Source organism: Alexandromys fortis, unplaced genomic scaffold (assembly GCF_014885135.2).
Source record: "Alexandromys fortis isolate MF-2015 unplaced genomic scaffold, M_Fortis_MF-2015_v1.1 scaffold_6, whole genome shotgun sequence".
Classification (NCBI taxonomy): Eukaryota; Metazoa; Chordata; class Mammalia; order Rodentia; family Cricetidae; genus Alexandromys; species Alexandromys fortis.
The window spans coordinates 3,136,823-3,281,001 of record NW_026067902.1 but is presented as its reverse complement, the minus strand read 5'-3'; the positions used below and the strand labels follow the sequence as shown (position 1 = coordinate 3,281,001).

At 41.2% G+C, this 144,179-nt stretch overlaps 1 protein-coding gene across 1 annotated transcript; it reads left to right on the top strand.

The window, feature by feature from the left end:
• Window positions 1–31,308: 31,308 nt before the first annotated feature.
• On the top strand, window positions 31,309–105,388 carry Snap25 (synaptosome associated protein 25). The gene is made up of 8 exons (XM_050134480.1): window positions 31,309–31,441; window positions 76,393–76,528; window positions 78,530–78,571; window positions 84,960–85,008; window positions 91,610–91,727; window positions 95,608–95,733; window positions 99,294–99,438; window positions 104,082–105,388. The coding sequence occupies exons 2-8, from the start codon at window positions 76,457–76,459 to the stop codon at window positions 104,148–104,150; spliced, it is 621 nt and encodes a 206-aa protein (XP_049990437.1). The 5' UTR covers window positions 31,309–31,441; window positions 76,393–76,456; the 3' UTR covers window positions 104,151–105,388.
• The last annotated feature ends 38,791 nt before the right edge of the window (window positions 105,389–144,179 follow it).

Below are 144,179 nucleotides of genomic sequence, written 5' to 3'. Positions count from 1 at the left end.
TCGGTGCTAATTCATCTGACCCTCACAGTGGTGGTCTTGGGAGGCGGAAGGGTAGCAGGACTCCAACTGTGCAAATGAGAACTCAGAGTAAAAAGAAGTGGCCCCCGCTGGTGTCTCAAGCAGCCAAGACTTAAACCCAATTTTGCTGTTATTTCTTCACATCGTGCTATTTTTAAAAGCACTACTGTTGCTGTGATTCTTGGACAGTCATTATAAGATTCAACCAGAGAAAAGAAAATTTCTTAAAAAAAAAAAAGAAAGAAAAAAGAAACAAGGCCGGTATGCCTAAAAACTGACTGGAAGAGATGACCACCTGAGAGGTTCTTCTTGCCCAGATGAGTTGCGCTCATACAGGCCACATGCATGTCAGCACAGACCTTATGGTTCTATGCTCAACTGGCAGCATCTACTCTTTCTACAGTAACTTAGGAGGTTGTATGAGCTACAATATGACATCTAGAAGCCTTTAAAACCCCCCAGCAAAGCCTTCAAAAGTGGACAAAGGAAAGATACAAAGAGAGAACACTGGTTGACAGTGTATTGTGAGCTTACCAATATCTATTTGAACTAACCACTTAAAAATATTTTTATGCCAAAGACATGGGGCATTTGAGCTTACAGAGAAATTGGGAAATCCTAAAATCTACATCTTGTTTAGATGTCCAGGTTGCTCAGCAGTCACAGTCTAATCTGACCTGAGCTCAAGGTCATTTCTAGCCAATCAGCTTGCAATGTAAGACAAGAGAGATGTTATAGGAAAAGGCCTTTAACTGTATGGAGTTGAACAAGCTCCACGGCCTGTCCTTGTCATGTTCTTTCCTTGCGTATTTATTGAGCACTTATAATGTGCCAGTCATGGGCACTGGAACAGCTGACAAAATACAGTCCTTGCTCCCAAGGAAATCACTAGAGGAGACGCATTATTCACAGAACAATAATGCATACTGACATGAATGAAAGCAGGTAGCACTCTGCACCTTGCAGTGAAAGGATCTGTCAGCCCCTAGGGGTTCACTTTACCTGTGTGTAGAAGGGCCAGCACGGCTGAAGACCTACAGACACAGGTGCTCAGTGTTAAATAGCAGGAAGGCCACATGGTTAGAGCAGAAGGCGGGCCGAGAGAAGAGCAGAGGATGAGAAAGAAATGACAGGTTGAGAGGTTATGGATGGTCATCTCAGCTTAGCTACGACTTTGGGTAGGAAGAGATCCGAGGCAAAAATATGGTCAGTGTGACCTTGAATCATCTCGGTAGGAAAGAATGACAACCTTCTCCTTTCTCGGAAGCCAGCTGGGATGGCCTAGAGAAACAGGCAGCTAGCTTCCCACTGCCTCTCTGTGAGGCTGCATTAGGAATCTGCTACTTTACTAAGCATGCCAGTGACCATCTTGCTTGAAGCAGAAGCACAGGGAGGCCCCAAAAGGCTTCTTCAATTGGCTGCCATAGTGATGCGGGAGGTCCGGGAAGGGTCCCTCTACCTCAATCCTAGCAGGAACATCTATAGTTCCTGGAGGTGGGAGATTTTGTTGTCCAGGTTTGCCATTTGGTTGGTTAAGAATCAAAGGACCCTAGCTGCCGCTGACTCCCTCAGATGGACTGCTAAGGCTGGTGGTGTTGAAGAACTCAGCAGAATGGTTATTTTAAGGATACTTACGGCTTCCAGACCCTATTTCCTTTTTTCTGAGTAATATTGATATTTTTAGAGCTATAAATTATGAGTCCATTTCTATGCTCCTGCAGAATTCAAGCTGGGAGGCTGGGCAGGGGCTTGTGTTTAAGACCAGAAAGCTCTCAAGGAGGCTCTCTTGCTTTCCCCTTTGCTAGAACGAGGCCTTCCTGCTATGGCTTGGCTGCTTCAAAAACCCTGAGTCATTCCAATAGTCCTGTGTCTCTTTCCTTCCTGTAGCTCCCCCAGAGCAGAGCTCTCCTGGAGTTGCCCCCCTCACTCCCCCCCTAGCCCGGCAGCCATCGCGGTGGACACAAAGTGGGGGTGGCACAGCCCGGGCAAGCCGGCGGGGAGGGCGCCAGGGACGCGGCTCTGATCGTAGGCGGAGGGACTGTGTCCCCAGTGCCGCAGTGAGCGGGTGGCGGCGGTACGCGGGCGGTCTCCTGAGTCACTGCTGCTGCGGGGCTGCTGGAGCCTCAACTCCCGCCCCTGCAAGCTGCGGAGGAGGCAAGGCGAGGCATCCCCTGGGTCAGGGGTCCCGCAGGCTTTCCAAACAGCCTGTGCGCTTTTCCTCGGGAGCCCTGGGGGCGCTGCGCTGTCACTGCCTTGTCACTCTTTGTTTATTTCGACATCTGCCCCCGGAGATTCCCTTAGACCAGAAACTTCTAAGCCACCCCCGGATAGATTCGGGGGCCCCTGGTTATGGCAAAGCGCCCGGAGCGTCATCATAACTTGGGAGACCAGTAAACAGCAGTAGAGGGTGGAGAAAAGGAAGGCGAAGGGGGAGCAGAGGGCGGGAGAAGATCCAAAAAACAAAACCCAACAAAACTAAACACCGGAAGGGAACTGACACTCCTTATCTGCAGAAGTGCTGAAGCCCACCCTCAGGTAGAAGAGAAACTAAAACCTTGGGTAGGAGTGGACTGCACTCACCTCCAGGCCTTCGACTACGGAAATCAGAGTCAACACTCTCAGGAGGGAAGAAAAGGACTAGATTTAAAGTCTTTTGCTCATAATAAGCAAGGGTGTTCAAAATGTTAACCCTCCACCCCCATGCCACTTGCTTGTAAAGCAAACAGACTAGTGGTTCTTGCCTGCTCCTCCACTGTAACCTCCTATACCTAGAAGCTGGAAGAGTATTAGAAGGCACCTAGTGCCCATTTTACAGGTTAGGAAACTGAGATTATGGGAGGGATGCAGGCAAGAATCACAGGAAGGGGTGCGGTTTCCAACCCATTCGTTTTCTTTCCTTTTGCCTTTCCTTAGGTTTTTCCTTCATTCCCCCAGGTTAAAATTCTAATAGACCCCCTGCCTCACTTAACACCCAGAGTTCAACTTCAGAAAAAAAAAAAATCTGAGTGCGGAGCCTCGGGCAGCTGCAGCCTCTAACGCGCCCCTCTCCCCCCCGCCCTGCACCAGGGATTGTCACAGCTGCCAGCGCCAGCTTGACGAGTTTCTGGGGCATCTCTGCGCACCGAGAGGTGTGTCTCCTGCGGCACTGAGAACAGATTTTTGCCATCTCATCCTCACATTCGCAGTCTCCAGTTGGCTTCTTGTGATTGGCCAGAACTTTCCCTCTTAGAGATGAGGAGAATTCAGTCCTCCAACCAGCTGAGGAAAAACAACACTTACCACCTCGCAGCGGCAGACCTGGGATGCTCCACCCCCTCCAGTGGCCAGGCTGGAGCTCCACAGGCAGAAAGGTCGTCTATTCCAGAAGCTCTCTATCCATTTAAATCCCTGGCTGGGACGGAGGGCGGGCGGGCAGGCCTCTCTGACCACCGAAGCTAATCTGCTTGTTTCATCGAGGGTGTCATTGTGTGTCCTTCAGCTTTCAGGAAAAAAAGTTCTTCAAAATCGAACTTGAAAAGTTGCCTTGGAGCCTGGCAGTTCCTGTTCACAGGAGGTGATTGCTGATATGCGTCAGACTAGGGACCATTAATTAACCTTGCTACCTTCCTACCTGAGTCCACTCCTCACCCACTAGACCACGTGAACCCGTGGCTTCCTCCAGGGTAGGAAACCTATAGCTTTACCGGGCACACCGGAGTTAAGGCATAATTGGTTATCAATAGCCCTAATTTAGCAGTTAAGTCTCTGCCCAGGCTAGATCTTAGAACTGCTTGGTTTAAAATAATACCGATTCTCAGGTCACCTCTGTCACCGTGAAAGTCACTGTTATGCAAGTGTTTCCTAACAGTTCGCACAGGTGACTGTAACCCACAGTAAGCCCGAAAACATCATCCTATGGTAGGTGCTGCTGTTGCCTCTTCTCACCTACCGTTTCTCTGGAAATCCCACTCAGCAAAGCACAATATGGGAGACCAACTCCCATCTGCCCTCTTGTAACCACCCGTAGAAAGTCCCCCTATAAGTCAAGGCCACATAGAAGAGATCACCAACAGACTGAAAGATACCCACCCCCCAAAGAAACAGGTGCCTTCTCCTTCCCTGAAGCCCTGTGAGCCTCTGAGGCTGTGGTGCAGAACATCCTATCAGAGCTCATAGGTCACATAAACTGTAAGCTACATTGGAACGCAGAAAAATGAGATCTGGCATAACTGAATACCCAACAAGTAGCTTGGGTATTCAAGGTTGAAGACGAGGAAACAAGAAATGGTGCTTTTGTACTTTCAAATTCATGGCTCTCAAAGAGAAAGGTAAGGGGGCTGAAACACATGCCTTGAGTTCCTTCTTCAATGCCCTTTAAGAGCCATGATAGGTTAGTGTCCGTTAAATGTGGAAAACATTACCATTAAATTAAATGGTACATACTAGCTCAAGACAAAAACAAACAGGCTCACTTTAAAGATATCCTTAGTTCTGTTTCTGAACTTGGTGACTAAAGTCTTGTCTGAGGGTGACTAGGCCAAGCGTCTCTTCCCCTTGAGCAGCCCATCCTGAGCTTGGTCACATGATAGAGTCAAAGTTCCAAGTGTAAAAAGAAAATTGCATGAAATCCCTTGAGGTCTAGATTCAGAACATTCTCAGCATCGCTTCACATCGTTCTGTTAGTCAAAACAAGTCACAGCTCCACTTCCTGATGGACAGCCTTGCAAAGAAGTCACGTGGCAGAGAGCCAACAAGAATTCATAGATAAATTAAATCTCCGTTCCTGGTCAGCAGAAAAGGAACTAAAGCCTTGAGCTTACCCATCTTCCTCTGATCATGTAAGAACCATGATCTTACCACTTCTGGTCTTACTACTGTCCTGATACTCTGCTCCTTTAAAAGGTTATTTCCCTTAAGACACAGGTCCTAGTGATTCTAATAAACAGTGTGCCACGGTTAGGGCATACATTGTCCAAACTTACTACAAAGGAAGATCGGATAGTATTATTCTCATAATTACTCAACAAACTCAGAAAACAGGACAGTGGGTTCCGTTTACACAGAGCAAAGGATTTAGCATTTTGATGGTGTGGCTTGGACTTGAACCAATCAGGACCATCTGACTCCTCCTCCAGATTTGGTTTTCATCTCCATGTGCTATGGCCTGGAGATGCTGCTGCCTAATATGTCAGAGATAGTTGTCTATTTGTGTGCTGAGTGTGACCCCTGTCATCTGATGGGGCTCTCAGCCTTTCCCGACCCCCCCCCCCGCTCTTCTCCCTGCTTCTGACCGTGTTCTCTTTGATCCTTCAGTGCTGTGTCCTTTCTCCTGCCTTTGTTGGCTGGGGACCTGTTATGCAATTGTCTTGGTGGAGTCTAAATTACCGGTGGAGAAAATGTAGAACTGGGAGGAGAGGGGTGAGAGAGATGACGGAACAGACAGGAAAGCCACATGTGTGCGAGTCTACAGAAAAAGCTGGTGTGCAAAAAGAAAGAGCTTCAGAGGAGGGGAAAATCTGCAGGCTCTGAGAGCTGGGAGAGGCGAGGATTTTCATAAAGGCCTGTGATGAATTCTGAGACTGATTCTTATTTTTCTTCCAGATGCACGAGTGAAATCTTATCTACCATGTTTATTGCTTTTCATTACGTGCTGTGCTGGGGTCTTTAGAGCTAACATTTTAGCAGACCATACTCAAAGGGAGAAGACTTCCATATGCTGCAGTAAATAATTTGATTTACTGGAATAGTCTGTGAAAGGCAAAAGTGGAAATGATTTTTTAAAGAACTACCATGCTGAATAGCCTAAGGGATTAGGGACTTTTCAGGTCGTCTCAGGCCTGGAGAACAGACCTGTCGAACGGCTGGAAATGAAAAGGTGGGAGAGGCTGAGTGATGCTACAAGCAGTGAGTGGAAAATTTAAAAAAAAAAAAAAGCCTCTGTTCTTAGAAGTAAACATTAGGCAGAGATGCCCACTGAGAATGTTGCAGATGTTTTCCGGACCACACACTGGGAAACCCTTGTACTGTGTCTTTGAAGGAAGTTACAGTCAAAGATGCACATTTGTCTTCAGAGCATCCACGGCTACCCTCTTAACTCTGGAGCCAATCACTGGTCCGCAGAAGAATTCCAGCATGTTGGAGTGGAGGCAGTGAACAGTGAGCTGGAGTGGGAAATCTGAAGGCCAGGTGGAGCACAGTGTTTGATATTTCAGCCTCGTGCGACATTTCCTATTGTCCTAGGATACTCCAGTTGTGCAGGAGAACATCAGGGTTGATCGTGACAACTTTGCATCCTTTTAAAGACTAGGCTCTTGCGAAATATTTATTCCACGGTTGTTGCTTTATATTTGTATCCGATCCCCTTGTGAGTCTCATTTTATTTTATTGTTTTTTACTTGTGTATAAGCCCCAATTATTATTATGAATGTATCTACCAAAAAAAGGAAGGCTGTTCTCCACTCAACTTAGCTGGTTGACAGTTTTGCCGTTGCTATTTCTAGCAGGTACATTTGTGCCAAATGCCAAAGTGTCACCAACTTATGTTCGGCCGCTTAGCTTGCTGGGAGAGAGTAAATGTAGGGTCTGTTTGTCATAAAAGAAATACATGCTTCCATCAAAGTGATTATTTCAATATTTAGGGAAGGCATAAGCATTTTCTGGCAAGAAAAGTGTGGCCAACAAAGCAAGGCACATAGTAAATAAGTCCTCTTTTGGGAATTGCCAGGGTCCAGGGCATGGGCTGCTGTTCTGTCCAAGGAGACCATTTAAATTAACAGTCTGGCATGCTTCCATAGAGATCCTTGGCTAGGAGACAGAAGCCAGGCACAAAACAGGTGTCCCTTTCCACTATTCTTGGTCACAAAATCTAATTTCTAGCACAAGCTGTGACAGTAAGAGATGTTGGAAATTAATCGAGATTCATTTTGCTCCAGAAGTCCTCTGTGTACTGACAAGACAGGGAAGGAAGCCTCGTTCGCAACCAGAAAAATATATTTGCTAAGGAGTCTTAATGGTAATTTTTGGGCATGCAAATATTCTTAGGGACTCAGACCATTACTATTAAATAAGTTTCAAGTAACATTGTGATGATAAATGCATCTCTCTCTCTCTCTCTCTCTCTCTCTCTCTCTCTCTCTGACTTACTAAATTGATGATATTTTCTGAGGTTTCTTATCTGTATATGTCATTATTAATGGAAGCAAAACCAAAAAACTATTTGGTATTTGCCATCTTTTTGAGCATCAGGAGGTAGACCTCCTGTGTTCTTTGCTCTGACTAGTGTCTGGGGTTATTTCTTCCTTGAAAAGAAGATTTGTCAAGATTAATCCATCTTGTCTGAAAGCTTTTGGTGTTCTAGGTCCATGCCTCAAAGAAGCTCCAACTTATAATTCCTGGGTCCTGAGCATTTCGGGGTTTGCTTTGAAGGGATGTTAGGTATCTGGAGAGATGGCTGGGAGGTTGAGCACATAAACTGTATATACAGAGGACTTGAGTTCTATTCCCAGTATCCTTATTGGGTGCCCAACAACTGCCTGTAACTCCAGGGTATCTGATGCCTCTGACCTCCAAGGGCACTGGCACTCATGGGTTCACACACATACACGTGTACATAATTAAAAATAATAAAAAATATTTTGAAAGATGTTGGGGAAATGATGTTTCCCTTTGAAAACTGACCCCCATAGTATTAGAAAAATAAAATAGAATTGTCCACTGGAAAACAAAAGTCCTTTATTTCAATGTCAGAAGCATTGAATGGGGTTGGGTTGTGAACCATGGGATGAAACCATCTTCAGCCGGGAAATAAAAGTCTATTGCAAAGCCAGAAGTAGTAATATTCTGAGCCAGAGGGTGGGTCCTGGAGCCAAATGCAGCAGCCCCAAGTGATATGGATGGCAATGCTTAGTGTGACCGGTGACCTCCAACCCTGGAAAGAACACAGATTGCCAGTGAATAAAACTGTCTGTATCTGGTCCGTATCCAGGGTGGTGCTTGGGTGCAGTGAGCTGTGCGTGTCACATTTGTTTTGTCAGGGTCTCCTAAACTATGTCTGTGTCTCCGCTTTGTGTTTATAGCTGCTGTGCTCTTACGTGAAAAGAACAAGCAGATGACAACTGAAAAAAAAATTATAATCTCGGAGCTGGAAAGATAACTCACCTGTTCAAAAGCACTTGAAGCCTCTGTAGAAGACAGAGTTAGTTCTCAGCACCAGGTCAGATGACTCACAACTATGGTAACTACAACTCCAGGGATTTCAATGCCCTCTTCTGGCCTCCAAAGGCACCTGTATACATGTGCATGTAGACACACACACACACAGATCTAATGATTAAATTTTAAACTATTTCTTATACTTCGAAATTTCTCTCAACGTACAGAGAACTACATGCAATGATAAGGCTAACACTTATTAATTATATCTCATTAATTAAACAACTAACATATTATAGAACAGGGCCAGATCTCCATTCTGTTTCTCTCTCTCTCTCAGCCAAACATCCCTTAGTCAAGAAGTTTATATTTTCACCATCCACATAAAAAATATAGAGAGTTGTTTTTCTATATAGCTGAGTATTAGCAGACTGAATATGATATTTTGTCATTTCTTTTTTCCCTCTGCATTTCTTTTTATCTGTTTTGGTTTGCATGGCTCTACCCTTTTGCACAGCATTCCCTCATATAAGTCTACTTATCTTTCCACATATATGGATTTTTGGGTTATTTTCTGGGTTGCTGCAGCATAATCAGTACTTCAGTTTGTGTGTGACTTCATTTGTATTTTTAATGACCATGCCTAATGGCAGCTTTCTCTTGTTTAATGTGTGTTTCATATAACATATTCCTTTCTAATTGTCTCATTTCTCACCATCCTTGATCTTTTTACATTAAATGCATCTATGGATAGGTTTACTTGCTTCTTGGTTTGTTTTCTGTATGGGTTTGAGCGCAGGGCCATGCCATGATGGGTACATGCTCTATGGGTCATATCCCTAATTACAAGTTTTAATTAATATGATTGCCCTACAATTTGCATAATGTAACTGCATTTATTGTAATTAATTTCATATTTGTATTTATCCCTGTATCTTATTATTTATATTTCTTCTGGGAGACTTTTCTTTGTTTTGCCCTTCTGCTCCTGAACATGAGATTCATTTCCTTCTGAGTTTCTCCACTGGTTCAAATGTCACATTTGTTTCCACTACGTTGTAGTTTCTCTTTTTGTTTATTTTTATGTGCATGAGTATTTTTCTGTGATTCTCTGCATATCTGTGAACCACATGTATGCAGTGCCCACAGAGACCGGAAGAGGGTGTCAGATCCCTAGGAACTGAAGTTACAGGTGGTTGTGAGACGCCATATGGGCACTGGGATCAAACGCAAGTCCTGTGCAGGAGCATCAAGTGCTCTTCATCACTGAGCCATCTCTCTGGCCACTAGTTTTGTGCTTTCCCTTAAAGATTGAAACATGTCATTCAGAAGGCACGTGTGTATCTGCATCTTACTCTAGTGCACGACTTTGAAATATATTAACTCTGACCTTCTCTGTTCCACATTAATATAGTCAGACATGCTCTGTGATTTCTATGCATGAGGCCGGGGAGATTGCATGAGTCAATTCAGTCTCTAGTTTTAAGTCCATTAACTGAACTTCCAGGGAACAACTGAACTTCCAGGGGAAAAGTGTTTGAAAATCTTTGGGTGGATATGCACCAAAATACAGGAAATACATATCTGAGATTAGTTTGATTAAAATTTATTTCTAAAGCATCTTTTTTTGCTCTATTTTTTGACATTTTTTTCTCCATGATCAAACAAAGAACTATGGGAAGATAGACATTTTTTTATAAGAAAAATTCAAAGTAACTCTAATTACTCTTTGGTTTTCATCTTGCTCTGTATTTTTTCATTTATACTCATGACAGGGTATCATTTTAAATTCATCAATTAAAAGTTACTCAGTTGTTAACCATATGTCAGTTATCAATTAGCATAGCAATTCTACACAAGAAAGGGTCCCTAAACCCCATATAAAATATATTAGTTGTTGGGTGCTTGTATATATGTTTTGGTTGATTTGGATATGTATAGTTCATGCATTGATAGCGAAGACAGAAAAATGGTCCCAAAGATATCCTTGTTCTTCTCCCTGGAATCTGTGACTGTATTTCCTTGCATGGTGAGCTTTGCTTGTGTGATACATCTAAGGGTCTCTAGAGATGAAGGTGCTCTGATTACTGAGGTTGGCCTGTTAAAATCACAAGCTTCTTTAAAAGTTTAATGAGAGATTATATGGGAAATAAAGAGGTTATGATACTGACTTTGAAGACGGGAAAAGAAGGAGTTAAAGGCCAAATAATATAAAGGCTTATAAAAGCCAGAAAATATAAAGAATCAGATTCTTCTGTTTAGCATCTAGAAGGAATGTTTAACTCTTTAGGCCCAGTTTAGACTTCTGGTTTCCACATCCATAAATATGAATTTTGCGTTGTTTTAGGCACTAAGGTTTTGGTGATATGCTGCAGAGAGAGTTCATATTTAATATACTAGAGATGTGCAGCTGCCCGCCGATCTAGGATGATCAAGTGGGGATGACTAGGGATTCAGCTCTCCTCCGCTCTGTTCTTAAGCCTGGGCGTGCTCTTGTGGCGATGGCTCACAAGGCATTGTGGGAAATATACTTAAAGGTCCTCCTTTCAGCTTCATAATGATCACGGAAGCAAGTCATGTGGCCAGCCCCAGATCCCGAGAAGTGCGCAAGTTGATTCTGCCCTTGATTTTACCTCATTGGAAAGAGAAATTATAAGGCCACATGACAAATGGCACAGACACAGGAATGGGCAAAAATGTTGGAATTCTCCACTACAACCACTATATTGAAGTGGTTTCTAGCAGATTGAGCTTCCTCAATCTCTTTTTGATTAACTCACTCTTACTTTTATGAATGATGAATTGTTTCTGTTTCAAATGTTGTCTCAAGATTGTATCTCTTACTTTTCAGTATTTCTTATGCGTGATCTTCCCTTCTAATGTGGGATAGAGCACAGAGAGGAGTTTGCCTTCTTTGCTTTGCAATTTTTCTGTTAGCTCCCAATAACTTTAAGTTCAGATAGTCCTCTACTCACCTGGCAAAATTTCAAACGTTCTACATTTTTTACTGAATTTCTTATGCAATATATAGTCTGCTCTTGATGTTGTTCTCTCTGGAACTTAGTGGCAAATTTATCCCTTGGGACAGGGTACTGAGTCCCATTCAACCTGAATAACCCTCCTTGTACCCATCTACTACTGAATCACTACACATTTCCTATGGAGGAGTCCCTTGATAGAGTCACGAGTTGGCTTTCTCAACGTTTCTACTTGCCTTCTATTCTGAAGATCCTGGATTCTCTATAAAGCAAAGAGTAATGGAAAATATTCTTGCAGCTCAGCTACACTGTGCCATGTGTCCACTTACCTTCTACTTCAGTCTCTCTTTGTTGGCATAGGACCTTTCTGATATAACCTTTCTGATATAACCATTCTGGCGAAAGCGATAAAGTTCTAAAGAGAGACACGTTTGGCTACCAGACTGCTGAAACAAAAGACCCCAGAATATTGAAGTTTCTCCTGGAATCCCATGCTGGGGGAAGGAAAAGGCTGAAACCTGGTGCCATTCGGGGAGGAACTTGTCTCCCAGAAGCGATTTCACAGAGTTCTGACCATCTTTCAGGAAAGACTAGATCCTATACAACGAGGGACAGATGGCAGGAGGGGTGACCTAGGTTGCTTAGTCATACATACTTCTTGCCCTCAATTTAACCAGGTCTGTCTTTGAACCCTGAAGACAGGCTTGGGGTTCATGGCACCTCTTTATTCCTCTAAAAAAAAATATGGCCACATTGAATAAATCTCCTTCCTCTGCTTTTCATTACAGCTTGTCTCTTTTTAAATTGCTATTGTAAGGACAGGTGGCTGAGCGTCACATTTTGGAAATAACCAAAGCCCAAGTTTGAGTCTCAAAGCTCTGATAACACTAATAACACTGAAGTGTTTCTAGTATCTACTGGTGAGTGTAAGGAAGCTGGTTTTCTTGCTTTGCCATTTCTCCAGAACTGTGTGATTTTTTTCTCTCTCTCTCTATTGTATTATCTTGGATGCTTTGGACTGTAGGAACAGAAACCCTGGCACAAGCGGACTAAGCAAGAAAGAGCAATATTAAATCACAAAATACAGAGGCTGGCATTGGGCCTGCCTGACTCAAGGGCTCGACAATGTCAGGTAGAGCCATTTTTTCTTTCTGTTGCTTCACTCTGAAAACCACACTGCTGGCTTCATTCCAGAGCTGGTTTTCCCTCCTGGTCAGAAGCCCAATGTAAATAACACTGCTTCCCTATCATCAAGAAAGCAGATAAAGCTCTCCCCATGACCTTGTATTCCAGAGTTTTTCCCTTTCATCTTAATTGTGTCAATTGAGAACAAGTAAGAGTCAACAGAGGAATCGTAGGTGCTGATTGCTACCAGCTGCCCTATAGAGGGTTGAAATCATCTCACTAGTTTAGACTAAATCCCGGCCCTGTAACTAAAAGTAAGTTCCATTTCTCTACTTTCTTGGACCATGAAAGGAAGATGGATGCCTGGGAGGTAGCAATCTTACTAACTAAGAGGTAGACAACTAAGGAAGCTTGCTCAACAGTGTTCTCTAAGCCATGTTTCCCAGAGTTTGCTGTGTTTACCAGAGTGAACCATATCTGACCCATTCACCTTCAGTTTCCCCTCCTCCTCTCTCTTTAGGTGTAGGGAACTCGATGCTCCTTTGGCTCTTGGACTTTTTCCATAAGCAGATGCTAAACTATTCCTTCTCTGGTTTGTGAATTCCTGGATTCAGAATGCATACATTGCTTGGACTACATAAAGGAAGGCTTAACCTTTTCAAATCTGGTTTTCCTCATCAATAAAAACTTGCTTTCTAAACTTTTGCATTACTTGACTCAAACCCCTTCTTAATTGATCAATACTCTGTAGAGAAAGTTCCCAGCATCCTTTGGAAGGCTTGACTCAAACCCCTTCTTAATTGATCAATACTCTGTAGAGAAAGTTCCCAGCATCCTTTGGAAGGCACACACACACTGGAATCCAATGAGTAGAGCTAGGAAGCAGTAGGGCAAACAGGTGTGTGGAGAATTCAGAGTATACTGGAAGATACAGGAAAAAAAAAAAAAAAAAAAAGAAGCCAAATTCTGCCTGCCAGATTTTCCCTCCAGGTATAAAGAATTAGAATCAAACTTTGATAAGAACAACTCTATTCATAGGCCAAACCAGAGGTCTCCCCTCCTTAATATCCACCTCATCTTATTTTCCTCCTTCTTAATAATTATGATAAATTAGCACTATCTATTTGCAATTATATTCATGCATCTGTTTGCTACTTTCATGTTTTCTGCATTATAATTTAAGATCTATGAGAGCAGATACTTCAAATATGTGATTCATTATTTAACCCTAACATCTAGCAAAGGATTAGGCACAAATAGGCCTTAAATAGTTACTAGTTGGATGAAAACAAATTAATGAATGAATTTCTCTTTTTAAACCCTTACATAGGTAGGTGAACAAGTTTGGATCCATTCTATGAGGTGGTTCTCAGAACAATGCTACTTCCTCTCACCAGATGAGAGTGACGATAATATTCCACTATAGATACACGGAGTGACTCTCACAAGGACACATAGCGAGTATGAAGTATACATTTCAAACTCAGGCCATCTGTCTCAAGTTCCTTGCTTTTGACATTTTAACCAATGTTTTAAAGTTCTCAAAGTTGTGAATCACTTCAATAAGCAGAGATTTGATAAAAAAAGAAAAAGAAAAAAGAAAACTCTCTCCAGTAAACAAAAAGAGAGCAAGCAATGTTAGTGGATGAGAAGCAACGGGGATCATTTAGGAGACCATCCAGTGGTATGTTCTGGAAGCACTTCCAGGTACCTAGCCTTCTAAAATGCTTAGAGATGTGAGACTTCCCATCATGCCAGACTTTCCTGGTCTTGGTCTCTGTGCACTAATACGGGCTCTAGCAATGCCCAGACATTCTCTTTGTAAGAGAGTCTGGTTGGAGGTCACAGTACTGGAATCACAAGGTAAGGGCGATTGGATTTAGCTTCTGCATTCCTGGAATGTTCCCAGAGCCGGAGTTACGTGGGAGAAAGGCCAGCAGCAGAGCTTGGGGATTCTCCTGCTGCAGTAAAAGGAAAAATCCAAGGCCCTGCTGGCCTGCTCTGCTCTGAACTCAGGGATTGGAGAGCAGGCGCAGAAGCCTGGGGATCTGACCAAAAACTGGAGTGGGGCTGACAGGAAGACAAGTGAAGCTGGCAATTTCTTCCCTCTGAAAATTCAAACCCTCAATCTCCAGGGCCCTGAGGCAGCTGTGATACTCCTACAGCTCTACGATCCAAGCCTGCCTGAAAACATCGCCCCATATGAAATGGGGCCAGCATGATCTCAGAACAACCAGTTTTGGGGCTGAATGCCCCAGTCTCTGCTCTCACTCATTTCTGACAAAAGCTTTACCAGGAAAGCTGGGATCTGCATTTGTCCCCTAAGACTTCAGTAGCAAAGAACTACAGAAGAGGTGGCTTAAAGCCATGGAGGTCTCTTGTTTCAATTCTGGAGGTTAGGAGGATGAGATGAGTTTGTTGGCAGGCTATGAATCCCTCTGTCTGTGAGTGGTATTTTTCCTTGTCAGTCCCTAGCTCCTGGTGATGTCTGTCCATCCTTGACATTCATGGGATTGTGCTACCTCATACTAACTACTGCCTGAGTCATCACCAAGCCTTTTCCTCTTGGCCGATATGAGCATAAGAGATTTTCTCTTTTTATAAGTGCACAGAGCATTTAGGTTCCTACACTAATAACCTCATCTTAACGTGATCATATCTGCAAAGATCCTATTTCCAAATGAAGACATATTTATAAGTACTGGGGGTTAGGGCTTCCATGCATCTTTGGGGGTGTATAACACAACACATAAGAGAGCATGTCTATTGTTTGATGGAAGAAAGTGATGTTTAGAGAAACCAGCAGGGTACTGTAACATCAGTATGGTGGAATAGTTGTCATGGTGGCTCCCATTGCTTCATGTCTGTTCGTTACTACCCTTTGGAAGGGCCTTCTACTCTCTTCTGGTCTTTTCTCTGCATGTGCATGTTTCTTTTGTGTTCATTGCACATTATTAACCAGAATAATGATATCAACAGTCTTAGCTATCATTTTCTGACAGTTCAGAAGGCCTCTTCATCCCTGTGCCGTCCTTTCTTAATCAGAAGAACACCCCACTGATAATGAGTCCCATCTGCTTCTGGTTTTGAAAGATGAAATTGGAAAGTCTAATGGAGAAATGCTGAGCAAAAATGATAATAATGGCCAAGATTAAAACCAAGAAAAAAAAATCAAGAAACACCAGTGGTTAGGGAATCAATAGATAAAAAAGAACTGGAAAGTGCTGTGAAGACTGTCTGGTCTAAAGTCTAATCCAAGGACATAATGGAAGTATTTTACATCCTGTATATGGGTGATGGGCCTAGACATTAAATTCATTCACATAAAATATGACTCCGTTTTATCCTGTAATAAAAACAGGGTGAAATAAAGCAATGGTAAAATGATCTTGTTCCTTTTTAGCCTTTGTTGATAGTGTGGCAGGAGGACTTAAAACTGCATGAATAGCTCACTTGCATTTCTATTGAACAGTATTCGAGGACAGCAAACCATTGATTAGTCTGAGTTTTCTCCCCAGACTGACTGATGAGTTTGGCCTTGTACAGACATTTCATGAGCTAATAGCATATTCTAAGCTAGGGATAAAGGAACAGTTGAATCAAAGATGAGCACATGAGCAAATGTGTAAATGAGACAATTACAAATAGTCCTTCTGGTAGAAGGAAAGAAGTAATAAATAAGAGAATAATAGTCCAATGAAAAGTATGACATCTTCAGGCAGAAAAGCAGGCAGAGCAGGTGAATGGATCTAGAAAACATCATATTGAGTGAGGTAACTCAGACCCAGAAAGACAAACATCATATGTACTTACTCATAAGTGGCTTATAGACAGAAAGCAAAGAAGACCAGCCTACAATTCACAACTCCAAGAGAACCTAGACAATAATGAGGACACTAAGAGAGACATACATGTATCTAATCTACCTGTGAAGTAGAAAAAGACAAGATCTCCTGAGTAAATTGTGAACATGGGGACCATGGTGGAAGGTAGAAGTAAAGGGGAGAGGAAAGTAGGGGATCAGAGAAAAAATAGTTCAATGAAATCAATTTTAAAAAGTTAAAAAAAAGAGTAGGAAAGTAGAGGTAAATTATAATAGCAAACATACAGATGAGAGGAATATTGTTAAATTGTTACAGTTAAAGACACATGTCAATGTGCTGAATTGTGCTAGGATTATGATGTACTTAGTCTGTCCACAGAGCCTGTGATCCCGAACCTTTGTATGTGATGCTACTTTCTCTTCATAAAATATTGTTGGCATTTACACACCTTCCTCATGACTAATAAGAGGATATATCTCAGGACATTACTGATGAGTACATTTTCTAGTTAGATTGCTAAAGGCGGGAATCTAGGAAAAGAGCCACAGATGTCACACATGGCATATTGGGCAGAGATGGGACGCATCTTTTCCCAAACTTACCATCTTGACTGCCTATAACAAAAAACAATTATGGAGGCTGGAGAGATGGCTCAATAGATGCTTCATTGTTCTAGAAGACCCAAGTTTGGTTCCCAGAATCCACGTCAGATGGTTCACAACCACTTTGAATTCCAGCTCCAGGGAAATCTGACACCTTGGGCTTCTGTGGGCACCCGCCTTGGCATGCACATAACCACAAACAGACACATACTTAATATAAATTAAAAATTTCTTTAAAAAATTAAAAATAATCAATTCATGAGATTATGGAGAATGATAAGTGGAGTAAGAAAACAGTTGGATATTTCCTAAAAGAGAGTTGGATAAATGCATCTATCTAAAATGATGGCTTCGTAGGGCCAGGCGAACAAGTTTGAGGAATACAAATGTCTTCTTTGGAAAAGAATGGCAGTTATGAGACAGGGAGAGTGAAGAGGGGCATTCTTGAGATATTTATAGCCTGGAAAAGAGGCTATAGATCTTACTATCACCCTAAAAGAAACACAGCCATAAGGAAATTAGCAGTACCTAGCTACTAAAGTCATACATTTTCACATACATTTGGTCTTCATATTAAATTAACTACCTTCAAAAGATGTTCAGTCTCTTTGCCTCTCTTCATCTTTAGTTTGTTCACTTAGCCCAAGGTGCCATCATCTTCTACTAGTGTGTCCTGACTTCTGTGATTGGACTCCATGTTCCAAAACCTTTCTCGGCCATCAGTTACAAATACCCTCAATTCCAGGGAAAGGCATTAATTAGCCCACACAGTCTCAATGAATAGAGCAATGGAGTGTCCGTGGATTGACAGCCCTTTTTAACCTGCCACAAACTTACACAAGTTAATGATCATTGTAAATCCCTTCCTTTGGTTTCCCTTTGCTTCTCAGCACTGGCCTTGACCACTATAAAGATATAATTCTACCTCAACTTTCCCTTCTGCAAAGTCAATGTTTGCATGTCTACTTCTGTGTCTCTTTCACCTACTTTTTAGGCTGGTGGCCTTTCACACGTTGTTCAGTCTCACTGGGACTCAGTTTCCTCATCCAAATTAAATATTTTTTAACTCATCACTGAGTGGCTTATAACCCAGCATCTCTCTGAAATGTCAGCCGTGGAGCATGCTCACAGACTACAGATATGCAATCAATATGTGATCATTCTAATTGCATTTGTTATTTGAGGGCTGCTTCCATCTGAACATTTTATAGAACATAGCACAAGTCTCCTGAGGATTTGAGCTATCTTTTCCTTCCTCCTCCCAAACTTCTCTAAATTATCAAAATCAACTTTAGATGCTGTGATTGTTTCATAGCCAATTTCTTTTCTGCTTTTTTTTTTTTTTTTTGAGCCAGCCAATTTGTCTCATTCCTGCTTCCCTGAAGTCCATTTCAGATTTGGCCCTTGTTTTATTGCTACAAGGTCTTATGTTTCCGTTCCAGTTTGTTTCTTCAATTGTACCATTCCAGTGGGGCCTCTGTAAATTTTATTTTCATAAATTTATAATAAAAACCAGTTTATCTTATTTGAACTTTTGTTTCTTTGTGTTGGACTTAAAAATCATGTTGCGGTAGATAATGAAATTACTTTGTCACACTGGTGATTGATTTAAGTTGGAGCAGGGGACAGAGGTCAAAGGTGATGCATTCTTCCCAGCCATTAAAAGCTTTCGGTATTCGTTATGATTAATTTGCCTTAAAAAGAAGAAAGTTATTTCATTTATTCCCAATTCTATTTTTATAAATTTTGAGCACATATATGAACTTATATAGATAAACATAATAAAAGCTTATTAAAAGGCATAGTATCTTTTAATTAAAAAAAAACTATTTTTCAGTAGCCCAGCAACTTAAAGGATGTTTTTATTATTTCAACGCATCATATACACAGGAGAGTCAAAAAAAATATTTGATGAATTTCCACAAACTTAGACTGTGTGACCAGCTAAGGAGTTGAAATTTTCTCTTTCTGAAGACTTACTTTTATTGGTTTTTATTATTTATATGCATGTGTCTTGTCTGCATGAATGCATGCCACATGTGTGTAGGTAGGGTAGGTAGGTGTACATGGAGATTGGAAGATTCCCTAGAGTAGGAGTTATAGGCACTTGTAAACCACCTTGGTGCTGGGAACCAAACTTCAATCATACAGAAGAGCCCTTAACCATGAGCATCCTCTCCAGCCCCTGGAATTTTATCCTATTGTTGTTTTCAGATTGGACTCTTGAGAAATACCTACATCAATATATTTATTAGATAGATAGATAGATAGATAGATAGATAGATAGATAGATAAATAGATGTAATAGATAGATATATCCTAAGGCAGAAGTCCTAAGAGAGTATGCTAACAAAGGCTCTGCTGATCTACATTTGGCCCAGAAAAGGATAAACTATCATTGTGTTAAGCCATTATGAATGTGAATGTGAGGAATGGAGAAATCCCTGAGTGGATGTGTAAGGAGTGGATGAAGTCCTGGGTGAATGTGTAATATTGACATGTATACAGCCATGTCAAAGACACCAGTCCCTCAGACTTACAGGAATTGACAGAGCCTTCTTCCAGGTAAGTGGAAGAGTCAGTGGTCAAGCCTTCCAATGGTCTAAGTATCAATGTTCACTACTGATCAACTAGGACCTGTAAAAAGTAGCAGCTGTACTTCCTTGTCCAGGATGGCTGAAACCTGAGACTACTACCCTACAGAGACCTCTTACTAAGACTACTTACTTAGGGATCTCTGTTTATGGCAAGTCCTTTCCTAGGGGCTTTCGTTATTGTATAGCAACCTGTTTATTCTGTCGCCTCTACCAACTCATGTGACCAATTTTACTACTCTCTAATTTAGATGAGGAAACTATGACTCAGACAAGGGACATAACCTTTTCGCATCTAAAACTGGGATTAAAAATTATAAAGGACATAAATGCATGTCTTCCATTCTAATTTCCTTTCCCTTTCCATTGCCAACTTGCAAGTTAAATTTTAATCACATTATAGGTTGGTGAAAACTATTTTCTTTAAAAAATCTTCACTACACAATACGAAAATAGATATAGCCATACAGATTTTCAGTAGAAATGTTTGTTTTTCCTTTTTGACTTAAATTTTTACTCCTCCTCCTTCTTCTCCTGCTGTACAAAACAAACTGAGTCGCCCAGTTGCTGCATAGTGGGTAGTGCTCCGATGCATAGTTAGTACTGTTCCATTCGAGTGAGCACAGCCCACTCGACCCCAGCTTTTCTGTTATGTGTTCGGTGACTCTGTCCTTTCTTCATTCCCTTGTCAGCCCAGTTAGATTTCTAGAATCAAGCCATGCAGTAAGTGAAGAGCTTTGTTAATATTTCAGATTAATATACCATCTACTTCCACATCTTCTGGATTTCCAAGTTTTAAAAAAAATAGTGGGCTCTGAAACTATCATTTCCACAAATATGAATGAAAAAAGTCTGTGTACTCAGCTAAAGCTGTCAAAGTGGGGAATCAAGTTTGACAAAGGGAATTCTATGCATGATTTCCTGCCGATTAAAACAAAACAAAACAAAAAAAAAACAAAAACAAGACAAAACAGAAAGCTACGACCTCACATTTTAGCACAAACAACATGGAGGCCATATCTAAGACCTTCTTTATGCTTCAGACATTCTCCTCCATAGTTGAACAATAAAAAAATTAAAATACAGATATACAGTCTATGTATACCTACGATGCTTTTCCAACAAGAGTCTTAAAATTGCCAAGAGAATTATTTTTCTTCAAGGACAAATAAACTACTGAGATTAACCTCAGATTGCTGAGTTTGCTATACTTGAGTTTTAACCACAGGGGAATCAAGGCATCTGGTTCTGGGGAAAAACAGAGAAAAGAAACAAAAGAATAAAGGATGAAAAAATGGGAGAGAGGAGGAAAGACAGGCAAGAGAGAGAGAAAAAGACACACATGGGAAGATGGATTGGTTCTAGAAAGAAAAGAAATCCACAAATTTAAGTGAAAAAAGAAAAACAAAAATTTCTACTGAAAATCTGTATGGATATAAGTGTTTTCTTATTGTGTAGTGAAGATTTTTAAAGAAAATAGTTTTCACCAACATAATAATGTGATTAAAATTTAACTTGGAAGTTAGTAATGGAAAGGAAAGAAAATTAGAATGGAAGACATGCATTTATGTCTTTTATATTTTTTAACCCCAGTTTTAGATGATGTGACAAAGTTATGTCCCTTATCTGACTCATAATTTCCTCATCTAAATTGGAGAGTAGTAAAATTGGCCACATCCGTTAGTAGAGACGACAGAATAAACAGGTTGCTATACAATAACGAAGCACCTAGGAAAGGGCTGCCGTAAACAGAGATCCCTAAATGTTTCTTCCCTTTCTGCCTTTCTCACACCTTCTTTTCTCCATGGTGCCCATGGTTTTCTCTCTCAGGCATCTTAAAATGAGCTGTCTGCTGGCAAACCCAAGCTCTAACTCTGCCAGATCTTGAAGTACTGGACCAAGCTTTCCTCTTCTTTATCTTAGCTAACACCTATAGGAACTCTCTATTATCTTACCCATTTTGCAAAGGAAACGAGTCCTAGAGTGGATTTTAAATCACCCCCACCCCACAAATCTTCTAGTTATATAGTGCCTTGGTAATGTAGGACGGCCAGTCAACTTAGAACTCAATGGATCACAAGCTACAGTTGGCCTGACTCAGCAGCCTATGTGTGGGACAAGTGGACTGTTAGTCAAGGTGACATGGCTTTAGCAGAGTCCACTCATGCAACTGAAGTTACCCATAAGCTCTTTATTCTATGAGCAGAGAGCAAAGAGTGAGCAGCAGGAAGCGGAGTCATCTCTGCCTACTTTAGTAAATAGAATGAGGCTCGTGAGCTGGATATCTGACCTTACAGAACCTGATGCCAGGACATTTCTTCAATCCAGTGCCTTAAACTCCTACAGTCTTGAAGTAGCAAGGTGATTTTAGCAGAAAAGCTGCTTCCTACTGCCATACTAGCAGAGAAAAGCATATGGAGGCTTCCAACTCTCTACCAGATAGTTACAAGGGAGGGCGATGAAGATGAAGCACTCATCAGAGGAGAGGACAATTTCACTAGCTACTTCAGCCCATCCACAGATGGAGGGAAGCAAGGCCCTTAGCAGCACCACCAGCATCACCTGGAGCTCTTTCAGAGGTAGGGGTTCTTGGCTTCCACCCCAAACTCAGTAAATCAGGATCTGCAAAACATTGCTTCAGCAGAAATTACAAGCAAACCAGACCACTGAGGAAGCAAACACAGCCAGATTCACTGCCCTGAGTGAGTCAACAGGACACCAGCTAATTCATCTCAGTGAAGCAATCCAGCTTTGTTTGAAGTTGAGGCCAGAAGCCAGACTTTCTAATTATATTACCTGATGTCTCCATTTTATGCCTAAGATATTACGGTCTTAATTTCTATACTTTACTAGCAAAATAGTCCCTCTCGCCACAACATGTCACAAGCTTGCTGACTTCTCATAGTCCTATGCTCAGCTGCCAGCCCCTCTTCTCTTCCCTGTCACCTAAGATATAGTAATTCTCTAACTTTTAACTTATAATTTTACTTCACAGCATGCTCACAAACCTCATAGGCAGGAAATCTATGGCTGATACCTTAACAGCCACAGTGCAGGGTTTGGAACCAACAGGGTTAGTTATGAACATACTATGGATCTGCAGTGCTGAAATCTATCTAGAGGCTCGTTAGTCGGTTTAGACTGGAAGTATGAGCCTGTTCCAAATCCAGACTCTCCTGCCCCACCATAGCCCTTATGATGAGGCAGAAGGCGCATCTTATCAAGATCCCTAGATAACTCATGTACGCACATGGGAAATGACTCTAAAGTATGTACCGTGTGTGGGGAAAACTGTTGCCTAGACTTAGAAGGATAAGCAGTAGGGTTCCTTTGCCTCTGTTCCCCAGCTTGCAAAATGAGCAGACTAGTCTATTTTGGAGTTTTACTTAAGCAAAGGCTTTCTAGGACACCCAGAATTTCAGGTCCCTAGTCCAAATAAACTATAACCCAAACATAAGCAGATTAAGAGGGAACAAAAGTAAAAGAGTGACTCTACCAAAAAGAAATTGGGTTGACCTTGTGGGTGGAAAGGAAGATAATCTAAAGACAATGCTTTGTCTCACAAATTAAAAATAAAATGCTGTGTGTCTATTACAAAGACCTAGGACTGCAGAGACAGGCAGTGAGCTCTAGGTGCAGAGAGAAACTGTCTCTAAAATATAAGATAGAAACGTGACTGATGAAAATACCCAGCGTCAACCTCCAGCCTCCACACATGTGAAAAATGTCCCTATGAACAAGGTTTAAGGACTTCACAAGTATGGGAAGGCCAACCTTATTCCACAGTTTTGAAAAGTACCCTAATAACACAAGAGTCTTTACTATAACTAACTTGATATTCTATTCTTAGTAAAGGAAACACATCAGTCTAGATCTCCAGGGCTTTAAAGGGAAACAAAGACTGTGTAGATAGAAAGTCCAAGAAGGAAGGAAGCAAGGTGACTCCTGCCGACTCTCTGCCATTTACCAAGAGTCTCAAAATCATAGACATACTTGGAAATTAGTGTTTAATGGTCAGCATTCAAGACCCACTTCACCATAGTAAAACTGTGATTTCTAAAAATAGTTCCCAAGGCACATGTGTCATTTAATTTTGGCAAAGTAGTTTCTGAAGCCATTCTTAGTATACAAGATGGCATTAAAGCCATCCACATTCCCATGTGCCAATCAGCAGTGCTCTAATCCAGAAATCTTTTCGTCTTATAAAGTAAAAGCTCCATGCCCATTAAAACATAACTGTTTCCCCTTTGCTATGCAGACACCACCATTCAATTGCTGCCCTTCAGATCTCCCAAGAAGGTGGGTCACACAGTATTTGTACTCTTGTCACTGGCTTGATACGCCTCGCAGTATATCCTCAAGCTTCTTTCTTGTCCATGTGTTAGAATATTCTTTCTTTTTAGGGCTGAAGGCAATACATTATATTTTTGGACTACATTTTGTGTCTACACTTGTCTATCAATGGACTCTGCATTGTTTCTGTCTTTTGTGAATGTTGCTATGTACACAGACATCACTTCTTTATGAATTTTTGGTCCGTGTTTGTACTCAAAAGTAGAATCACAGGATCTCTTGGCAATTTCTTTTCTTCTGCTTTTTCAGTTTTCTTTCCTTTTTTGAAATCCCTTTCTAAAATTTACTATTGTTTTCCATGGTGACTATTTTCCACTATCTCCAATAGTGCACAGGGGTTCTAATATCAGCAAATCCTTTCAAACATGGTCTAGTTTTCTCTTTTGCTTTGTTTTATTTCTATTAGTCATTCACACAGAAGTCAGTTGATAACCCACGGTTTAGATAGAAGTACTCAAAACGAAGCTAGAAGGATGACTCTGAAACTCATGAGAGTAAAGGAGTATAAGCATATGAAAATAAATGTCTATCTATAAAATGATGCTTAAACTCAAGGGCATGGGATGGAATTTCGAAAACAACCTTCAGTACAAAAATGGGATACTAACTCTCTATGTACCAATGGTCAGTCCAGAACTTCAGAAGATGCATCAGTATTCTGCATTATAAGACTTACGATAGGAAGTTTTCTGTACTAGTTCATGGTTCACTGCCAACAAGCTGTGTAGTGTAAGATCTCTATATAGAAAAGGTATTGATTACTTTGAAATGTACTTCGGAGAACTTCCATTAGAATAAAATGGAGATTGTATGCATGATAGTGCTTTTGCTTGAATAGAACTGTAGAAATGGGCAAGTTAGGGTTTTGGTTTTTCTTTTGGTTTGGTTGTTCCATTTGCTTGTTTGTTTATATGTTTACTCTTTGGCTTAGTCTACAAGGCTTCTATGGGGGAAACTTAAAACAGGTACAGTGGACATATGGAGCTCCAGGGGGGCTTGCGTGGAACTCGGGGCAATGGCCAGATTAAACTGCAGGGAACCACTATTTTGCCATTTCAACCCATCTGCTGTGGAAATGGAAAGGCCAACAAAGAAGGAAGAAAAAAAATACACCCAATGAAGAGAACTCCAAAAAATGGAGGGAGGAGTACTGGGTTAGATGACCCCATAGTCAGTAAAATGGAAAGTGTACTGGAAATGGCCCGAAGGTTGTAAATGCATGCTACTGTGACATGAGAATGGGGTGCTTAGCTAAAGCCGGCTGGCAGACAGAGCATCGCTGTTGTATCAGTGGAATGGAACTGATGTGCTGATTCCATTCTCAGCAGTATCCTGAATCATTCACTCCAACCTGTACAAGTCTCATCTCCACCCCAATTCCTAGCACTCAACATCGATGCTTATATAAGAACTATTCTGCCCCTCCCAAAACTGCTAGTGATGTTGTTTTGCTATGAGTTCCGGATAACTTTGTTAAGTTACTTTGAGTATTGCTTGCTTTCATTCTTAGTAAACTCAACTAGGAATCAATCTTGGAGTCTCCTCCTCCATTATGCTTTTGTGTCAGTGGTAGCAGGAATGAAGGCATAGTTCCACTTGTTGCTCTCAGCAGCATGGAAATTTCCTTTAGTCTTTTAGAGTTCCCTGCTCAGATACAGCTGGATCCTTGCCTTCCACACTGAGAATTGCATCATGAGCCAGTATGAAACAGAGCTGGACATTCTTAAAATAGAAAGATACTCAGGGAAAGAACAAAGTCCACCAGAAAATATGGCTATGAGGCTCTCTGAAGTGTCACAATTTATCAAAACACACTTCCAATGTAGACTTCAAGCATGTTGGTTAAGAGAAAGAGATTTTCAGGGAAAGAATAATACATACAACAGTGTAGGTGTGGGCTTCTTGGGGAGATTTGAAACTGTCTTAGCAGTAGACATATATGCCACTTTTGGTGCCTCTCAATCTAGAGCTCAAAGGACAGCTAAGAAACCATTTTGTTCCTTTTATTTCTCTTCTTAATGAGGGGGATTATATGGGGATATCCATATAATTTGATAGAATTATAATCTAGTAAAAAAAAAGCAAACCAGAAGCCACTAGGATTACACAGGTGGTTTAGGACATGTTTTTTACTATATATTTGGCTTTGGTGGGAGTCCAAGAAAACTGTAGATCTGTGTCTAAGAAAGGAGACTGCCTTAAGCAAATGCTGTTAATTGTGTTGGAATTCTTGATTCTAGACTAACAGAAGGTTCTAATTCAACCAGACTCTGAGCAGTGGGCTTCTCTCCAGTGTTCCCATAATTTCCTCCTTTCCGTCCTGCCTCACTTTGGACTTTTCTTCTTTAAATATGTTCTTTCTATTTACTTGACATGAACAACCCTTCCTTTGTAAGTGCCCCAAATCAAATTTGTTATTTATCCAACCAAACCAATGGATCACAGATTCATGTCCTCTAATGTCATTAATGAAAAAAGGCATACACAAATATATTGATGCAGAGAGATCAGCTGTGGGAGAAATGAGTTTAAGGGACTTGAAGGGTAGCAGCAACAGACAGTGATTATGAACTTGGATCCTTGAGTTCAAATTCCAGCTGTGCACATATTAGCCATGCCTCTGGTCAGATTATTTACTCTGTCTAACTCTCATCTGTCTCCTTTAGTTTACCCCGCTTCAATGTACTCCAATACCAAGCACAATGATAAGTATTAGGCTTTGACTAATTGAATGGACTAATAGAGATGAATAAGCCTAGGCCTAGGGCAAATAAGTGACACATATCTAGCTGTTATCTAATGAAGCATAAACCTCCATATTAAAGCAAGGTTTCATGTCATTTCTCAGAGACTTGAGGTTTCATTGAAATGATAGATATTTAATCAATAATTCACAAAACAAGACATGATCCTATATGCCCCATCATTCCTTTGAGACTAGTGCGCCTATCAGATAACTGCGGTAGAGTGAGGGAACAGACATGATTCTTGAAAGACTTCATGAAGGGCGATGTTGACAATTTTTCAATTAGTCTCTTTGAATTGACTACCATTTCTTCCCTCCATCCTTCATTGTCACAAAGCTCTTCTCTATCTGGCCACCACCATGCTCAGCCCTGGAGATGCTTTAGAATGTGACCAGGTATACACAAGTTTTATAAATACCACAAGTTATATTGCTATCACAAGTTTTTTCTTATTTATGGAACCCTAATTTAAAAGTGTAGGGGGAATCTCAAAATGGGATCAGGAGAGAAGAGATCTTAAGGGAGATGGGGGACAGGTGATAGGGTAATGGAACACATGTAATAGGAAAATAGAAAGAGAAACTAACTAGGGAGAGGAAAGTAAACAGCTGGGATAAGGCGAGAGCATCATAGAGAACACAGTGGAAGGGAAGATGGACGAATGCAAAGTATAATTGCATGTATAGATGAATGTGATCTGGTGAAACCTATTACTCTGTATACCAACTTCAAAAAAATTAAGTCTATAATTTTGGTGTATAAAGGAATAGGAGTGTGGAGGCTTCCAGCCCCCAGTTGTGGGCAATCTTCTTCCATTACACAATTTTTAGTAAAGAAGAAAGTATTACTAAAAATTGTAGGTGTATAATCTTATTTTTTCTTGGCATACTAAACCAGAAAGAACTAATATTCTTGGATATCTGACAAGATAGGTCCCTGTTTCAGATGCTTTGTGGAACAAAGGTAGCTTCCGAATTTAGACTTGTAGCATTTTATTTTTTCCAAGAGCAACTGTGTATGGGAATTGAGTTTGGGGCGGGGGCAGCTACAAGAACAGGTTAGACAAGTCATGTGGAAAGAAAACCAAGGAAGCAGAAGAGCTCATCTATTAAATATGTGCTCTTTTGCCCAAGCCTTGTGTCCTTCCAAGATTTTGATGAATCATTAGGAAGTGCCAGGTATAGCCCAAAGGAAGACATTGGCAAAACGCATTTCTAAGCTGGGTACTTCTAAAATACTTCGGATTTGATTTTGGAAAACTCTTACAACATTTTACAAAACTTACATAGTATCAAGCTCCCTTCTGCACATATTAAGGCAAACTCCATTGACAGCCTTGATCAGGGAAATGTCAGCTTCTAGTAAATGATGGAGATGCAGAAACTCATTACTACTCAGATTAAGTGACAGATGAGTGCTCAGATGAGGGCTAAATAAGACATTTGTACCAGCCCCTCTAAGGCTCAGGGAACATTGGGGAAGTAGAGGCGGTAGAATGAGAAAAGCCAGAAGATAAGGAGAAGGATCATAAAACAGCATCTACTGGGTAAGAAACCGTCATGAGAATTATGAACTCAGATATCAGTTGACACCTGCGATAGGTCTGCGAAAGAACGAGCCTGTCAATTGTCAGGTATGAATGGAGGAGGAACTCTGGGGCCCTATTGCTCACTTCTGAGTTGTTTGCTTCTGCCAGTTTCAGGGAATGGAGAGATGATTGCCTTCAGCTGTATGCCCACCGATGACCTTACCAAGCTCCACTGAACACTTCCAACTCAAGGGTTAAACAGATAACCCCTAGTGAAACTAAATGGGCCACAAAGCAAAACCTGTAGTTGTAAACCTAGGGAAGAGTAGGAGGCATACGGGAGAAGGAGGGATTATAAAAATGATGGGGAAAGCATAAGAGAGAATGTGGAAGAGAGAATAATCAGAATACAATATATGCATGTATGAAATTGTCAAACAAGAAACATAATTCACAGAAACTTTTAAAAATGAAATTGTAGTTGTTGAGCCAGCTATAAATCTTTGAAGGGTTTTAGTTTGTTTTCTGTATTCATTCATTTACTTACATTTTGGAGTTTTGGAGCAAGGTCTCACTATAAAGCCCAGGCTAGCTTCAAACTTCCTGTATAGCTCAGGCTGTACCTTGAGCTCACAGTGAAGCTCCTGCCTTAGCCTTCCTCTTTGCTACAAATCTTGAGCTTTGAGAGACTGCATTAGCATAGCATAAATGTCTGTCTAACACAGCAGCGAGTTCCTCAAGTTTAGTCACTTACTATACATACTGGTTCTTTGTAGAGAGGACTCAGAAACAGCTGAATCATTTCGTAGCAAAATGTTCTTCACCTTACTTCTCTGTATGTGTCAGACCCTTGTAAACCCGAGTCACTGGCAAGCCTCATCATGGGGGTTTTTGTGTTACTTTATTTTAATGAAACAATGGAAACAGTCCTGGGGGAAATCTCACTATGATATTCAAATTATACTAAGGACTATCTTGTCATACACGGCAAACTTTTATTTATCCAGTGTCTCTCAGATTAGACCTTTGTGCTCCCCAAGCACGAGGAAATGCTCAAACAGCATCATTTTCTAAAGAAGCATACAGATGTGAACAATGCTGTCACCTCATTCTGCAGGGCCGGAGATGTTTTCTCTGATGCCCTGAGTCAGTCTGACTTTTCCCTACTCTGTACTTTTTGAGGATGTCAGTGTGAGGAATCTTCAGTTGAAAATTCAGAACACCAACCAGTTCCCTTTGGTGACTACCACATCATGTTTGCCTGCAGAATGAGGCTCCGTCAATGACGTAGTTACTTTTTTTTTTAACTTGGAAAATCCCCCGCCTCCACTCTTACACAAACTTTCTGCCTGAATGATTTCTAGTCAGAGGGCAATACCCATATTTTTTTTCCTCTTCATTGCAAGGTGGTTTGATTTTTTTCTGACATGCTGCCTTTTTTTCCAAGTCATATCCTAACTGAAAAAAAAAATTACATTTTTAAGCTAGCTTTATAATGAGAGTAAGAGCTGAATGGCAACTGAGTGAACACCACGCATGTTTTTTTCTTTATCATATAGAAATTATAAATGTTGAATGAATAATTTAAGTAAGCAAACTGCAGCAGCAATATTTCAGGAATCTGGACTTAATAGAAATTTAAACGCCATCATCATCGCAAACATTACCATTTCAAAATATCCTTTGGGACGGGCTATCTTTAAGAAAAGGAGAATTATGTTTCTTTCTGGCGCAATCCCTTTACAAATCTTCCCCCTCCTCCCTCAGCTCTCCCTTTTCTCAACCCGCAATCGCCTACAATTAAAAGCTTAGTTACTTAAAGCTTTAAAGCCCGCAAGCTACGGTGTGCGAGCGTGCGCGCGTACTCGCGCATAAGTGTGTGTACGTGTTGTGCGCGCCTGTGTCGTGTTGTCGAGAGCGGGGCGTTTGTGCGTTGTTTTTCAGACTTAGACCCAGTTTTAAACGCCACCTACCTCCGCTTCTCCCACCCACCTCCGCCTCCCTGCTCTCCCTCCCCGCCCCCGCCCGCCCCCGCCCGCCTCCGGCAAGAGACAAGGATTTTCCATCGCCCAAGAGGCCATCAAGTTTTAAGATTGCAAGGCACGACTTCTAATCTCATCCTCCGCGGAAAAGTACAAACAGTTCCTCAGCCGAGGTCCCCCCACCTCCCACGCGCTCCCCAGCTCTCCCTCCCCGCCTAGAACCCCGACAGCCTCCCCAACACCTGTGAATCATCCAGAAGCTGAACCACCGAACTATTTGCATACCGCCGCCCGCCCTCCCCAGCTCCTGACGCACAGCAAGCGAAAACAGGATTATGTTGTGTGGTTATTACTTCTAATCTCTCATCTGACCAGCAGAAGTAGGCATCCTTGCTCATACCGGGCCCTGAGCTTCGGAGGGTAGGGTCAGCCACTGCGAGTGCGGGGGTTTGCATAATGAGTGACCCTCCCGAATTCCGTCCAGTCCTAGTCACTTTCCCTCCGGATGTCTGGACATGCATGCGCGGTTCTCTGGAGGTGTTCTAAGAAACCCGAACAGCACACAGGCCCCGACTGCAAATTCAACCGGAAACAGCGTCATCTATTACCCCCCGGGCAAACAACCCTCAACTCCAAGCTCTGAGCCTGGCAAACCCAAGCTGGTAGGGGTTAACTAGCTTCCCTATCCTTTCCCCAGCTCAAGTGCTACCTCGGTGATAATTGCTCTGACGTACTTTAAAAGAAAGTGGGAGCCTTTCCCCAACGGACCATGATTAAATGAGAACTCCAAACCTGCAATGCTGCTTTTTGCTACAATAATCACTCATTAAAATAGCAACCCCTGCAACCTGATTTCATTAGAAGCTGGTGACGGCGGAAGCGGTGGGGGGTGGGGGGTGGGGGGGGGAGGAGAGGCTTCTTCGGACCGACCTCTTTGGAGAAAATAAATCTTAACCTCAATCTTCCCCAACCACTCACATCACCAGCCCTCTACTCCTGCCTTCCTCTCTTCTCACTCTCTCAACCAAGACAAGTCGGCAGAGGAACGTTTTACATGTAAATATGTATGTATTTACATTATAATTGTGTACACATCCATATATTCACATATGCATACACACATAAGCAAAGGTATATATAGGCCATCGGGAAAACAGTCAAAAGAGATATGTGTTTTCCCAAGACCGTGCTAAAATGGAGTCAGAAGAATCGGGCCATTTAGATGTTTATAAAAAATTGAAATAAAAAGGTTTACTGCAAAACGTTCGGGGAGCTGAGTCAAGCACTCCACACCTCCCGGCTCCTCCCCTACCGCCCCCAGCCACCTTCCTCCCTCCGCCCTCCCCCAACACACTTCCTCCCCGCCCCTCGAGGAGCCGGCTATTAAAAGCTGCTGACGTCAAAGGAACGGCCATCTTTGATGAGGGCAGAGCTCACGTTGCATTGAAGACGAAACCTCGGGGAGGTCAGGAGCTGTCTTTCCTTCCCTCCCTGCCCGGTGGCTCCTTCACTCTTGTGACCTGCAGGGATCGGCGGACAGCATCTTCTGGAGAAGCCAAGGTAAAGAGCCCCCTCTCTGGATCGTGGTCCCGGCCCTGGATGGCCGCATAAACAGAAGGGACCGCAGCTGGCAGTCTAAGTGAGCCTGGACAAATACAAGTGTTGGTGCGCTTAGGGTGCGGTATTCCCTATGTGCAAGTCTGCCTAGACTCTTGCCTGGGGCTACATAAAAGTATTTTCGAGGTTAGCTATTTGGAGAGGGAATGGATGGGGACACTGCAGATGGAGCGGTGGGGAGAAACAGCGAGGATGCGTGCAGAATAATAACTTACTCTTTTGAAACAGCCGTGGGACCCTCTTCCATCTTGCGATGCAGTTTGGGGATATGTTTAGGTTATTAGGGTTGTGGGTTTCTTTCCTTTTTTTTCTGTAAAACAAAAAGCAAAAGCAAAACACGATCTTGTCGTTCGTTCTAACTGTTGTCCTTAGGGCACTGCTACCCAAGGGAGATAGAAAGCAGGGTGTGGGAGCTGAGGAGGCGAGAGGAGAAAGGGGGAGTTCCCGCCCTGGGCAAGCTGAGCTGCGGCGGCGACAGCAGCCTCCGTGCCCCGCAGACTTGATTTATGCCGCCTGCCCCATGTCAGTTACAAGCGGGCGGGTGGTGATGAGTGGAAGAGCTCCGCGGAGGGTTGGCCCAGTGGGCTCGCCTGGAGGACTGCGGTGGCCTGAGCTCAGCACCCTGGACAGGAGTGCCCAAAGCCCGCGTCGGCGCCCTGACCTTTCAGCACCGCGGACAGCGATCAGGCGGCAGCGCCGCATTACCTGCTGCAGAGATGCTTGGCCAGGGCTGGAGGCCAAATTTTCTCTTGGAGATCCTGGTCTTATAGAAACTCTTAGCAGAGCTGGCATACTAGATTAAAAGGAAGATAGAAAAATAAATCCTGTCAACAGGGATTTATTTACAGAAAATTGCCTGCCTGCTCTCCTCCTCACCTCCCACGTAGCTTCAGGAAATAATAGACTACTTGTAGAAATCTTCTGTATCTCTCCCTGTGCCTTGTTCTAGACAGAAAATAAACACAGCTCTAAAAACGGTCACTTATCCCCAATATGACATGAAAATTGTTAGATTTTTGTTTTTAACGCAGGGTAGATATGTCTGTTTATGTTGGGTAGGCTGAAGTGGTCATATATGGAAAAGCTAGTACGATCTGTTTATAGGACAGTTCCCTCCCTAAATTTTTGATTTTAAAAATGTGGATCATCTGAACTAAGTAGAATCAGTTTTAGGGATGAATCCCTCTTATTTCTCCATTTATTCTCAAAACTAGGTATAAACATGCATACACAGCCAAAAGAAATTTTCATCTCTTTGGCCATGGTTTGGAGTTTGTATGTTTCCTATCAGTACTGGTCATGGCAGATTGATTGCTTTAGACTTTGACATTAAGTGTGGTCCTCCTTGGGAAAACCCGACCATGTCCTTCAGGGTTATGCAGGTGAAAGGATCATGGTGCGAGGCTGAATCTGACCCCAAGGTTTCCTGCGATTTCTATTATGGCACTGCAGGATTTTGCTGAGGTCATGATAACTATTTTCTTCTCTGAAATAAAGAGACTCTGCATGAGCAAAAAATCATTATAAGGATAAATATCTATTTGATTTAGATTTTCATAATTATCATGAAAGTGTCAGGACTAAAATTATTAGCTTTCTGCAGTTAGTAAACAAGAGTGATAGCTTCATCTGTAAGGATATATAGATACAGATATATATGTATGTATGTATGTATATGATCCAATGCATTAAAGAAATGCTGGTACAACCCCCTTTTTTAAGACCCGTCTCCCAAAGGTTTTGAATTATGTTTATTTAGTCATAACTCCAATCATCTGTGTTAGAGATACTAAAATCACTTGTCTATGTAAAAGGTTTACTTTATCCACAGCTGGTTATTTCTGGGTTACTTTTCCTTTTCATGAAAAGCCGTGTGCTTCCATGTATGTATATGCTGATTATATTACTGTATGGAGATGTAAATTGCTTCAGTGGAAATTTATCCAAGATTATGGAGCTGCATGGGAGTTTATAACTCGGAAATCTTCAGATATAATAAACAACTATGTTTTATTGGTGGAAGGTGGAAGCAAAAATACGGACAAGAGTCTATTTAAATGCTCTAACATTATAGCGCACATCCAGACAGCCCTGCGTAGCTGCGTCAAATGAAAAGCCTAACGCTTCCTGAATTGTGTGCTTGAACATTAGTAATCACTGCTTGGTTTATTTGCTAAGGGGAGATGAGGAAAGGGGTACAGGACTGCGGTAAAGCTGCCAAAGGGTGCAGAGCTGGGAGAAAGAGGTAATGTGGACGACTGCACAGCTAAATATAGACTAGCTAGCTGAGAAAATAAAGGAAAATGTAACTGGGACAAAGATTTAATGTTTATTTCATTGTCAATCTTCAGCAGGAAAATAATAAGTTTTTTCCCTCATTTTAAGTTTGAATTTTGAAAATCCAAGACAATGTGGTGAAAGAGGCAGGAGCAGAGGGGTGTGAGGATGAGCCAGGAGACGGTCACACGACCCTGTGATGGTACCTGCTTGTTTGTTTATTGTTTTCTACATTTAGGCATTCCCAACACAAAATAATTTACAACTTCTGTAATCCCTTCGTGGTAAAAGCTCCCAGGAACTGACAATTTTACTTTTTAAAATATGGACAGTTTCAAGGCAGACTGCCCTTTAATTTGTTAAACGATGTTCCTAAACTCTGAATGTTAACCCTAGAGTCAAGGTTATCACTTAACAATTGATTGATCCTCTGGTGACTCCTAGCAACCTTGTAGCAGATGGCCTTCAGGAGAGCATGTTGGCTTTGACCATTAGTAGAAATAAAAACAATTTAATCAAGAAATTGAAAGAGGAAGCAAAAGAATATTGTGATTTTTTTTAAATGATGCACTATCAATACGCAATGCTTCTTAAACTATTAGATTGCTTTACAGCTCTAGAAAGGTAGGAAAATTCATGGATTTTTGGCCTCAGCACTGGATACATTTCTGCAATGTCATCCCTTGCCAGCAAGCATCAACCAAATAGGAAGATATTGATCAATCAGGAAGTAGCAGATACATAAATGAACCCCTTGTGGGGTATAAAATTTCATGGTTATATGGTTTTTGACCTCAGTAAGTTTAGCATATAACCATCTTAATAGAAATAGAAAGTAATAAAACATCACATAATACCAGAATGAAAAAGCAGTAAAACATCAGGGAAAATTATGAGACTGTAAGTAATTCATTTCTCAGTAAATAAGACCAATAGCAAGGAATACAGTTTCAGAGGAAGGCATAATGAAAGCGGACATAGGACTTGAGCTGGCTTTGAAAGGTTAAATAGAAATTAGAACGATCAGCTAAGTAAACAACTTCAAGTTATGTAAGCGAAGCTATCTTTGCTCGGGGAACCCTGAAAATGTCTGTCCAGTTGAACGTAGCAGAAAGCTTCTGCAGAAGAATTTTCTAGAATAGAATTAGAGCCTTCCATGGAAGGCTTAGAATGCCAAGTTTAGGATTAGATATTATATCCTAAAGTTGATTTCTGAGCAGAAACTGATATAAATAACAAAGCAACCAGGTCCTGGCTAACATCCAGGGACTGCTGTTGACAGGGTGGTTTAATCCATATAAGTAAAGGGAAATGTTAGTTCATCAAGGGCAATTCATTAAAAAAAAAAACTTCATTTCCCATCACTCTTTAGGATATGTATACCTACGTGGACATGTAGCCCCTCGCCAGAAGGAAATTGTAGTTTCCATTTTTCTAGAGCAAATTATTTGAGATGAGCTCATGCCAAGGAAATTAAAAGGTCAGGAACCAGGTGAGCCGAGGTCCTAGAATGCATATTTGAATAATAAACATGGTATAGAAACCTCTCTCCCTTCCTCTGAGTTTTCCAAATTGGCAGATGCACTGAATGAGGGGCAGGGAGGGGGAAATTCTTTACATGTCTCATGCTGCGTGACAAATAGGACCAGTGTCCAAACCTAGGATCCAGGGGAGCTGGGAGCTTCAGTGGAGGACAGAACAGGTTTCTTTTCCTGCTAAGCTGCTGATTCTTGTTGGCTCCCGATATCCCAGAGCTAGGTTGAAGTCTGAACTACATGCATTCCCCTTTTTAACCTTGTAGTTACCACTCTCAAGATGGAACCTCAAAATTCCAGATACTGACAGAAACACTAAACCAAAAAAGCCAACACGTCATCACTGCAGAGGAAGAAACGGCAGCTAAAGGTTTTGTTACTTTCCTTCTGACTATGAAGCATGAGGAAATTTCCCTTTTTTGCTATTTACGAAAACATTAGTAGGAAAAAATGTGATGTTTTGACCTCCAGGTTCACTGCCCAGGGGAAATTGGGGCTGTGGTGGCATTTAAGCTTTAGGAGAAAGTTGTGAACCTGGGTCCAGAGAACCTTTCTCAGGTAAGAGGAAAGGAAGAATGAATCACAGTGTCAAGGAAGCAGGTGAGTGGAGAAACTGGTTCAAGAAAATTAGTCTTATGAAGGAAAAGAGGTTTCAGAATTGCTATTTGTATTGCTGTGTTTTCTAATTATCTTTAGTGAGATTGCTGCATTTCTAACTGTGAACAAGTTCAAGTGGATTCTCATTTTAAATGAAGTATGCAAACTACAGTCAGATGTGTCAGATGTAACACTAAATAGCATTTATTAAGTCGTGAATTTGATTTGAAAGGACAGACGTACGAAGGCGGTGACTAATCCAAAGCACTTTGGGGGCTGGGGAGGCCTGAGTCACCTCTGCTGCTAATTCGTCAAGTGCTGGTAACAACTTTGTAGCCAAGTTACTCATATCATTTTGATTTTGTAGGTGAGGGAGTTGAGGTAGAGTCAAGACAAACCAAATGATGCATCAGAGAGCAGAACCAGGAATAAATGTAGCAGCTTGACTGCGGAGACCAGGCTGTAAGCTAATGAACTGTGTTATTTCTTGTATCGTCTATTTTCCTACTAGTCAAGTGAATCACAGTGAATATGCATTAATAGATAGATAGATAGATAGATAGATAGATAGATAGATAGATAGATAGATAGATAGATAGATGATAGATAGATAGATAGATAGATAGATAGATAGATAGATAGAGAAATAGATTGAGAAATTGATTGATATATTGATTGACTGATTGATTGTGTGCTAGGGATTGAACCCAGAGAATTGAGCATGCTACGCAAGCACCCAATCCCTACACTACACTGCAGACCTCTGCACATAATTTTTTTTCCCATCTTTTCCTCCTCATTTGGGTAGCAAGGCATTCCTGTGGGTATGCTGGTTGGGAGCCAGGAGCCCCACTGCTATGCTGAAGCAAGTGTTTATAATTTCCTGTTTCAAAATCAGTCTTTTAAAAACTCTCCCGGGCACTATAAAATTTCATCTACTCACCCACAGGCTGTGTTGGTCAGTATAGCTGCCATTCCGATGCAGCTGAAACCCTCAGCAACGTGTGTGGGTTTCAGAAGAAAGACTTTCAGCTCCCAGCCATGCTTTGGTCACCAACCTGCCTGCTCAGATCATATGATTCATGCATGCCCGGTATCATATCCCTTTCTTCGCCCCCTGTTATTTCCCCACTGAAACATTATTTGATATCATCTTTCTAGTCAGTCAAGGAATCCTGACTTTTGCCTCACAGCTCTGATCTACATCGTCGCTGCTTTGAGTGTCAGCCCTTTTTCTTAGATTTGTAAGCATCTGGCACATATTATATCCTACAGTCTTCCCAGGCATTTTTAATTCCTTTTTAAAATAAATTACTTTAAAATTTTTCATTTCAAGATTCCATTTTGTTCAACTTCTGTGTCTTACTTAAGGCAGTTTATTGGCTGTTAATTTCTAACTTTCGCTTTTCATCTGCCATTTAGACGAGAGAAGGGATACCTGTGTAGAGTCTCTGAGCTGCTAAGTATTTTTAACGTAATATTTCTGTACTAACTGAATCATATAATACCTATGACCAGTACAAAAACTGATCACACAGGACTTGCTTGACATTTGTGAGGTCCCGGGTTCTAGCCCCATCACACAGAAATTCACATATCTCAGCAAAGAATGCTTGATCAGCTGCAGTGTTGCTCCCTCCAGGTAAAGTGTTACAAGCCAAGAAGAGATCAAACAGATTGCTTGCTTTTTTGGTTTATTGCTGACTCACAAACATTAACCTTATCTGCAATTAACCTGCTATTATAAACAAATCTGCATCCCAGAAGAGATGGCTCAGGGGAATACTGCTTAACTATTAGTGTCTCTCCTTTTCATTCAGCCTAGAGAAAGGGAATTTGGATGCCTCCTTGGGGTTGATGCTAAATGACTGCTCAGCTAAATTTACGGCTTGCAGTTTGATCAACAAGAAAGGTATATTTGACCCTTATGCCGTTGTTCTTTCGTCCTGGTGATCCCAGGGTAGAGGGATCTGTATATCTGCTGACTCACTTCTTGCCTTCCAAGGTGGTCGGTCCATTTTTGTACTTGAAGGGTAAGGCGATTTTCTCCCAAAGCGACATGGTCCACACTGACCAGCTGGCCTCAGCTTCCCTTTCCCTTCTTTTATTCATATGTCACTAGTTCTAGATTTTTGAACTTGGAAGACGAGGTCCCACCGTCTGCAGACTTGCTTTGGTGGTTTCTGCCTTATATTGGGCAGCTCTGGAGGAAATGAAAGTCTCTCTGATGCCCCCCTGAGGCCAGAGTTCAGTACTGCACCCCTGCCTCCTTTCTGTTTTAGAGAATGCTCTCAGACGAGCTCTGTCTGCCCTCCAAAGAGCATGGCTGAATTCCCTTTCTATGGAGAGTGTGGGGCTAAGCCGTTCGTCTTCTTTATTTATATTTCTCTGTTGCACAGCCTCAGAGAATATGACTGGGAGATACAAAAGAGTCAATTTCTTAAATTCCCGTGTAGTTATTAGAGGTTGCTCTGATGGCTAGCCATAGATAAATCACACTGTGACTTCTTTATTGATAGATGGAAAGCAGAGGGAGATAAATACCAGAAAGCCTGCTGGGAAGAACACCACTAAACTGGGTTCATATGAGGCAGTCCATCGAACTTTTTTTTTTTATTTTAATGAGAAAGTCCATTATAATTTCTTTGTGAGAAGATTTTTACTAGAAATCAAAATCCTATTCCTGGTTCATGTTTGAGAAATTCCTGAACATGATAGGCATTTCTAACTTGACTGCCCATGCGTTCCCCAAACATCATCAGCGGTTACTATGGCACTTTTGTTCATTTACTCGGCAATATTTTCTGAACAAGCTGCCGTTTACCCAGAAAACTCTGTCCTGGCGCTGGAGCTACAGCAGTAAACAAGTATGTTTCTGCTCTCAGTTTGACATGCTGAGGATACCCCATTCAGACAGTAGGATTTTAAGAGGCATGTTTCAAATAGGAGCTTTTAAAACCACAACTTAGAAAAGAACTCGGGAGGCTATAAAGATGGCTCAGCTAATAAAGTGCTGGCATTGCAAGCACCAGGATGTAAATTCAATCTCCGGAACCCACAGGAGAAACATGAAATGATGGCGACACATGCCTGCAATTCCAGTGCCTGGACGACAGAGACAGGAGGGCTAGGCCTCACTGGCCAGCTAGTCTATCCTAATTGATGAACTCCAGGCCAATGCGAGACCCCGTCCCAAAGGAAGCAGATGGCATTCCTGAATTCCTGGCATTCCTACGCTTGTCTTCTGGCCTCCAGACATATAAGCACCCACACGCATGAGCACCCATGCGTGCCCAGGCACATGCGCATACACACACACACACATGCACACACATTCACACATACATAAAAAATCAGCATATGAAATTAATCTGATAGTAGGTTTCTTGTACCCACCTACAGCAAGATTACTATATCACGAATGAATATATTAAGAAACATCCTTGGTCACCTAGACTAAACAAACAAGATATGACTTAGTGCAAATTTGTCTTCATTTACTTGACAATCACTAGATGATATNTTTTGCATTTCAACATCTGTCTTCATAGGGTTATCTCCCTGTCTAAACCACTTCTTACCAATGGAGAGAGAACGAGGCATCAAAAAACATGTCACCAGAGGGCCAGAAAACTTACCCTCCTATCTGAACTTCATGGGACAATGCAAAAACAAGGTGGCCAGGAGAGAAAATGCAATATTTTTGTACTTTCGTCCCCTGTAAGCTCTCCACTATGGGCCACCACTCAGGGATTCAGAAAGGTTAGCTCCCCAGTCCCTACTTTTAGAATTTGACTTCTGTTTATTATTTAACATTGGTCTCACCTCCCTTGAAGGTTTATGGCATGGCTTTATAATTACCTACCTATGCATTTCTCTTCCTTAGTAGAAATGGAAGCCCCAGAGATCAGAGACTAACGCTCTTGATTCCTTAGTGCCCTGCATGCACCAGGTATACAGGAATGAGTGAGTGGCTGGGGATATTCCCGTTTCTTTTCAGAGAAGTGAATTCCACCCATTTAAGTAGTTCTGCCTTTTATTGACCAAACATTTCAATCAGGAAAAGTGCAATAATTGTTCCATAGCCCTGTAGGTAGATTCACCCTAAATATTGGAATAAAATTGTGTATGAAAGCGGTGCCTTGGCTCACCCCCACTGGCTACCAAACTACAGCAAACAATTAATATTCTGCTATGCTGTTTCATCATCTGTGAGCCAAGGGTTAAAACGATAATGGAGAACAGAGAGTTCTCAAGAAAAGTAATACTGAAAGCAGAATTATATTGAGATTTAAAGCCATTAGCTAAGAGTGATTTAAGTCACTTTCCTATAATGAAATCATTTAGCACACAAAATGCATACATTTAAAGCTCTCTATCATTTATTAGTATCAAATGGTATTTTTAATCATTGCCTATACATACACTGAGTCATTAATTTGTGTCTTTGGCCAGCCCTTGTCTTCAGAACCACATACCGCTTTATTAGGATGGGCATGCAATGTACGTGCTGTCCATATTGACTTGGCTCTCCGTTAAATATCCTCTAACTGCCAGCTGCCAGCATCTTCTTTCCTAAAAGAGAAAAATATAGACTTTAGCATGGCCTAATTTATCATAAAAAACCCAATGTATGTACCCAACTGAATGGCTTTTCCTCCATACTTTCTCATTATTTAAAAACTCATAGACAATAGCTCTGTACTCAATATTCTGCAGAATGTATAAACAATGACACTCAATGATCACAAAGACAAAAACAAATAATTGACTAAATGCCTGATAGATACTATACTTAACCCTTGGCTTAGGTTAATTCATGTAATCTCTCTAAAAACATCTGGAGTTCTTGTCTTTCTGAATGTAAAGTCCACATTTGACATTTTCCTCTCTCCCCATGAGTTTTTCACATTTACGCATAATCCATTGAGACCCTTCTACACTTTCCTAATGGAAAGTGGTTCTCAACTTTCCTAATGCTGTGACTCTTTAAGAGAAACCTTTTTGTTGTGGTGACCCCCAACAAGCTGGGCAGTGGTGGCACACGCTTTTAATCCTAGCGCTCAGGAGGCAGAGGCAGGCAGATCTCTGTAAGTCTGAGGCCAACGTGGTCTACAAGAGCTAGTTCCAGAGGCTGCAGACCAGCTAGACCACTTGAGCTCTATGACCTTGAACAACTCACCTGAACTGAACTGAACTGAGCCTTGGTGTTCACACATGTTAAAAGAAAGTGAGGGCTGCTACGAATGCCAAGTGGCCCTAAGGATCTCCTGCTGTGAGTACAGTTACCTCTAGCATGCTGAAAGAGAAAAGCAGATTCCTGGGTTCCGTTAGCCAGTGAAGCCACAGTATATTTCTGGAGTTCTTGATTGCAGGTTATTTGAAGAGGATATGCCTCTTTTCTTCTTTATTGTGTTGTCTGTTTAGAGAACCAACAGGCCATGATATCACACTGCTTTTTAGCTTTAGCAGCATGCATGATAAATTGGGAAGATGTATCAGGAGTATTTGATGTTTTATTTAGGGGAAGGTTTTTAAACGCCTTTGATAGCATTTCTAATTTGGGAAGGGCCTCATGATTTTTAGAATGATATTTAGATACCCAAAGAGGCTCAGTTTTCACTTAACTAAACACTATCCCACTCTTGACTTATGCATTTTAAGGTCCCTTGAGGAGGAAAAAATAAAATACAAAAAAGATTGGTTTTCTGTGTAAAAGAAATGTACTGAAAGCTGCTCAGTGAACAGTTACCCAAACCGCATCTGTTGGTAGTGCTTTGCACTCAGCTTTCTGCTGAGAGGTATGGGATGGGGTTAGGTTTCTGATCAGATATTTGTGCATGTGTGTGTGTTTGTATGTGCATAGAATATACAAGCAAAGACATGTAAATACAGGGTCTTTCTTTAGCTTAACTTGGTACTTGATTCCTACATGTATTAAAAACATTTAGCTTCATCTCTAAGCTAATAAACATAAAATGGACATAGGCAAGTCTTATGAACAGCACACTGTTCCAAGGTTGCCTGCACAGCAAGATCCTTGTCAAACATGGAGGCAGTTTCCCAAGATATTGTATACAGCAATGACCTCAGTGTCCTTTGGGGGAAAGTTCTGCAGATCTAAGCCTAGCAGGCAAATGATCATGCAGACAAAAAGTTTTGAAGCCCCATATTCTGTCCACATTACTACTGGGTGAGAGTTGTCATAGTCCTATCTGTTGTAGTTAGTTTTATATTTAATCTCTATAGCAACATACTGAGTGGTAGATTCTATTTTCCACACTTACATAGGAGAGTGTTTGGTCAAGATATTTTAAGGATCCTAAGGTGTTAATTGCCACTCTCCTCTGCATGAAGGGCCTTATACTAAGATAAGGGGTAGTGACTAAAATGCCTGGCATTTTGTTCGAGCTAAATTTGGGGGGAGAGAGTGGTTATAGCCAAAATCAGGTTACCAGACTTCATCCTCTTTTCCAGTATTAGAACCTGTGAGAACAGAGGGCTGCAGAAATATGTATAGTCAGACGGAGAAACTAGGACCCCTTAGGTCTGACCCTTCAGAGGAGCAGAACCTGCCTCAATGAGCTTACAATCTTGAAACATAGAAAACTCAACTTGGCTGGGGACATGCATGCCAATCTTAGAGAAGAAATCTAGCAGAAGACTGTGTTATGATGCCCTCTGCCTGTTTCCTATCTCACAGAGCACTATAAGGGTGGTGGAAGGGGCAAATAAAGGGTGCAGGGACTGTTGAAGGCCATTTTCTCAATATCAGTCATGTGAAAAAGTGGAGGTTCCTATTTTGTGAGACAAGATAAGAATCGATGAGCCCTTATTAGGAAGAAAACCATTTCGTCCAGTTTCTGCTTCTGACTTAGTACTAAAGATGCTGTGGTCAGGCAGAACAGATTTAAAGGATAAGTCAGATAGGTATCTGGCTACAGGATGAGGACAAGGGTCAAAGGTGTGTGTTGGGGAGGGGAGGGGGTCAATGGAAAATTGTTTCTTGTAACAATGGCTCTATCTAGTATTCTAGAATCCTTTTCTTGAAGTTAGCCAAAATTTAGTATCTCAGGAGTCCTGTTTCTCCACCTACAGTCTTACTTGGAGCCTTTGTAGGATACAAGAAAGCAAAGATGCCCCATGTACGACAGCTAAAGCAATGCCCGCCCATCCCTGCCCCTGTTGCCTCCACAAGAAATGGCCTGCTCCCACTTAGGATCTACAAGTTTTTGTTTTCTACCCTGGGCCAGAACATCAATGGCCTTTATAGAAGGGATCCTCATACCTCATATTTCTCTTCTTTTTTTTTTTTTTTTTGCCTTCTCTTGTTTAGACTCATATACTTGAAGATGTGGCATAGACCTATAAGACTGTATTTTTAGAAGGAAGAAATCCCATGGCCCAGACATAACTCCTCACCATGGTGGCTAGCAAGTGCTGAAGCCAGTGCCGCCACTGGCTAAACCTCAGTGCCTCTTTACTCCTGGCAACACTACCCCATCTCTTCCAGATTTTCAGTCTTGGCTTTGTTCTTTCTTCTGATGAGAATCTCCCTACCTGTTCTTACTTCAGAGGTCTTTGGTCTCAGATAATGAACAACCTCAAAACTGGATAGAAAATCTGCTATGGTTTGAACTATCAAAGATTCATGAGTAGTTATTGTTTTTTTTCTTTTTTAATTAAATGGCCATTTGAGTGTTGCATATGGTTTCTTTTTAAAAACAGCTGTGAATTTTCTTTGATAAAAAAGATTTATTAGTTTAAATTTTTAAGTTAATGTTGAACAGTCAAATCACAGGAAGAAAAAGAGAAAATAATTCAAAGAACCAAATGAGCATTTAAACTCTCCTCAAATAAATAATCTCTTCTCCCATCTCCTTCTATGTCCTCCCTGCTTTTTCTCTAACTCTCCCCAACTGTCTCTACTACTTTCTGTACATTTAATGCAATTTCTGCACATTAATACATAATGCAAGCATGGCATGATTAAGTACTCCCTGTGGACCTACTATGGACAGGGGATTGCCATTGTTGTTTGGACTCTATGTTCCAGATTCCTGTGATTGACCCGACTTGGACCAGGTGTCCAATCAAATGGGAAGGTATGTAGTGTCATGGAAATGTATTACAAGCTAGAGCTACACAGATTAATTGAGGGATGGAACCAGTTTCAAGTCAAACTCTATGGAGTTGGTGGGTGAGGTTGCTCAAACCTGTATCTCCAGTGCCCAGAAGAATTCTATTTCAGTGATAAATAATAAAATCCCATATTTTGTAAAGCACAGACACATATATGCTACCCCCGAAAATATTATATTGGGTATAACATCTTCTGCTTTAGAGGAAAGAAATTGTGTTAGGAAACTTAATAAGATCAGAAACAAGCATCTTTTACATCCTCTTGAATTCATACTTTCATGGTTCTATAGTACAATCCTTCCTTATAAAATTTATTGAATAATTGTTGCTCCTTCGATACATTTCAGGCACAGTTCCAAGCAATGGGAATAAACAGAGAACACAGCACTATGATAAAAGCTACTTTCCAGTAGAGAACAATTGACAATGTTGTGAACAAAATAATAAAGGACAGGGGATAGTCTAATAGCACCACAAGGTATAATGGTGGTTTAGGACGAGTAAAGACAGGATTCTCTGAGAGGTGACACTTAGCACTTAAGCAAAGACAAAATCATCTCAAGGCTCAATGATGAAGCAGTCCCTTTGGCATCTGATTCCATCACTGACCACCAGCAAAACCAAACTAGACTGTGATCTCAACAATATAGGTTCATCTTCCTATTGTCATCTCATCTTTCTCCGAGATTCCAAGATCAATGATACCTATTGTTACAGGCACAGAAAGAAAATAAGTCTAAAATCTCTATGTCCCATAGTAGCAGGGGACAGAGATAATCTGGGCCTTGGTCCCAGTCTTTCTTCCTCAGGCTCATTTTGTTTCTTACCATGCCTATACTGTGGAGCCAGAAATACTGACGGATGAGTTGGGACAAACATGGCCTCTGTAAGCTGAAGTTCTCTGATTAATACAAAACCTAAAAGCTTTGCACTGAAGGTGGAATTAGGTGGCAAATTTCCTGTTAAGCCTAAGCTTCTTCCTATGTTCATTAATACATGGGCATTAGAAAGGCATACGTGGTACAGTGGGAAAAGATGCTGCTCTGTGCCCCAATCAGCCATCATATTTAGCTATGTCAAAATTTCCTTAGGCACAAAGGGGGAGGGAAAGAGATAACTTCTGTCTCTGCATCCACTAATTATAACTTGTTTCTCAGTCACCAAAGGGGACCAAGGTAAAGTTGAGTCATCTTTGGCCCAATGGGAAGGTAAACATTAAGAATTAGCATTTAATTGGATGATGGAATACAGGAATGTACACCGATCAGAAAAAAGAAAAAAAAACTGAGTCTAAATGTGTACTTGGAGTACCACATGGTACCACTGCATCCACAAGCTGAGCTTTAAGTTCATGTCCTCATTTCACTTGTTCTAGTCTCCTTTTTCTCAGATACTCTAGGAATCTAGTCTGTCTTCCTTCCTTCCTTTCTTCTTTCCTTCCTTCCCTCTTCCCTCCCTCCTTCCCTCCCTCCTTTTGACATCTTTCCTTCCTTCTGTCCTTCCTTATTTTTTAACTTAACAATAGTCTCATTCTTTTTTAAATTAACAATTGATTCAATTTTTTATGTATTATTAAAGTGGAAGTTAGCTCTCCACCTCAAGACTTGAGATTCACAAGAGGTAGACCTTTCATGCTCCCAACTGGTATCCTCCCAATTGACTAAAAACTCTGACCCCATAAATCAGAGCTGGCCTCTTGGTGAAATGGATAAGGCTCCTTTTGAATCATTGCTGACATACTTCTTTTGGATTTGACTGGATGGTGATGCAAATGAACTACATCCTCTATAAGCAGACTTGCATGGAGCATTCCTATCCATCCTGAGACCATACACCTACTACTCAGTTACATAAGCCAGAGAATTTAGCCAAAGATCATTCCTGCTGCCACCACAGGCTTCCCAATGCCTTTCCAGTCAAAATTGGAGCCCTACATGAAAGAACTGGATGCCTTCATCTGAACAGGGCATCTGTAGCATGAACCTTGTCTTTCCAAGGAAGCTGAACCATCACAGACCCAAATACTATGTAAATTCTGGAGAAAAAAAAGAGGAAGATTTTTTTTCCCTCAGAACATTGAACATTAAGGATAAGTATGACTCTCTGGTTTTGAACTAGAAAAATAAATGCAAATACTTTATTGTTTTGTGATATTTTTCTATTTGATGAAATTTTTCTTAGACCAGTCTTAGTAAAGGCAAATGTATTTGAAGCTTTTTCTCTGTCTCTCCAGACATGTTTCACGTTCAATCAAGAAAACCCTGGTTTCTCCTTTAATTATCAGAACCACTTACAATGCTAGAAACAATTCTTAGCCAGCCCTCTTCCCAGGCAGCACCAGCAAAGGGAACCCAAGGGAGGAGGCACCGGAAAATAACCGTGAAGACTTTGCCACTATGCTGCCGCATCATGGAAAACAAGCCAGGCAACTGACTGGAAGCCCTTAGAGCCCTCTCCTTTGTCAGTCTATAGAGTACCAAGGAGCAGCTGGTTCACAGGCCACCCAACCGGACATATTCCAAGCGTGCTCTGATTTCAGTCTGCATGATTTTTAGACTCAGTTCTGACATCAGATGGTAGACCCCTGAAGATCAACCCCTGGGTAGATGGCCTGACTACTTCTTCAGGTCCTGTGCCAGTCCAAAGTCAAAACATAAAGTCTCAATTATTTAGTTAGACTGCTGTTTTACCCTGGGTTCATCCAGAAGCAGAGCCTGCTTGAAGGCTGTGAATAGCTGCAATTAATCAGGACAGTGGTCTTAGGAAGTGCTGGCTGGTGAGGAAGGGATTTAGACTAGACTTTGAAGGAAGTCACGGAGAGGTCGTTAATGAGCAGGGTGACCCTTGCTGAGGCCCATTCTAGCGGAAGCCCCCTCTGAGGAGAGTGCACGATATGTGCAAATCCCTTACCTGAAGGGCAGGAAAGCGGGAGTCCTATGCAGCAACCATGGCTACCGGCTGCTCCCTGGGGCACGTCATGTATTCAGCATCTATGCACGGATATACGGAGAGGTTAAATAAGTTGCCGTATGTCCCTAACCTTTAAAATGACAAGGCTGAGATTCCTTGTAAGAACTGCCTCTAAGACCCAGCTCCAGCCACCATAAGCGCCCCCCTTCCCCATTCCCGCATCCCAGTTAGGTGGGGATTCTAGTCTCCTGCTGATTTGAGTCACAGCTCAACCTCGCTTACCCCTGTCACCGCCACCATATGTCCTGACTCTTTCCTCTCCTTTCCCTTCTTTATCCCTCTTATTCCTTTCTCTCTTGTGGTTGAGTTGACACCAAGGAATTTCTCACTCCTGTCTCTTGGGTGTGCCAAGCTTTCTCCAGCACTGGCTTATCCCTCTCCTTCTCCAGACTCTCTTACCTGAGGCAACTGTATCCACTAGCTTCAAGCTGACAACATTGAAATTCTGAGTTCTTAGACACTCTCAAACACCCGCTTCTCCCACCCACCCCCACTCACATCTGTGTTCCCTCTGCTGGCAAAGCTATTTTTTTTCTAATATCAAGCCAATATGTAAGATTAGTGTCGCTGGTATTGAGGGGTGGTATGGGACACAGAGAGAGAATAATTATCTCCAGTCTGACAAGAAAGAGTGATAGAGAGGCACTGCCCTCAGGGTCTTGAAGAGGACACTGTAGCTACCAGCCAAGACTGTTTTTCCCAGGGGCTAAAACTACAAAGAGGATGGGCAGGCACACAGGATGCTGGAGGGCTCTGTTGTACATCCCATGTAGCCAGCACCAGCATCAGGGAGTGACTGAGGGACTCTACCCTTTGCAGGTCCCAAACTGAAAATAAAGTCAGTACTCAGAGAACTAAGATGTGGCTCAGTGGTAGAGCACTTCGAAAGCACACATAAAACACTGGTTTCATCCCTGGCACAACAAAATGAAGAAAAGACAAACTTAAGCAAAGGGGATAGAAGTCGTTGATGGAAAATACCCTGGTATAGATCAAAGAGTGTCAAATATATCATTTAAAGGACAAAAAAAAAAATATCTGCAGTGTTTTAACAGAAAGTGAATATTACAGATCCCTTCAGACTTTCTTTAAAATCCCACCTTACATACCTCTCCGGGGAATTTTTGAACCTTCTCAGAATGTCATGACTCTTCTGTGGCCTCGGGGAAAAGTTGAGCACACGTGGCTTAATGATGGGAACAGGTTCTGAAAAATATTGGGCGTTCTCCATTGTGAATCTCATAGACTGTGCCTGCTCACTTAGATGGAGCTGAGTCACTCTATGCGGGTTCTTTATGTAACTGAGAGACTTGATATACGTGAAATAGATAGGACAACCTCTGGGGGCAACAGGGATTATTATTATTACATAGGTGGTTGGTTCTGAATGGTGATAAGGACTGATCCCCAAGGTCTCATGAATGCTAGGTAGGTACTGTACCACTGGGCCATTCCTATGCTCCAGAATATTGTTTTAGTCAACATTTTTCATAAATGGCAGCATACTCTAAAGTAGTGACATAAAGTATAACGCAGTGAATAATATATATAGTATAACAAACAGCACAGTCCTTATTATTTATAGTATATACTATGTATAGTACATACTATTTAATAATATACAGAAGTATATGCATTGGCCTTTTCTATTGCTGGAAGGCCAGTAGCTTTGTTTACATCAAGGATGCCCCAAACATTACCAGGTGAGGACTCGCATTAGTATGGATACATCACTCAGTGTTAATTCCTCAATCATTATAATGAATGTGAACCCAATGATATGTGTGGTTTGCTGCTGGTGAAAACATCACCCCTCTGCATGATCACATGAGAAATTCACAAACACGTAAATGACATTTCAAGTATTGGAAGTATTCTGGAGAAAATCCAAATAAGAACAGAATGTTTGAAGGGACACTGTTCCTAGGTAAGAGTGGGATTTCACATCGGTAGTTTGATTTTGGAACATAACTGAATCTTGCTAGGCCCAAATATGCACACTTTTTTCCTCACGATTCATTTTTTTTTTTATTTTTGGAGATCAAGTCTTTCTATATTGCCCAGGCAGTTCTCAAGCCAGTGGGGCTCAGGCAGTCCACCTGAGCCTCCTTGTTGTCTGGAAGTACAAACAGATGCTTCCATGCCTGGCATTATCCACTTTTTGAAAATACAAACTAGACTTAATTTGGTGGCTGCAGACACTGGTACAAGCATTAGAGAATTCCTTTAAAAGCAAATGGTGATTTTTCAGTTGTTGCCAGACCCTAAGCTAAGCGCACTAAGTATACAATTGTTCCCATACTCACCCAGGTCAGGTGCAGTGGAAACTCGAATTTCCATTTAGAGACAGAAAAGGTGATACTCTGAGGAGCCGTGAGGAATTTATCAGAGATCTGATTTCCTTTCCCTCCGAGGTCCTGTAGCGCGGGTTCCTAGACAGCGCATGCTGCTACCTTAAAGCAGCCTCTGTGCACGTGGCCCACCCAGTGAGGGGCCCCCAAAGCCTTTCCAGCGGCCAGGCTCCTCAACTGCGGGATTTTGATGTTTGCAGGCCAGCTCCACCTGACCGCCAGAGCTGGGGCCTGCGGCTGTTTTTCTGACTTTGATTGCTCAATCTGCAATCATGATCCCAGGGCTAGCTAGGCCTATGGAGCCCTAGAAGAGCAGGCAGGGGGGCTCTGGAGCAGTCCTCCTCCTGTGTTTGCTATTAGCAACCCGGGGAGTGATGCCAGCGGCCTCAGTGCTCAGTGGAGCCAGCAATCACAGCGGGGTGGTCTGGGGGCCCTGGCAGTGAGCTAGAGAAACATCTCTGTGAAGCTGTTGCTGGAGAAACAGGAATGCCCAGCCACCATGCTGAGCCTCAAGGAGGGCCAAGCCTGGGGCCTCGGGTTGTGGCCCCGCTCAGGGGAGGCCCAGTGCCAACTACCAGGTTTCTCAGTGTGGGCTTTCTGGACAACAATGCTGTTGTTCTTCTTTCCTGAAGGCAGCCTAGCTTTGGGTTAGGATCAGGACACGCCTCAATGGGGTAGGCTAGCAGGGCAGGTGCAATTGCGAGTGGGGGGCTCAACAGCTCTTAATTCTGTGATTTATGGACATTCTAGCAGTTTCCCCTGAGCCTCCCTGGGTTCAACACTAGATCTCCTTCCTCACAGTGAGCTTTAAAACCCACAGCTCTGAAATCCCTACTGCCTCCTATTGGCCACACATTTATCCAGCAGTCATTGCATGCCAACTGCTTCACCAGGCAGCGGGCAAACAGATGAACATAACAGGCGAGAGCTCTTCGTGCAGTGATATTGTAAAGACAAGAGATAGACATCATCAAACAGACAGAGGGACAAGAAAAATAACAGACAGAGACAGGGACTGTGTTGGAAGTTAAAGTAAGGTGAAGAGATAGCACTTGTGTTGGGGAAGATCTTTCTGCAGAGAAGTTGAAGCTGATGCCAGATGCTGAGAAGGGATTGGACATGAGAAGATTGGGAGAACATTACAGGCTAGACCAAGTCTGGTGTGTTGGAAGAACGTCAGTTGATCAGTGGTTGGAGGGGAGTAAAAAGATCTGTCAGGAAAGAAGCAGATGAGCCAGGGTGTATGAGCCTCGCAAGGAGTCTGACTTTGGATGAAGACACCAGAAGGTCTAAGAATTTGAAGACTTTTTAGATTCTGATGTATCTTTTTACAAGAACACTTGGGAGTGTAGTGGAACAAGAATGAAAACAAACCTACCAGGAGGCAACTGCAGGACCAGTTGTGCCTGCGGGTGAGAAAACAGGCACAGAAAGGAGGGCAGCAAGACTTGCTGAGAGTTTCCTGCGGGACGGAACTGGGCAGCAGGAAAGTGCCATCAGTCCAGGCCACTAGAGAACCCTATCTATCCTCGCTCCGTCACACCCAGTGAAGAACGGAAGCTGAATCTACCTCCTAAAAATGGCAGCATTTTGTGTATTTGAGTTCAAGTGAAACTCACAGGAACGCGAGGACACAGGATGGAACTGGGAACAGTCACATGTGGATATGGTGTCAGCTGGAAGATGCTGTGCACCTGATCCCCACCTGGAATAAGAATTGCCTCTAGTCCTGCTTTGAAGCAGGGCGGTGACTTTGACTTTTGATTATTCAGTCTTTGACTGTGCAGACTCCCAGGCATCTTCAGGGGAGGGTGCTCCTGTCAGCCACAGGCAGGGCTCTTCAGAGTCACGAGGGTAAACTCCGAGCTACGGCAAGTGCGGCATCTGGGAAACAGATGCACCTGCCGGTAAAGATTAGCAAGAACACAGTTACGACACCTGCACCATAATGGTTGTAACCTTACAGGGAGGGTGCGGAGGGGCTTGTGGGCTAAGAAATACAAGGAAGCATAAGGCTGAAATTTCTAAATAAGTAGGCTAGCACAGACAGACTGGGACAGGAGAAGCCTCTCACTGCCCACAAACTCTCTTCAAGCTCCTTAAACAGTCAACCTCCAATACGCACTCAGGTCATAGGTCTTCCATTTGCCTTACTCTTGTCTCCAGTGGTTTTATCTGAATATCCATTCATACAATATACAAAACGAGGATTCGGTATCTGTTCCTGCAAACAAAAAAAATATGAGAATAAATGTAGTTCACTAACAAGGAGTGGTAGGCATTTGCAAGGCCTAATGAGGTTGGTGATGTCCTGCAACTGTGTACCTTTTTCCAGTGTAGATCCATGGCTTTTGAAATAATAATACAGGCAATAAGGCCTTTCTTAATCTGACCCGGTCTATCAGCTAACTCGTCCTACATGCTGTAACTTACATTGGGAGGAGAGATAACATAGATACGTGAATATCTGTTTTCCAATGGATGGTCTTAGGTGACTTCTGATAAAGGGTCATTCAACTCTCAGAGCTGTCGTGACCCACAGGTTGAGAACTGCTACTCTAAACCAATCAAATTATAATTTCTGGAGTGGTTTTAAACTATTTTGTGTTAGCGAAATTTTAGATTTGCACAAAGGTTAAAAAGATGGTATGGTCTGGTCTGGTCAGAGGAACCTAATCAAACCCATAACTATATGCAATGCAAGGAAAAGAGCCGTTGTGGGAGGAGAGGACGGGAACCTCAGGGAACACTGTTAAGGAAATTCTGGCCGAATGAGAGTGGTCTGTCACAGGGGAGGCTCTTGCCATCTCCGTTCCTAACAGCACCAAGAACTCAAGTAGGCTTCTGATTTTAGGGAGACCAGAAGGGTAAAACTTTCCACTCAAGAATAGAAGTGGGTGGCCTGATCTTCATAGTGAATTCCAGAACAGCCAGGGCTATGCAGAGAGACCCTGTCTCAACAAAGCAAAACAAAGACAGAAGCAGTCACCTACATGAAAAAGTCTAGGCCACTCAAAACATATTCTCAGGCTGGTGAAATGGTTCAGCAGATAACGGGGCTTGCAGAAAAGCCTTATGACCTGAGTTCAGTTCCCAGGACTCACATGGTAGAAGAAGAAAACCAGCTCCCACATTCTTTGACTTGCATGTAAAGGACCCTGAGTTCAAGCTCTAGCACCGCAAAAGAATTGCTAGTAATAAATAATTAGATACCCACCCCATCTGCATGTTTATGACTTGTCTTGCATCTCTAGCAAGACCAACCTAGCCTTGTTCATTTTTGATTCTTGGCAACACAGAAAAAGTTTCTGATCCTGAGAACTTAGATGAGCTGCGGACTGTCTCTTGGTAAATAAACATTCACTTGAGTCTCAATGTTTATCAAGATACTGTTTGCAGGTTTCTCAGTGGTGCATTTCTGTCTTCATCCCAGCCACATCTCCAGATCCAGAGTATTGCATTGAATTCATCAGGTGTCCTGGTGCCAAAACTGCCTGTCAGCTTTCACATACCCTGCCCGTTCCCACCGAACTGTCGCTGCTCAATGCATGTTACAAATGAATTAGTAGCTAAGTAGACTTATGACCCAGTATTATAGCTTGGTTATTTATCACTGCATCCATATTTGATACCCAAAGAGACCACATAAATCATGCTTTGTTTTTTCCCTTCTCCCAACTTGTTCCCATCTAAGCTCATGTTTCTGCTAGGTGTGTTACACATGCCTGTAACCTCAGGCTCAAGAGCTAAGGCAAAAAGATCATCCATCTGAGACCAACTTCAGCTGCATAATAAGACTGGTTTCAAAGGAAGAAATCATCTTCCCATTTATAATATTAGAATGGAATAAAATATGCTAAGTTTCTTTTAAATTAAAATTGCAAGCTTGCCTTTACCAAACCTGACACTTCAGAGCTCTGTGCCCTTCAGTCCAGGTGGCTGAGTGTCTGATAGCACAGGCAATATCCAGAGAAGCTCATTGGAATTCCTTCCATGCCCTAATAAGATGACTCCACGCAGGCTGGGGGCTGATGGGTAAACTTGGAATTCTAATGAATCCACTCTGGACAGATACCTCTAAGCTATTTCTGAGATGCCATATTTCGAGCAGAATCTCACACTGGATTTCCTGGTTTACAGCAATACAGAATAGTGCGTATGTATATTCTGTGCACATCTATGGTGGTTTGAATAAAAATGGCTCCCACGAGCTCCTATGTTTGGATACTTGCTCCCCAATTGGTGGAACTATTTGAGAAGGATTAGGAGGTATGGCCTTGTTGGAGAAGGTGTGTCAATTGAGGCAGTCCTTGAGGTTTCAAAAGACTCATGTCATGCCCATCATTCCTCTCTGTCTCCTACTTATGGATCAAGATGTGAACTCTCAGCTATTCCTGATGTCATGCCTTTGCTCCACCATCATGAACTCTAACCTTTGGAACCATATTCCCAATTAAATGCTTTCTTTTAGAAGTTGCCTTGGTCTTGGTGTTTTGTCACAGTTGTAGAAAAGGAACTGAACCAACATCTGTCAATATATATGGGGGAGGAGAGTATAAGATAAGAACCTAGAAAGCTTTTCCCTTGCCCTTGAATATAGTCTGAGTACATGAGCCCAGCAGATTTTGACAGAGGAGAAGAGAGGTGAGTACTTTGACAGTAGCAGGTGAGAGAGGCCTTTGCTATATTCCATGCATGGGTCTTCACTAGTGTCCCTACCTTTATGTATGATGCTCTCACAGCCTGAGGAACTCAGCATACTTGCTAGGAATCTCACCCCCCTAGATGAGTCTCCTATACTTCCTACCAATTTGCCAGTTTTTCACTTGAAGTTTTGGACTTAAAGTCCAAAAAGACTACGTGAGTTTAGCATGGCCTTCTAAATGATGAGGAGGGGATAGAAGAGAGAATAAATCATGGCCTCATCACTAGTATTGATTCTATAGGGATAATTGCTAGTCCCTGGGGATTGCACTCTGGCTAGGGCTCATGATATTCAGTCAGTCCTAATATTTGTTGACCATCTACTATGTTCCCAACTCTATCCTGGCATCTGGTCCCATGCTGACATAAGAGTTGAGGGCATGTGTTCTGGGCATAACCGAGGGGGAAGTTACTCAACCTCCTGCTCCTCATCTCCTTTGCATGTGTAAATGGGAGTGATAATGGGAATCTTCTTAGTTGCATAGCATGCAGCAAATGCTGCATAGTTCACCCCGCTGCTTCTCGGCTCAGAAGTTGGTCTTGGACCACTTACTAAGACCCAGATAACTCCGACTTTAGAAACAAATAGGCAATTGCTCATGAAGAGGCAAGAATCCCACATCACCCTCACGTGTTGGGAGAGCTACAGGGATGCCCTTTCTGCCCAGCACTCTCACTAAATGATGGCCATTGGCAGAGTAGTAAAGAGATTTCCTATTGGCAGTGACATCTGGTCTAGCTCAACAGCATTTGTATGCTGGGATGGTGGGTGTAATCTGAAATGAGATGTGATGGGAAAAATTCAATTTCATCAATTCCCTTCTTCCTGCCTTAGCCCCCAACTTCAGTTTTTCCTCACAGATCATGATGGGCATTTACTGGAAAGAAATCTCACCTCGAGGAGAATGACAGGCTAAGAATAGAATCGCTGGTTGTTTCTCAGATACCGTATGAAAAATTCAGATTAAGTGGAGCTTCCTTTGTTCCCTTGTCCTATTTTCTTTTATTGAGGATCCAAAGGCAGCGCCATCCATCTCCGAGGCGCCTTCCGAGTGTACTTTGTTTCTGCTCCACTTCCTGCCTGCCGCTCCCTCATAGTGATAGTCGCAGTCTGTAAAACTAATGTAAGAGAATGAAAAGGAATGAGACGGCCGAGTCTGGAGGGCAGAATCGGGAGAGAAGACAATGACAACGTAGCACACTGAATTATTCTCAGTGTGTCAGTTAGCTTTGGCTGGGTAACAAATGACCCCGAAACTTAGTGAGGTCAAAAGCAATCCATTTATATAGCTCACCGTTGCAGAGATCTGATGTTTGGACTGAGTTCATCTCAACTCGTTATAAAGTTAGTTAGCAAGATCATTTGGCAGCTAGTTGGTCTAGAGTGTCCTTCACAATGATTTTTAGAGTCTACCTCATCATTCACTAGACTAAGTTCGTACATGATCAGACTCCATGGATCCAGAAAAGGATGGAGAACCCCCTCATTCCAGTCAAGAGTCATTTCCACGGGTTGTTTTTCCTAATTGTCCAAGTCTACTTCCTATTGCTCTGATAAACATTACAATCCATTACAACTTGGGAAGGAAAGGGTTTATTTCTTCTTGCAGTTTACAGCCCATCCTGAAAGGAAATCAGGGCAGAGCTCAAGACAGGAAGCAGGAGGCGGGAACTGAAGCAGAGGCCAGGGAGCAGTCTGCTTGCTGTCTTGCTCCTTATGGCTGGTTCAAACTGGTTTCTTATATAGCCCAAAACCACCAGCCCTAGACTGGCATTGCCCCCAGTGGGCTGGGCCCTCCAACACATCAATCATTTGTCCAAAAAAGAAAAAAAATCCCTCACAGGCTTACCTACAGGTCAGTACGATGGAAGTGTTTTCCCAAATGAGTTTCATTCTTTCCAGGTATCTAGCTGCTATCAATTTGGGGAAGAAAACAAACAAACACAGGTTTGGCAGAATCCCTTGTATGCTTTGTATGGCTCTTTAACGCCCAGTTTGCTGGAGCCCAGCCCAACAGGATAAGTGGCTGGTAGAGCTAAGTCCTAAGAATCTGCATATTTAGCATGCTCCCAGGAAATGCTGATATTGTAGGCCCATGCACCTCACAGTGAGGCACTCTGGAGGAGAGCAGCGGCGGCAGCATGGAGGAGAGCATTCATTGTTCTGCTCCAAGAGGAGAAAATGCAAGTTCAAGTTCAGTAAAGAGGTCATGGACGCACAACTGGTCAACTCTGTGTCCTACACACACACTTTCTAGTACAATTTAATGGGGAACCATTAGCACAGACCATTTTCACCTCGCACCCAAGTCCACGTCTGGCTTACGGTGAAGTCACAGTGCTCAGAGAAGTGATTCAGTTCTTCAGTCCAGCCTCTCTAAGAGCTAGGCATGTCTACACTGCAAATGTGGCGGCTACAGCCATTCTTTTCCTCATTTATTCATTTCCTTCCCTGGCTGTGAAGCCCCTATGGAACAAGGTGCTTTGAGCTCAGCCAGCAGCCTCCACAGACTCCACAATTCAAGTTGTGTTTCTCGCTGGAGGAATAACAGTTCTTATCAAGTGAGGTTTGGGCAGAAAGAAAGGCATAGGTACATCACATTTTGCGGCTACAGCACAGCACCCTCTCCAAGGGCCTCCGTGCTCGTTTTAAATGACAAAGAGCCTCATATTGCTTTTGTTGGGTTTCTTAGGAGGAGTAAAAGAGCATCTGCAAATGTCAATGCATTTCTGGCTCTCCTGAAATGAAATGGAGCATTCCCGGCCATGCAGCCTAGCCCGGGGCTTCCCAGGTGCCTGCACTTGTTCAGAGTGTGGTCTGCGGACCAGCAGCATTGTGGGAAAACTTCATGAGAATGCTAATCACAACCCCACCACAGAGCAACTGGCGTGGGCCACTGTAGATAGAATGCAGGAATCTACATTATATATTAGCAGTGCTATCCGGCAGTCGTGTTGCACGCCTTCAATTCCAGGACCTGTGAGGCAGAGACAGGAGGATCTCTGAACTCTAGGTCAGCCTGGTCTACAGAGTGAGTGCCAAGACAGTCGGGGCTACACAAAGAAACCCTGTCTTTTAAAACCAAAAATTAAAAGAAGAGGTGGGAAGAGGAGACAAAGAAGTATGAAGACAAAAGTGCAGCCAATTTATCCTAAGACCTTCGTGGGCTTTTATATGATACAGCTGAGTGGAACCTTGTTCTCTAAAGTACAGGGAGTGTGCTAAGGGGAAATTGGCTTCCAGGCAGCGAAGGGCTCAGGAAACATGGAAAAGAGAGTGGGAAGCAGGTTTCAGCATTACCCTACTTAAAACAGAGATAGCCTCCTCATCATGCCAGTAAAAACTGGCTTGTTTGAGGACATTAGTATCTCTTGTCTCTGTTCCCAGCCCCCTTCTTTCTTAAAGTCAGATAAACAACTTCATTTTGGCTGGGGATATGGGATTTTAGCAAGAATGACTTTGCTTCAATTTGACCCATGGGCATAACACAAGGCTCAGTTTAAACCAACAGTCTCTCACACCTTTTGTGGCAAAAGTGGGAGGTCTCTCATCTCTTCCTCACAGCTGTGCACCATACTTTTCATGTCCCAGGCTCCTGGACTAACCTGCTGTCCTCTCAGGACCAGTCACAGTGTGCAGGGGGATGAGGAGAACCAAAAGGCAAATGTAGAAAAAAGCACACACACTGAATGCCTGAGAGCCACAGAAGATTCCAGAAGAGACCTGAGCCCAGGTCAGCAGCCTCCTCCAGGAGATGCTGTTTGAAGGGCAGGAGAAAGGGTAATATAATGGACGTTTGGAGGATTTCAGCAAAGACAAGCAGGCAGTCATTCATATTGGGTTTGTTCCTAAAGGAACAGGGATTAACAAGCATGAGTTCTGATCCCTTGGAAATGTCAAGCAAACCTGACGCTGCTTCCAAAAAGGAACACAAATCCACTTGAAGGAAGGTGTGCCATCCTGTGTTTAAAGCAGCTAACCTTTCTTGCATGGGCTTTGTCTTTCTGTTGTGTTATTCATGAACTCTCTCATTTCCACCACATCTCCCGAGGTTCTAGCTCAATGCACCGCAGAATCAGGAAAGCCTGTTTGCCCCAAATAGATTCCTCTTCAAGGTGAACTCATGGAAATTTTAGATATTTGTTCAGCTACAGAAGAGGAAATCTTAAGTCGGGGGAGCTTAAGTAACCAAGAACCTTGGGAGGCTTGAGGCCCATATTCTGTGCACACTGCTGCTTGCCGGGTGCATCTACCGGCGCATGAAAAGGAAAGATTAATAGCGAGATTCCTAAGTCTTCTTTTTTTATAGGTCCCGAATAACCTTCTACAATCAGCTAGAACTCTACCATCTTTTAGTGGAGACTGAAATACCTGCTATTTGTTCTCCAGAAGATTTGGGGGGATATTTTCTGTTTATGCGCACCAAGGACTCACACACAATTTGATGGTGGCAATTCATAATTTTCTTTTTTTTTAATTGTATAAAAATTTATACAATTCCCAGATCCACCTCACCTCCCTACCTGCCCAACTTTATGTTCTATCTCTCACTTTCAAAAAAACAAAACAAAAAGACCCCCCCCCAAAAAAAAACTCAAAAGATGAAAATAAAAACAAACAAAACATGAATGCAATATAAAATACCAGGAAAAGAAAGCAAATGAAACAAAGAGTTCACAAAAATACCACTGAATCCCTTTTATATTGGCAAACTGCTCCTGGCCCGCCCCAGAGCCTGTCCTGAAATGTGGTTGATATACCCAGTGAGAGAATGGACCCACTGGAGAAAACTCATTTCTCCATCACCAGCAGTATCAGTTGCAAATAGTTTCTTCTTTATGGGTGGGGTCCCGTGTCACCATTACTGCATCAGTCTATCTTGCTGCAGGTCACTGTTATAGGCGGCAGCATTTGCAGCTGGGTGATATCCATGACTGCATTTCCCCTCTGGAAGTATACAGAGTACTTTCCAGAACACTAGTAACTGAGTTGGGCATCAGCTTGACTTCTCCCTGTTTAATGACATAAGTGTTATTATCTTCAGCCACAGGATCTTACCATCCAGCTGTGGAATGCAACCAAGAACCTGTGATTTGCGGAGGTTCCTATGGGGCCTCTTTGGCCCATGACATTTTGGCCAATAAGATGTGACCCATTCTTGTAACTGGAGGCTGTACTTGGTGGCATAAAATGTCTAACTGGGGCATTGTACCTTTATTTAAATTATCTTTATATATATATATGTGTGTATATATATATACACATATATATATATATATAAAATAAAGATTCTATAGTAATAGATTCTTCCCATGTGGTTTTTCAAATGGTTTTAGTGTTAGTCGTCCCTCTCCATATTTCCTCCTTTACCTGTTGCTCCGAATCCTTTCCTATTTAATCCTCCTAGTCTAGTTTGCCCTTTGTCTCTCTATAACTCTATTTCCCCTTCCTTGAGAGATGCTGTCCCCACCTCCCATCTTCAACTACGTACTTGTGGTACAGCTACGGACAGTTTAAAAACTAACATTCACATGTAAAAGAAAACATGCAACATTTGTCTTTTGGGGTCTGGGTTACCTCACTTCAGATGACTTTTTTGGGGGGAGGTAGCTCCATACATTCATCTGCAAATGTCATAATTTTGTTTTTATTAACAGCTGGATGATAATAATGGTGTAATTGGTTCACATTTTCATCATCTCTTTATTTATGAATGGACATCTAGACTGCATCCAATCTCTCTGCAATAAGATTAGAACCCTTTGAATTATACAGAAAGTTATGCAGCTGGATTTTGAGGAAGACCAATTCTCAGCTTCCTGAGAAAACCACACACTGATATCCATAGTGGCTGTACCAGTTTGCACTCCCATCAGCAATGAATAAGTGCTCCCCTTTCCCCACATGCTCACTAGCATGCACTAGCATTTGTGTTATTGATCTTGGCCACTATTACAGGCTTAAGATGAAATCTCAAAGTAGTTTCGATTTGCATTTCCCTAGTGGCTAAGGATGTTGAACATTTCTTTAAATGTTTCCCGGTCTGTTGTGTTTCATCTTTCAAGCTCTCTGCTTAGATCCATACCCCATTTTTAATTGGGTCATTGGTTTGCAATGAATGATTTTTAAAGAATTAGCACATGGCTCTTTTCTGACTAGGTAGTGAGTTTATGCCAAAGATTATTTTACATTCCCGGAATATCTGAGGAATAATGATTTACAGTCAGTCAGGAGAGGAAAATTGAAATAAGTTTGTCAAGAGGACTTTCAAGCAGATTAATGCGCTTTGAGAATATATTTCCTGCTGGAAAGAAATCATCTGAATCTTTTTTTTTTTTCTCGGTTTTTCGAAACAGTGTTTCTCTGTGGCTTTGGAGCCTGTTCTGGAACTAGCTCTTGTAGACCAGGCTGGTCTCGAACTCACAGAGATCCACCTGCCTCTGCCTCCCGAGTGCTGGGATTACAGGCGTGCGCCACCACCGCCCGGCCATCATCTGAATCTTTAACAGGTCAAAATTACTTGTTCAGTCCTTTGTAAACTAACATCTGCCTTTACAATCCAGTCTCTAATTCAGAGTCAGGAAGAGTTAGAACTTTTGGGGAATGATAGAAACATTTATTTTCTTGTGTCAAAGGTTTCACGGCAATTTTTAAATTTTTTACATTAAATATATGTTTATTGTATACTAGTTATACTACAATAAAGCTGTTAAAAGAAAGAAAATAGTAAGTCTAGGAATGAAGTCACATACCTGTAACCCTAGCACTTGGAAGGCTGAGACAGGAAGACCTGGAGTTCCAGAGCAGCCTCGGCTACATTGTAAGCCTTTGACTCACAATTAAATAGAAATTCAAAGAAAAGTTTATGCCCTTAGAAAATTAGGCAGTCTTTGATTAACTTTGAACAAGTCAAAGGTATAAATACTCCAGTAAGGTGAAAAATAAATGCTCTTCTGTTTTGTATATCTAAATGTTACATAATGCTTTAAACATTAATCTAAGTAAGCAAACAGACTCAAGTCAGATCCTAACTGTGCCGCTTACTACCTTTATGATCCAGAACTATGTATTTAAACCCTCTTAGTCTTGATTCCCTACATATAAAATGAGGATAATAAAGACATTAGTCTAATTCTCATTTAAACTAAAAAAGATCAATGAGAAATAATGGCCTGACATTCTCCAATATTTTCTACTCAGAGTCTTTAAGTCACATTGAAGGATCTCTCTCTCTCTCTCCCTAAGCGTAGGGACAACCCAGAGATTAGTTTAAATTAGGAAAAGAGAAAGACCTGGGAGTTTGCTTGCTGGCATTTGCTAAATCAGAAGTCTAAAGGGGGCTTTTGACCAGTGTGATGACCCTGACCTTCAACCCTCCAGTTTTTCACAGACCTGGCTGTCTTCACTTACACACAGGAGGAGGAAAGCTCTTCACCTTGCCACACTTTTAGTTCATATCACACCTCACACACTTATTCTTCACAAGAGCAAAGGCTATGATCAAAACAAAGACTGGATGGGGAAAGTGAGTGTGTCAGAGTAAGGTCTTCCTGGCTCTCAGAATCACAGTGTAGGTACATACCCGCATCTCCTGGGCCCTCCAGCTGCTCAGAACTATAGTCTATGATTCTCGGAGGACAATGTGTTATCACATACAAGGATCCAAGGAGTATTTTCTTTTTTATTATTATTAAAGTTTTTCACCTATTTCCAAATAGTGTTTTCTAAGCCCTGGGTGCTCATTCCTCTTCTTAACAGGGCCTTTGAAAGTTAACAATGTGATTTCTATGTGATGGAGACACTTCTGGGTGCCAGGAACCATTCCAGAAGTATCTGAGGACACTAAGGCAAGCTACCTAACAGCTGTATATGTAGAATAATGTACATTTAAAAACAGTCTGCTCTACATATTATGTGTACTCTGGGCCTAGGGAAAAGTTCTTGGTACCTGCAGAGAAGTTAATCTGGCAGTTTCAGGGTGAGCTTGCCAGGCCTTCCATCCTGCTGCCTGGCAGGGATCCCTGAACACGATGTGCCATCATGTTCCCACAGAGCCCACAGATGGCTTGAACCTGTTTTGGAGATGTCTCCTCCCTACAGCCTGAACTGTAAGAGTCCCTGGAGAGTTCCTATTCCAAGTACTGTTGGTCCCTCATGAGATACCCTTGGATCCCCTGCCAGCTTCTTTCATAAATTCTGTGTGTTTTGCTGCTGGAGATAACCTGAGACTTTCTCCACACAGGGGGCTTCTTGGTCCAGAGGACAGAAATGCCTGGGTGCTCATGCCTAAATGGCTTTAGCTAATGAGTGACACAGAGATAGAGAAGGCTGTTGATGGAGGCGCCGCTGAAATAATTACTCAGAAACTATAATTTTTAAAACCCTGCTTGGCCAATAGCTTAGGCGTATTGCTAGCTAGCTCTTATATATTAAATTAACCCATTTCCTGTGTTTTTTTAAATATTTATTTATTATGCCTCCAGGCCAGAAGAGGGCGCCAGACCTCATTACAGATGGTTGTGAGCCACCATGTGGTTGCTGGGAATTGAACTCAGGACCTTTGGAAGAGCAGGCAATGCTCTTAACCACTGAGCCATCTCTCCAGCCCCATTTCCTGGGTTTTTGATCCTACTGCACGTACTGGCTTTGTGGGAGCCTAGGCAGTTTGGATGCTCACCTTACTAGACCTGGATGGAGGTGGGTGGTCCTTGGACTTCCCACAGGGCAGGGAACCCTGACTGCTCTTCTGGCTGATGAGGGAGGGGGGACTTGATTGGGGGAGGGGAGGGGAAGTGGGAGGCGGTGGCGGGGAGGAGGCAGAAATCTTTAATAAATAAATAAGTAATAAAAAAATAAATTAACCCATTTCCATTCATCTGTGCATCACCATGAGGTCGTGGCCTACCCACAAAGTTTTGAGGGGCTCTTGTGGAGGTGTCTGGCTCCTGTAACGGCTACATGGCTTCTCTCTGACTCCACCTTCTTTCTACCAACATTCAGTTTAGTTTTCCTGCCTAGCTCTACTCTGCCCTATCACAGGCCAAAGTCGCTTCTTTATTCATAAACCAATAAAAGCAACAGAAGCTCAGTTCCCTGGTCTTCTGATCAACATCCTCTAAGTTGTGTGTAAGGCCTGACAACTCCCTGCAAGTTCAGACCAGTGCAGGAAATCTACTTTGCTCATTCTCTTCCTTTCTCTTAACTTCCTTCCTCACCTGATTTCCTGGTCTGCCCTGAGAGAACCCTTTCAGTAAGTCATTTGCCCACAGGCTCTTGGCTAAAGGTTGGCTGTTGGAGAGGCCTACCATCTCTCAAACTCCCAGAAGAGAAGTGTCTCTCTGCAGACAGCTTGCTGAGTCCTGAAGAAGGAGGGGGGGAGTCATACTTTAAAATTCTAGACATATGGGCCTTGTCTTAATCAGTTTGTCCACTCCAAGTCATTTATTCATGAACACTTTGGAGACTAAAAGACAAAACAGCATTGGGTCATACAGTCCATTAAAATTTCAGAATTCTCCAAGAAAACATCCGTTACCATAACAAGGCAGAATGCTGGAGTAAGACCTGCCTCCCCTCGGGTCTGGGAGGTGCTCTGTAATGTGCTGGGAAGTGCCACAGCTCGGAGAACTTCTCCAACATGGATGTAGCTTTTTCTGTGCCTCAGAGACCTCAGGGCAAGGTGCCTAGCTTCCACCTCCTGTTCAGCTAGCACAAGAGGGCTAAAGCTTCATATCAGACTTATGGCCTTCTAAACAAAAGCATCTGCCACCCAATGCCCCTAAAACTGAAGGGATCCTTCCCTGAAGGCATGAAGGCAGCTCAGGGACTACCTTTAGGAAAACTTAAAAGGTTGCCTATTGGTGTTTGACAAATCTCAAGTCCAAGGGGGCTCTCAGTGAGTTAATGTCCATAATCCACAACCAGTCAGTTTTCTAAAAGCCTCATTGGTTTCACATGGGTAGGAGAAAAAGCACTTGGAAGTTAGATTGACTTATCAAGTAATATTTGTTTACCTAGCCATATCCTCAACTCTCTCATTCTCCATTATGCCTATCCTTCAAAGGAACAGGGCTGTGGGATAGGACTTCCCTGAAGTCCCTGTGTGAGGCTTGGTCTCCGACCTTAGGAGAAGCACAGTGAAGGGGTCTCAGACTCAAAGCAAAACTAAGAGTGATAATGTTAAGGAGAAATACCTTATTTTATTTTATTATTATTATTAGTTTCTCATGACAGCATTTCACTGTGAAGCCCCGGCTGTCCTGGAACTTGATCTGTAGACCAGGTTGGCATTGAGCCCTGGGATCCACCTCCCCCGACTCTGCCTCCCAGGTGCTGTGATTAAAGGCGTGTGCGCCACCACACCCAACTTACTTATTTTAAGCAATGATTTAGTAAATCTACCTTTCCTGGATTGCATGATTCATATGGGTTAGAAGGGAAAGGAAAGGCTTAAGTCCTGTACTCATTGAAATTCTTTTGTTTTCCTGAATAAAATTAAAAAAGGTTCACTTCCTTTTCCATATACTATGGCCTTGACAATTTTGCATTTGTGTGTGTGTGTGTGTGTGTGTGTGTGTGTGTGTGTTCAAAGCTTGGAATAGGACGGATGAGGTGACTAAATGAGCAAAGATTCTGTTGACCTGAATTCAGCCCTGGAACCCACATGGTAAAAGAAAAACTGACTCCTACAAGTTGTTCCCACACATTGATACAGACATACCAAAAACATTTTTTTAAAAAAAAAATATTTCAAGCACGGAATGAGATTATACGTTTTTTTCAAAGGTGATAAGAATTAAATATATACCTAACAACAATACATAAAAATAGATAGGTCCAACTAAATTGAGAATTAGTGATAATAGCTTTGGCGTTTCCTTTCCACAGAAGCAAATGCTGGGATGTAAACAATGTTATGGAAGCAACGCATAAAGTGGAGCAGATGGATTGAGGCAGGCTGTAAAACCACAAGCTGCTTGTGGGCAGATTAAAGGCGTCTCAGGGAGGATGAGCTTTGGGTTGTTTTCAACACCCAAGTGCTCTATAAATGAGTCTGAGTTAAAACTAGAGAGAGGTGTTTCTAAGAAGCGGCAGTTGTTAACATCTAGATAGGAACATAACCTGATATTTTTAGTTTAAGCTTCGCTGAGCAGATCTTGGTCTATTCAAAGCTCAAAGTCCAGTTTTTTAACTAATGTGTTCTTTTTTAAACTCCTAGCTTTTGGTATTCATAAGAAGAAAAGGTCTTATTGACAAGGAACTATTGAGAAAAATAGCAAGTCAGACTCTCGGCTTTTTCCATTTATACAAAAGGATACGTTTACCAGGGTTTAAAAAAAAGTACCACTGGGACAGGGGAATGACAAAAAAAAATAAGTTTTAAATTCTTCTTCTGATATGAAATATTTTAAAAATCAAATGTAAAGAAATCACAAGTTTAAAACAGAGCATGGATAAGGCTCTGTGTAAAGCAATGTCGGCAAAGCTTCGGAGGTCTTTAAACACTTATCTTCCTTGGCCTGTGAGTCCGCTCCAATGGGCAAGGGAATAATAGAAGATGTGCTGAAGTTCCCGTGGACATATATTGTGGCAGTCTAGTTAATCATTACAAGAAAGAAAAGGGGCAAGGGTGACAGACAGACAGACAAACAGGTGAACAAAACACTAAACACCCAGTAATAGAAGACTAACCAAATAAATCATAAATTTATATGATGGGACACAGGTCAGGTTTAAAGTGGCATTTAATCAATATTTAATGCCAAATTTTATAATAGTATTGGTAATTAAAGAAGAACTTGGTAATATGTGTTTGATCCTAATTTTAAAAGAAGTTAATGTCCCACCCCCACTCCCACCCCACCACACACACACACACACACACACACACACACAGAGAGAGAGGGGGGGGGTATTTCATCTTCCTGATGATCTTTCATGTAAATTGCTCCCTGGGATTTTTTTCCCAGGGGTTCTTGAATTGTCCCGGGGTGGGTGTGGCCTGGCAATGAACTTTATTAAAGCTGCTCAGGAGGTTTTTATGTGCCTTCTTGAGTTTGAGAACCTTAAATATAACATTAAAAGAAATACTGTTCTTACTCAGTTTCCTCAGAGACACTAAGGATAGCCATTAAGTTTTCGAAACAAGCATGTTACTTGACAGCCCATGTCAGGTATAACCACAAAGTGCACAAGGTGAAACTGTCTTGCTTGCATCTTTAAGAAAAGCTATGTAAAACCTTAGAACCAAAGCCAAATAACAGAAACATGTCTGTCTGTCTTTTTATCTGCCAGACTGATGCAATATCGAATGGACTCACTTACTGATGACCTAATTCCCTTTCTTTAACTCACGATACAGTAAAAGAATAAATTTTAATCACTGCCATGCTCCATGAGATCCTAGTTTGTTGATAAGGAATTAGTGTGTGATGCATGTGATTGTGCTTCTCTAGAGTGATCCACAGAGTGACGAGCTGTCACTTCGCTGCCCTACCAAGTCTGTGACTGTACTCTTATCCTAGCATTATACACAGGTCATCTTTAGAGCGGTTATGCCATCTTGTTGGTTTTCCTCACTAGAGAGCTGGACTAATCTCTGACACAATCTTTCTTTACTCTCCTGAGAATCGTGTGTTCAACTTCTGAACCTAATGCTTTTGAAACTATCCAAGGTCAAATGTGGATTTGGAGATAGAAAAAACAAACAAACAAACAAACAAACAAAAAAAAAACACAACTCATCCTGACAGGAGATTCTGGCAAAATCATCTCAAACTGAAAGCTTCACTCTTTAAAGGAAATGCTCCGTGTGGCTTACAGAAATGTTCCAGCCTTTGCCCACAAGGTCTAATCTAAAGTGCTTTTCAAACCCTCTCCATGTTAAGGACAACGAGTGACAAACTGTGTAACCGGAGAAGTCAGATTTGCACACTGAAGCAGCTGCAATCACACCAGTGACTTATCTCAAGCGAACGGAGATTGGGGTAAATCTAATTTGATAAATTGGCCTTCTGTCCCCCATGGACGCACACAATCACTTCAGGGGCACTTTATCGTCATTTGGAACCCTTCGGCTGTTAGCAGAGTCTCCAGACTCTTTGGCTGGGACTCCTTTTATGTTCCCACTCTTTGTGTCAAACACTTAACGGTTTGAAGAAAGAAAAAAAAAACTAGAATATAAGCTAGGAATATAAGCTAGTTGTTTTTTACAGCAACTCCGCGGTGGATTCCCCTGAGAGCCAATAACTTTGCAGTGAGCCAATTAATTCCTTTAACCATGACAAGAGGGTGGTGGGCAGGGGCTCTGTATGGAGGGAGGCTGTGTGCAAAAATCTTCATTTCAGGGAGAGACATAGCGGAGACATTATTGCAAAGCCAAAAATGTGGGGGACATTTTCACCGAAAGTAAAAGATATAAATTTCCTTTATTGACTGAAACAATTTCTCTGAAAAATATCAATTAGGGGTGCCACTTTTGTTTCTGTCCCTGGCCTCAAATTTGCCAGCCCTGAAAAGAATGAGTAAGCAGAAAGAGTTCAATCCCGCAAGCCCTCATCTCCATGTAGTTTTGTGGAAGAACTTACTATCAAAGAACTGAATTTGTTCTAGCTAATGGTAGTGACATAAGAGGCCACACTTATGAAGGAATGTGGGATTATGGGATCACCATCAAGGGTGATGCTTTGACTTTCTTCATGGAGCCGAATACCCAGGTTAGAAGGGAATGCGATACAATATCACATACCATCCCATAAATAAATCATGTCCACTAAAATCAGCTAGTCTTTCTTTGAGTACTTCCAGCAATAAAGTCTCACTTCTCCAACACACTGCTTCTTCTGAATGCTGGTGATTTTCTCCTTGGGCACTATTGCAAATTTTTATTCTACCATTTGGGTAATATTCCATTAATTATTACAGTACAAGTAGCTAAAGCAGGCAAAGGTTATGGTCTCCTCCTTCATGACTTTGAATCTACAAATGATTTTATCGAGAGAAGAATCTTCTGTGTGGACTCTCGCTTTTATTCAAATATTTATTAAATAGCAGATCCAATCCTAGTCTAAAACCCAATGAAACCCCACCATGGTAATTAGATTTCTGTTACTGTAACAAACACCAGAAACAAACAACTTACAAAAAGAGAAGGTTGATTTTGACTTACTGTTTTTGAAAGTTCCATTGCAAGATGTCTCAATCCCTTCACTTCTGGGCCAGTAGTAGACAGGACATCATGGCAAGATGAGTATAGCAATAGGAAAGGCGCTGAACACATCAGTCACTGTTTTCTGTCACATTCTGAAGATAACATCAGCGAGAGCGGACAGGTCCTTTCCTTCTGAGATTCCTCATATTTGCTGTAAACAATGCCTTCAAGTTGGGCCCTAGACTGAGCATTAAAACAATCATGCTTTGGATGACCTGTAACTTCAACCAAGTTCTTCCACCTCTCTGAACTTCCTTTCTTCCTATGGGGAGTGACCAGCTTACACCCTTCCAATGCTGGCCATTCTGTGATATTCTGCACGTGGAATCTTCAAATCCATGGAATTCCAACCCAGATTTATCATATTTCTTAGCATGGCTAGAATGAAAATTTTCTTCTTTCCCATTTTTTTCATGATGGGATGATTTATTGATACTGTTAAGTGCCTGGAACATGTAATAAAATACAGTTCATAAATAAAGGAAAGTTGTCTCTAGATTGAGTTCAACAGAAGCACTCTCCTCAACCAAGATTGATATGCCATTGATATATTAAGGAAGTATTCTAGGAGTACACTTGGAGAAAGGAACAGGTAGCCAAACAAAGGAGTCACTGATACAAGCTGCAGTTCCAGCCCTGGTGCAGGCGGCAGGATTCTCTGGAGTGGATGTTTTAAGGCTGGGCTTTTGTGTCCCAGTTACTGACCTGGAAGTCCTCAGATGAGATGAAACAATGCTGGGTAGTCTTTATAAAAAAGGGTCACAGGTGTAACCACGGGAGGGTGATGGCAGAGGCAGCCACAGTGACCCAGTAGGGGAGCTGAACCCTGCACCTGACAACTTCCATAGCTGAAGCCAAAAGCTGTGAGGCTGAATACGTGGAACTTCATGTGGCAACAGAAATGATCTAGTTTGAAAGACCATGGGGATCCTTTCTCTTTAATCTTGGATGTAGTTCATTCATGACTCTTGAGTGGAATCATTTTATTTAAGACTTAGCAAGACTTGTGGATTTATTTATTTATTTTGTAACAACATTCTACAAAACGTTGGTTTCCAAGAACCTACCTAATATTTAGAAAAGGAGCATGTTCAATGGCTTTTCACAGGCATGGCGGAGGACAGATACTTGGACCAAAATGCGTCTTGCTAGAGCCTTCAGAGTGATCCCTAAGAGGCAGTGATGTGTCTCCAGCTGCATGCTGGATGTGGCTGTCCTCATGCTGGCCTCATGGCAGGAGTAGCTCAGTGAATGAACTGTGGTTTGTTTAAACTATGATCAGGATAAGTGAGACTGGGCTCAGCTCCGTCTGCCCCTTTCTCCTAGTCAAATTAGTCTGCCATGCTTTGGCTCGCAAGTAAACAATTCGGAGCCACTGCAGAATACAAACTATTGCACTAAATACTCACTTAGCCACATTTGCAAAATAGACAAAGAAACATTGTCATTTTTGAAAAAGAGACATTCAGTCCTACTCAGTACTAGTTGTGGCTGACTGCCCTGTTGCAATTAAGGAATTCCAATGCTGATTGCATTTAAATGTAAGGCCACCCATACCCAGCACGCTTACAGAACAAAAACCCAAACCAAAGTTACCTGTCAGCTATGCCCAAGACAGGGCTCATGAGAGATGTAGTCTTTCCTTCTCAGAAGAAAGGAGAACAGACCTGTGTTTAGATCGGGTATACAGATGGAATCCAAATCCATGTGTGTGATGGCATGTAGTAGGATGGTCTGGCAAATAAAGAAGCCAGGCTTGAATAGGAAGTAGTTCTCTGCGAATGTTTAGTGCCTGGGAGATTCTGAGGAAGCAGGGGGCATTTTATGAGCTGGTTAAAATATCTGTCACTTGAGATGTTTCTTCAGCCAGGCTCTTCTGTACTTGTGTGTTCATGGTAACAAAGCATGAATATACATCATCATATTGAAAAAAAAGTTGAAAAATAAGGATGCCAGCACCTCAGATAACATGTAACAACATGCTGGAGAACCGCGTGTTTCCTAGATCATTTTATCTCGGGGCTACCAGAATGTCCCATTGGATGTTTGCAGTTACCTTCAGCTACACGCAGATGCGACTATCATTAGCAGGTGATGGTGATGGGGGAGGGAAATAAGAAGAACTTATTACTGTTGGAAGTGCAGATTCTAGCCCCACCTACACAGATTGATTTCTCTAGTTGGTGTAACTGGAAATGTGCAATTTAACAAGTTACTAAAAAGGGTTTTGAGGCCAGGAACTCTCAGACCGTGCTACTAAAGGTCCTGCCGTGAGCAGTTGTGACCTATCCTTTAACCAGCTCCTGCACGTAAAATAGATGCATAGGGGTTAATAATTTATTCACGAGTCATGTATCCATCATATCTGAGATAGAGTCTTTTGATTTAACTAAGAAATGGATTGATACCAGCAGGACCCACTAGAAAAAAAGAAATTAGAATTTTATTCACAAGAATGTTCAAAATCTTTTTACAGAGACACAAATCTTAGTTACAGCAGATTTAAGAAATGCCTATTTTATTTTATATTTATCTATTTATTTTTATTTTTGAGGCAAGGTCTACTATGTACCCTCGCATGACCTAAAACTTGTTATGTAGACCAGGCTGACCTGGAATTCACAAAGATTCACCTGCCTCTGATTCCTAAGTTTGGGGATTAAAAGTGTGCACCCCCATACCCAAGAGAAATGGCCATTAAGCATGAAATTGGTTTGCCTTTGTTCTGGAAGGATGGTGGGTGAGCACGACCTTACATTTAAAGGTAACCAGCATTGACATGTACACAGAGAGTTGCCATATACTATTTGTCAAAAGTACTCTTTGCTCTGATTTTTGCTTTAGAGTTAAAACACAAGCTTCACTTAACCATTTTCACGTGACTGAAAAGATAATCCCCAGACCACCCCTAGCCTCCAGCATCAGAATGCGCTGCCTTTGCCCTCTATCTTCTGTGGAGATGGACAGTGCCAGGTCTATTTCTTATTAACTATCTTGTTTTAGCTTTCCCAAGAAAAGCTTTTCTTGTGGAAACTAGGTAGTTTGGACCGTCTCGGAACTCTAAGAATCCTTTCCCAAAGGCTTTTAAGTCCACTTGAAGCAAATGATGCTAGAACTCTGGAGGCTATGAAAGCTGGGCAACTCAAAAGAAGGATGGCCTGGTTTAGTCATCACACACTCCCCAGTACGCCAGTGAAACTAAAAATTAGATGCTGTTCAGGCTTTAGTCTAAAGGAAAAATATCCATACAACATGCTCTGAGAATAAACATGCTTTGAGGGTATTTATATTGAAACCAATCCATACTCCTGACCTACATCTGATGTGAGGGCCAGTCTTTCCTTCTAAGCCACAGTATGCTGTTCATATGTACATCACCATAAGGTTTGTGTGAGGTTTAAATAGGCCGCAAGTACAGAGAACCCTCTGAGAGTGCTAGTCAGCATGATTAAAGTTCCTTTGTTCTTCCTCCTGCTCTCGCGTCATAAACGCACTGATTTTTAGAAACAAGCCATCCTTACAAACAAGAGATCCTCCATTCAAGTAGCTAGCAGAGGCAGACATCAAATACATGTGGCTCTCTGTGATATTCAAATAGTAGGCATTGATTTTTATAAATGTGTCGGTTTGTTTTATTAATGAAGAGGATGCATAGAGAGAAAGAAACCACTTGCTGGCTCCTTACCCTGTCCTCAAGATGTTCTTTTCCCATGGCCTGATGTTCATAGCATGATAGCCACACCTCTGTCCACCACACAGATCAAGCCACAGACCCCAATATTCACACTCAGCTCTTCCTCCCTGACCTAGCGTCTCTGAGAATAGACCCAGAGGTGGAGAGCAGTTTTATGTTATTGCACTTAACTAAGTCCTTCAACAGATAAGGAAGCTCTCCCCAGTTCATCTGCCTCTTGTGTTAGTGTACAGCCACTATGAGAATGTTTCTGACACTATCAATTTAGAGAGAAGATTTTTTTTATCTTTAGTTTTGGAGATTTCTGCCCACAATTAAATGGTCCTGTTGGTTGGGGATATGGTGAAGCCTTATGTTGAGAGCACACAGCAGCAGAAGCTTTTTACCTCATAGAAGCTAGGAATCAAAAGGGGGAGGAGGTAAAGGAGAGAGAGAGAGAGAGAGAGAGAGAGAGAGAGAGAGAGAGAGAGAGAGAAAGAGAGACTCAGTATTCTCTTTAAGTGCACATTCCCAATGACCTAACTTTCTTCCTATAGGTCCTACCTTTTAAATGGCCCACCAAATCCCACTTGTGCCAAGCTGAAGGCCAAACCCCTAACTCAAGAGTTTTGAGGAGCATTCAGGATGCCAATTGGCAGCCTCCCTCCCTTGTAATGAATTCCTGGCATGCTTGTCTGTGGTAACAAATGCAAATTTCCCCTGACACCAAAGAATAACTACAGCAGCTTGCTAGACTTGCCCAATGTACCACAGCAGTGGTAGGTACTCAGATGTGTCTGTTTCTGATATGGACAGCCCAATACTGCTGCTGAGGTTGGGAGCCTTTGTCTGCAGCTGACCATGGAAATTAGAATCTTGATGAGGTTGTGAAGACACCCCATCACCTCACAATTAATTGCAAGGACTAAATCTGATTTGTGATCCTGATATTCTATAGGCATAGTCATTCAAAGGCAAATTTATTTTCATATTTTGTAGTTTTGCTCAATGCATCATTCTTCTTTTAGAATGTGTTCCAAGGAAACACCATGGGGAGCTTCATTGAATGGATTTTGCAGGCAAAATTGAACAGAAAAACAAATAACCCTACTCGGTGCTTATCTGTAGAAAATACGCAGTGCACTGGAGACTTTAAAAGCTGAGAATGAACGTTTAAGGATTTCTGGGTTTGTTTGTATGTTTATTTGCTTGGGTCCACAAATTAATTTTTTTGCAGACCCAGCTAGAAAATATGTTCAGCTTTATGGGCCCTTATGGCACTGAAGAAGCCACTAATGGTGAATCCAGGAATAGACAAAAATATGCTCAAATAAAACTTTATTTACAGACCCTTAGATTTGATAATAATAATTTTCATTTTGTATTTCAAACCTTTCAAATCTTTCAACCACGTAAGAATAGGGGTGGGGATTAGCCTAAGTCCAGTGCAAAAACAAACAGCAAGCTGGTTTTGATCCACTTGTTCTACACTACCTGGGTGATTTCATTTCACTATTAACATCCTCTCAGCCGCTGAAATGGCTGCTAGTTACCATGATGCCTGTCTCCTAGAATGCAATCATGCATGGGCTTGGAGTTTGTAGGGACAATTTATCAAATGGTCGCGACAAACGTCCCAGCAAGCGGCCTGTTGTCTGGCTGTTCTCATAGTTCTCACCAGGAGGGCAGTCATTGCTTTCTCTGCTTTAAAATACTGTGTGTCTGAGATCTGTCACTCAACCGTCCATCCATCCAAGACACAGACAATCATGCATTTGAGAGTGAGACAAAGGTATGGGAACTCCTGGTGGGCGTGAGGGTGGCGTGAGCATGAAAGCGAGGAATACAAGAGCATCTACCACATGGCTTCTCTGCCAGCCTGCCACCTGCCCATCAACCAGGCCCTGGCAGGTTGCTGGCAGCCTGGAGCCAGGAGCATACAGCTGTTCTTCTCCTGCTGAGAATAGCAACTTTGGGAGATCACCAAGGAAACACCGTAGACAGGAAGAGTGAGTGTGTGTGTGTGTGTGTGTGTGTGTGTGTGTGTGTGTGTGTGTGTGTGTTAAGAGAGGGGGGAGAGAGAGAGGGAGAGAGAGAGAGAGAGAGAGAGAGAGAGAGAGAGAGAGAGAGAGAGAGAGAGAGAGAAAGAGAGAGAGAGAACAAAAACTTACCCTTGATTAAGCCCAGAAGAGTGGGAAATGGCAGTTTACTGTAGGGCTGAAAGCATGGGGACCCTGCTTTCTAATACACTGCCTAACTATGAGCAAAAGTCAGTAGCTCGTTGAAAGAGGAGATGACCCAAGAAAGAGCAAGCAGTACAACACAAAGACAACCCAGGTCAGGCGCGCCCTTGCTTGTTCCCTGGTGGCAATCCTGAGGGAGCTGCTGCTTAGAAACCAGCACCTCCACACTCAGCTGGTTTCCTTGGTTTCTGCCTCCACCAGCACTTAGCTCCTCAGCAGCATGCCTGATGCCAACGATCACTAAAGGAAGAAGAGGTAAAGGAGCCTAGATTATGACAAAGGGTTTGAGGATATTTTGCACAAACAGGCTGTCTGGATATTAAGACCCGGCATCCTTAGCAAACAAAGATGATCAGAATTTTCTATTATCAGCGTGCCTGTGATATAAAAGCTCAGAAATGAGCTCTAAGGAACAAAGCTCAGGAAGGGTGATGGGTAAAAAGTCACCCAACTTCTAGTTCACATTAACATCCTTCCTGTTTAAGGTCCCTCAATTAGAAGACTTTCTTCACGAGGCTGGTTAATGCAGGATGCTGATAATATGTACCACTTCCGCACCCCAAAGGAATTCCATCTGAGCAGCTGGGAAAGTGGCTCGACAGTGGCATACAATCCAGTCACATAGCTCATGAGATGTGTGTTGATAACCATGGAATCACAGGTGTGTCTGGTCAGCAGCCAGCTTTCTTCTCTTTGGGGATACGGAGGACGCAAGTTCCTGTTACCCTGTGGCTCAGCATCCTCTGTTGTCCTGTTTTGCTGGCAGGATAATAGTGGGAGTCAATATCAACTTCTGAATGCCCGCTGTCTGCCAGGGACACACGCCATCTCCCTTTAGGGACCATCTCTAGCTACAAGGCCATCTCCTGGCAATGTGATTTCTAGACTAGCACCCATTCTTCAGAGACCATATTCTGCTCTGCAAGAGAAAAGACAAATTCTATGGCATGCTGGATCATCTCAAATACAAGACACACGCCCTGGCCTAACATCAAAGACTTGTCTCAAACTCTGCTTCAGGGGCCTTCTGGGGGCATTACTCCCTTACAGGAACTAAGTATTCCTCACAGGCATGATGCCTGACTCCTATGCTCAGAATTCCTTCACTTTCTTCTTCCCAACTAGACTGTAGTTCTGTGGTGGTGAATTCATCATTCTTGTTCGTCGATGCACCCCTGACACAGTGATGCCGGGGATGTTTAGTAAGGATTTGAGAATGGAGAACGATCGGAAGTAAAGAGAGAAGTGTGTTCTGGAAGAACCAGGTTCCTCCTTTCTATATTTGTTTCATATGAGTTGCCACGAAGTGGGCTGGTCACATTTGAAGGTTCTGGACGCATTCCACTTTGGAATAAGGGCTGTTCACCTGCGCACAACCTTGACAACCTCTAATGACAATGCTGGATGCCTCTAAATACAATGGGATGGTACACACAAGCAAATGGGAATGGTCTAGTAATTGTGCTATCATGTGGGTAAATTTCAAAAGAATTATACCCAGTGCAAAAGCCAGGGTATACGTACTCCTAAGAAATACCAACTGTAATGACAAAAAGGAGGTCAACAGCTTCCTGGACACAGGAGGGTATAGAGAATAGCAGATAGAATAACAATAAAGAAATTTGGAGGATAAATGCTCTGGTTCATTTTCTTTATCAGGGCAGTGGGTTACTGAGTATACTGCATGTGACAATACTTCTCAAACTAATTTAAATATGTGGAGTTGATAGTTTATCAAATGTATCTCAGTAAAACTGTCAAAATATAACTGAATATATGTGGCCTTAAAAATTAGACCAGCATTGGCCTGTATCATCCACTCCATCATTCCCATGTCTTGTATAGTTTGCACCTTTAAGAATAATTTAGATGAAGTCATATATGTTCCTGTAAACCTGTAATATTGGAACACTTGGAGGCTGAAGCAGAGAAATAGTGATCCAAAGGCCAGCCTGGGCTACAATGCAAGACTATCACAAACATATGTAAATATGTGTCTATTTCCATGATAGAGTTGATAAAAGATTCATTCCTGGTACTTATGGGAGAAATAACACAATTCTATTGATTCTTGCTGAGTTTGGCTTCCAGTTCAGAAGTTATCTGAACCATGAGAACACTGTGGCTCTTAGACTTCCCAGTGTGCATGCATTCATATGAGCTCTCATAGTTTCCAATCTGTTTCTGCTCAGGTTCTGCAGCCAAACCCATTGCTGACTTGCTGGCCCAGGCGCCCAGCAACCTCCAACCACTACCATGGCCGAAGACGCAGATATGCGCAATGAGCTGGAAGAGATGCAGAGGAGGGCTGACCAGCTGGCTGATGAGGTAAGGATAGAGACCTAGGAAGTAAGCCAAAAACTGGAAGGTGGGTGGTTTGAATTCAGATTCTGAGAAAAGATTTCTTCTAATGTCTCAATTTAAAAATAAAAAAAGAACTTTCTTTTTCTCTAAGATGCCTGCAGGCTAGACAGCCCAAATACTCTGGATTCCTATGCACTTGAGAGGGCAGGATCCTCTAAAACCTTTATCTTTGGATGCCTTGCAGTACACTGTAGGTAACTCAACAATGAAGGTTAACAACACTTTAACTTTCCAGGAAGTTTGCTAAGCATACTGGTTATTAAAATTGAAGTACATAATTTGAAAATTAAGTGAAATATATAATATATATTAAAATCAATGTGCTTAAAATTCATTGCTTCTAGTTAGTTTAGCACATTTTTCTGCTATCTGTGCCCTTGAAACATTTACACTTGCTGTTCGTAAGACGCAGAAATCCCATAGAACACTGTTGGTGCACATTTCAACTACAGGGTCAGTGTACCACGCTGCACTCGGAAATAAAATAGAAAGCAATCATTTAGAACCAGTCATTGACAAATACCACCAATCATGGCTTGCTCTATTGTTTTGGTAATTACCTATAGCTAAGACAGAAGGGAAAATATTAATAATCCACATAAAACTTTTAAAGCATGCATGTCTGTAGCTATTACAGTAAGAAGGTAATATACAAAGTTGGGGTGTAGGGATTTAAGATTGGATCTGGGAGGAGCTGGGGGAAGGGTGGAGGAGGTGAAAATGACTAAAATACATCATACGAAATTCTCAAATAGTGAAAAGATTTTGTAGAATATAAAATATATTTAGACTATAAAAATTTGAGGAAGTCCTCCCTTAATTGGGAACTTTTCCAACAAAAACATCACCTTCTTTACTCATAAGTTTCATTCTAATGTGAAGTCTTCGCTGCTTCATTTTCTTCTTATTCGTGAACATACGTGAAGTTACACAGTTCCAGTGAGCATATTGGGATTACACTAGCAATCCGATGAGCCATCGACAGACTGCACTAAAAACTGACAGGAGCTTTCTGGGAGAATCAACCTGCTGCACAGAATTTATAACCGAGCATGCTGCGTTGTATTATGTGTCACTTCTGTGCCCTTGGTGTTTCATATCAGTGCGATAAATGTGAATATGCATCAATGTATCCACATTTTTTCCAAAGAGTCAGTTGTTAAACGTTTGGCAGCACGCTATTGCTAGTAGCCATTTTATTCAAAAAGGAGTCCACTTAAGTCCTTTGCAGCAAAAATCCACCTCCTTCAAGGTCCTGCAGAGTCATGTCCAACATAAGTTTGTTACTTAAAAGCATGGTTTTGAGAAATCACCTTGGTTGTTGGATTGCAACTATGTTAAAGGAACTGAGAACAAAGTGGTGATGCTGTGCCTGAGGGACCAGCCGTCAAGCTCAGAGCTTTTTCCACTCTTTCTCTTATCTAAGAATGAAGGTAATTATAGCTGTCTCCAATGGGCTAGTCATTTCAAACTTGCTTGATTTTTTTTCACCCTAAGGCGACAGCTTAATTTGTGTTGATAACAACTTCCAGTTGTGTTTCTAGGAGCTTTAAAGAACTTGTTACACTCATCTTTACTCATGAAATATTATGCCTGTGTTTCAAATTCACTCTTCCTAGTCCAGGGAGACCAAAGCAGTCCTTGGAGTATATGAGATGGTTTCCCATGCATTGGAGCATACAAAATTATTTTTTCAGATTACTTTGTCTTTGATATCAAGATCAGCCTCATATGGTTTTGGTTTAGTGAAGATAAATTTTCCTATGATTGCTTCGGGAAATCTGATCATGTAGAAAGCCCAATAGGAAAGAGATTGAAGCTGGAAAGACATTTTGTGTTTCGGTTGCAAAGTTGAAGTCCCATGTGATAGGAACCTTTGCATTTCTCACGTGAAGAAACTACTTCTGACTTTCCTGGTGCTCTATTACTTACTGCCTTAACAATGTTTATGTTTCTCTGTCTTAGTCCCTGGAAAGCACCCGTCGCATGCTGCAGCTGGTTGAAGAGGTAAGGCGTGGATTCTATTAATATAAACTAGGCCCCTGACGTGTTTATTCCTACCTCCCATTGCTTTTGCCTGAGACATGGCTCTCTTGCTTCCAATGTTAATGTAGCCTATCAGAAATCCAGAAAATACTGGAAATGTTAACTAGTTATCAAGGTGACCTCACCATCCTCCAGCCCAGGTATCCTCTACAGTTCATAGTATAGAGAAGCCTACCATTTCTAAGCTCCTGTTCCCAAAAATCACCAAACGGGGGGGGGGGGGGGGGGGGTCCTAGTAATCAGACAGAGTAGTGCTTAACCTATGAAGTAATTACTTACCTAAAATCTTCATTTGTAATGATTTTGTTGTAACAAATTACAGCTAATCTAAAATTCTTTTCTAACTCCAACTATATTTATAACTTTGAAAAATATGTATTTATGCAGACATGTCATCTTTTGAAATTATTGTATTTAGTGTCAGACACTAAAATTTATGAAAAAATAAGAAAAATCCTAAACAAAGAGAAAAGTCTAGTCCAATTAAGTAAATATAAAAGTTCTTTTATATTACTGGCTCTGGATTGCACATCCATTTGTAAAGCATTTGTAATTCATGGCTTAATGAATCCCAAACTATTTTTAAATGGGTAAAATAGGGCAGATAGCAATAATGGAATCAAAAGAGCATTTGCAATAAAACCTACTCATTCCAATTTGATAGAACAGCAGTCAACCAGGAAGAATAAATGGATTAATTGAACTTGCCCGTTGGGAGAGATGGAGTGGAAAAAGAATGGCTTGAACTATATTTATCTTAACCTAATAAAACAAGCCTAATGGTCTTTATTCGGCAAGATGCTGCTTTAGCCACGGTTTGAATGTGACTGCTTATCAATGTATAAATTCATGTGTGATTATCTTTTCTAGAGATCTTGGGCTTTCTCTGGCAGAATGATTAAATGAGCCTATTCACCCACCCTATGCTACAATAAATTGCTTATGCAATGACATGAAAGGGAAGGAGAAAAAAAGATAAATTTTACAAAGGCTTAGAGAAAAGGCAGCTGCCTCTTACACCATGGAAGCAAATACTGTCTTCCTTTATTTCTGATGCCGAAGCTTCTCACCTAGGAGTAAAGTGTGGCTAAAGGTTAAAGACAACAGGAAGTGTTGGGAGAAGTAATGATGTGTTCTCTGAATAAAATAAAAAAGATCTGTTATTTCAAAAATGACAAACTGAGCTTGCAATGCAGCACACATTGGCCCCCAAAGAAAGGCAGCCCCGCAGGGCCTCAGCAGCATAGGAGAGCAGCCTGCTACTCTAAATGAAGGGAAAGGTCTGTTTTGCTTTGTTCTAGGGACACTGCTCATGTAGAAATGCTAAAATGCCAAGAAGAAGGCAGATAACCTAAATCCGGGAGTGCTGGCCATTTGGCATTAATGTACCGTTTTCAAATTTGTTGCAAGCAAAACACAAAAGGGGCAAGAGCTTGGAACATTCTTACATGAACTGAGATTAACATGAAGGAAGCGCACTAGTTAACAGTTATAAATTATTTTATTGTACTCTATAGTATTATCACAGTATACTTCATGACCTACAACGAGAGCCTCCAAACTCACTCATCACTTGCTTGTGTAAATACATGTACATATGGTGCACATTTCTCAAGCTGTCTCCAATTTGTTCAGTTGTGCAATGCTGAAACATTGCCCAGACTTGGAAATTCGTAGAAGTGCACTGGAATTCACCCCATTAAACTGGCCCTTTGTCCTTCAGAGTCTTGCGAACCTGAACCCTTCACTCATGTATGTCTTCTAAAAATGAAAGTAGTATCAGCCTGTCTTGCAAAAATCTGACTGCTCTAATTTATTCTAAGAATAAAAGCTCCATTGATTGAAGTAGGATTCTCAAATTATATGTTTTTGTTTCTCCTAAATTGTTTCTCGATCAAGCATGAAGTTGAATCTTAGATCAAGGAATGAGAGAGATGGGTGCAATCTCTTCTATTTAATAAGTAAGAGGAGGCTGTTAGGCATTCCATCCTTAGGAAATTGTGAGCAAGGCATTATTAGAGCAGACTGGCTTGCTCTTACTTCCTCCTGGGCCATTGTCTATTTATAGTGAAACATTCCTCATGTCTAGGGTATTGGCTATTCAGATGATGTTCTGATTTTCAATCAAAAAGGGAATTCTCTTTAAAGGGAATCAGTATTAAATATTCATCAAGGGCAGAAATTATTTGGAAAATATGGGCTTTGAAATGCCAGGATCTTACTCACAACCCCAAAGTCTGTCAGGGCTACACAATTTGAATTGAACTGAATTTTTATTAAATTCAGTTTCAAAGACAGGAAAGGTTACTAGAATTGAGAAGTCTCCCAAAGGCAAATAGTCCACTTCCTATGAAAGCACAACTTTATGCTATCTCTAATAAACTCCAGAGCATAAGAACAGAGGAGGCTGAGGACTAACTTTTAATAGAAGTCAACACCAACATCTCAGGGATGATCTAAAGTTACTCAGAGGTCAATGGAGAAGAAAAACTGAATATCATAGACAGGTACAAATGGTTAGAGACTCGATGGCACTTGGTTCACAGCCTGGAGTTGGGAACTTAAGTTGGGTGGATACATTTCAACAAATGTTTATACAATGCCTAACGTTGGAGTTAAGACAGAAATGCAAATTGATTTACTGCAGGGAAACCACCATGTGAACAGCTGTCCAAATTCAAGATCATACGTGCCTTGGGAGCAAAAAAAAAAAAAGAGAGAAGGATTAAATCTAGAAGAAGAACCATTAAGGTGTTCTCCAGGGGAAAATATTTGAGAAGAAAAAGTCAATTCTGCTGATACTAAATGCAGATGTGAAGTCTGCATATCAGTGTCATGGGCTATGAAGCCTGAGCTAGAATAGACCAGACTACTTTAGGCAGGCATATTTGAAAGCACTACAGAGCCTTCCTGAAATAGTTACTGAAACACTAATATTTCATAAATGCCTCAGTGTCATATCTCTTTCTATACCAGCTTATCTTTCATAACACTTTGGCAATAAAAAAGAGAGAGCCTTGTAAAAAGCCACAGTGGTAGATGTGAGGCTTTCAGTTAAAAATTTTATCAAATCAAGTTGCCAGTTCTTTTTAATAAGCTGATGTGACGTCCTTCAGAGTTTAAGAAAATGCCTGGGTGTTCAGACTTTAGGGAAGATGTCCTGGAGTTTGGGAAAACACTCCAAAAGGTGTTTTCTATAAACACTGGCTTGGTTTGTTGACTAAATAAATTCATCAGCATGTTTTAAAAATAAAAATAGAAAAATAGATTTCACAAAAGAAAGAAATGAAAAGAGGCATTTCCAACTCCTTTTAGATGGTCTATTTCTCCAGCAAATTCAAACACAAAGGAAGAACTGAGCTCAGGTAAAACTAGAGCCACTTCCTCTCACTCTCAATCTAGGCATTAAAGCTCACAACTCTTCCAGGAACTGGAAAGAGCATTCTTTCCAATTCTGCCTCCTTCGCAGTTTTCCCCATCCCTTCCACTCTGTCTTTTAGATCTCATAAGAACAACCCAGCTATTTTAATAAATCCATTAGTAAAATGATGGAACCAAATTTAAGTTCAAACCTTTATTAAGAACCTACCATGTGCCAGCTACTGAGCTTAGAGCCAGCAGTATCACCATCATAATCAAATATATGTTAGCTAATTTAACTCTTATAGCCACATTTTACTAATACCTTGATTCCCCTCTTTAATTCAGAGGACTTTGAGACATTCAGTGGTTAAGTAAATTGCTTAAGACACATTGTAGGAAATAGTAGCTACGATATTCATGAGCATGAAACCCCATTGCAGAGTATGGGTTTCTAAATATAGCACTTCAGTTTCATTCTGACTTAAGTTTCTTTTTCTTTAAGATTTCCACATCAAGCGAAATTATCTTAGGGTAGTAGCTCATTCTAAGCATGCTGAAATTCCCTTCAGATCAAATACGATATTGGAATGTATTCCTTCTTGAATCCCACTCAGGCACCCATAAGCTGAACTGGTTTTGAGATGGATATACTGTATAGTGTAGATGGAAGTTTCTGTCCTGCCAGGTCCCACAGCCCTTCAGTCCCAACAAAATACACAGAGGCCCATACTAATTATAAACTGGTTGGTCTATTAGCTCAAGCTTATTATTAACTGATGTATATACTGTATAGTGTAGATGGAAGTTTCTGTCCTGCCAGGTCCCACAGCCCTTCAGTCCCAACAAAACACACAGAGGCCTATACTAATTATAAACCGGTTGGTCTATTAGCTCAAGCTTATTATTAACTAGCTCTTACAACTTAAATGAACCCATAATTCTTATTTATGTTTAGCCATGTAGCTTGGTACCTTACTCAGTGAGGCATTCTCATCTTGCTTCCTCTCTACCTGGCTGGTGACTGCAGACTGAGCCTTTCCTCTTCCCAGAATTCTCCTAGTCTGGTTGCCCTCCCTATACTTCCTGCCTGGCTACTGACCATCCAACATTTTATTGAATCAATACAAGTGACAAATCTGTACAGGGTACAAGAACACAGCAGTGTAGAGCTCATTCCATCCTTATTATTACAGTGGGAAGTAAGAGAGCTCTTACTGTCCCCATCTGACCACAAGGTGGGTTGAGATATAGAACAGTTGAGATTGGAGCAGTAAGAAATCAAAGAGAGATCTAGAATTTAGAATCATTTACTGAATCCAGTTCTGTTGACCAAGTTGTTTCTCTCATTGAGAAGCACCATTGAGAGACAAGCTATACGTTTTTCTATCCCTTATCCTTAATGTCTGGGACAGAGTAGCTATCCAGTACACAGTTATTGAATAAGTGAATGAAAAAAAGCACATAAATGAAATAATAGAGAATGGAAGAAAAGGGGAATAAAAAAGAAAATAAACCAACCCACTAACCAAACCCTATGACTTTGTGCCATTGGCTCTACTCTCAGTGTGGGAAATGATGAGACTGAAAGAATCAGCTAACCTTCCAGCACAGTCCAGCTTTTCTGCCTCCCAGGCTTCCTGTTCTAACACTTCCTGTGTATGTTCTCCTCAACTGAGACAATGTCAAACACTCTGGCTCCTTCCAACTAGGTCAGTTCTAGTTTGGAAACATGCAGTACCTATTGGAAAAATGCAAAATTATACTTCTAGGGCATCATACAAATATAAGTGAGAGTCAAAATCCATCATAGAATGCTATGACATACAAATAGATAAGAACTGGGCTGATAAAAAGTCAATAGCTTTTCTCCATCTCCCATCAACAACAGAATGGAACAGGATCTTCGAGCAGAAAACGTTCTCTAACGTGCTTCTGCACTGTCAGATCCATTATGCCTAAATAAGCTACCTGCTTTTCATTCTACTGTCTCATACTTAATGGCTAAGAAGTGCAGAAAGGGGTCATTAAAATGTGAGATGGAAGTCCACTCAAAATATACTAAAAGAAAGACTTCAAGATGCCTTTTGTAGTCCATAATCTCTCTGGTTAGTGTGTATCCCCCTGTAGCATGCAATAGAGCAGGTTAGCTTCCTAGACACGGAAACTCCTAAATCAAATGAGACATTATGTTCACTTCTTCTCCCATCTGCTCTCATTATCTTTGTCCCAATAACCTAGGTAGTCTTGGTTTGTGTGGGGCAAAAGCAGTGAGATGAAGTGTGTTTCTAGAGATCACTGTGTAGCAACCCAGGAGAGGAATGGTTTTCTCACACTGCATCATTGTACAGAACTGGGGATTTCAGAAAAAAAATATTTTCTGATCTCACTCCATCTTCCAGATCTTGAAGAACTTCTCTCCATAGAGAAAAGTCAGAGAGTCAGTTTTCTTTTGAGCTGTGCTTCTCAGCCTCTGGAAAGCCATACTGTTCTATGATAAACCTAAGCACCAGGATTCCAAGATCCTTATGTATCTCCCATGGGGCATCCCTCCCCTGGCCATTAATGGGCACTTTTTGGTCAAACTTGCCAGAGGAAAAAAATTCAACCTAGAAGACTGTGAAACTGTTGCTTTCTGTGTTATGAGAAATATAGATATTTTACTTTTCAGGTATAGAATTATTATATAGTATTAAGTACTTGCAATCCAATGTTTACTCACTGTATTGAAGGACACAGGTCCACCCGATGGGGAAGGACTACTACCTGTCTCCACGTGGCCCTGAGAGTCACTGATGAAGTTCTCCCTTTACCCAATTCCTCTGGTCCCTACCTAGCCCCTTAATGCTCTCGTCATGCGTCTTCCCTTTGTTCCCCTTTGTTCCTTCTTCATTTTCCATATTGAGGAATAATTGTCTCCTTACTGACTTCTCTTTCTCTTTTCTCTCTCTAACTCCTTTTCAACTTTGCTACCATTATTGGAATGTAGAGTAAAGATGCTGGTATCAGGACTTTGGTTATGTTGGATGAACAAGGAGGTAAGTTCAGATTTCTTCAGTAAGAAAAAATCTGCAACTGAATAAAATTACAGCTTTTAATTTTTTGTGCACCCTCAATGGCCATCTGCATGTGTTACGTGTATATATAAGTGTAAGGGTTCTAGAAAGCTCGTCTTGCTAATTTTCTTTTTCTGTTGAATATATTAAATGTGGAGATGTCAAGGCCTTCTTCATGACTAATTAATGATACTGCTGTCTCTACTATATACATCGAGATAACAGATTTTAAAAGCAAAATCTATGTATGTCTCTTAAAAGACAATATTTTAGACAGTGTTGAGAATTTGCCTATTCTTCTTACCACCAAACTTTCCCAATAAATTTGGTTTCTTCCCACTAATGTCCAAGTTATGGGATATAGTATATGAGGTTATGCATTTCCTCTGACCATCCAAATTTAGTGTCTGAAAGTTTTGGTTTTCAAGTCATTACAGAGGTTTCCCCAGAATAACTGAAAATCATTTTCTCATGGAGTATTTAGAAAGTAGAAATTTTAACCAATCATAATATTTTATCTATTTTAAAAGCATTTTTGGAACGGCTAGGAGTAACAAAACTCAGAGAGTCAGGATGTTAATAGATCATCTCTACACACTGAGGTATAAAGGCAATCCCATGTTTTAAATGGACTCAAAATGTCTAAAAAATATGGTAATATAATGTACATAATTCTAACCACAAGTTCTTTACCTGTTTCCATTTTTGTGTTCTTATGACAATGAGATAATTGGACATTTTTATACTTTGCAAAGACATTAGAAAAACATTGCGACTGTGATTTTTTTCCAGTGGCAAATATAAGAATGTAAAACTCATTCCAACAGGTCCGTAATAAACTCCAAGAACAAATTTCAAGCTGAGAGAAATATTGCCATGCTGAGAGCCTGGCATAAAATACTTTTCCTAAAATATAGAGAGCCTATGCATATCATCAAAGGGAAAATAACAAGAAGAAAAATAGAAATAAGATATAAAACTTCACTTTGCAAGTAGACATGTAAAATATTCTCTCAAGCATCAGAGATAATGGCATGCCAAGTTTTGGCAAATTGACCCAAAACTTAAAAAATTGAAAATAGAAACACTTAATTTCCAATGGATGCTGTGGTCTGATACACATGTTATAAGGAACAATTTAATATTAATATCTTCAGTTTTGAAGTGCACCTATCCTTGACCAAAATATCCCGTTCCTAATGTAAAAAAAAATGAATATGCCTTACTTGTAGTTTTTTTTTAAGACTAGGAATGATCTAAATAACTGTCAGTGGAAAGATCAACTAAGTCAGCTAGGGTATACCTGTGAAGAGATGCTCTGCCCTCAACACAGTACATAAGTGTTTAATGACTTCTGGAGGGTTAAGGTTGGAGTAAGAAGAGAAGACAAAAAGCCATAGCATTTGAGGTGTCCTGAGAAGTAATTAGAAGCATTAGAGATGTATTTAGGGAATGCCTATGATGGATGGATATAGAAAGTAAGAGCCTGTGATTTCTGGGTGCGATAGTAAGAGCCTTTGGAATGTGATATGGGTCTAACACCTAGAAAGGGAGCTGGAAAGAAAAGGAGGATAGAGTGGGAGGAACCCCAGACTATTCCGAGAAGGTCTCAGCCAAGCTAATGGAGAACCCAGAAGCTAAAATTGCCACCCCTAAGTAGAGAAGGGAAGACCTTGTTGGGCAGAAATGCTACAAACCTGGCAGTCCCACTATACTTGGGTATTAACCTGTAGCATCTCGAGAAAGCATGACCTTAGTATGAATGCTATGCAACCCAACCCTTCAATGCAAAGCTACACCCTACTTCTCTGACAGGTTCCCTCCATTGCTTTTGTTTTTGTAATACTTAGTTGCATTAAACCCTTTTCAAAATATACATCAAATAATTGTAAAACTAGGGAACAAAAACAGTTATACACCAACCTCCTCACTTTTCTTCCACTGTTCAAATTAGAGTTGGTTGAAATCTCTAAAATTAAGAATCCAGTTGAGTTCTGTTCTAAAAGTATTAAGGATTGCTCTAATTACTTTCTGGTTTGATCTGTGTCACAATGTCTCAGCTCTGAAATGTGGGGTGCGGCAAGCCATTGCATGAAAAGTTGTGAAACAAAGGTGCCCACATAGATAACCAGCTCTTTCAGTTAGTAGTCAGCAGTGTAGGGAAAGAAGCTTTAGAGCAGAATAAAGACTTGGGATAATGTCTTCTTCCTTCTCTATAAAGTACTGACAAAAAGACATGATATGGAAACAATAGACAGAAACATGGAGCCCTAGAGAGAAAGGCTGAGGATGTAGCTCAGCTGTAGAGCTACAGTGAGGTCCTTGCTTAAGGCCCCAGCATCACAGATGAAGAGAGAGGAAGAAAGGTAGAACATGAACAGCCTTTTGCTTACCTGAATTGAAAATATCCTTGTACTTTGATAAAGAAAATCTAGAAGTACAGTGTGCAAAATCCCCATACATATACAAAAATTTATAATTCTTAAATATGAAAATTCCCATAAGCATCTAGCTATTATTACCTTAAAAAAAAGCAAAGAACAGATTCCCCTCCCCCAGGATAGCGAACGTTTTCAGCTGAAACATTTTGCAGTCCTCCAGTAAGCATATTTCCCATGAGAGTTTATGTTATAGCAGATGTGTGGCAAACAGCTCATTCTGACAAAAAAAAATAGATAATTAAAAACTACAGTTGTAAATCTTCAAAAGTATGTGATCTGGGGCTCGTCTGATGGGGTACACATTCCATTTTTATTAGGAACTTAGGGCCTTTGCAAGTGACAGGTGGGTGTGCCAACCACATCTTCCTTGCGTCTTAATAAGCCAATTTATTTATTTAATTTAATAAACATTAAATTAATAATATTTAATTCTGTTTGTGCAATATGTACCTGCTTAGTCAGTAACTGCTTTTTGATTTCTCTCCAACTTATGCTGTACTAATTTTGTCTATGCCTGACATCCAGAGTATTAACCATTTCTACCTCGCAGCTGCTCAAGGAACGGCAAGCAACAGCCATCCTCCTGGAAAACTATTGCACCTGCTGTGGAGGCAGGCCAGACCTCTGCAGCTTCTCCAGCTGAGCAGTTACCCTGGGAAGGTCCTTATAGGATTCTTGTTTTAGACCTAGCTATCAGGGGCACCAAGGGGCATCAGGCATGACAGACAACTCTGGAGGCCTATAGAGCCCTGGGACTTTTGTTCCCCTAAAAATGATGTCTCTCAAGACATCATAGAATATAAAGCCTGAATGGCTCTATATTAACTTGAGTACTGTTATCTTTCATTTCCATTTCTCTTCTTTCTTTTGTTAGTCTTTTCTGGGTTGTTTGTTTTGATGACTCAGTCCAGGATCTCTGAGAATGCACCCGTGATGAGCTCTAAATTAAATAGTAAAATCTCTGACCACTGCTGGCAGATAAAAAAGACAAAATGAAGGTCAATCTAGTGGGCCATCCAACCATCTTAAAGTTAATGGCCCTACAAAACAGTGTTTGACAAAATACCCCACCCCTTCGCTAATCTACTCTCAACCTCAGTTCAGAATGACTTGGGTTGTCCAATGTGGTAGCCAATGTGGATATGTGGTTATTTCACTTTGTTTAAATGAATTTCATAGCGTTCATCAGTATTAACGAAAATGGTAGTATCTTTTATTTGCATATTAGTATGAAGGTATGCATACTAGGTAAAACAGTTACTGTCTTTTACTTTAGGACCAGACTGAGTTTTCTAGGGTCTCGTATTCCTCTACTTAAATGATAGTAGAAGAAAAGATGTCTAAACAAATCCTCAAGAATCTATCTTCTACTAGTGAGTCTATCACAGAGATATCATGGCAGAAACATAATTGTTTCAGTCTCTGCTAACAACATGCAGTATTAGCTATTAGAAGACTGGAAGAAACTCATGACAAAAAAAAAATTGTTCTCTTCTCAACCTCCAAGAATAAACACAAAGCTTAGGGAGAGAAAACATAGTCAACCCTGCACAGTCTATTATGAGACCCTCACAGATGCCACTCTACACAGGAATGAAATGAAGACATGGATACCCTCACAAACTTCCTTAAGAGGGCATCATGGGAATTGTTCCAAGGCTACCAAGTCTTAATGCATCAAACATGCCCACAAGCATTGGCAACTCGCACAGTAAAGTTCATACTGTAGCTAGAACACCTGGACAAAATAGTTCTAGGCTTTTTTTTTTTCCAAATCAAATTCAGCATCAGATTTTTCTCTTTCGGTTAAACATTTGCTAACAAAGCTGCAAACCATGGCAGAATTCAGTTTTTAAGAAGGGTGAATATTGATGTGTTCATTTTTATCTTTCAATGACCTAACTCATATGTCTAACACTTACGGTCAGTCCGCATAAATACATTACCTCTTATTCTCTAGAGGCACCGAAAATAAGGCATCTGAAATCTTGGTGGAGCATCAGGATTTTTGCAGAAACAAACAAACAAAAAACATAAATTGTTTTCTAAGTTAAGATAAATGCGTCAGGAGGTCCAGACATCTGAAGATGTACCACTTCTGAATGTGTATTGCTGCCATCGCTTGTGCCCTATAGGGAATTTGGCCTTTGAGCCCAGGTACCTCCTTAAATCCACCCTAGCACAGCGCTCTTCAAGCTACCAGCAATTCTTTTATTTGAACCAGCATCCTTATTCTATCTGTATGCATCATGGTTCTTCATTTAATCACGCATTGATGAAGGCATGAACCGTGTCAGCCAAGACACATAGGAGACGAAGAAAAATTTAAGTTTCATGAAAACACTGTGTCCTTTCCCTTATACTTTAGTCCTCTCACTTGAGTATTAAATTTGATTCACAAGCCGATTTATTATGTCCTTAAAAGGAAACTGGAGTTAAGTCATTAGTTTAAAAAAAAAAATCAAGTTTGGCATGATTGTGCTTCCAATCATGTGCTAAGGATGCTGGGCTACAGAGGGAGATCCTGTGTCAAAAAGGCAAATAAACAAACCAGGAAGGGAAGCAGGCAAGAGAAAGGGGCGTTCTCTCAAATGTGAGGAAGGAGGAAGGGAGAAAATTCTTGCATGTAAAGATTTCTGGGCCATCCCTGTCTCTGTGCTCTTGACTGTCCCTCCACATTGACGAAACACTGCAGTGTTTCCATCAGCTTCTGCAAAACGTAGTAGAAGTGGCAGAGACCTAACCAGTGATGATTTCTTCTTTTGCCTTAGTGAAGAGAGCAAAAATAATCTATCCATACCCAGATTCATGCTGTCCCTACTTGAGTCACCAGTGAGCCTCGTTTAGGTCTCACAATGACAATTTCCACATCATACACTTATGTGAAATGATTTTTAGGTGATTGTGTAGCCCCTTGGACAAGAACTGTGCTCATGTATTATACCCTAAGCATGCCGTTGCTTCTAGAGGCACAATCACCAATGCATGCATGAGAATATAGACAGAAAGAGGAGCAGGGTGTAACTGGTGTTATAATTAGACAGCCAAGACATCATATTGCACTTCTCCTTTAATGATCTTAAAAGCTACTTGACAAGTCCCCTTCATTAAACTTGCAGTTACCCTAATTTGGTGACACTTTTGAGAAATCAATCAATTTGGTTTATGTAACCCTGGCAACCTAGAACGGATTCATTTTTTATGAGTATTGAGCTGTGCTTCAGATGCACTGAGGACAGCTTTCCTTGCAGCAATGACACAGTGCCATTCTGTGTGGCAATCCATTGCCCCTCCCCCAAAGAGATGCACATTCTCCTTGTTCTCTGACCAGGTCGGTTGCTAGCAGGTCCACATCGTAGACACCAGGGAACCAGGGTAGAATGAAATGTCGTTCCCAGCTTTTGTAGCAAGTCACTCACAGGGTAAGGAATGAATTGAAATGTTTTGCTTACAGTATTGCTATGCTGATGTTGCCTTCTTTTCTAGCTCCTATGAATTAAATAAGGAAAACCAAGAACAGACCATTGGCCACATTTGGCTAGACAGCTACTGCTGGGGGAAGAGCAGAAACTTAGAACTATGTCTATTCCTGCTTACTGTTTTGTCGTTTGCCACAAAGAAGTAAACACGTTCTATTTTCTCTTTTTATCTGATTGGGGATACTTAAAAACCAAAAGATATGGATATTTTGAAATTGGAGCAGATAATCTTTCTCGAAGTATTGAATGGGAGCCCCTTAAACATAAATTAACACCTTGTTTTTCTTTCTCTTGGTTTTCACTGGTGTCTGAATCAATACACTGCTGTTTCCCTGGATACGCAAAATCAAACAGACCTTTTGATCCCATTCCATCGTGTCTGAACTGCAAACTATTTTGAGCATCGTTCTTGTTCATTTCCTTCCACCCATGTCTACTTAGGGCAGCAGCAGCCGTCTACAGCAATGCATCCTCCTGGATAATGCATTGTAATCTCAATCTCTCTCTCTCTCTCTCTCTCTCTCTCTCTCTCTCTCTCTCTCTCTCTCTCTCCTCCCTCTCTCTTTCTTTCTCTCTAATTCTGTTTCACATAGTCATTTCTCATGTTCTGTTGGAAACCCAAAAAAAATTCATTCCACACTATCATCCCTTTGTCCTAACCAGAACAACTCGATCGTGTCGAAGAAGGCATGAACCATATCAACCAAGACATGAAGGAGGCCGAGAAAAATTTAAAAGATTTAGGGAAATGCTGTGGCCTTTTCATATGTCCTTGTAACAAGTAGGTACTGGGTACCAGCTCTAATCTGTGGCGTCCAGTTTTCTTTCTTTCTTTCTTTTCTTTTCTTTTTTTGGTTTTTCTTTTTAATGTCAAAGTGAATGTCTGAAGTTTTGTCTTTTTTTTCTTTGTCCTTTTCCATCTGCTTCATTCTGTGGGGATAAAATACTTGTGTTTAATCAGAACAACTGGAACGCATTGAGGAAGGGATGGACCAAATCAATAAGGACATGAAAGAAGCAGAAAAGAATTTGACGGACCTAGGAAAATTCTGCGGGCTTTGTGTGTGTCCCTGTAACAAGTAGGTGCTGCCTGCCTGCCTGAAGCTTTGGTTTTCCCAAGGCTCATCTCCAAGCCTTGACTAGCTCATTCCTGCAGGCTCATAGGCAGGATGAGCATGTGGCATGCAGAACAGATCAATACCGTCTCCAATGCATTCATCTCATAGCATAGATAATACTAGTGGGAGTTACTGTTGATGCATTAAAAATCAGGCATACTACAGTGGAAGCCTCACTATCAGCAATTTTTATTGATGAACATTTCAACATTTTCCAGAAAGTGTACTTTGAGACAGAGGCACTCAGGGCACATGTTTTCCTCAGTCCCAAGAATGAAAACTATAGATTTAGAAAAGACTTGGGGTAAGTGTGGAGAGTTAGAAATGCTGTATCAAGGTTTGATATTTTTTTTTCTTTCTCAGAAGTAAAAGAGACAGGCTAATTTGACCCAAGTAAGCCTCTGCAAGTCAAAGTGTGTGGCAGATTCCCTCCTGACGGCCCACACAGCCCCTGCATTTGGTCATAAGGTGCTATAGCCTCACCCAGTGCAGAGGCATCCTCCTCAGTGAGATGCAGTAGTGCCCGTCCCAAATTGGACCCAGCTCCTCCAACTCTTCCTCTTGGAAGATCTGCCTGTACACTGGCTGAAATGTTGAAATGTGTAGATTTTGCATGCACGACATCACAAAACATTTAACTGTTCTCAAGGTTCTGCAACGCTTTTTTTGGAATGTAGCAGAAATGTGACATGTGGTTATAAAGGTTTGCAACAGAAAGAACCCAAAACTCGAGGGTTCTAGAAGATAGTTTCATTTGGCTAGCAGTGGGGGGAAATGCATGAGTGGGTTGCCCAACATGCATTTGGAAAATTAAACTCGTTACCTGATCTCCCTCTCCCCTCCCTCTTTCCCTCTTAAAAGAAGCCTTTTACCCCAAAGCTCTCCTGACCCTGGCTTTTAGAAATAGAAATTGATGTCATTTTTGAGCAGATTATATGACCATTCACATCCTTTAAACTTTGAGGCTGATTTGAAATATCCCACTTCCTGCTTAGGAGGGGAGGGGCTCATTTTACCAATAAATAAAAAAACATCTTTTTAAAAAAAATGAATAACTAAAAGAATTCTCTACAGTAAAGCCTGGCTAACTGGAATCCAGCTCACAGAAACTCTCAGCTGCCCAACACTTTTGCTTCTTTTCTGATTTTAGCCAAAGAAAAGTGGTACAGGAGTAGTGGGAGGGAGCGGTCAGCCCAGATTCAAAATGTTTTGTTTTCCGGGGCATCTAGCTCATTTGCAGTGTCTCACATCGTCTCTATTCCAGAATCCCTACCTATGAGGAAATTCATAAGTGACAAATTAGAGCTGATTTTAAAAGGTCATCAGACACATCAATATAAGCCATAACTGTGGGAAGATTAGATTGTGCCCATACCCAAAGACTCCTAAAGAGAGAATTAGCTCAAGAACTTGAGAAAGATATTTACCAATTACCCTTATTACAAAATTCCCCCCCCCAGAGTCTACTGTTCACTAGTAAAGCCATAGAATTCTCCAAAATGACTCATGGGCAAGCATTCCAGTTAGTCAAGATTTGACTGTAAACCCTTTTCAGAGCCAACTTACCCCATATTTGGAGTGAATTTCAACAGACATACCCCCACCCCCTTCATTGTGTGTGAAGAAAGGGGGGGGAGGTAGGGCTCCTTGAGGAAAGTCCTCATGTTCTGAAGAAACATGACCCCATACTAAATCCATATAAGTGGTCCCTAATACCTTAATTCTAAAGAGACCCTATTTGAGCTTCAAAGCTTGAGTGAAGTGTTCCCTAATGTGTGTAAATAATGCTTTAAAAACCATGTGTCACAACGCAGTGGCTGGTGGTGCCCTGGACTCTCTGGGGGCTTTGCCCTGTCTCGGCATGTTTCGAAGGACTATGGTAGATGTACGGCCGTAATGTGAGTCTGTGCAGCGTTGTTGGTGCAGTGGTTTGCCTTCTCTTTGGAAACGCATATTTCCCTTTCCTTTGACCTTGCCAAAGATGGTATAGCAGACATTTTACATAGCAGAAAACATCACAAAGTCCAAACAGCTTCTTACAGCCCAAAAGGGAGCCAATGGGGAGGTGGGCTGGAGAGACAAACTCTCGTCACTATATTGAAACTTCGTTTGGTGACCTTTTACCATTCATGGAGTGGGCCCATGGCCCTTTGGTGCAGTTGAGTTGTGACAGTAAATTGTGGGAGCTGCTGAAATCGCATTGGTGCATTTCCCAGTTTGTCACCATGGTTTCCTGGTCCTCCATCCACAAGGATTAAAGCCAATTTAAGAAATGGCTTTGGCCCTCTAGTGAGAGAAAGAAGGGGAAAAAAAGAATAAATCTTGGTGCCTTTGAATAAAAACTGTGAAATGGGACCAAAGGATTACGTTGTTCTTGGACTCAACAGCATGTGGTTTCTACTATGCAAAGAACCTAGAAACATCTTTGATTGCCTTAAATTACAACACACCCACCAAAATATGTTCTATATGTTTCTATTGGGCACAATAGGTATGCCTGGATTTTAAGTTTTGTTCCAAGGCAGGTCAGAGAAATGTAACCCATGGAGACCACACTAGTTCCAAACCACTCTCCCCGGTCATAACCCAGGATAGTTTAAAGTAGGAATCTATACGTATACTACCTTGCCCTTTGGCCCAACCAAGAAGCTAACGAACTGCGTTTCAAATCATCATGAAGGCTATTACTGTCCTGCTAGTGCCTATTTCGAGAATGGTCAACTTCTGGAGTAGTTTGGCTTAAATGAGAATGCTTCACTTTCTACTCATGCCTGTAGCTGGTGCATGAAGAAGACACAGGGTGGGCTGGGGGTTCCTTTTCGGTGCTAGATGGCTTGTTCTCTCTTCTATTTTCCTGCATTCATTTCACTATGCTTCTTTTACTTTTTGTCTCTGTGGACAAAGGTTTGTACATCAACCCTGGATGTATGGTGACTGTTTGGAAGTACCGATATATTATCAAATTCGAAGCACTATAGAGGCAGCCCAAAGACCATCACCCTTGGCCAACCACCAATCCTTTGTGTCTTTCATGAAGCGTTGGAAATATAGTTCACACATTTGTTGGGGGAAAATATATCAAGCAGAGATCGTTGCATGATAATGTGTTAAAAACTTGGTCAAGTATGTTTTTCTTCATGATTCTGTGTTACTGTGGTGTAATGTACACCCTCTACTTGGCAGTCTTGTTTTGTGTCTGTCTGCCAGTATGTTTTTCTGTGTTTTGTGTCTCAAATTATAACCATGTCACTGAAATAGAACTGAATGTTCTCCAGCTATCTTAAGCCTTATCCAATTAAACTATAAAACAAACCAAAGATAAGTCTTGACCACTGAAATTGGCTCAACTGAAAATAAAATACTGAATAGCTGAGGCGTGGTGGTGGCCAACTGTTTGGGTCCAGATTATGATATATCGGTATTCTCTAATGCCTCAATTTAAAACTCATTTGCTTGGTTCGGTTCTTTGCTTAAAGAATTGGTAATTTCTGTGAGCTTGCTGCTCCACCCTGTGCTTTGTCACTCACCCAATTTTTTGCATAGGCTTAAATCCAGTGATGCTTATAAAAAAGCCTGGGGCAATAATCAGGATGGAGTAGTGGCCAGCCAGCCTGCCCGTGTGGTGGATGAACGGGAGCAGATGGCCATCAGTGGTGGCTTCATCCGCAGGTAAGTTTCCTTCATTTCTCTCTTGATGGATAACCAGTACTGAACTATTTTACTTTCTTCCACAAAGAATTTTTGGGCTCCCTCGCCGGGCTAGGACTAGATTTGTAATACCCTCACTGATTTCCCTAGTTTTGGGCTGGGTTATCACTCAAGGCACATCCATCCGCCTCCATGAGGTCTTCCAACAAAGAGCTTGGATTTCTTCATGGTGACGATAGTGTGTCAAGAGGACAAGACCCAAGGCACAACGTCCTTCCAAATTATGGTTTGGGTGCTATCCAAAGCAAATCCCATGACCACATCCAGAATCAGAGTGGTTGTGGAAAGGCACTGGATGACATGGGTTTATTTTAGGTAAGCTGATTAAAGAGACTGTTACAGAGGCATGTTAACGGCGTGTGTGATGCAGCATTTATAGCCTAGTAGTAGCAGGAAACTGTTACCATTCAGTCCTCAGGAGATAGGAGCAAAAGCTATTACCAGAACCCAAAAATTATGACTGCAAAAAGATACTATAGTAGTGAAAGGTAGTCATAGCCAGAGTTGGCTAGAATAAGAAAGGGAAGGAAATTCCCCAAGCCTTGCTTCTCTTGTCCTCCAGTCTCCCTCAGTCCAAAGCCCATTGGAAGTCAGAGCAAACAAAAATGCCAGCTTCACCAGAAAGTCAAAGAACTGATCTGAGTGAAAAAAGAGTGAGAGAGAGAGAGAGAGAGAGAGAGAGCGAGAGAGAGAGAGAGAATTAGATGTACATTAGCCACTTCTTTTGAGATCTAGAAGCAAACATCAACTTGAGTATCTTTTTAGTATCTATTTAAACTTAAATACCTATTTTTAAAATTTCAAGTTACAACATTTAAAATATTTAAAGACTAATGATTATAATTAAAAAAATTCAAGTTACATATATATGCCAATACCTCAGCTCTGAGGAAACAACCAAGCAGAAAACCAGCCATATATTTTCAATGAAAAGGAGAGGATCATAGAACTTATATTTTTGGGGTTGCCAACCCCAGTTTATTCCATATTATCATCCCTTTGTCTTAACCCAAACAGCTTAATTTTGTCAAAGAAAGCATAAACTCTAACAATTAAGATATATTTAGATGACTACATACACAGGCCAGCGATTCTCAATCTGTGGATAGCAACTCCTTAGGCAAACCTCTGTCTCCAAAAGTACTTACATTATGAATCATAACAGTAGCAAAATTACAGTTATGAAGTAGCAACAAAAAGAGTTCTATGGTTGGGGGTCGCTACAACATGAGGAACTGTATTAAAAAGTCACAGCATTAGGAAGGCTGAGAATCACTGGTGTAGACCGTCTTACCAGGACTCAACACAGGTAAGAGTATGTATATGTCCTCATGACTCTCTACCCCCAAGTCATTGTAGCTGTTGACCAACCAATACTTCTGTGATTCAAATGTGATTCATAAGGTGTAGGGCCTCGATTCGCACCTGTAGCCCTAGAGATTCCAAGTCCAGTTCTGCCTCTAAATGATTTTGAAGTCAGTCGCTATATTAGTATCAATTAGAGGAATGCAGAAGAAAGAAATGGAGAAAGGGAAGGAGGAGCGATGGAGGGACTAGTGCCTGTAGCGAGTACACAGCAACTGAATCCACATGGCTTACCACTGACACAAGCAAGCGCCTATGATCTGTAAAGCTTGGGGGATTTTGCTGTGTATTGGGACCAGAAATGATTACACACATAAATTTGTTCATTGTTGATGATCATTTAAATGAAATGTAAATGGTAGGAGGTGCTCTCTTAGTTTTTAAAAATGTTCTCGTGTTAATATATATTTTAGTGAAGCCAGGTATAATCCCAGCATTCAAGAGGTCCAGGGGCTCAAATCCAGTGTGGGCTATATATTGAAACAAGGCTTCAAGCAATACAAAATGAACAAAAGAAGAAATAGGCCAGTGCACTCTGGGAGTCGCTGTGGGGAAAGGCATCTACCCCTCCAGTTTTGAGCTCATTCCTGTAACTAGCGGGAGGCTTCTGTAATGAGTGCCTTCTGTTTGCAGTGAGATGCCTGCTGGTGGCAATAGAGTACCTTCTTAACCTTCAAGTTGGCCTGTGGAAAGGTGGTAAAATGCTTTGTGAACCAATTCCTGCCCTTCCTTTCCTATCCCTTCAATGGAAGCCAGCAGATACACATTTCTCTCCTCTGAAAGCACCTGTTCCAATGCCCCTATCCAACCTATGACCTCATATACGCGCATATTAAGAATCATCTGAAAAGCAGTTCTGTTTGAATCTTTCGGGAGTTCCCAGGAGCAGGAGCAGACAGGTTAGCACTGATGTTCACACTGATGTACATCCCAAGGCAGCAAAGTGATCAAACACTGTGGTTCTATATGCCACTTTCTTTTTTCCATTTACAAATTGAATCTTGGAGATTTGTGTTTCAAAAACAACAAAACATAGTCTCTACATAATTCTGCCTCTGTCCTCTGGCCCCAAGTCTCTCAGAATAAATGATTTTATCTTCACAGAAATACAATTAAGGTATGGGGTGGCTAGGAAATTGGTCAGCAGATAAAACTCTTGTCACTCAAGTGAGTTCAGATGCCCAGAAGCCATGTGAGAACCAGATGTAGCAGTGCACATCTGTCATTCTAGTGTGCCTGTGCTGACATGGGAAGTGGGCTGGAGAAATCCCGAAAGCTCATACATGATATACATTGTGATGAGCAAGATACTCTAGTAGACATGCTAGGAAGAGGCTGTCCTCTGAATTTTACATGGGTACCATGGCACATACCAGGACTCACGCATGAACACACACACACCTCTCTCTCTCTCTCTCTCTCTCTCTCTCTCTCTCTCTCTCTCTCTCTCTCTCTTTCTCTCTCTCCCTCTCATAATACACATACACACACACAACATAAACACACAATAAAAATAAGTAAAATAGGCTGGGTGGGTCATGCTTTTAATCCCAGCACTTAGAAGGAAGAGCCAGGCAGGTCTCTGAGTTTGAGACCAGCCTGGCCTACAGAGAAAGTTCTAGGAAGGACAGCCAGGGATGCACAGAGAAACCCTGTCTGGAAAAATAAAAGTAAGTAAGTAAATAAATAAATAAATAAATAAATATGAAAGGCTAAATAAATATGAAACACTAAACATGGAAGAATGAGGAAATGATGTAGTTTCAGAAATCATAAAATTAAATAGATATATTTAATTTAATTTAATGCCTTCTTTAAAACTTTGAAGTCAAAGCAAATGTAGAAGTGCATACCTGCAAGATTAATACTGGGAAGGATGAGGAGGGTGAATCAAGATCTCCACCTGTCTTAGCTTCATAGCCAAATGTTATCAGAGAAAGATAGAGAGAATTCAAGGCTACCAAATACATTTTTGCATATTTATGCAAAATATGCTCAGAACACAGATTTTAAATTACATTTGATGTTAAGGCATGTTGGTATACTGAATAAGAATAAGATACCTCCTTAGGTAACTGTAGACTTTCCACATGCTCTATTCCTTAATACCATCTTTCTTCTCACTCTGTCTTTCAAACTTCCTCTTTGGCTCCCAGGGTAACAAACGATGCCCGGGAAAATGAAATGGATGAGAACCTGGAGCAGGTGAGCGGCATCATCGGCAACCTCCGTCATATGGCCCTAGACATGGGCAATGAGATCGATACCCAGAATCGCCAGATCGACAGGATCATGGAGAAGGTGAGCCCACAGCTATCAGGTGGTAACTAACAGTTACCACTAGGACAGGGACCTCCAGGTGCACTGGTTGCTGGATATTTTGCCCTGAGCATTTCAAGGCAAAAACATGGGATTCAGCAACAGAACTAGAATGAAGATTAGAATGTAGTTTGGATTTTGATTTATTGCAGTGCTGGGGATTGAGTACAGGGTCTTGGGTATGCTAGAAAAGTCCCCCCGAGCATACAATTAGTTGCAGTCAAGGTTTATCTAAATCTCTCCCATGTCAAGCATGTGCTAGGCACCTAGAACACATGAAAATGAGACAAATCATATTCCCACTGCCAAGTCTAAACCATGAAACTGCTCACCATAGAAATCAGACATTAATTCTCTTTCCTTGCATTCTCCTCATCCCCAATAGTAGCACAGTGAATATTAATTATAATCTTTAAAACTGCCCAAATACCAAAAGGGGAAAATGGGTGCTTTAAGTGTTTAATAATGATTTTATGGGTGTCATTTCTATCTAGCTACTCCTAAGTTGTGTGTTTATTCTTTGTGAGACCCTGAAGTTCTTAATATGAGATCTTGAACCTCTCTTTGTATTATTTTTTTCATTGCCAGGAGTAAAGTGGCTTGATTTTTAGATCTTTTAACTCACAAAGCTAAGTAGTGGTTTCTTGGTCCCCAAGCATCCTTCCATACCTTGGAGGGATGAATAGACAATATTGCTTCATATATGCCCCAGATAAGCAATATCTGAGCACCAAACACGACCTAATCAGTAATGAGCCTCACAAATGTCAGAACTGGCTGGCAAAATATTTGGGCTTTGCTTTTGTCTGCAAGTTACAATGTGCTTGCCATGGCTAAGCAGCTTTGGCTACGATAAAGCTTTTAATGCAGTGAGAGCCAATGGATTTTAGAATCGTATTGAAAAGTTCAAAAAATGCTGGAGCCCATGCAGCCTGACCAAAGCCATTATCGCCCCAAAGGAAAAATGAACAAAGAAAAAATTGCTGAGCTGTTTTCCAGAAGGAAAACTATCTGAGAAAACAAGAAGTGCTTGTTGTTGATCCGCGGACCAGATTGACTCAGAAGCAAGCAACGAAGAAAGCAGGCTTCCAGAGAAGAGAAAGTTTTACTCAGATAATGGGGTCAACCTTTGAGTTACTGGGAGTTGAAAGAGAGAAATCTTTATTGCTCTGGGAAAAGCAGCAGAGTCCATCTTCTGCTCCCTCTGCAGGTGTAACTCTCTAGGATGGTGAGGACTTTCTGTATTAAGCCGTGCACTACAAATGAAAAATAGCTTCTCCGGTTTTGCATCAACCCTAGACCGCTGAGTCACTGAGTTAAAGAGAAGGGGCATAATTCCTTTTAGTAATTAGTTTGATCAATATTTGAAATAGAAATTCTTCCTTTTTCCCCCATCATTACAGTCTGGACCCCATTAAAACAGAGCCCATCCCATTATGTTACTGTGCTGCACATTAATACATTTTCCCCTTCTCAAGGAAGCTTGGGTCTCTGCTAACTATATTCAAAAGGTTCTGCATGTATAGGATTGAGTTAAAAACCACACAGTATGCAAAGCAAAGAGAATTTTCCTTTCTCCTGACCCCACCAATGATCTTCACCCCACTTCCAGCATCACTAACCTTTCCTGTCAGCATTTGGGCCAAGAGCGATGTCTGGGGAGTTCCAAATAATAAGAGTTTTCAGATATTCCTGGGGATTTTTAAGAAATTGCTTCGTGTTCTTGCTGATGAGTGCTTATACATACAGTCTTCCAAAGTTACAAACACCCAGTTGTTCCAGAAAACTAGAAACCAGAAGTGTAGTTTCTAGCCCAAGCTTTCTGTAACCTGGTGCTAAGGGAATAATGGAGATGTTCAAACTTCAAGGTAAAGTCTGTGGAAGTAGATGTGTGAGATGCAGGCTGGGCAGCCCTCGACATCTTCTGTCAGTGGGAAACAGAGCGCCAGAGAACTAAGGCGGTTACTTCTAAAAGAGATTTACTGTTCACCAGCTCTGTAACCTGAAAGGCTAGAGAACAGTTTCACCCTGGAATGTGAATTATCTGGTGTAAATAGTTAGTGTAAACAGTAAGCACACAGTTCTAGACGGCTGATCAGGGCCAGTACATCACCCGCCATGAAGTTGAGGACTCAGAAAGATGGACTCTTTCTAACAATGTCTGGGTTCCCTGGTAAATACTGTGGCCTTTTTACAAAGGGGAAACCATGTAGCACATATTGAAAATGTTAGCAAGGAGGATCCTCTAAAATCAAACATGAAAACTGGGGTGGGGTATCCCCCATTAAAAAAAAAATCTTCAAGCACATAAGTACAGTGAACATGGAAGCATTTTCCAAGGGACATAACTGAACGGAGATTCCGTTGTTTTTGTTGTTATTGTTGTTGGGGTTTTTGTTGTTGTTTGTTTTGATGTTGTTTTCTAAAAGGTGCTATTTCTTTTATGTAACATAAGAAAGATAGTGATACTTTTGCGTCATGTATTATAGGCCTGAAATTTGAATGTACTTCAGGGAGAACTTATAAGCAAGTCACAGGCACCCACTTACGGTGTTCCAGGTCCACCCTGTCCTTGGAGACCATCCCTAGACTAGCCTCTGCTCTACCAAAATACTCCCAAAGCTACCTTGGGAAGCCCAGGCAGTACATTCATAAACAAAACGGTCTCCATTTGCCTTCAGAAAGAACGTTTCTTTTAAAATGGATTATTTTCTCACTTTAGCTTTTCTGTCTTCAGTCTAGAAACAGCACAACTCAATCTAATGGAACATTTCAAACTGGTCTAAGCTAGTAATTTTCCTTTGCACCAACGTATGATTATTCCTGACACAGTTTGTAGGTACAGAAGGATTTGGAAACTAAATAAAATTGAAGAGATTATCCATTTTCCAAAGGAGGCTCCTGGGAATCTGATATAGGTGTCTATAGTTGAGAATAATCAGGACAAATCAGTGTTCTCTCTTATGATGTAAATACTCATCTTGAAGCCAACTCCTGATTAACCAAACAGATGGCAGAGAACCCTAGCCAGATAATTCAGTTGTAAATAATCTGGAAATATGTTCAACTTTCCAAATATGGATGAATATGGATGACTCCAGTATCCTAGGAATTTGCAAATTTAAATTGAATGTAAAAGACCCTACCTAGCAGAGATTGGAAAGTGGAGAAGTAGGTGCAGAGCCTGTGGTCAGTGAGTGATAAGGCTCATCAGAAAACTAACTCCGATGTCCCTGGACCACCTGGTGGCTTTCTCCTCTGCGAGACTATGGAGTTACAAACAACATGACCACCTGTGACAGGAAAGAACACAGCCTCTACTCGCTGACTTACCTTTCTCCATGGTTATGGGAAGAGCTAATTTCCTAGGGTTTAATGGTCTAACCTTGTAGCATTCCTGGGTTTCATGCTGTATATGCAGTAAGATGAAACCCAAAAAATGAATAGGTTAATACTAAGGTTGTGGGAATCATGGTACAAAATTATGGCAATTGTGCTTTTTTAAACATAAACTGGTTACCAAACTCGTGAAAGTGAGCCTTCAAAAGGGGCTCTTGAACATTGCTGTCTTCAATGACAACACCCTCTTATGTAGGACTGCCCCAACAAAAACGCCAAAGGAATACTGAATTGAATTGCTTAAATTATAAATAAAAAAGGAGCCTTTAATCCCAGCACTCGGGAGGCAGAGGCAGGCGGATCTCTGTGAGTTCGAGACCAGCCTGGTCTACAAGAGCTAGTTCCAGGACAGGCTCCAAAGCTACAGAGAAACCCTGTCTCGAAAAAAACTAAAAAAAAAAAGAAAAGAAAAAAGAAAAAGAAAAATGAGCTTATAGATCAGTAAATAACCTGAACATGCCAAATTTTAACTCAATAACAATAACTGTAAGATATGACACAATAAGTACTTAATCTTAGAAATAACATTTTGCAGGTTCATTATATATGGATGCTCAATACATCACAGGAAACCGCTGTAGTGGAGTAAGTAAGAGTGTGGTTTCTGAATCCAGGTTGCTTACATTTTGGCTTTCCCTAAATTACTAAGACTCTAGACAGTATTTCTATCTGCTTTGATTCTTTACTTGGAAAAAGTAGCAAATGATCATATGCACCCAATGGCTAACGTCATTCAGGTTTAACGAGTAAAACACTGTTGGTGCCACGCACATTAGCACTATTCTTCACCATGCCCTTCTTGTAAACAAGAAAGTTGAGACCTAAGATGCAATTGGCACAGATAGACTCTGCTGGATAAGTTGGCCAAGAAGGATCTAATGAGTGGTGGTAGTTCACTTCAGTCGAACAGCTAGGACTACTTCCACAGAAGTCATGAGTGTTGAGTACCTTTCCCGCGTAGAAAGATAAATAATATAACCCTGTCCTCAAAAAGCAGATGCTATTCAGTGAGGGAAGTGGTCAGAAATTCAAGTCAAGTTTCCACCTGATCTTGTCCACTTAAGGCCATAGCAATGATCTTAGAAGGGTGGGGAAGGTGGGGGAGGGGAGGTGATGGTTCTGAATGGGGAAGTTTCAAGGTTGTTTCACAAAACAAGAATGAGTGGACTCAGGCAGTGAATGGGACTTCATAAGGAGTAATCTAAAACTTCTCTCCTCTTTTCTAGGCTGATTCCAACAAAACCAGAATCGATGAAGCCAACCAACGCGCAACAAAGATGCTCGGAAGTGGTTAAATTTGCCCTCCTTCTGTGCTCTCCTCCAAATGCTGTTGGACAAGAGAGCCCCTTCACGCTTTTCTCATGGTATTACCTAGTAGGTCTTGCACATACATACACACACATACACACACACATACACTCACACACATACACACATGCACACACAATCGCCCCATTGTAAGTGTCCTGTGTGGTCTGTCAGCTTCCCAATGATGCTACGTGTCTTTTGTTCTCTCTGGCTCTCTTTCGTTCCAAAGGTTGTACATAGTAGTCATCCGATGGCTCTGATTCCCAACCTAAGATGTCTTGGGTCTCATTTTTTTCCTTTTCTCAGTGGTGTTTGCTGAATGACAACAATTTAGGAATGCTCAATGTGCTGTTGATTCTCTCAATACACAGTATTGTTCTCGTAAAACTGTGACATTCCACAGAGCTCCTGCCACAGTCCTTTCTTCGGGTGTCAGGCTCTGAATCTCTCCAAATGTGCTGTCTTTGGTTCCTCATGGCTACTATCTGTCCTTATGATTTCATAATTAGACAATGTGAAATTACATAACAGGCATTGCACTAAAAGTGATGTGATTTATGCATTTATGCATGAGAACTAAATAGATTTTTAGATTCCTACTTAAACAAAAACTTTCCATGACAGTAGCATACTGACAAGAAAACACACACAACAGCAACAATAACAAAGCAACAACGCATGCTCAGTATCAGGACACTGTCAAGATTAAGTCATACCAGCAAAACCTGCAGCTGTGTCACGTTTTTCCTGTCAACATACAGACTTACTGGTCATAATCATCCCCTTTTTCTTTTTCTAAACAACAACAAACATGGATTTGACACACCATTTAATCATTTCTAGCAAAATACGTTTGGCTTAAACTATGTGAAATGGATGTAATATAGGGTTTGTTTGCTGCTTTTGAAAGCTATGTTTTGGAGACAACACTCTTGCCATGGAAAGTGTGAAGATGTAGATCTTCGAAGTCTGCCTCTTGTTGATTACTATTTCCCTGTGGTTTGTCATCAGTACAACTCTTTGTTGCTTAATCTAGAGCTATGCACACCAAATTGCTGAGATGTTTAGTAGCTGATAAAGAAACCTTTAAAAAATTATATAAATGAATGAAATATAGATAAACTGTGAGATAAATATCATTACAGCATGTATATTAAATCCCTCCTGTCTCCTCTGTTGGTTTGTGAAGTGATTGACATTTTGTAGCTAGTTTAAAATTATTAAAAATTATAGACCCCAGCTATCGGCTCCTGTCTGATATTACACTCATCCTGGAAGACGAAGTCTACATATTCTGTTCAGTTGGTCCTAAGAAGCCGGCTGTATTTAACAAGGACAATGAGCATAGAACCAAAGACGCTCCATTTCAACACAATCCCAATGACGACACCCAACTTGCCTTTGTTCTTAAAACCTGTTCTAGGTATATATGAGATACTACATCTATTTACATGTTCTTCAGATAGTCGGCACCTCGGTTATATCTCCTCTGGCCTGTTATGGCTAATTGTGGCTTTGGACACTTGTAGACACGTTCTTATGGGAGATGCTGTCCTTATTTCTCTTATAACTACTCATTTGCCACTATTGTGGTTTCTGACACCACCACCTCCGCTACACCCCCTTCTCACCGAACACTCCTTTTCCTTTTCCTACTGCCTGTACCACTTCATTATCTTAACTGGTATGTCTATCCTCACCAACTTCATCATCACCTTTATAATATATAATAAATTATATACATATGTATATATATACACACACTATAATTTCCTCCATTACCTCTGACCCTGTTGCCACAATAGCCACCACCACCTGCATCACCAGACCGTCTTTCCACCGTCTCCTATCATCTCTTCCACCATCACTTCTCTCCTTAACCCATGGTAGTCATGCAAGTGTATTTATCCGGGTTGTTGTTGGTGGGTGGGTAATTTACTTTACTCAGGAGTCTCCCCCAGGGGTTTGATGAGGGCAGGATAGAAGCAGGAAGAGCAGTGATAAGTCGTTATCAGAAAGCATTTGCAGCATTTTAGGCTCCTTCAAAGGAGCAACAGCAAGGGCACATCTTTTTCTTAAAATCCTGGTAGTGGAGAGGGTGCTAAAAGACAGAAGAGGCGATTATGTACTGCATATGTCAGAACTGACAAGGGGGGTCAATATTCAGGCTGTGCAGAATGTGCCGAGCGCCATCTGTCCTCATCCAAAATGAGTGGGTTTTCACAGGAAAGATGAGTGCAGGCAGTTTGCTTTCAGATGGTCTGGGTAGCATATTTGCTTTGACAATCGCATTCGTCCAGGCTTGGTTTTCTTGTGGTCATCTACTTCTGGCTAATGGAGGACGGATGTCCCAGGGATGACTCTTTAAAGATAATATAGCAACCCAATAAATGTATTAGTAATATCACAGCAGAACTCTGGAAAAGCTAGCTCTCCTTCCTCCATTCGGGCACTGGCAAAAGACCCTCTTACACAAACTCAGAAGTTGCCCCTGTATCCTCTAGGCAGGAGGTGTTCTTCTTGACTAAATGGTTGTGAGTTACAATGTGGGAGTGAAGGATGGAACCCAAATCCTCTGGAAGAGCAGTCCATGCTCTTAACCACCGGGACACCTCTCCATCCACCTTTTTTCCCTCTTTCATATCCTATAAAATATATATTCTCTGAGCATCAACCTTTTACCTCCCAAAGGTGCTCCAGCAGGAGCCAGTGGTTAATCACGTGGTAACTCACCTGATGCCAATCACTTGTTTAATGACTGCCCTCCCTCCTCTTCTCCTGCCTGTTTTCATTGCTGTTATCTCTATTTTAGCCCTAAAATAGGTTTTAACTAGCTTTCCCCAATTTTGTGTCCCTGTCTCATTAACAAGTTGACATTTGTGCCAACAGCAGAGGAAGAGAAGATAATGCATATATTCTCTGTCCATTAGACAGGGGACAGGCGCTGTGGTTAGGGCTTTGTCTCTTCTATGTTGACTCATTAAACTGTCTTAAAACTGCAAACTTGGTATTGCTAGTCCCCTTTTGCTAATGAAAACATTAACTTTACTTGAACAAGACATCTCAGCTAGTACATGATAAGGTGTGATTCAAACACATGACTCTAGGAGTGTTTGGAAATACATTCCAGGGTTGTGCCTTTGTCACTTCAGCAAGCCAGGAAATTCCAAGAGACACTGGACTCCTCAAGCAGCAAGAAAGACAGAATGATGGATTCTCAGGAGATCCCTGAAAACCTCCCTTTCATTCACATGCTGTAAAAATCACTAAGCTTTAGTATGGTCTGGGTCCTGTTGCAAATATTGTGAATATAACAGTAAGGGAAACACACATTTAGGAAAAATTATTTATTCATCCAAAGTAGTTCTATACCTTCAGATAAAGACTGTAAGAAAGGATGGGGTGGGTTGGATAAATAGACGGCTCCACTCCCCTGTGATGGGTTCTATGCTGCCTCCCAGAATTCCTCAGCTGGATCAATCTCTAGCTGTTCATGTGGTAGATTACATGATATTGATCTCTTCCTTTATTGGCTGCTGTTTCTTCATCTCCTTTCCACAACCCCACTCAAATAAACTGCCTGCCTTATACCTATCTGGGGCATCCCAGTCTAGGGAAATTCCAACTAAGACAACCCCTTTCTGCAATGTGTACCTCTCCCATGCATTTCCCTAGACCCTACTTTGGGGAAATGTGCTATCTTCCACCTACTTCATTTTCTGAGTGCATCCTTCTTCTGTAAAATGTACCCATGGCACTGAAACCCTGGCTTTCCTCGGTGGAGAGCAAGACACCACGTGTCAACTTGTAAGATTGCTGAAATGCATTGCATTCTTGAGGGAACTCCAGCCTTACGCATCTCCACCCGCGTGCATCACTTTATTTTCCCACAAACAAACAAATGAAAATTGTTTTGCAGAAGATATTGTGTTCCCTACTACCCAGTAGTAGGCTGTGAATGATATACTAAGCCACATAAAAGTTCTCTAAGCCCCATTCTCATGTGTTTAAGAGATATAAAGACAATAAATAATACCCTTGCCCCCTATTTCATGGGGTAGGTAGGAAGATCTAAAGGTATAAGAATCATGAAAACGCCTTGTAAAGCTATGTGCCACCAGGTAGACACAGCGACACTCCTGCATATTCTGTTGCTATACAATCAACAAAACTGGGGTAGAACCAGGTCTTTCTGGTCACTTCTAATCAGAGAATATACTCGTTATTGATATGGGCATATGATGTTTGCCTAAGATTTCATTTAGCTGTAGATGAGTTAGTTTTATATCTAAAATGTTCCATGGCCTTATCAGGTCCACCAGAACAGCCCATGGATTACCACTATCCTAATGGATAGTCAGTACGCTACATTTTCACCAATAAAGCTTAGTCAGTCTCTGACTTTCACCCAAGTAGCATTAAAGTAAAATACTGCTTTTTCCATCATTCGTGGCCAAAAACCAGGAGCAATTTACGATGCTGCTGTGAGACACAAATGGTGCCACACCATATAGTTGTTTCCAAATACAGCCTAGAATCCTTTCTTTTGCCAATACTATAACTGATACAGGAAACCTGCTCTGAGGCAACATGATCTGAGCAATATAGCAGAGGCTAAGAATTCTTAGAAATTGCTATATAACAAAAGGTACCTTAAAATATGAAATAATTTACTTAGCGCTCAGTTCTTTGGTGTGGTACTTAGGTTATGCCTGGCAGAGAGTTCAAATCTTGACTGGTCTGTGATTGTGCCAACTGTGGACCCACTGGGAAGCAGCTGACCATCATCTATTGCTGAGGCTTCCTCTGCTTCTATATGGCCTTTCTTTCTACAAGCCATGTAGAGTTTGTTGAGATCCTCTTGAGACCCAGACTTCTCACTTCCAGCACATCATACTGGCCAATGTTACTCTCATACCAGTCCACAGTCAAGAGGTGAGAAAATACATTCAGCCTCTTGGGAAAGCCTCCCAAAAGTTGTGTATGCTGTGTGTTGAATTGAAAGGCTACCTTCACAATCACTCTGACATCCTCAGAGTTAGGTAGTGTTTTTTCTCTCCCCATGTCCTTAGAGTCTAGTAAAAAGAAAGGTTACGGGTGAGTTGTCTTCATCTTAGAGCACAACCCTGCGGATATTCCCCAAGGCAACCCAAGCAGGATTTGAAGATCAGAAGTAGGGTGCTAGTAGAGCCAGAGGTGGTGCTGACAGATTGTGGCAGCCTGTTGATGAAACTGACCTTAATCCTGAAATGTCAAAACTAATCCCACTTCTCCAAAACAGGAGGACTGCAGTCACTACCCTTAACCCCGAAATACCCAGAGCTTGGATCCTCAACCAGCATTTCATAAATACCCCTTGTCTTAAACTTCTGTGCCTTCCTTCCCCATCTTTTATTTGTTGCCATTCGTGCAGATTTACACTAGATTTTAATTTTTTTTTGTGGGAGTCTTTATTTTGCCTTTCTTACCAACCTTTTATGTTCAAAAATATACTGTTCTCTTTGCTAACGGGGCAAACAAGACTGATTAGTCAAGAATGAAAAAGAAATTATGTGTGTCAGAGACAGCTTAAGTATACACAAGATGTTTCCTGGGTGTCTGGAGGCGTGGAGTGTAGGAGGTGACTGCTGTCATGCATGGCATCGGCTTGCTTCTTAAAGGACTGGCTTGCCTCTTAAAGGAACCATGACAATTGCCAGTTTAGAAAGGATGAAGCAAGTGTCCATGGCATATAATTTTAAACTACAAAAGGCTGTGGAGATAGAAAACCCTAGAGACCTTAATGTGTGCACTCGTTACTCGTTTGTTATTAAAGGCAAAACTTCAAATTAGGTCAATACATTTTCCAAAGAGTTTCAGATTTTATACCTGCATCAACTCTCTCTCTCTCTCTCTCTCTCTCTCTCTCTCTCTCTCTCTCTCTCTCTCTCTCTCTCTCTTTTAATGACCATAGCCTACTTGAAATTCTACTCTCTAAACTTTTGTTTAAGCACCTTAAGTGTAAGTAGTCTGCTCTGCCCTTAGACTAATCAGCAGTTCTTAGGGGGATATACCTTATTCAACTGTCTTAGTCTCATTTTATTCCAGAGCAATGATTAAAAACTAAGACAAAACTTTGGAGTGCCTTAAAGATGCTTTTACTAAGTTAGAGAATGGCATCTCTCCGAAAATGAAGACTCAATGAAGAAGTGCATCTGGGAGTGTGGATCCAGAGGGCGAGAAAGAGGGATGGGGGAGAAAAAAAAGATGTCTCGGAAAGTGATGTTGAAAGTACATTATGGGGCTGAACCAGTGTTGTCAGGGACCTGGGTATATGAGCCTAAGGGAAAGCAGAGCAGCAGGTGGAATGCAGATCAAGGCTATTTCCCTAGGGAAAGACAGGGAGGTACACTTCCTTTGGCCATGGATTGCCATGGGTGGGATTGATACCTTCTGCCTGTGGTGCACATTTGAAAGCCCAAAGGGCTTCAGTATGAACAGGACCAACAAGACGGCAAGGTTCAGGTACAGCAGGTCAATTTACTCTTCTGCAAGACTGATGAGGGCTGCTTGAAACTGATTGCCAGCCCTATGGCTGGTATAGAAATTAGATCAAGAGAGTTTGAAGATACATATAAGGAGCATTGGCTGTGAGAGAAATATGAAGGAACAATTAAGGCAGCAAGGTCCCCCAGATGTTGTTAGTGGATTAAGATATGGATGATCACAAAAAAGCAAAAGGAGAGGCATTTGACTGTGTTTTGCTTGAATTATAAAAGTTCAAGAGGCTAGAGAACATATATAAAGTGGAAGGCAAGGAAGGGATAGACAGAGGCCCAGGTCAAACAATCGTGACAGAAGACAGCACATGGGGACTGGGCACAGTGAGTGCACATGGAAGAAAATGCAAAGTCTAAGCAAGCATGGTCAAGAAATAAAAGAGGGCTGATAGATTCATTACCTGCACAGGTAGGCAGGACAGGCAATTGTTTGTAAAACAGACATGTGGGGCTTTTTTTTTTTACTTAGCAGGCAAACACATTCTGAACATGCATTATTAAGAAATACTTTCCTGACCATGTTCAGTCTATATTCATAATTTATAATAAAAATGGTAGGCACGTTTGGGAGCCTGTATAGGTCAAAGGCATGGAGCATATGGCTGAAAGGTCAGAATGGTTGGTTTGAGTCATAAAGCTTTGACTGAATAAGAAGAGGGAAAAGGAAAGGATAGAAGGTGTGTTTTAGCATACAGCATAGATAAAACTGACCTAACTAGTTGAGAAAGCCCAAGAAAGAAGGCTGGGCAGCGGGTGGCAGCATGCATAGGGTCCTGTGTTCATCCTTAACACTATCAGAATGTTTTTAAAGCATTGGTAGAGTTATACAAGAGAGACATATGAAAAGGGACTTTTATATAACAATAGAGAAGGAATGGAAGACAGGAACTGCTTTGCAACTCAGCTTATCATTATGACTCCTAGCCTATTTCTAGTTTGTCTTCCCAAAATAAACTGTTCCTTTGTCCATTTTCTTCCTTCCTTTTGCTCTGAGTCATCACCAAGGTGACCTTGACTATAGTCTTGTACCACATTGCTCTTATCTTGAGTCTCTCTGTTATGACACTTCTTCAAAATAAATAGCTCTCAAATTACATATGCATCATCCTCTAACCAAAATATCTCACTCGTTCACATTCTTACAACTCCACACTTGCCCTTCAAATATCTAGTTCTCAATAAGTCCAATTGCCCAACCCACCAAGAGCACCAGGGCAAGATACTGCCCCCTCTTATAAAAGATCATCTTCAATTTCTGAACTCAGTCATGCAGTGAAAAGCCTGAACTCTAAATCAATAGTTCTCTGTCTGGCCCCTTTTGTGCCAGTGTTCTGGAGAACACCAGGAACATCATGGACCATTGACGTTAAAAATATATGGACTGCTAGAGTGTGGTAGTACACAGCTGTTATCTTAGTAGTCCAGAGAATGGGAAGGAAAATGGGAAATTCAAGGACTGCATAGGTTATACCTTTCTCAAAAGAATGAAGCGTATTGAAGCTCTGATGTCCAGCAGAAGCAGTATATATCAGCACAGTCACTTCAGTAAACTAGCAAGATCCAGTAAAGCTAAATGTGTCCATACACTGTGACTCAGTAATATCACTTGTAGGTATCTACCTATTAGAAATACATATTTTTATTCACCAAGGGAACAAGCAGGGCACCAGACATCCTTCTCTGGCCTCACCCAGACACACATATGTATCATACACACAAATAATGTGTTCATCACAATAGCAAAAGTAAAACTCCAGTGCTCATGAGCAAGAGAATGAGAAACAAATTGCAGCTGATTAAACATGGAACACAAACAGCAATGAGAGTGAGTAAACTCCCAGCATGCTGAAGCAGCATGCATAACTATTACCAGCATGGTATAGAATAGAGGAAGACAAATACAGGAGAACATAGTGCTTGAATTTTAAAAACAGAATAAACAAACCCATGGTATTGGAAGTCAAAACAGTGGTTTGTCTTTGGAGATGGTTAGTGACCAAAGAATGTTAGAGGAAAGGTCCTAGAATGCTGATGCTATCCTGTGCTTGCCGTGAGTCCCAGGTAGGTGCACAAGGGTATTCAGTGAGAGACATCTTGCTGAGCCCTCCAATATAAATTATTCTCACCTTTCTGTCTGGATGTGTTACTTCAATCATAAGCTTATTAAATAGTTATAAAAGTGATAACAAAGTACAATCCGAAATATCGTCAGGCTTTGTCATTCCAAATACAAGGGACCCGTTCTCTGCCACCTTTTCCTTTCCGTTCATCCACACACAAAAAAATATTCCACAAGGGGTGTTCCATTTCAAAGTGGAAACTGTGCATTGGGGTGAAACAGCGTCACAGTCTGCAATTGTTCAGTTCAAAGTATTTTCGTTTCCCATTTCTCTAGTTTTAAAACCTCTCTCTCAACTATCCTCTTGACATGGCAATATCATATAATCTTCATTGTAATATGAAGAGCATTTAACAGCAGGAGCTATTTGTGAAGGTGTGTGTCAGGTTAAGGAATTAGCAAGGGGGGTAAGTTCCCTGAGGTAGCCACCATGATAGAAACTCCTTCTCATCTTTAGTCCCAGAACAGCAAGGTAGAGAGAAAGTTCTATGAACTGGAAGCTGGGAAAGGTGGTTATACTCACAGAGAGGACCACCTGCACCAGCCTGGAGCACAACCTTGAGTCGGAAAAAAATGCAGCAAAAACAGGGTAGAGAAGGAGTAACTGCTCCAGCAGCTCTCCTTCCCACTGATGATCCCGGGCTTTTCTGATGGCTCTCACCTATGGAATGCACCAGATGTTGGAGAAAGGAAGTTCATGATAATGTTTACGTTTACGAAGGCTGGCACTGCCAACCCAGAACAAGGTGAAGAAGGGTTTAATGTATGTCTGAAGCAGTGAAACGTAGCACCTCACATGCTCCCTCCACATTGGGCATCTTTCTCTGTCCACACTGACTACTGAGACTCCCGTAACTGTAAGAAAGAAAAACACAAGAGAGTCCTCAGCCCAAGAGGAATTGGAATTAGAGGCTTAAGGCAATGAAAGGTTCTCCTCTTTCCTGTGTTCATTATGGACTATATGACAGCCCCACTCCTGATTTATAATCATGTTGTGTTCACTCCTCCACAGTGCTTCTTGCAGGGAACCAACTGTCTTCTCTACCCTACCTTTCACATCAGCTATTTAGGATCTGCTCTCAGTCTCAAGACATTTTCTAGTTAAATTTTCTATGGAAATAAAAACTCACAGTTTCATCAAATACCCACAGCAAGCTGAGCAGTCTATGTTTGCCCTAGCCGCCCACTGTCATGTATTCACCTTTGGTCCAATGAACTATTGCCAAAGAGCAAGGTCACATGATACATGATATGGTCACCCGAGCAACAGAATATGTGTTCAAGAAGGTAGGTACACATGGATATTTTTATTTTAATTTGGAATTTCTCAAAGCAGAGCCTGAAATTTAGATGTAGATTTGGTACGTGTCTTGGGAGGTAACTCCAAAAGTTAAAAGGGAAAAAGCAGTAGAAGGCAAGATAAGTATTGTCACCATTCTAGGTAATGGAGCTTAGACCTCTCCCCACCCCCAACTGCTGACACATTAGCAGATTGTCCTAAAAATTGTTCACCTGGGGAATGGTAGGCAAGAACATTTATTCATCAGCTCCCATATCCCTGGCTATGTAAAAGGTTGGCCAAGAATATTAATTCCCCTACACTGCCAAGCATGTATGCCCAAAGCTAAACAAGCACTTTCCCCTGCCCATGGCATTGGAGAAGCCCCAAGACAGAGAAGAAGCCCAAGGCACCCAATACCAGCAAGTTTCTGCTAGCTTGAAGTGAGTTAGCAACTGGTAAGAACTGCCTACCTACCCACAGCTCAAGTCAGACCTAAGGCCAAGAGACCTTGGATAGTTCTACACAGAGCTTTTCCTGGCAACCAAGTTCAGGCACTCCCTTTTAAAGGTGGAACCTGGACTTGGCATGTAGGTCAATAGGCTAATGCTTCCCCATCATGCATAGGGCTTTGGATTTGATTCCTAGCACCATAAATAAATAAATAAATAAATAAATAAATAAATAAATAAATAAAATGTAAATCCCAATTCTCGGTCCTTTAAGTGTGGTGTGGCCTTGGTGTCAAACTTCCAATTATTGCCTCTTCTTGTTGAATTGTCATTTTTTAAAATCCACTCTGTCTTTCATTCCTCCTAACCTGGGTGAAAATCCTTGGAACTGATGTAGCCGTTGAGTAGAAAGTGAACAAACAAGAAATGTTAAACCTCTTTGGGATATTTGATATGATTAACCCCTAACTTCAAAGTATTTCCTGTCTGGTGAGAGTTGTCTTCTCTCTGACTGCTCCGTCTCAGTCTTTGGGTTCTCTTTGTTTACTCCTCATTTAGCTGTTGGTATGCCCCTAAATAACTAAATTCAGGCAGCTTCTCTAATGCAGTGCATATAAACCCAAGCTTCGGGTATTTCAGCTACTGCTTTTACGCAGAAGAATCCTAAAACTAGGCGTGCAGGGTAGGTTTCCCTTCTGAGGGCAAACCACACCTCTGCCTGCCCACTACAATTCCTCCAGATCACCCGCTGGCACTTGGAAGTCATCGAGCCCCACAGTGCAGTGCTCAGCACCGCCTCCTTGCAAACTTCTCAGCCTTGGGATGGAAGCCAGATACCACCTCCTCATTCCATCAGCCTCACTCGAGTCTTGTCAGCACCATCCCTGAATATCTCTCCTCTGCTTCCTCCTCTCTCTTTGGCCATATCTGGAAGGCTACAGACTCAGGACAAGCTTCCTCGGTTCCTCCCTGATCCAGTCCAAGTCTCCTCACCAGTCCCAAATGAAGCATAAAACCTTAACCTGCTCATGAAATGTTTCCGCAGTCCTTCAAAGGTTTTCTTCAAGATAAAGTACAAACTTCGATGAAGCAGACTCAGTCCTTGATAAAATGGTTGGTGACTAGGCCTGAATTAGCTTGTTTTTTTTTGGTTTTGATTTTTTTCACAGTACTGTGGAAAAATATCTAACAAAGGCAATGGAAGAAAGGAAGGAAGGAACGAAGGAAGGAAGGAACGAAGGAAGGAAGGAACGAAGGAAGGAACGAAGGAAGAAACGAAGGAAGGAACGAAGGAAGGTTGGTTAGGTGTATTTGGTCTGCCATTTGAGGGTCCAGTCTATCACGGGAGAAAAGACGTGGTGCTGAGATTGTCTCTAGCTATGACAGCAGGTGCTGAGACAATAGGTCACATTGTGTATAAAGTCAGGAACGAGGGAGGTGAATGCTGCTGGTTTGCTGGTCCACTGCTTTATCCTTTACATTTCCTAATTCTTAAAAAAATATATACAATGCATTTTGATCATACCCGAGTCCTTCCCCCAAATTCTCCACCTCCCTAGCTACGACATGAAATGATGCCACTCAAATTCAGAGTGAGTCTGGGTCTTCAAATAAACATCTCTGCAGACACCTGCACAAATACATAGAGAGGTGTGTCTCCTAAGTGATTAAACCCTACCAAGTTCATCATCAAAAGTAGGCAACATAGATCCACCTCCATCAACTCGACACCCAAACATACTACTTCTAAATCATAACATTCCACCTCTGCTCCCCAATGTCTCATGTTTACTTCAGGACACAAAATGTATTTATCCCATCTCTAAAGATGCTAAAGTCATAACAGCGCAATGCTACTTAAAAATCCAAAGTCTTGTGTGAAACTCAAAATAACCTATGGTAAACTCCTATAAAATCAAATTTCAGATTCCATATTTCCAAGACAAACTAGTACAAAGTAAACATTTCCATTCCAAAATGGAGGAACAGAGGTATAACAAGGAACACTCAAACTAAAGAAAGACAAATTCAGGAGGACAAACGTCAAATCTTACAGCTCCTTGTCCAGTATCTAGAGCTGGTGATAGGATCCGCCAAACTTAATAGCCTGGAGCAGCTCCACCCCTCTAACTTTGTCACTGATAGCACATGAGACCTCTCTTGGCCTAGCTCCAGCCCTTGACAGCAGTTTTTCTTGGGGGATATCCAACAGTGCTGGCATCTCCAGTACCTTCAAGTCCCATTGCAAGGCTTTGCCTCTCGGATTCATGCAATGGGCTCTCAGGGCTCTCTTGCAGGGAATCAGCCTCCACATATTTCCTGATCTCAGTGATTTTCTGAACTCTTGATACAAGCCTACATGACCCCAGAACCCTTGCATTTCACACACCTACAAACCCAAACTCTGATCAGAGCTGCCATTTTCTGCTTCTGGTTTGAGATGTTACCTGGTGTCCTTGGGCCACAGTTGCAGCAATAACTGAGTATCTTCAAGGCTGACCCTAGGGAAACATTTCTCTAAGCAGGTATTTTGTAGGGGGAAACCACTGAATTTAGGCTTTCTCCTTTGAAACGAATATGTATTTTTATAAGTTAGTGCAAAACCACTCACTTCAAGACTGAGAAGTAAAAGACAGAAAGGAAAAAACTAGGGTCCCATATTCCTGTTTGTGAGACCGTGAAAGTGGGACCAGGATCTATCCCTGGTACATGAGTTGGCTTTTTGGAGCCCATTCCATATGGTGAGATGAGATGCCTTGCTCAGCCTCCATGCAGGGGGGGTGGGGCGTGGTCCTGCCTCAACTGCCTGTGCCAGGCTCCGGTGACTCCCCATAGAAGGCCTTACCCTTTCAGAAGAGTATATAAGGGATGGGTTGGGAGCAGGTGGGGGAGAAAGGAAGGCGATGAGGAAGGAGATGAGGGAGGGGGAACTGTGGTTGGTATTTAAAATGAATAATTTTTTTTAAAAAAAGATCCAAACTATAGCAATAATTAATTCCATCACTTTGTGAATAAATGACTTAACTCTCTCCTAAAACTCAGATTTTATAATTAAAATATTACTGTTGCTTCAAAAAGAGTACAAAATGTACCATTTTGCCACATCTTGGAATCCCTCTACTTGGGATTTAAAAGAGAGAAAACAACAACAATTATCTATCTTCCTTAAGTCTAAAAAGAAACAATCAGAATTTAGAGAAGAATCTAAAATTTGACTGTATATTTGGTCCAGGAATTATGTGCTGAGATGCTTATTTGCAGGGGAAGAACTATTTGAGGATGCTTTAAAACCATCTCTTTAACTGGAACCCAATCCCTCATAGTCAAATTCGATGCTCAGCTGTCTCCTCCTCAGGGGGAATAGATGACTGAAATACTAGTTGACCCCAATATATTAAAATGTCACTTGGTTTGTACTCTAAAGTTTGGCCTTGAGGCTTTAACAGCCTATAGCCCAACCGCGGTATAGGCCAGCGGCAATAATGAGAAACATCATGTGCTACCTAAAAATAACGAGAAAGGAGAGCAGAGCTTGAGGGTGTGAGTCACTGTTGTTTGCGAGGCAGGAAAAGGAGAGCTGAGGAAGAAGGGGGATATAAAAAGAGCCAGGGTGGAAATAAACACTACTTCTGTGGATAAGAAGCTCCAGGCATTACCCCAGGCCTCAGGCGTCTGGAATCTCCAGAGCTAAGGGAAAGGGGTGATAGACAATGGGAACCCCTGCACTCACCTGACTCACCCAAGGAATTGTGTTGCCCATGGGGACCTAGGTCAATGATATGAAGCCTTGTGATCGACACTGGCCACCAATCCACAGCATCGACCTCGACCTCCCTTTTAGGTCGGGAGACAGTCACTCAGTCACCATTTTTACCAGGTACTATGGCACACAGTTGAAAAATAAAGAAGGCCCCTAGGAACCTAAAATTTTGAAAGGAGATTGATCTAGAAGTGGTCACATATAAAAGAATGCATGACAAACACATCTATGGCAATAACAGAGCACTTAGTCCAAGGAGTTAAGGGAGACAAAGGTCAGCTCTCCTCAAACTGGGACCTAGAGGGGGTAGGAGGAGAAATCTCAGCAGCTCCCGGTAAGAGGTGACATGTAAGCCACAAACATAGTAGCCATCTTCACAGTGTCCTAGGGATTTGGCAAGTGAGCCAGACAGCGCAACCATGTGAGTTTCCTACTACTGTGTGATACATTACTAACCAGGTGCCTTACAGCCACAAACAGGTAGTCTTTCAATGTTCTAGAACCTAGAACTGTGAAGCACGGATACTGACAAAACCACACTCAGGAAGGAAGCTTCCTGAGGTGCTTCCAACTTTTGACAGCTGTTAGAATCCTAAGGTTTGTGGACACATCTCTTTAAGCCTACCTAACTCTTCACATCGTCTTCTCTGCATGTCAGATTCCCTGTCAATGATTTACAAAGACCTTTCCAACCGCATGATAGGATCCTATTTAGGGCCCACATAAATTATCCCAGACAATCCCTCCATCTCAAGATATAATGACATCTTCAAAGACCCTCTTTTCCTATAATGTAACAGGTGCCAGTGGTTAGCTCTGGTGCCTTCAAGCAGTCCTTCCCCACCAGCAATAAGTACCTGAGACTTGAGTGGACATTTCAGTGCTCCCCAAAATTAAGAAGAGGAGAGAAGTAAGGTAAGCAGATACCCGGGAAAGCATCCTTGAAGGTTTCAAGTGAGAGTGAGGCGGCCAGATTGTCTTTCCTGGTAGTCATCCTAAGTTTTAATAAAGTAGGGTAAGAGATGGCCAGACTGAGGCAAAGCACTAAATCTTACAGCAATTGCCCTTATATGGTCAAAGAGGGAAAGTACAGGTCAGCAAGAGGAGGTTCGAACACAGGATCCCTGAGTTCTAAGAGAAAGTTATTTATACACATACCAATGGGGGAGGATTTTAACAACAAAACTGATACTCAATGGAGAAACCAAAAGCTTCATGTCTCCACTAAGCACAGCACTTATTTCCCCATACCCCACATGGTGTGACTTGCTCTTTCCAAAGTGCTTTTCTCTACAGCTAGCATTCAGTTGCCTCTCAACACAGGCTGACAGCTCACATGCTTCTGCGTTTATGTGGGCTCCAGGGTTTACAAAGCACTGTACATACTCCAAGCATGGTTGACAGACTGGTAGCATCTTGCCATCTGAGAACTGAACTAGAAATGCTGAACCCCAGGTGTGCTTAAGATCCGCTAAGTGAGAATGTCTGGCATGACATCAGCAATCTGTGCTTTAACAAAATCTCAGGGTTATTCCATGAATATGAGTATTTGAGAAACACTGGTACATATCACCTCCTTATTGGGATGTGGATTGATTGAAGAGATGAGAGCCAACATAAAATTACAGGCAAAAGATGCAAAAGCAACTGGAACCAAACACTCATATACTTTTGAACACATATATAAATGCATGTGTGTGTGTGTGTGCGCGCGCGCGTGCGTGCACTTGCACGTGCGTATGCGTACACATGCATGCTTACCCACAAACATGTCTCTGGTCTGTTTGCATGCTATAAAAGTACAAGGTTAGGCCTCTGCTGAGACTCTGACACCTACTTCAACACTAGCTAACTTGAACAAACTATCTCCTTCAGCCTCTGTTTCTTCAATAAAATGGAAACAACACCAGTACTAGTTAACACTAACTTTATAAATGATAAATCCACTCACTGGAAGGCTATGCAGTCTCATAGATAGGTAGATTTAAATCTGAAGACCTTCTGCTAAGCATCCTTTAATTTAAACATTCTGTTCCTTGCTGCAATTTGTCTAGAAGTTAGGGAGATGTTGGTCCCTTCTTATCTTCTTATCTCAAATAATGATAAAAATTATTGTGTCAAGGACCCACCTAGGAATGTAGGGAGAAGTAGAAAAACTAATGTTTATCCTAGAGAGTACATCAGAATTTGATTACGGATTAGAATATTAAGTGTTAGCCTGGGAGACAGTTAACTGCTGTGTTAAGCTGTCCTCTCCTGAGATGCATGAGCTAACCCAGCTGTGTTCCAGGTGTCTCCTGTTCTCAGGTAGGAAAGCCTGGAACTTGTTCTTATCAACAGCAGACATATACACCCCACAGGCAATGAACACCCCTTCCTGCTCTCTGGTTCAATTGTGTCTACTGACCTCACATGGCAAACCACACGAAAAGGTTTCTGTCCTGCCACGTCCTGCAGCCGTGCTGTCCCAAAGGACACACAGAGGCTTACATTAATTATAAACTGGCTAGCCTTTTAGCACAGGCTTCTTATTAACTAATTCTTACATCTTAAATTAGCCCATAATTCTTGTCTGTGTTAGCCATATAGCTTGGTACCTTTATCAGTGAGTTCTCATCTTGCTTCCTCTGTGTCTGGATGACAACTGTAGACTGAGACTTTCCTCTTCCGAGAATTCTCCTGTTCTGGTCCCCCACCTATACTTCCTGCCTGGCTACTGGCCAATCAGCATTTTATTACAAGTGACAAATATTTACAGGGTACAATACTATTATCCCACAGCAAAGAAGGACCAAAGTACAAAAAGACAAGCTTTCCCAAAGGTTGAAAGCGCCTCAGTAAAAACCAAGGACCTGATGAGAGTACAACAGAGGCCCATTAATCTACGAATGTTAAAAATAAGAGCCTATTACTGTAAACTAAGGAAGTCAAGTATTGAAATGATGAATCAATACTAGATGGTGCAATATTTTAGGGTCTAGGTTATGGAAAATGAAAGCTCTTCTTCTTTCTCGCCAGTTTTAAGATGAAATCAGTTTTAGGACAACATGAGATAGACAACAATAATTTCATTGTCTGTTAGTTCCTCTCCAGTGCAATTATAGGAACATCCAGGTAACTAGTTACATGGTTTCTGAGCATACTGCCTTCAGAAGAACAGAGGGTTCTTTAAAGAAGCAAACTGTCAATAGTCATATAAACCATCCAGCCACTACCATCTCCACTCTGGAGCTTCAGATTTCTTTTTTGTATCATAATATAAATTTTAATTCCTTGATGGTATCAATATAACTTTAATCTTATTAAGGCAAAGCACAAGAATCTTCATAATTTCTAAAAAGGTAAATAGCAAAGGAACAGGGTGTTTGAAGAAGTGGGGCTTGTCTTCAGCTGTTGCCTGGTTCTTTCCACCACGGGACCCTGGGGGCTGTCTCTGGGATGATGCAGGAAGACTGCTTACTCAGTCACGGCAGATAAAAGTCATGGTCAGGGAATAGCATTTGCTTCCTTCAAGGAAGAAACCCTATGTCCAAGTAACGTCCAAGCACTGAGAAATGTAATTTCCTAAGGGTCTCTAACTTAACTCAAGCAGTGTGTCCTCCTCCATGTAATCTTGGAGCTGTTATGGGGGTGGCGCAGACAGCTGGACACCCTGCCTGTGCTTGGCGAATCGTGCAAATGGAAAGGTACCATCTGTGCCACTACCGCTGCCGATAGAAAGTAGCAGAGCAGAGCTGTGAGCTTCCAAATGTTCCATCTGGGTAGAACTGAATTCCTCCTTAAAATAAAAGAGGAAAAACATGTTTGACATGTACCCTTCAGTGTGGTCATCTCTATACCCCCTTCTTGCGTGTTACAGTACTCTCCCCATGGGAAGTATGGGAGTATGGCATGAATACCACAAGTTAGGAGCAAAGGTCAGGGAGAGTTAAGGTTTTCATTGGTCTAGCTGACTTATTCTTAATTTTCTAGTGAATTGAAGAGAAATTCTGTAAAAAAAAAAAACAGTTTTTATATACAAAATTCTGTCTCACTCATCTGAGAAAAAAAATCTTCTGATTAGATCACTAAATACTAAATAGACAGGCAGAAAAAGAATGACTTTCATTCCCACACTCAGAAAACATGAATTCGCAAGAATAGTCTGGTGCCCGTATTTCTAAGCTATAAAGACATGAAATTAATCTTATTTACTATGAACTATTTTGGTCCTAAAGAAAATTCTAAGTATAATAACAAGGGCGATTAGAATCACGACTTGAATTCAGAGTGGCTTGATTCTAAAGCATTAAAAGAATAAGAGGAAACAAGAATACTCATGGAGGATGCTAACATGCCTCTCTTGGAGTACAATTAGGGACTTGAGATCTCTTGCTAACTTACCATGGCAACCTTATTACTTAATTTCTCAAGTGTTTGAAACTTTGCTATTCCATTCCTTTACGGGAGCCTTTCAACTCTTCCCCTGGATCCAGCTCACACTGTTTCCTTCATTTCATTCCTCAAAGCATATGCCATGAGCTCACGTACCCAGACTAAGAATTACAGCAAAAACTTGGGAGAATTGACTACACCCTTAGCAACTCACTTAGATCTATTATTTCTAGATAATGAAAACCAAGAACCCAAAGGGTCAGTGTGAAATTCAAAAGCAACACTTCATCCCCTGCACTATTCAATTTTAATAATAGTTGCTATATATACATACTTATACTCTGCTGGGAATTTCAAGGCATATAAAGACCAAAGAAAAATGCTCTTTTTCAATGTTGAAAAGTTCACAATGGAGGGAGAATAAAATCCAAGTAACTGTAAAGTAGTTCTAATAGTGTTCACCAAATCAATAGCACCAGCCCCTCCTGGGACCTTATCAATCAGAATCAGCAACAGCTCTGAGCAGGGCCAGAACTCTGTGCTTATTTGCTTGTTGGTTGATACAATTCCTCCAGGTGATTTTGATACTCCATGTCTTAGGGTTTCTAGTGCTGTGAAGAGACACCATAGCCCAGCACTCTTATATAGGAAAACATTTCATTGTGGTGGCTTACAGTTAAGAGGTTCAGCCCTTTATCATCATGGTGGGAAGCAAAGCAACATGCAGGCAGACAAGATGCTGGAGAAGGAACTGAGGGTTCTTTGATATTGACATACAAGCAACCCAGTGTCTGAGACACTGGGTGTATATTGAGCATAGGAGACCTCCAAGCCCACCCCCACAGTGACACATTTCCTCCAAGAAGGCCACACCTATGCCAGCAAAGTCACATCTCCTAATAATGCTACTCTCTATAGGCTTATGGGAGTCAATTACATTCAAACTACCACATTCCCCAAGGTTTGGAATCAACATTACAAAGTGATATAACAAAAAGAGGAAAAAACTAAAATGAAAATAACTATTTTTAGGTAGGGGCTCATGATCTATTCCCCATTCGATGTGCTGACTGAAAAAAGGGCTTCCTGGTTTGCCAGTATGTACATGAAACTTTAGAATCGTAGAGAAGATGCTGAAATGCAGGGAGTCGATGGAGTATGAAGGTATTCCAAATGAGNAATGAATTCTTGAGACTTTCATACATACATAATGTATTTGATCATCTCAATTCCTCCCCCAACTCTTCCAGATCTAGCATACACCTCCTAACTTTGTGTCCTCTCTCCTTGTTTTGGAGTTTTGCTGTTGTTGCTGTTTTGATTGTTTGTTCCATATAACCCATTGATCACAATCTGTCCTTTCCCTATACTCTGGAGCGTGAGAACATCCGGTGGGATGTAGCTGATATTCAGTGTTGCCACTGATGATCCAGCCATCAAATAGCTGGACATAAGGCAATCAATGCATTCTGAGAGAAGAAATATTCTTAAAATAATTGGAAGTCTGTGAAAAACAGTCTTAGCAATGACAGAAAGAGCTTACAAGGTGCACCCAAAAGGAGACAGGAAAAAAAAAATAACTTCCAGAGTCATACCTGCGAAAGGCAAGACAACACAAAGCTTTAAAGTGGAAGGCGTGCTAAACAAGATATGTCTAATTGCACAATTTGTTGAGACTCAAAAGTAATTTATTGGATTAGTCAAGACCTTGGTGACCTTCCAAAGAAGACATCGTTTATGTGTTCTGTGACCAGATCTTATGGTTAAGAGAATGTGAGATGAATATTATGGAACAATCACTTCTCTTCTGTGAACTTTGGCCATGCAGGGGAAGCAGGAAATGGTGGTAGTGACTGAGTTCAGTACACTCACATAATGTTTTCATAAATGAGAAAAGCTGAACACAATTCCCACTTATGACATTAGATCTCCCCAGAGACTGGATTTCAATGCTTGAGTGCATGCGATGGATAACAAAGCAAGCACTTCGTGGTTGGCAGCCCCAGCCCTATTCCCCCAGAAAAGTCAAAGCAAGCATTGGCTGACAGTCCATAGGGACTGATACTCCATCTTTAAAGGCACTCTGATAAGCTAAATTAATTTGTTTCTGGCTTTTCTTCCAAAAACTGGATGGCTGCTCCTCTTGTTCTGGCTTGGGATCTTGAAGAAAAAAAAATCATATTGCAGAATTAAAGATGTTACATTCACCTACAGCAGCCCCCTAAGGACAAAAGGCTCCCTGGGTGCTTTGCAAGGTTGCAGAATCTGAAAGCAGAGGGTTGCAGCCCCATTTCAGCAAAAACAAGTGTCAGATGACAGCACTTTAATTTTGCAGCTGACTGAGGTTTTGCTGTAGCTCTGACAGGGACAAGAACTGTGTCTGCATTGTTCCTTTATGATGCCATTTTTTCCCCTCAAGATATGAAGTCCCAGAGGAATTATTACTCCCAATGAGTGCCTAGTACTTTTTTTTTTCTGTGTTCAGCGTGTGTGACTTGATTTTTAAGGCTATTAAAAATAAAGATAATTTATTGGACCAGTTCTCTCAGTACCATTTATTCTTTCCTCCCTAATTTTCTACTCCCAATGGCCTTTATATTTCAAAATTAAAGGAAAAAATAATTGAACCGCAGCACGCCTTTTCATTTTTAATTTTTAACCTGATTCTAGTGAGCCATGGCAACACAGAAGCTTAAATCTGCCAGAGACATTCCAAATCTTCTGCCTTTGAAATAGCAGCCCATCTTTTAGGAGTTTAGCTACTCTGATGCATATTTTTATGCAATGTATGCTTGTTAAAATAAAGTGCATTTTATTTTTACCATTTCCCCCCTTCTGGAAAATAGAAAGCTTAAGGGATATGAACTTCCTACACCTTAGGAAATAAATTTGAATATTTGAATGTGTAAGGTAAGTACTTAGTTACCTATTTTCTATCTCCATTGATTATTGATTAGAACTGACCCTGCTTTAGCAAGTAGGGATATTTAGATTATAGAGCTGTCTCTCTTGAGCCTGCTTTTTAGTATATAGAATTGAGTATATCTTTCTTTTTATTTTTAAATCTGTGTGTATTGTTAATAACAACACTGGGTGAGAATAAGACCATTACCACAGTTGAAAGCCAAATTTGAAGCAAGCTTCAATTAAATACTGACCAGGCTAGTGGACTCTGGCCAGGTCCACTCCAGGGTTCCTAGGAAATAGCCTGGAGTCACACTTTGCAGAGGCTTAAAAGGGCAGTTCCACAAGGCCATCGTATTATCGCATTTCCCATGGGGTCCAATCCAGGGCAAGCATATATCCTGACCCATTTCCTGCCTATGTAACTCCCCTCCCACTTATATCCAATCAGAGTTAAGTGTCCATCCTGACATATTTCCTGCCTACACACTTCCCACCCACATGATCAAGCACATCCAGTACCCAGTACAGGCAGAGACGGGTCAAACCAACTTATTGAGGGAAGTGAAAACATAAATAGCCCCCAGCTTAACTTTGGTTTTCTCTCTCTCTCTCTCTCTCTCTCTCTCTCTCTCTCTCTCTCTCTCTCTCTATCTTAGGCATTACCTCTCTCCCACCACCATTGTAGGTTCTAGAGATCTAGAGTCCAGGAGGTCATCAGGTTTGGTGGCAAATGCCACCTACTCAGCACAGATTGGTGTTTGTCTGAAGAGTTTTGGACCAGAAGTGTCTCAGATTTAATTTATTTGGTGAAGGAGGAATTTTGGAATAATTATTATGTTACTGAGATAGTTTGACAATAGGATACAAGTGTAAACAGTAAGTTTCTGTTTCATAGACAGCTTACACAGCCTAAAGGAGATTTGCGGCACAAGATTCTCTGAGTGTACCTGTTTTGAGTGTGTCTTGTCCCCAGAGATCACAGATAGAACCACATGGAATCATGTTGGTACGCGAAGGGTCTCACAGTTTATACATTTCAGATTTTAAGTGTTTGAATGATGGTTTCCCAGCATGCACCAGTGCTGTAATTTCTGACTTCATTGGGAATCCCCCAGAAGCAACCATGAGATGAGCTTTTAAGTAGACATAGCTTATTTGGGAGGTGATTCCATAAACTATTGAGAAAACAGAGAAATGAGCTAGGGTGGGAAGAGAGCTGATAAAGTCTGTCTCAAGAAGACATTGCTCCCCTGCTTATTGGCCTTAGTTGAAACCTCTTGGGGAGACCATGCAAAAAGATGCTCCTCTTGAGGAGCACAAAAGCTCCCACAATTGTCAGTCAGTTCAGTCCCTAGTTGAATCTCTGGCCAGAGATGTCAAATCTTTTCATTGTTATCTGTAGATTCAATGCAATTACAAGGAAACTCCCAGTAACTCTTTTGGAGATGTCGATGGACCTGCTTTAGGGTGAATAGAGAAAAGACCTGCAACACCTAACAGAATACTGAATAGAGAACCGAGTCTGAGGACTTAAACTGCCCAGTTTCAATATTTAATATAATACTGCAATGACCAAAAGAAATGTAGTATGTGAGAAAAAACAGACACATAGATCAGTGGGAAAAAGTCAAAAGTCCATACACAGACTGACAAACACACTACCTAGTTATCTGTCACAAAAGTTCAAAGACAACTTAACAGGGCAAGGCTGGGCTTTCAAACATATCATGCTAGGCCCTCTTTACAGATCTTGCTCCTTTCGTAAAAGGTGACTAAAAAATAAATAATAAGCCTAAACACTTAAAATGTAAAACAATAGAAAAGCTATAGGAAGATGTGTGAAAGTATTTCTATGAACTTGGGATGTTCAACCTTGGACTATACCAAAAGCACGCTCCGAGAAACAGAAGCCGATACCAACTACGCTCCTTTGGCACTAAGAACAACGTCTGATGGACAAGAGCCATGTCTAGGATTGTGAAGGGCAGGATGGGATGAAACAATTACAAACACTTACCTAGAAATGGATGTTTGTATTTAAAGTGCCAGAAATTGTTAAAATTGGAGAGTGAGAAAAATCCAGATAAGAATTTTAAAGCTGTGTGACTCAATAAAAACAGCAGTAAGATTATGATCTTTATTTGAAGATTTTTTTTAATTGTTTGAGAGTTTTATATATTATATAGACAATGGATTTGTTCTCACTACCTTAATGCTAAAAGAGATATAATCTTCTGAGAGCCTGGCAACGTCAGAAATAGACTTATTTTTATTTGAAGAAAATAATTGTGACATTTCTTGTATAACTGAATTCATGAACTCATACTCTAAGTGGACTGAATATTTGTGCAACCTTCAAATTTAGATATTGAAATCTTAACTCCTAGTAGGTTGGAATTGGTAGGCGAGGCCTATGAGAAATAATTAGGTTATGATGTGGGTGGGAACATAAATAAGTGAAGACTTGGGGAAAAGGCCAGGATGTAGGCCTTAGCAGCATACAGCCTATGCCAGCTCCTTACATTCCTCGCCTCCAGAATTGTAGGAAATAGAGTTTCCTGTTTAATTTTAGATCAAGTGAACTAAGATAGACCGACTGCTAAACATGAATAACATATTTTTATATATCTTAGAGATCTTTTGCTTATATATTATGGTTTCTGATTTTATTCATACGGGTTTTTCTGTATGTGCAAATCTTGGTGCCTTTATGTGTTTCTTGCGTATTTTTTTTTGCTCCCCTTTCCTGTTTTTTTTCCTATTCTGGTTTGTTTGTTTGTTATATTTTATTTTATTACTACTTTTACTATTTAATATTATTTTACTATTATTTTAACAATTTTAATATTATATTTTATTATTAATATTTAATTATTATTTGTACTCTAATGAGAGAGAGAGAAAGAAAGGGTATGGACTTAGTTGGGTTGGGAAGTAAGGAAGATCTAGAAGACATTTGAAAAAGAAAATTATACTTGGAATAAACTGTATAAAAACATTTTCAACTAAAAAAAAGAAAAAACCAATTATAAGGGTATCTGTCATAAAGACTTACAGGTGGCTAACTTTGAGTAATGAAATCATAGATCATTTTAATTTTTCTTTATATGTACTTTTGAATTCCTATACACTGGGCATGTTTTACTCACATAAAAAGTGTGGGCAGAGAGACTGAGTCTCATTGGGAAGAGGTTACTAAGTTTTAGAGTAAGGCAATCATGACTCTGAATAACCAGTTCTTTATCAACTGTGGGTGTTAAGTAGGCTATATACACTTCTGAGGCTCATAACCTCATCAGTGAATGGTAATGATATCTACTTTGTAGAGATATCACAAAAATTATAATTGATATATACAGAATATAAAATTCTTTCCTTAGATGGGTTTGTTGGCACATGCCTTTAATCCCGGCAATTGGGAAACAGAGGCAGGTGGATCTCTGTGAGTTCAAAGACAAGCCTGGTCTACAGAGTGAGTTCCAGGACAGCTGGGACTACACAGGAAAACCCTGTCTTAAAAATTAATTAATTAATGCTTCAGTTTACAGTTGTATATAAATACGTATGGTTATTGCATACAATGTGTGCATGTGTGAGGTAGGGATTGAACTCAGAGCCTTGTGTATACTAGGCAGGTGCTGCACCACTGAGCTACAGCCCAGTCTCTTGATTCTCAGGCACTGGGAAATTATGGATTTTATGTTCTACAAGTTATCTTTCTGTGAAGATATAAAAAAGCACACAAATGTGTTATCACATATCTTAGCAATAGCATGCCTAGGATGTCCAGACCTTGAGGATGTCCCCCCAGCAGCGTAAAAAAGATCAAACAAACAAACAAGCAAAAACCCCACAAAACATATGGATTACTGTGGTATTTTTACACAAATATTTAGGTCAACTATGGTTACCTAGATACAGAGGAAACTATTATCAAGGAAGGATGTGCCTAGAATTTTTCTTTAAAGACAAAAATAAAATCATTGCTTTCTTTAATATTGCTCCAATATGCCAATTCTGAAACTAAAGAAGGTTTGCCCTAAAACAACTTTTTTTCACTAAAATTTTTTTGTAGGGATCCATAGGGCAGGGAATCAATTAGAGTGCCTAGCTGCTTTCCTGGGCAGACAGTTCAGAGATTCTTTAATCCCTGGGGGCTTGTTAGTCTTCTAGTAAATTAAAGAAGACATTGCTTGTTAAGTGGCAATGTGAGTCTCTGCAAAATTCATAAATTGAAGTCTTGACACTCAGGACTTGAGCATGTCACTTTATTTGGATTCTAGGTTTGAAGAGATAGGTTTGTCTTAGGGTTATTGATGTTATGAACACCATGACCAAAGCAACTTGAGGAGGAAGGGGTAATTTGGTTTATATTTCTATCACTCTTTTTCATCAGATGAAGTCCGGCCAGGAACTCAAGCAGGACAGAAACGTGGAGGTAAGAGCTGATGCAGAGGCCATTGGAGAGGTTCTGCTTATTGGTTTGCTTTCGTGACTTACTCAGCCTGCTTTCTTAGAGAACCTAGGACCACCAGCACAAGAATGGCACCACTCACAGTGATCTGGGTCCACCCCATCAATCTCTAATCAAGTAAACACCCTGCAGCCAGATCTTACGAAGACATTTTCTCAATTTAGGTTACATGCTTTCAAATAACTCTAGCTTGTGTCAAGCTGACATAAAACTAGCCATAAAAACTAATCTGCTAAGGAAGCCCTCATTCAATTCAACTGGTAGCCTTATTTATTAGGACACAGACCCACAAAGGGAGAAGACTAACAGTTACAAGCCAGAAATGGGGCCTCAAAGGAAGACAACATTGTCAATTTGTTGACTCAGACTTCTAGCCTCAGCAGTGATTCCATATAGAAGTCTTGAGAGGAGCCCTGATGAGAGTGAGTCAACACATGGAACTGCATTTGTACAAGCACGGGAAAAAAATCATCAAACTACAGAACATGGTTATAGCAATTTATTCTTCTTCTCCTTTTATCCTTCTCCTTCTTTTCTTTGAAAACACAGGTCGGGCAGGGCCTGACTATGTAGCCTAGACCGATGTGGAACTCACAATCCTCCTGCCCCAGCATCTTTAGTGTTGTGATTACAGCATGTGCTACCATACTCAGCTATATGGCTGCTAGTATTTCAAGGTATATAGCAAAGACATGCAATTGTTTGGTTTTAGATAAAAATAAAACATGAAAGAAGATAACTGATTACAAGTGTTTGCTGAAATTCTTAGTGGAAGGAAGACTTGAAGAAACTGAGACGGTGGAATTAATATTCATGCAAACAAAAAGAAAAGATGGGGTGAGGAAGGAGATGAGCTACCCCATTGCAGACACTGAGAGAATTAAGGAGCAAGAAAAGATCCTGAAACCATTGCTAGAAGTAGAATTGGGGAGGGAGTTAATAAGAAGACAGATCATAGGAAGCAAGCTGGGTGGAACAGAGTATGGTGTCTACTCCTACTTCCATGAAACCCAATCATGTCATCTTTTGTGCACCAGCCTCTATGGTTTTGGTTCATGGCATTTTTCCTGACATTCTAAAATGTTGAAAAGGTTGTAAAATTTTAAAAAGGAACATACAACAGTTCAGTCCATTTAGTAATTTTCTCTCAACATTGTCCACAATGTGGAATACAGAGTAATAAGCTTTAAGGATGGTGACTAAGCAAAGGGTCTTTTAAAGCAGACTCTTGGTTCCATTTAATCTCCCTGGCTCTAAAGCAGCCCATCTGTTGTTCTATTTTGATTGTTTTTGGCAAACAGACGCCGGAGGAGAACACTGTCGCCTTTTCTGTTTTATGTAACCTCAGAGATACAATCAGAATGTTAGCTGGGTTTTTTCCTTCGATAGAAAAAAGAAAACTGCAAAGGACTTAAAACACCAAAAAAGTATTGGCTCTTTTCAGTAAAACACCAAACATTGTCTGACACAATCTTTCAGGATATATGAACTTATGGGGTCATAACCTTTTGTTCTATTTGAGCCCTTTAGGCAAGCTGTAAACAGCTGAAAATACGAAAATGATTCAAAACGATGCAGCTATCACTATTAAGACCAGAGCACTTTCAGCTCTTCAAGGGGCCACTGTTTTCTCAGCAGGAACTAGTCTTTGCCCTTTCCTTCTAACCCCTGCCAACCTCTGATCTACTCTCAGCCTTGTGGTCTGCCTACTATGGACAGTCTGAATGGAGTTTCTACTGAACATAAAAAATGTAACTTACTCTCAGAACTTGGAATCACAGGAGATGGTGGGAGAATGGCAGATCTGAACTGGCCTCTCCATACCTCATACAGAAGTCTCAGCTGTGTCTCCAACAAATCCAAAGCCACCTCGCTATGATCTGCATGACATTTTTATCTCTGGCAATCATTTGGACTTTTAAGTATTACACAGAAGATAAAAAAAATACAAGCAGTAGTTTTCAGCTTGGCACTATAGCAACAACTACTTTCACGTGAAAGAAAATCCATCTCACTTTGCCATTGCCTGCTGTTTGGCAGGAACTCAACTGTTGTTCAAAGCATTAGCCTCAGCTGGTTGTGGCAGAACACACCTGTATTCTCACCAGTCAGGGGTAGAAGCAAGAGGACCTCAGGTTCATGACCGGTCTAGGTTATATAGCCAGAGTGTGTCTCCAAAGAAGAAGAGCTAAGTACACACACACAAAAGAACTGTTAAGTGAGCATTTTTCCTTTTCTTTTCATAAAATTGAAGGGCAAGAATATGGGATCCAATTTGGTAAGCATATTTCATTTTTGTTTTCTCTGCATGTGTGTTTCTGTGTGTTTCATATATGTGTATTGCATGTTTTTGAATGCATGTGGATATATGGGTATGATAATTCATATGGAGGCATAGTCTTGCAATCAAACCTATAGGTAGCCTCGTTAGCCAATATGTCTTGGGATTCTCTCTCTCTCTCTCTCTCTCTCTCTCTCTCTCTCTCTCTCTTTCTCTCTCTCTCTCTCTCTCTGTCCCTGTGGAGACTGAAATTACCAAAAAAAGCCAACACAGCCACTCTTTTATATAGGTTTCTGGTATTCTGAACTGCACTCAACCTGTACGACAAGCATTCTAACAAATAAGTCATCTCCTCAGCACCTAGGAAAGTCTTAACTGATAATACTTAAAGAATAATTTTCAAAATGTTTAAAATCAATAATTTTAAAACAAATTCAAGATGAGTAGAAAACAAGTTTTTATTAAAGTCATTAACAAGTAGATATTCTTTTGTAGCCAACAAAGTTGATTACACAGTTAAGTTAGGATTAGAAGGTATTGTCTGTCTATAAACTTAGGGAACTGAGAATCCCCAAACCTATTGAAAATCCAGGTGTTGTGGTATACACATCTAATCTCAACACTGGGAGACTGAGACAGGAAAATCATGAGTTTGAACTGTTTGGGCCACATAGCAAGTTTAAAGCCAGCCTCAGGTATTTAGGAAAATTCCATTTCAAAAAAGGAAGAAGAGGAGGATGAGGTATAGAAGAAGATAAAAAAGGAGAAACAGGAGGATAAGAAAGGAGAAGAGGGGTGTTAGGGAAAAAAATAGAGAACCACAATGGATTGTGGGTCATTTTAAAAAATATTTTATCATTCATCCTTTGAAATTTTTATATATACATACACTGTACTTGGACCATATTCACCCTCCAATTCATCCCCTCCAACTTCTCCCAGATGTCCCACTCCATGACCTTCATATCCTTCACAACGTTATAACATTTTTATCAATAACTCATTGAATTGAACTGTTACTGACAATATGTATATAGATTTGGAAGCCATCCACTGGAGCATGGTTAGCCCACCAAGGATCACAACTGAGTCTCACTAGACCAGGCCTAGTGGGGCATGCCTTTAATCCCAGCATTTGAGAGGAAAATGCAGGTAGAGCTCTGAGTTCGAGGCTAACCTAGTCTATAAACCAAGATTGGCAGAACACAGAGAAATCCTGTCTTGAAACGACACCTACCAAAAGGAAAACTGACTCTCCTCCCCTAGTTGTCATCAACTGTCACTAACACCTGACTCCTGTACCCCTACTTACTCTATGTTATAATGTTGTCTGCCTTGACTTGATATGGAATTATCTTACCAACTGGGGTTTCCATAAGTATGTTCACGTAGCCTAAATTTGACTAATTCGTCCACTATTCCATCTTTTCTCCAATTCACCTCATTCCCAATTAACCCTTTAAGCTAAGGTATTTCCCTTGCTTTAAAAGGGAAGAAAGAGCGTAGTTTATTATAAAAAAACAACTTTCACCACTGAGAATATTCCAAACTTTGTGCCAGGAACTACAGACAGAAACCAAATACGTTGATGTGGAATGTTCTTTTATATATGTATTGCTTTTGGGGGGGGTGATGAATAAAGCTGTTTTGGCCAATGGCTTAGCAGAGTAAAGTCAGGTAGGAAATCCAAACAGAGGTATATAGAGAGAACAGGCAGAGTCAAACAGACACTAGCCAGTCGCCGAGGAAATAAGATATGTAGAAAATGAAGTAATGCCACGGCCATATGACAATACATACACTAATAGAAATGGGTTAATTTAAGATGTAAAATCTAGCTAGAAATACGCCTGAGCCATGACAAAACTGTTGTAATTAATATAATGTCTGTGTGGTTTTTTTGGGGTCTGGGTGGCTGGGAAATCAAATTGCAATAAGTTCTAAAAAATTATCCAGTGTTGTGATATATAGAGATACTCATTGACTGCTACATTGTTCTCAAGTTGGAGAAGCTCTTCTACGTATTTCCACTCCTCTACCCACCCCCAAATGGTTCTGTTAGTTTTTCTCTTTATTTAAAAGGTTAATATGGAGTTAGACATCACAGTGCACCTACATAATCTTAGCAAGGGGAGGCTGAGGCAGGAAGATTGAGAGGTAGAGGTCAGCTGAAGATATACAATAAGATTCCGTCTCAATATTTTTTAAAGGGGGGAGCTGTAAAAGCATTTAGTATCATAGAGAGAGAGTTGAAAGTAAAGCAGCAGCAGTTCAATTTAATTTTCCTTGAGAAATGCACAAAGTGCTTCTATTTTACCGAGGCTTGAAATACAAAATACACGCAGTCATACCTTAGAGAGTCTGAAATTGAATCACTGGACTAAATAAAGTGAAGTTATATCTAGGTAGTCCATCAACAGTTCCTGCTCTCAAGGCAATAAAATTCTAGGCAGAGATATGACATTAACATGACACTCACCAGAAGGAAAGATAAATAAGTGTTCAAAAGAGCAAGCCAAGACATATTGTGATGAAGTGCCTGAGAAAGTTAACAAGGGAACTTAATAAATAACGAATTCCAGTAAGTAATAACCCCAGCTTTAGATATTTAAGTAAATGTCTGCAGGGAAGTTTCACTACCACCATTTAAACCTTTCTTGGGAGGATAGGACACTGAAACCAATAGACAGACAGTAACCCAGGCCTGGAGGTGAGATCTAAAGTGTTTTCCAAGAACAATTCATCTTTGCTATAGAGTTGTAAGACAGCACACCCAGCAGCAGCACAATCAAGTCTATACGGGTCTTGTGTTAGGCGGTGTTCTATTCAGTAATAACAAGCTGTGGAGACCTATTAAAGAGTGTATTGCATTAAAGAAAGGAAAGATTCCAAAGTCAGCATACAAAGGTGATATGTGAACTCAAACTAAGGAGGGTAGATTCAAGCCATCAAAACCTTTTTAAAAAATAGGTAAAAAAGAAAGAGGAGGGCTGGAGAGATGGCTCAGAGGTTAAGAGCATTGCCTGCTCTTCCAAAGGTCCTGAGTTCAATTCCCAGCAACCACATGGTGGCTCACAACCATCTGTAATGGGGTCTGGTGCCCTCTTCTGGCCTGCAGACATACACACAGAATATTGTATACATAATAAATAAATAAAATATTAAAAAAAAGAAAGAGGAAAGGGTGAAAATTATATACATTATTGAAATCACAAAAATGAAGACGGCCAAGAATATAGTTGAAATGGGACTCAACTGGGCTCTGAGTCAAACACAAGCTAACTACACACACCTTCACCTGGCCTTTCTTGGTAAGAACATGCCTTGCCATCTGCGAATAATAAAAAAAAAATTAGACCCAAGTGGAATAAAGAGTCATTAGATGGGGAGGTAGGGATGTTACAGCAAACACCCTGAGGGCTGCAAATGATGAGGGAAACACTACCAAGTTCTTAAGAAAATGGTTAAGTCGAACTTTCTGATTGACAGTTTCTGGGCTCAAGTGATATTTCTATCTCTAGTTGTCGTTAGTAAATTAGCTAGTGACTTGTCCACAAGGACATGAGCCATCTCCTTCCTATGGGCATCACGATGTAAAAGGAGCCTCAGGGCAGGAAAAATAGGCCTTGCCACTGAGAAGGCTGGAGGATGCAGAAGGTTGGTCTAGGATCTCAGCACTGATAGTGGCTTGTGCACCTCACCTGCACTCAAAAAGTTTAGGTCTGGCTAGGCATAGCATGAGAATACCTCAAATCCAAAATTCATTGCATAATTTCATTTGACCTTTACACCCCAACATATTTTTTAAAAGACGTCATTGTTATTGTTCTACATTTGAGAAAACAGATCAAGACTTGACTTTGTGTGTGTGTGTGTGTGTGTGTGTGTGTGTGTGTGTGTGTTGGCACTGAGACATAGTGTCTTGGTTATCTTCAAACTTACAGTCCTCCTGCCTCTTCCTACCCTGTGATTATAACCTCGGACCACTACATGGGGGTTAAGATTGAATAATTTTAATACCATTAATTCTTCTAAGTGTTCTAAGTGAGTGAGCAATGCCATGAGCTCTTTTTGAACTAATGTTTCTCTGTCTAGTTCATTAATGGTTTGTTCACACGATACACTTGCCAAATCTTCTCTCTATATTTAATATGTCTACGGCTTGAACAAGAAAGGATAACCTGTTTTTTTTTTTTTTTGAGAAATAGCGCCATATTGTTAAGGCCCTTAAGTAATATTTCATTTTGTTTTGATGGATCTACAGTTTATTTATTACTTCTAATTAAATAAGGCATAACTCCTGTGGGACAAGGGAAAGTCTCCATCAATAATAACAGATTTTATTGGGAGAGAGTCCTTAGAGGGATACAAAGTTATGAAACTACTGTGTGAAAGATCAGATTTTAGAACATTCTGGAAAACTGGCCAAAAGGTTTACATAATTTATATAGCTACCAGTAAAGAAAGAGGAAACATAGCTATGCATAGGTGGTACCAGTGGCAGTGGGGTGTGAACAGGAGTTTGTGCTCCACTGCTGCTTGCAGCAGCCTAGCGGGGTCTTTCAGAGACCCCCTTCTCAGATCCAGCTAGGTTTTCTGACTGTGTTGCAGAGAAGAATGTCGGGGGAAAAAAACTATCATGAAGCAGACTTGGAGTTCATTACAAAGGGGCTTTAACATAGATTTAAAAAATGGTGGTCACTTGAGAGGTGCCCAGGGAAAGGATAGTATGCAACCTTAGCATGAATGTGGGCTTTTCAAAAGAATTGCGTTTAAGAGTGTCCGGGGGGGGGGGGATCCACAAATGCAGTGATGGCGTAGGAAAAGTTCTTATCTATCTAAAGGTCAAAATTTTTCTAAGGGGAAAAAAGGAAACACAGACATTTTGTGACAAAAACTTGCTCTTTACTTCATCTTGAAAATTTCTCTCTGAAAAAAAAAATCTCTCTTCACAGCTTCCTGAATATTTCTTCATCTCTCTCCCATTGCCATACAAGTTGGAAGTTTACCTGGGAGGGGTCTTGCCTGGGGGCACCTTATTTTTCCAGTGAAGAACAAGCAGCATATCTTTTGGTACCAATTTCTGCATGCCTCTTCTTTGTTGCTCTGATGAACAGTGTGACCAAAAGCAACTCGTGGGGAAAAAAAAAAAAACAGCTTATTTTGGCTAATGATTCTAGAGAGAGGGAGTCTATAATGGCCTGGGTGGCATTAGGCAGCCACTAGAAGAGCAGGAAGCAGAAAGATCACATAATCACTCATAAATATGACGTGAACTGCAAGTCAGATGAGGCTATGACCTCTCAACGCCCACCCCCAACTCACGAAAAGGAATCTGTTTTTAATAACACCGTTCTACAGAAAGGGATACCTGCACAGAGAAGAGAAAAAACTGGCTGGTGTGCTCATTTGGTATAAGAGAGTGTTTTTTAAAGTTCCTAATCTTGGGGAATTCCCGTTCTCTTTCCCCACGGGCTAGTGCTTTAGAGACTCACCGTCATGACGTTTCTCTAGCATAGCCCTTTCCCAAATTCTCAGGCCTCATAGCTTGATCTAATGAATACTCTGAGGTTTGAGACAGCCTCTCTTCCTGCTTGTCAGGTAGCAGACTGCCTGCAATTTTCAACTCTGAGTTCTGAGACAAGCAGGTGCTAGCTACCAGCCAGGGGAAAGAGAGCCTAGAGCCTCTTGCTTATCAGTGACTTGTTGGTGAGCTTTATGAACACCCCCTATAGAATAGACTAACAATTCCTTTCTTACACAGTCCTTCCTCCAGCAAGGACTTCCTCCAGCAAGGCTCTACTTCCTAAAGGCTCCAAAACTCTTGCCCTTGAGCAGTGTCTCCCACTAAGGACCAAGTGTTCAAATCCCTGTGCCTATTGGGGACATTTCTTATTCAAATCACCACAGCCATCATTCCTGGCTTCTTAGAGGCATCTGTAGATTTTCAAGATAGGTCTCATAATATAGTCAAGACTGGCTGCAATTTCCTGATGCTCCTGTCTTTACGTTTTACTAAATAAAATTTATTCTTTAGAAACCCAGATTGACATAGGGGAACTGTGAGTTTGGGCCATCCTAGAGTACAAAGCAAGAACCTATCTCAAACCCCACCAATTTCCCCTGAAATTAATATAAAATTAATTACATTAATTTTACAAAGCATAGGAAGGCTTAATTAAATCATCTATTTGTCTGGCAGGTTATCACAATAAGACTACATGCCCATGCAGCTCTTTTAGAGTAATGTAGAAGTAAAGTTATTTAAGTTCTGTAAAGATGTTTCTGTTTTGACATTAGTGTAACTCAGACTATGAACAGTTAGAAATAGGAACGAACAATGGCCTCAAATCATACACATTGATTCATAATGAAGAGATTGCTTCATGAAAAGAAGAAGATAACTTTGCATTAAACTATGTATTATTCAATTTGCTCACAGCTGTGACCAAATAATTAAACAAAAAATTATTTAAGGGAGGAAGGATTTGTTTTGGCTGACAGAGTAACACAGGACACAGGTCCTCATGACAGGGAAGGCACAGGAACATGAGTATAAAGTAAATGAACATATGACACACAGTCAGGAAACAGATTGGACAGGAAGCAAGACCAAGCTATAAAAATGTCAAGGTCCACCCTCGTGACCCACCTTTCCAAGCAAGGCTCCATTTTCTAAAGATATCATAACATTCAAAACCAGCACCACCAACTAGGGACAAAGTGTTTGAATACATGGACCGGGGGCGGGGGGAGGACATTTCACAACTAGCTCAGTGGTTCGGTGTCAAGCTCTACCCATTTAGTTGTTAAAACATTGAGTTTATTTTATGCTTCCCTTGATGTCATTTTTCTACTTCTGAAATCTATTGTAATCACTTCATTATCTTCAGTTATATCTGTTCTGCCAAATTATGCTCCAAAGGCAACCTAGAAAATACAGATACAAAAATAAAGCTTATGATTTTAGTGAAAACAGGTTGTTGGTGGGCAGTGAGATGACTGAGAAATAAGTAGGAGATCTCTCTGCAAATTTTATGTGCAGAGAAAGTTCTATAAACGTAAGTATTTATACATTGACACCTTTGCTTATAAGAAGGCCGATAATAGCTCTATAGGGTTTTGCAGAAGCAGTAATTAACAGACTGTGGCATTTTCAGTCTCCACAGATGTCTTATTACAGATGTCCTGATTTTAGGCAAACCTAAATATAGTTTCTAATTTTTTCTTACGAAGTGTGTATTCTATTTAATGAATTCCAGTTAGAACCTATGTTTGGTACATCAGGATTTTAAAAATTCAGGCCTAAGTCCATTAAGTCAAGAGATATGTGGATGGAAAAAAATTAAAAAAGGAAGGACAATGTAGAGGGAAGTCCTGCAGTTGTTCAGTCACAAACAAACACACAGAGGCTTATATTAATTGTAAACTGTTTGCTCTATTGCTCAGGTTTATTATTAACTAACTCTTATAACCCATAATTCTTATCTATGTTTAACCACATCACTTTGTACTTTTGCTCAGTAAGGCATTCTCATCTTGCTTCCTCTGGGTCTGGCTGGTGACCACATCTCTGCCTTTTCTCTTCCCAGAATTCTCCTAGTCTGGTTGCCCTGCCTATACTTCCTGCCTGGCTACTGGCCAATCAGCATTTTATTAAACCAATACAAGTGACAAATCTTTACGGTATACAAGGGCATTACCCCACAGCAGGACATGCGTTCTCATCGGTATGGTGAAGGAAAAGGTTGATTGTAGATAAAGGGGAGAGCATAGTCAGAGGCAGAGACATCTGGGAGAGTGCAGAGTGGACATGATCCTGAGCCAAGCCATGTGAGGAAAAGAGGAAAGGAAAAGGCAAGAACCTAGAGACTATAGGGTAGAAAAAACAGGTCAGGTACCAAAATGACTAGATTATACAGGGAAGGGAAGCTAGGGGAAGGGCAGTCCAGCTCCTGGGCTGGAGATGTAGGGTACAGGGTAGGCCATCCATACCCTTAAATGGTAGGGACTGAGAGATGCTGAGAGAACCTGACCGCCAGGTAGCTTTGATGTGTTAAATAGGCACCTCAGTTAGCCATTTCTCCTGGGTTTGAGACCTAACAGTATGTCCCTTTCTACTTATTCCTTCCCCGTTACCTAATCACCAACGTGGAATCCGCAGCATAGGTGTGATGCAGTGAAGGGCACACATAAGAGTATTTATAAATCTCCAGATGGCTTTTAGAGTGGCAAAATTAGGACAGAAAGCAAAATAAAAGAAACCCTTCCTTGCTACTTCTAGAATTCTGTTTCATATAAAGCATATCTTTTAGATTAGTATAGAGATATGGCTGATTTTTTTAACCTGGTAACAGATGAAGTGAAATAAACATATTTCTCAGATAATGCCTTTATTCAGAGGATAAGAAGTTTTTTTTTAGAAAAACAGAATAATACTGCCGAGTAAGACGCGAATGTTGAGAGCAATGTGTGACTTACTGTGGAGCAAAGTCTTCTAGCACTTGTCAGAACAGTTCTGCATCCTCGCGGCATCTGTAAAACATTTAGAGGATTTCTGCTTTAAGAACTGCTACACTTGGGGCTGGAGAGATGGCTCAGTGGTTAAGAGCATTGCCTGCTCTTCCAAAGGTCCTGAGTTCAATTCCCAGCAACCACATGGTGGCTCACAACCATCTGTAATGGGGTCTGGTGCCCTCTTCTGGCCTGCAGGCATACACACAGATAGAACACTGTACACATAATAAATAAATAAATAAAATATTTAAAAAAAAAAAAGAACTGCTACACTTTGCAAATGGTGTCAGCACTTTGGCAGACAATAGGAACTGCTGAGACTGCTAAGGGCAAACACAAGACTGGCCAGTGCCTAGGCCAAGTGATAGCGAAGTAACCAAAGACTTTTGAAAACATGCTAAGTTAGATTTATGAAAGTAAAGGGAAAAGGAGAGATAGATGAGGATAAAATATTCAGCAAGCTCCAAAAGAATAGCCATTCCTTATCCTGCAACAAAGCTCAGGGGTAATAAACAAAGCAAGCTTCATTTTTGCCAGGTTAACTCATACCCACAGTCACTAAAGACTAAGGCTACAAGCTCTGCCAAAAGCAAAAGTAAGGGAATGGACTTTATCCAGCCTATTGAAATAGAACACTGCAGTGTCTGCCTAGATTTTCAGAGGAAAATTGTAGACAAGAGAAAGGTGGGATAATATACAGTCAAGATTTTGCAATCAGGACAAATATCTATTAGCTGATCGGGAAGTGTCTCTCTGTAGACATGACTAAAGTCAAAAGTACAGACAGCTCTAATCTCAGACAATCAATCATGAGACACAGGATAGGAGTGTGGAGGTGATACTTCTGTGGACTGTATGTTCTTAGACTCATCACGTGCACACCAGGAAGCAATCCTTAAGACTAATAGAATTCCTGGACAGAGAGGACAGCCCGTCTTACCTAAGCTGTATGGCACAGAGGAGTTATTTGCTGTTCACTCTTTCATGAACACAAAATGTCTATAGGATTTCTTAACTGTGATAGTTTCTGACAGCATGCAACTCAAATCTATTGACCTTAGGGATCACTTGCTAATATACCCACACTCAACTCTCCAATTTCTGAAGAGCAGAACCAGTTTTCATTGGTCACGTTCTACCTTGTCTAATCCTTGATGAACAAGATGTCTACCAAAACTGTAAAATCCAGATGCCCAAAGTTGCTTACCATTTTAAAAAGCCAAAATAGTTGTGGTAAATTGAATGAGAAGTGTTCTCCATAGGCTTGAGTATTTGAATACTTGGTCTTCATTGATTGGCAATGTTTGGGGAGTTGGGGCAGCCTTGATAGAGGAAGAACATCACTGGGGGTAGTCTAGGGAGTCCATCGATTCACCCCATTTCCAGTTCACTCTTTTTGCTTGAACATGTGATTAGAGCTGTGACCTTTCAGCATGCAGCTGTCTTGTCCCTACCACCATTACAATCTGCCCTCTGGAATCCTAAGCCCAAATAAACTCTTCTTTCTATAAGCTGTACTGGTCATGGCGTTTTATCAAAGCAACCTAACTCATACAGAAACTGGTAACAAGAGATGTAAGTAGTCACTTATGCCAAGAACCATTTCAGCACACTGAAACTAAGATATGCTCTGTCATTCCCTGATATCAGAAGCAATAGGCAACATATAAATCTCTCAAAGGTACCAAATTCAAGATCTTGAAGGTCCCTCTACCTCTATCCTTATATAGACAAGTAGTTTTCAATAACCTGGTGTTAAAAATAGGCATATGTCTGTGTCTGTATACCCACTTTCTTTAGATCATCTCTGACTATAAAACAAGCTATAAACAGGTAAAGGGTTAGATTCTGTGGTCTTAAAAAAACCAGAATGATTTATTTCTAAAAGTAGGAGAGCTTCCAGGAACACTAGTGCCATCTTGAGGCAGGTTAGAATATGGACAATCTCAATGATCCTAGACAATTTATTTTCTTACATAATTTCCTCCCTACCTCCAGCTACTTTCATGTACCCCTCATCCACTTTCTTTTAAATTCGTGGTTTCTTTTTCTTTCATTATTATTGTTGCATATGTTAACATATACCTAAAATTGTATTGTGATGAATTGTAACACATTAATATAATAAATAAATAAATACAATAGCTGACTGTATTTAATGTTGCTTCTATGTCTATATTTTAGGTATTGGATAACCAGTTAGGAGGCTCATCCCTGGGGAAGGCTAATTCTCCCCATCTCAGCAGTCATTAGTTGCCTGTAGCTCTTCATTTAGGGGTGGGGCCACGTGAGATTTCCTCCAACTACACTGGCATGTCAACTGGTATATGTCATTTTTCAGATCTGTGTAGGCAGCCATATTTTTGAGATTTCATGGGTGTTGTTTGATTGAAAATGAAACCCCAGCCCTCTAACACCCCTATATCCAAGGACTCTGGGATGATTGATTGAAAGCGTCAACCCAGTCCTTGGCATCCATCTTATGAGCACCAATGGAGCGCCAATGGAGAAGAATGCTCCATTTCCAGCCCCCTCCCCCTGGAAGTTGCCTTGGTAAAGACTCCACCTCCAGAAAGGCCGCCAAGTGCTGACTGCTACCCAAGGAGGGTACCCAGGCTATTTAGGCTTGCATTGGAAAAATAAGCACATAGTCATGGGTTTTGCATGGTGTCTCCCTCTCTGTCTTTCCCCTCCATCCTCCTGACTGCCCAGGAGCACTGCATTTATTAAATGTGGGCATTTTTGATTTGGTCTAATCTGTCCTAATTTTTATGTCAGCAGGGAGGCTCATCTTAGAGATTATTTCTAACAGGTGTGACTCTCATGTCATGTCTAGAAGGCAAATCTCAGAGCCTATTTTTTGGTTCTGAAATCTTTCTACCCCCATTAATACAATGCCCCCTGAGCCTTCAGTATAGGGTTATATGTATATTTATTTATGATTTATATGTTTATGAAGTGGGGTTGTGTGCCTCATGGTCAGTTGTTTTAGACACTTTGACCAGTTGTGATTTTCTGGAATGGTCTCTGTCTGCAACAAAGAGAAGCTTCTTGTATGAGAGATGAGAGGGACATTTATCTGTGTGTATATAAGGATTAATGTTTAAAATACATGTAAGAATTACTCTGGTTTGAGAAAGTGGCAGTAGTTGGTTCTCCCCTAAGATCCATGACATCACTAGTCACTAGTCACAAAAAGTTGACTACAGTTCCCTTCTGTTGAGTGGGCCTTGAGTCCAGTTAGACAGTTGTTGTTTCCCTCCAATATATAAGAGCCACTATGGCACTGTTAGGAACAACTGGAGAATGTGCAG

Bases quoted from the DNA above. Each gene is read 5' to 3' on its own strand.
- Snap25 (XM_050134480.1), top strand. From the start codon at position 76,457: ATGGCCGAAGACGCAGATATGCGCAATGAGCTGGAAGAGATGCAGAGG. The intron at 76,529-78,529 runs GTAAGGATAGAG...TCTCTGTCTTAG, and splicing joins CTGACCAGCTGGCTGATGAG to TCCCTGGAAAGCACCCGTCG. The intron at 95,734-99,293 runs GTAAGTTTCCTT...TTTGGCTCCCAG, and splicing joins AGTGGTGGCTTCATCCGCAG to GGTAACAAACGATGCCCGGG.